The sequence below is a fragment of the Lithobates pipiens genome, unplaced genomic scaffold (assembly GCF_037356315.1).
Source record: "Lithobates pipiens isolate NorthernLeopardFrog02 unplaced genomic scaffold, aLitPip1_a1.2 Scaffold_8, whole genome shotgun sequence".
NCBI classification, from domain to species: Eukaryota; Metazoa; Chordata; class Amphibia; order Anura; family Ranidae; genus Lithobates; species Lithobates pipiens.
Genome location: NW_027507903.1, coordinates 360,035,511 through 360,179,689, shown reverse-complemented (window position 1 = coordinate 360,179,689; position 144,179 = coordinate 360,035,511).

Here is a 144,179-nt window from a genome sequence, read left to right as displayed (position 1 = left end):
GAAAGAAGACTACAACATAATACAACCCATGGAATCGGACATAGTGGACTTTCTATAACCAATGAATCTTCCCAAACTTTCCTCTGAGCAACTGACATCCCTCAATGCTCCGTTCTCCATCCGAGTAATCTCCCAAGCTATTTCCACACTTCCCAACAGTAAAGCCCCTGGCCCAGATGGCTTCTCTGCTGAATATTACAAATTATTCAACAAAACCTTGACTCCTCATATCTGTGATATGTTCAGCACTGCTGTGTCCTCTGGTCAATTCCCAAATGAAATGCTTTCAGCCAATGTTGTAACCTTGCCCAAACCAGGGAAGAAGCCGGATACCTCCCAAATTTCCGCCCTATCTCTCTATTAAACACTGACCTTAAATTGTATGCCAGACAATAGCTCAAAGATTAGCCCCAATTATTCCCCACCTCATACACCCCGACCAGGTAGGGTTCTCACTAGGTAGACAAGCCCCAGATGCCACCCAAAAAATACTAAATCTCCTACATTTTACTGAAAAACATAATATATCAACTCTATTCATTACCTTAGACACAAAAAGGCATTCGACAGGATTCACTGGGGTTATTTGAAACATACTCTCGCCAAATTTGGATTTCAAGGAAACATATTATCGGCCATTCTAGCCTTCTACTCTTACCCCAATGCTCGAGTTCTTTCAGATGGGGTCTTTTCAGACCCTTTCACTATCACCAATGGAACAATGTTGAGAAAATAATTGGTATGGGAGTGCCGGGGTAGCCTCTCACGCTAACCCTTAAGCAGTTCCAAACCACAATAGCAAAAATTGGACTATGTCAGTACTTAGATAACTTAAACAAGCAAAAGAAAAAAAAAAATAATTAAAACTTCATATTTAATAAACACATAAAGAAATGACAGAACATCACTCGTTAAAATGTAATAACAAATGCACCACAGTTAGAGCATTCCCAACGGATTCCCCACGGGAGGGTTCAAACTTGACGGCGCATGGATTTTATCAAAATTCCTCTACTAGTTTTGCGGAGTAAAAACCGCTTCTTCAGGAGGATATCTTTACAGAGTATAAGTAAATAACATTTCAATAATTAACAAACGAGAGCAGCATTGTTATAAAAATAACCATTCATATAATTGAGAGAAAAAGGAGGTCAGCTCACCACAAACTCGAGAAAATGGGTCGCAGATAGGGAGGCCCCTTTATTCCCCCTACGGCGGACATGGGGGATAATTGGCTGGTTCTAAAAAAAGGTTTATATTTATTAATTAATAAGATTAAAGAAGAGTTTTTTTGAAAAAAAAAAATCATATTTTTTTCAAAAAATCCCTTAATAGAAAAATTTATACTGAAACCGCTTACCAAATAATTTATTATCATAGGATCACCAGGTCAAGGTAATTAGAGACCATAGTGTTGTATATAAAAATATCAAGCTTCGGTTCTGGACTGGTAAGCCAAATGGAGCCAAATTGTAATAAGGGATAGACTAGAGCATTTGTGTCTGTAGATCAAAAAGGCAAACATTACTACAAAGCCCCTCCATGAACTAGTTACCATAGTTATTTGAGAATACTGGATCTACAGTGTGGATAGGTTACCTGTTCACAGCGTTCCCCCAAATTGAGCCCTGGGAGGTCCATGCAGCCTGCCCCTTCAGTGATCAGAGAGACCGCTAAATAGGCTCCCCAACACACTCCACGTCAGACGCCCGCCGGGAATATGGCGACGTCTGACGTCATGTGGTTAGTTCCTCCCACACTGTGCAGGTGCAGTACTCAGGCTATCGCGCAAGTACGCAGGGGAGACAAGCTAATGACAATAATGGATTGTCTTTTAAATGTGAATATTCCAGATTTAACCGTTCGATCTCTTTATCCAGTATAATCATATCAGAACCATATTGTTCAACTAAAACTTTCATTAATTCAAGGCTACAGTTTGTCAAAATATTCTCCCAGATTTTTTTTAATTTCAAAGCTTTTATTTTCATAAGAGAAAAGAGAGAGTATTACATATACAGAGCGTATACACGTTGCACATTGAATCAATTAACAAATACAGAAAGGTTTATGAATTCTTATAAAACTGAATAGGTAGAGCTTAGAGTAAAATCGTAAGTTGGTATAAATGCAACCTTCAGCAATTCCCCTAAGGGCTTAGACAGGGCCAGAATTAGATATGCCCAGCCCGGCACCCCATATGGGAGCAAGCTGTGCCGGGCCAACATACCCCACCCTATACCAGAAGCTCCAGCTCCCCCCCCAGGGAAGATCTTACTAGATCAACTGGTGTGAAGCCACCTGAGTGGCATAGTACCAAACGTAAAACAAACCGAAACAGCTTTACTTAAACTTATAACCATAAACCTCTAAGTTAGAGAGGCCTGGAAGGTAAAGGGGAATAGAGAGTGAGAAAAGAAAGAAAAGAAAGGAAAGCTCAAAGAGAGCAGGCAAAGGAGGAGGATTAGAGCAACGCCTAATGCTCTATAGGTAGATTAACCTGGCCTTGAGAGAGGCCCCGAGGTAAGCCCCATCAGATGGGCCCAGGGTCCCCAAATCTTGTCGAACATATCAGATGTGTTTAGAAGTATACTAGTGAGTTTTTCCTGTGTCATTATCCATGAAATTTTCCTTTTGGCCGCAGAGAAGGACACCGTCTGTTGTTTCCAAGATCTGGCTATAGTGAGCTTGGCTCCTAGAAGGATGAAGTGGATTAATCTCTGGAGGGGTTTGATCACCAAGGGAATTTGATCATTCAAAAGGGCCACCATAGAAGTTCTGGGAATCTGACCTTCCACCAGCTTGTCTATTAGATTAAAGATGTGTTTCCAGAAGGAACGGATTCTCGGACATTCCCACCAAATGTGGACCATCATCCCCATGTGCTTACAGCCCCTAAAACAGAGGGGGTCAGCCTTAGGGTAGATTACGGCAAGTCTGGAGGGGGTGTAGTACCACCTTGAGATTACCTTCAAACTGGCTTCAGTTAGAGTAGTATTCAGAATATTTGCCGTGCCCCTGGAAGACGTTACCTATAACGAAACGGCGTAGGGAGGAGCGACGTACTGACGTCACCGCGATCTACGCTGGACCCGGAAGCGACGGGCAGCGTTACTAAGCCGGCCGGCGAATTTGTTTGTTTTACAAAGCAAAGTTTTTTCTACTTGATGTAAGTGCAATCTTTTTTATTATATTAAATTTCGTGACTATATCACACTATGGCGATTCCTTTCGTTATTATATGTGCTGGGCAATGAGCGGTGTGGCCGTAGGATTTTTCTAACCATTGGAATAAGCGGTGTGGCCGTAGGATTCTTCTAACCATTTGAACCAAGCGCTTAAAGAGGATACACCCTCCATGCAGTCCTGACTCAGAGGAAGCGTTTTTGATTTGGCGATATCTGGTCTCTGAGATGGGATCAGTGTAGCTGGTAAGCGGCAGTAGTGTTGGTGGTGGAAGTCCTCTTTTTTCCTGCAAACTCTGATGACACTTTTCCTATATCGGTGTGGTGTGTTTAAAACACGTTGGAGATTACAAGCAAAACGTTTTTTGTTGATGGGATGATGGACTAATATTTGAACATTAGTATATGCATTTCCCTGTCTGCACTTTGTTAATATTTTTTGATTTCATGCTTTATTTATTCACTCATTTGCTTCACATAGCATTTATCGGATCAGTATAGCGCAGCTTATTTGGGAATAATTATTTGAATTGTGGGTATCTCACGGTTAAAGCTGCTGCTGCGTTTATAATTCACAATTTTTTTTTTTTTTGTTTCATTACTTCACATTAAGTTTACATAGGAACAGCGCTGTATTTTTTAGGTTTTTATTAGTATTCAGAATACCCTTGAAAGATTTGAAGGAGGCTGACTGCCATTTATCTAGGTCCCACTGGAATTGAAGGTCAGATTCCCATGCGCACATATACAGTGGTGTGAAAAAGTGTTTGCCCCCTTCCCCATTTCCTGTTCCTTTGCATGTTTGTCACACTTAAGTGTTTCGGAACATCAAACCAATTTAAAAAATAGTCAAGGACAACACAAGTAAACACAAAATGCAATTTGTAAATGAATGTGTTTATTATTAAAGGTGAAAAAAAATCCAAACCATCATGGCCCTGTGTGAAAAAGTGATTGCCCCCCTTGTTAAAACATACTATAACTGTGGTTGTCCACACCTGAGTTCAATTTCTCTAGCCACACCCAGGCCTGATTATTGCCACACCTGTTCACAATCAAGGCATCACTTAAATAGGAGCTGCTTGACACAGTAAGGTCCACCAGAAGATCCTTAAAAGCTACACATGCCGAGACCCAAAGAAATTCAGGAACAATTGAGAAAGAAAGTAATTGAGATCTATCAGTCTGGAAAGGGTTATAAAGCCATTTCCAAAGCTTTGGGAATCCAGCGAACCACAGTGAGAGCCATTATCCACAAATGGCGAAGACATGGAACAGTGGTGAACCTTCCCAGGAGTGGCCTCCCGCCCAAAATTACCCCAAGAGCGCAGCGACGACTCATCCAAGAGGTCACAAAAGACCCCACAACAACGTCCAAGGAACTGCAGGCCTCACTTGCCTCAGTTAAGGTCAGCGTTCATGCCTCCACCATCAGGAAAAGACTGGGCAAAAATGGCCTGCATGGCAGAGTTCCAAGGAGAAAACCACTGCTGAGCAAAAAGAACATCAAAGCTCGTCTCAATTTCTCCACAACACATCTTGATGATCCCCAAGACTTTTGGGACAACATTCTGTGGACCGATGAGACAAAAGTGGAACTCTTTGGAAGGTGTGTGTCCAAGTATATCTGGCGTAGAAGGAACACTGCATTTCATAAAAAGAACATTATACCAACAGTAAAATATGGTGGTGGTAGTGTGATGGTCTGGGGCTGTTTTGCTGCTTCAGGACCTGGAAGACTTGCCGTGATAAAAGGAACTATGAATTCTGCTGTCTACCAAGAGATCCTGAAGGAGAATGTCCGACCATCTGTTCGTGTACTCAAGCTGAAACGAACTTGGGTTCTGCAGCAGGACAATGATCCTAAACACACCAGCAAGTCCACCACCGAATGGCTGAAGAAAAACAAAATGAAGACTTTGGAGTGGCCTAGCCAAAGTCCTGACCTGAATCCTATTGAGATGTTGTGGTATGACCTTAAAAAGGCCGTTCATGCTCGAAAACCCTCTAATGTAACTGAATTAGGACAATTCTGCAAAGATGAGTGGGCCAAAATTCCTCCAGGACGCTGTAAAAGCCTCATTGCACGTTATCGCAAACGCTTGGTTGCAGTTGTTGCTGCTAAGGGTGGCCCAACCAGTTATTAGGTTTAGGGGGCAATCACTTTTTCACACAGGGCCATGATGGTTTGGATTTTTTTTCACCTTTAATAATAAACACCTTCATTTACAAATTGCATTTTGTGTTTACTTGTGTTGTCCTTGACTATTGTTTAAATTGGTTTGATGTTCCGAAACACTTAAGTGTGACAAACATGCAAAGGAACAGGAAATGAGGAAGGGGGCAAACACTTTTTCACACCACTGTATGCCTCTTTGGAGGACGCAGAGGTCAGGGACAAATAGATCACAGAGATACCCCCCCCCCCCCGCTGGACCACGGCTTGCCAACACCATAATTCATATTCAGTGAATTTCGGGAGGAGGGTTGGATCCCTCCAAAGGGATTTAAGGAAGTGGGTAATTTGCCGAAACTGGAATCGCTCCGAATCTGGCATGTCTAATTTTTTGATACAATACTGAAGAGTGAGGGGACCAGCTGCGGCAAAGAAGTGTCCAATTCGGTACAGTCCCTTCTCCAGCCACCATTTGAAAGCTGATATCTCCAACCCAGGGTAAAATGTCGGGTTATTAAAGAGGTGAGATAAGGGTCTACATTCCGAGACCAATTCCGGAGAGGAGCGTAGTTTATCCCATAGTGCGAAAGAGTGGGAAAGGGTAGGTGCTAAAATTGGGGGCCGCTCTTTCTGAGGGGTCCATAACAGGAAATCTAGTACGTGTCCTGGGGTGGTTAATTTTTCTATGTATACCCAGTCGGGTTTTTCATACTTAGAATATATAACTGATAATTGTGCTAACCTGGCTGCCTGGTAGTATTTGTAGAGGTGGGGAAGCCCAAGGCCTCCTCGTCTCCTATGGAGGTATAGCATCTTTTGTGGTATTCTGTAGCCTGCATTCCCCCTCCTTTTTTTTTCTACATTTGGCTCACTTCCTTGAGGGGATGTGGCGCCTTTGGAACCTTTACGCACGTAAATTTCAGCACCTTACTTTGAAAAGATTTCAAATGGTCGTACCGTATTGAAGTGGGTAAAGCCCTGAAGAGATATAAGAGTCTAGGGAGCAAGGTCATTTTTATTGAGTTAACCCTCCCTAACCAAGATAAATTACTCTTAGCCCACGTACACACGGTCAGAGATTTTGCCAACCAAATCCGTCGGATTTTGCCCGTCGGATTTAGTCCGACGGATTGTGTCCCAAACTGTTGCATACACACGGTCGGGCCAAGTTGGTGAAAAATCCGATCTTTCAGAACGTGATGACGTAATTTTCGTTACGATGGGACTACATTCAGGCTAGTAGCCAATAGCTTTGATGTAGAAATTTGATCTGAGCATGCGTGGCACTTGGTCCGATGAAAATGCTCTACACATGATCGGATTAGGTCCGTCCGGCCCAGTTGGTTGGGAAATATTTCCAACATGTTGGAAAGTTGGGTCAGACGGAGATTCGGACGGAATCAGTCCGATGCATACCACACACAGTCGGATTATCTGACGACACGGTCCGATAAGACTCATTCCGACAGATTCTCCGACCGTGTGTACAAGGGCTAAGACCAAGAGGTTAAGTCCGCCTCCAGTTTCCTATACATGGGGGGATAATTGGCTGCGTAGAGAGACTCAATTCTAGGGGTCAGATTGATGCCCAAATATCTAATTGAAGTGTCATTCCAGGTGAATTTGAACGATTGTTTCAGGAGGGAGACCGTGTCTGCTGGAAGCGATATGTTAAGCGCTTGAGATTTGGCGTAGTTTACTTTCAGACCTGATATTTGAGCGAAGTTTTCCAGGGTCTTACATATGTTCGGTAGGGAGGTGATGGGTGAGGTGACAAAGAGGAGGATATCATCAGCGAATAAGCCGCATTTATGTGAGTGGGGAGCACACGAGACCCCTTTTATGTTCGGGTTTTGACGAAAGGAGATGGCCAGGGTCTCAATTGCTATAGCAAAAATGAGCGGGGAAAGAGGGCACCCCTGCCTGGTGCCTTTCTGTATGGGGATAGAATTTGAGTAACACCCCTGCAGTCTTAAAAGCGGCATTGGATTAGAGTATAGGGCTTGCATCATGCCCATAAAGCGAGAGCCCCCATCGTTCTAAGATTGCAAAAAGGTAATGCCATGACATGGAGTCGAAGGCTTTATGGAGGTCCAGAGACAGGAGCATGCCCTGTTGTCTGGATCCCCCAAGTCAATTCGATTGAAGGACGGAGACAATGTCTATCGCCCGCCTAATTTGGTCCGGGCCCTGTTTACCCGGGATAAACCCCTCTTGATCTTTATGTATATAAGCGCCAATGAAGGCTGCCAATCTATTCACTAGCATTTTAGTAAGGATTTTCAGATCACTGTTTATGAGTGAGATGGGGCGATAGTTACCCACTTCTTCCGGGTTTTTGTCTGGCTTGGGGATAACAGCAATGTAAGCTTTGTTAAGTTGGGGATCAAGAGGGTTTCCCTTGGTTTCGAGAGTTTAAAAACTTAGTAAGAGGGAGAGCGAGGGTATCCGCAAATGCCTTATAGTATGGGTTTGAAAGCCCGTCTGGGCCTGGGGCAGATCCTGATTTTAAGTCCTTGATTACTCCCAGAACTTCCTCCTCAGTAAACGGGGCTTCTAGTTCTGCTCTGTGGGCTGGGGAGAGAACCGGGATGGGGAGGTCATCTAATACTTTCTGTAGGGAAGTCTCCTTCCCCGAAGCGTGGGAGCTGTAAAGGTTCGTGTAAAACGACTGAAAGGCATCCATAATCTTAGAAGGGGTAGAAGTAGCACCCTGTCCCGGGATGTTAATTTTGGGCATTACGAAGGAGTGAGCACGGGGGGTGAGTTTAGAGGCCAGCAAGGTTCACAGCCTTTCGCCGTGAGTATAAAACTTGTTTTTGTTTATCCGCTTTGGCTGTTAGGGCTAAATTAAGTTCAAGCCTAGCGTTATCCAGTTGTTCAACCGTGTTGGGGGAGGGATTCAGTTTATGCAGGGCTTTCAGTCGTGCAAACCGTTCCTCCAACTTCTGCAGGTCAATCTGCCATTCTCTCTTTATCTGAGCTGATATACGAATTATTTCACCTCTGATAAAGGGTTTGTGGGCCGCCCAAAGGGTTTCCTGCAGATATCCCTTCCACATTATTAAGAAGAAAGTATTCTTTCAAGGCTTGGTTGAGCTGAGAAACTCTGGACGGATCAGACAAGAGAGTTTTGTTGAGTCTCCAATGTCTTTGGCTTGGCCTGGGCCCCGTAAACCGGATGGACATAAGAACTATGGAGTGGTCTGACAAGACCGTATCCTTAATGTGAGAAGTGACCACTAGATGAATGGATTGGCTAGGCACCAAAAGGTGATCGATACGTGAGTAGGCATTATGGGGGTGCGAAAAGTGAGTGTAATCACGTCTCGTCGGGTTCATTTCCCACCATACGTCGGACATACCCTGAGCATGGATACGTTTCGCTAACTTCAAGCTCTCCCTAGTGGGCCGTGTAAGTTGTACCGACTGGGGTTTGGTTTTGTCCAGACCTTGATCAAAAGCTGTATTGGAGTCCCCTCCGAAGATGACCGTACCTTCTAGCTTGGGGTTCAAGGTCTGGAAGAGCTGTTTAAAGAAGGCAGTTTGCCCTTTATTGGGGGTGTAGTAAGACACTAACGAAAATAGATGGCCATCAATCGTACCCTTTCCTAGAATAAACCTGCCTTCTGGGTCTTTTATTTCAGCTAGACAGGCGAATTTACAGGATCTAGAGAGCAGAATTGCCACCCCTTTGGATTTGTTAGCAGCGTTAGCTAGATAGAAATTGGGGAAATGTGAATGGAGAAACTTGGGACTGTACCGACTCGGAAAGTGGGTCTCCTGCAGGAAAACTATATCAAGTTTGGAAGATTTATGCATGTTAAACAGTTTTCTACGTTTAAGTGGAGAGTTGAGACCCTGCACATTATGCGTGGTGACCTTTAAGGTTTTCAAGACGTGCTCAGCCATGGTTCCAGCGGGGGGGCAGACTGCAAACAAAAACGTCCCTTACCTGTGAAGTCTTTTGAAGACCCTGGACTACAGAGCCGCAGCTATCGCTGATCATGGTGCTACTGAAGGAATGGATGGGCCCACTCAGGAAGGACAGGAAAACAGAGAAAGAAGAACAGAAAAAAGGAAGAGGGGGAAAGGAGGACCTCCTCGCCAGGGGGAAAACAAACCCCAGGGCAGAGATAGGGTCCTCAAGAGCATCTCACGGACAGACGTGAGAGTAAACCTGGGTTGGAAATGCTCCAAGAGAAAAACTCTGGAGGTCCTAGCCCACGAAGACCAGCCGGTGTTCATGAGGTAGGAGGAGGCGCATGGGAACCGCCCGGGACCAGGGCGCTATGTAAATAGTAACTTTAAGACACATTGAGCTACCTGAGTAAAAAGGGACCTAAACCATGTTAATACCCCCCAGTCTCCCTCCCAAACTCCTAGGGGGGAGGGGGTCCAACAATGCAAAGCAATAGAAACAATAAAAAACAAGAACAAGAGACCCAGAGATCCCTGCTATATCAACCATGGTAGAGGACTGGGTTATCCCCCTCGCCTACCAAATGTGCAAAGTGTTCCTTTGATCCTGCAGGTCCAAAAAAAAAGGGGGGGGGGGAAGGGGGGAAAGGGAGAGTCACATTGGAAATGTCCATATGAGTGGGAGATGGCGATACGGGGGCATCGAGCACTACGAGGGTCCTAATGAGCTTCCCTCTGGATCTCACAGAGGGCCTTTGTGCGATGATTTACGAGACTTGGGCTTGTTCCAGAGAGGATCTAGCGGGCTGTTCGGAGGGGGGCGCTTGTGTTGACCCGCAGAAGCAGTGGAAGTGTCCATGTCCGCCTCCTGAGAAATGATTTTCAAATGGAGGAGTAGCTGTTCTCCCGTTGTAAATCTGGAAAAAGCCTGTTTTTTTTCTTGGTAGGAGAATTTTACTGCAAAGGGGAAGGCCCATTTGTATTTGATTTCCTTCTGGGTTAGAACAAGTAGCAACGGTTTTAAGGACCTCCTGCGTTGTATAGTAGAAGGAGATAGATCTGCAAATATCTGCACAGGGTGGCCCTGACAGAGGACTTGTGGCATTGATCGGGCCTGCTTCATGACGGCTTCCTTGATCGTGTAGAAATGGGGCTTTACAATAATGTCCTTAGGAGAAACATCTTTCCTGGGGGGACCTAGTGCCCGGTGGACCCTGTCCAGTTCCAGGCGGGAGGCCGGGATTTTGGGGATCAGAGATTTCACAAGGTCCTGAGTAGCCGGCTCCACATCTAGGATCGATTCAGGCAGGCCTCTGATCCTAAAGTTATACCTGCGGGACCTGTTCTCGAGGTCATCTATGCGGGAGAGGGCCACATCAAGTTGTTCATGGAGGGTGTGGATGAGGCCAGTGTTCTGGTGAGCTACCGCAGTTGTCTGTTCTAAGTGATTTTCAATGGCGTCCATCCGGGAGCCTATACTCATTATCAGCTTTGATTTCTCCAGTAATTTTGGCAGCTGTTGTAGCCAGACCTGTCTCCAGGAGGGTTAAAAGCTTTAGGTACAAGTCTGCAGCATTGAGAGAGTGGTCTTGGCCTAGACCACCCTGAGGAGAGGAGTCACTGTGTTGAATGCTATGAGGGCCTGACTGAGTGAAGGCCTGGTCCTGCATGGTGTGGCAGAGGAGAGATTCAGTGGAGGCCGGGGAGGGGGTATAAGGCTGCTGGACCATCCCCTGTATGCCTGGGGTCAAAGTTAGGTGTGCGGGGGCCAAGACTTGCCTGTGATCCGGTGTAGATTCAGAGGCCTGAGCCTGTGGCTGAGGAGACGCTGCTGCCACTGCGGCCATCTTGGTCCACCCAGCCCGGGTGGAGTTAGCAAATTCAGGCCCCAAATTACGTCTGGCATCCAAATGGTGCATACAGGGAGGATCTCCGGGTCTGTGGGGAGGAGAAGAGCGGTCCGTCGTTGGGTGGAGGCGGCAGAATCAGGCGCAGCGAACGCCGTGAGCACCGAGGCTAAGCGGCCATCTTGGTTCCTCCGCGCATGCGCACCCCACATTTTTTTTAAATCCAACGAGGGGTCTTTTATGGTCAGGGAAATTTGGTTTCGTAGGCCTATAGGGCAAATACGATCAGCAATATACATTCTAAAGTATTCAGTATGCCAATGTAAATGTGACTTGCGTCTCACCAAATCATATATTTAAAAAAAATATGTCTTTAGATCATCATCAGCCTTAAGTTCATGTAAACAGGTAGTTTTTTTTTTGTTCCCCCCCCTTCCCCCCCTTCCCCCCCTTCCCTCTTTCCCTCCTTCCCTCCCCACTCCCCTTCCCCCCCCCTTCTTTCCTTTCGTTGGGGATGATATATTATAGGCCTCCCCCCTGGGGAACTAACCACATGACGTCAGATGCTGCCGGATTCCCGGTGGGCGTCTGACGTGCAGTGTGTTGGGGAGCCTATTTAGCGGTCTCTCTGACCGCTGAATGGGCAGGCTGTATTGACCTCCCAGGGCTCAATTTGGGGGAACGCTGTGAACAGGTAACCTATCCACACTGTAGAACCTTTTTTTAGAACCAGACAATTATCCCCCATGTCCGTCGTAGGGGGAATATAGGGGCCTCCCTATCTACGATCCATTTTCTCGAGTTTGTGGTGAGCTGACCTCCTTTTTCTCTCAATTATATGAATGGTTATTTTTATAATAATGCTGCTCTCGCTTGTTAATTATTGAAATGTTATTTACTTATACTCTGTATAGATATCCTCCTGAAGAAGTGGTTTTTACTCAGCGAAACTAGTAGAGGAATTTTGATCTGTGCGCCATCAAGTTTGAACCCTCCCTGTGGGGAATCCGTTGGGAATGCTCTAACTGTGATGCATTTGTTATTACATTTTAACGAGTGATGTTCTGTCATTGCTTTATGTGTTTATTAAACATGAAATTTTAATTAAATTTTATTTTTTATTTTACTTGTTTAAGTTATCTAAGTACCGACAGAGTCCAATTTTTGCTATTGTGGTTTGGAACTGCTTAAGGGTTAGCGCGAGCAGCTACCCCGGCACTCCCATACCGATTATTTTCTCAACATTATGAATGGTGGATGATGGTACTTATATGTTATACAATCTATGCGATTTAGAGGCGACATTTATGACCAATGGAACAAGACAGGGATGCCCCCTGTCTTCATTGATTTTAACACTAATGATTGAACCCCTGGCTCAAAAAATACACTCCTCAACCTCCATTTCAGGAATCAAAATTAAAGGTCAAGAATTTAAAATCACTGTATTTGTGGATGACATAATCCTCACTTTGACTGATCCGGGCTCTTCCCTGGTAAAGGTATGGGAAATGTTACATACCTTCAATGCATGTTCCTTTTATAAGGTAAATGATTCCAAAGCCAATGTCCTTGGCATTCACATTGCTAAATCTACCAAATTGCATCTACAATCTAAAGTTCCTTTTCAATGGGTATCTTCCTCAATGCCCTAATTAGGCATACCTTTGACATCTCCATCAAAAAACTTATATAGTTGCAACTACCTGCCATTTCTTCACACATGCAGGAAAGATCTTCAAGAACTAAGCAAATATTATTTCTCATGGGCCAGTAGAGCAGGAGCTTTAAAATGAACACCCTCCCGAAACTCTTGTACTTATACAGAGTTCTACCAATACAGGTCTCCAAATAATTTTTCCATGCCACGAAAAGATTACTGAGCGTTTCTGTATGGCAAGGTAAGAAACCTCAATGTTCTTATGCCACAATCATAAAACACACAATTGCAGTAGGAATGAACTTCCCAGACACAAAAGATTACTACATGGCAGTAATACTGGATCAAATCAGACATTGGTTTACGCCATTGTTCACAAACGATGGCAAATTATCGAGCAATCATTTTTACCTGAAGGCAATTTAAGCTCTCTTCTACTAGCTCAGAAAACTCACATAAAACCCAAAAAAACAAATCATCCAACGATACTGGCCGCAGTTGAGGCATGGCACTTCCTATTCCAAAAAACATCCCTAGCAGAACACACCCAATCAGTATATCCCCCTGTTAAGGTATTCAACTTCTTACTCCCTGATCTATCTCTAAAACACTGGTCAAACATAAAAAAGCCTCCCACTGAAAGAACCCTTAAATCTAGACACCTAATACCATTGCAAGGTGCATACACATATAAACATATAGCCTCTTACCTGAAAAGAAAAATCCTGCCCCAACAGTCATAATTCCTACCAAGGCATGGTCCTTCTGGACTTCAAACTCCCCTAAAGCAAAAGGAATGACCCTAACGTACAACCTATTACAAAACAAAGACAAGTTCAATAAGACATCAACTTACAAGAGATGGGGAAGGGGACTACAGGCCTCTTTCTCAGATTCCCAATGGTGCTCAGCCATACATTACAACCACAAAGCATCCAACTGTATTAATTATTGGGAACTGTTCCATCATAGATGGTATCTTACTCCTATACAAATGTATACATTCGCAAATCTCAACGACGACAGCTGTTGTAGAGGATGCTCCTTCAAGGGTTTACTAATTCACATTCTCTGGGAATGCCCACACATTCACACATTCTGGAGAAAAATATTCTCATTAATCTCAGATATCACAGGGATTATCACTAAACCTACTCCATCCCTAGCTGTTCTCCGTATAGGACTAGAATCCTTCCCATATGAATTCCGAACCATAATGATGCATATTCTATTTGCTGCTAGGTTACTCACAATGTGCAAATGGAGAAGCTCTTTAATTCCAAATATTTCTGATGTTAAAGCACAATACTGATACTCTTGCAAAATTTACCAATGCCTGGAAGTACTGGTTGAAATCCCAATGCCCTGTACACATGGTCGGATTTTCCTATGGAAAATGTTCGATGGGAGCTTTTTGTCGGAAATTCCGACTGTGTGTAGGCTCCATCGGAATTTCCGATCGCGTGTACACAATTCCGATACACAAAGCTCCACGCATGCTTGCTTGAACTTCATTTTTCTCGGCTCATCGTACGCATTGTACATCACCGCGCTTTTGACGTTCGCAATTTCCAACCAACTTTGTGTGACCGTGTGTTAACATCCGTCAGAAAAAATCCATGGGTTTCGTTGTCAGAATGTCCAATCAATGTCCGATCGTGTGTACGGGGCATAAGTGTGAATAAGTAATGTACTTCCTTCCTTGTTTTTTTTCTGAATTTTACCCTGCTTGGACTAACAGACTATACCCCACTGTTTACTTCTAGATGTATACATGTACACATGTTATGTGTTCTACAACACTATGTTTCCTTGCTTTTATATGAAAAAATGTAATACAAATGATTTTGGAAAAAAATACCACCACTCTACTGTGGGCAGAGGCAGAAAAATAAGGTGGTAGTGCAGGAAGCAGCATTACAGACTTTGACAGTACTGGTGGTATCTCCTCAACCACACCACTTACTCAGAGCACAGCCCATAGAAAGGGTTCAAGTAGGACAAACCATCCACGTGCAGTAGTTCCACTGCAGACACAATCAGGCTCCTCGTCCTCTCAAGGACATCATCAGCCTAACCTAGATAGCTTTATTGGCTTTAGTTCCAAGGGCATGTCAAAGCAGCAGGCCAAAAAGATCACCCGCCTCATTGGCCAATTCTTTGCTGTTGAAGGAGCCTCTTTTCACATGATTGAAGGGGAGACATTTAAACAGCTCATGCATGCCCTTGCTCCACAATATGTTATTCCTGAATGAACAACTTTCAGCAGAAATATTGTTCCAGCACTATACCATTTGTACGTTGCAGTATTGAAGGAAAAAATGGTCAAAGCCGAGGTTCAGACAATTGATTTGACCACTGATCTGGACAGCTCCCAGTGGTCAACACGCTTTCCTGCCTTTGACTGCACACTGGTGGCAGGCCACTGTGCCTGTTGGTGGTAGCACTAGTGTAAGAGGTCAAACTTCATCAGGAAGCAGGTCTGCAGCATAAGACCAGCAGGGTTATCAAGCTTTCCTGCTCCACACAGAAGTCTGTGATGTCAAACACAGCTCTGCCAACATGTTGCAGTCAGTTATATTGATGTTGGCCAATTGGTTTGGAGAGTGGCAGTCACCAATGTTTCTGTTTGGTTCATAGTGACAGACAGAGGTTCAAACATGGCAAAAGTGCTCCAAGATGGATCTTTTGCCGGTGTGCGCTGCTCTGCACCCATACTGCATTTAGTGGTCAAGGGTGCAATCCCAGTGGAGAAAACCAACAAGATTGCTCAAATCTTTGACCTTTGCAGGAAGATTGCAGGGCATTTCCACCACGGTGTAGGGGCTAGTCAACTGTTACGGGAGGTGCAAGAACAATCAGGGCTCCCCACACATCACCTGAAACAAGATGTCAGCACCTGGTGGAACTATACCCTGGAAAAATGCTTGAACGCATTTTGGAGATGAAGAAGGCCATCCACAATCTATCATCCTGGCACAGCATTGGGATTGATTCCACACTGGGACATGATGATGAATAATTGGGCAGCTCGTTTCTTTCTTAAAACCCTTTTGGGATTAGACGGAAAACTTGAATCAGAGCAATGCCAGCCTAGGACAGATCATACCTTTCACACTAGAATTTTTATATCTAGCACAGGGGATAGCAGCTTCTAATTGTTCATATTTTTTCACTTTCCAATTGTCAAATATATTTTTCTGTCACGAGGTATTAATTTATTTCTATCACTTAGGTCATACCCTTGTTCATCTATCTCGTGGAGAAGATGGGATCATTCCTAGAAAACAGGGAGCCTCTTTATGGCAGCCCACTTCATGTCAATATAGCCTCTTTCATCAGAAAGCTACAAGACAACTAAAAGATCCATTAAATGGTCGTGTCCACAAAAGCCCTGAACTCATGCTGGCTTCCCTGTTTGATCCCAGGATCAAATGTAAACTGGCACTCAGAGACAACAGCATTTCCTACTGGAAAAAAAAACTGATTGAAAGGGTCTGTAATTTGCAGCAACAGAGACATATGCTGGTTGATGCAGGTTTGGAAGTTCCACCTGCCATGTCTGCTATTCCAAGGCCTGGCACCATCACTCAAAAACAACCGAGTGCAGCATGCGCATGTTGGGTAGAGGCACTTGATGATCTAGTGGGTGCAAGTCAAGCAACAGGTAATCAAGAGGAGAGCAGTGCCTCTGAAATGGTCAGGGCCTACCTATATGTAGCACCTTTGCCTCCTACAGTATACCTTTTGACCCATTGGGATGGTAAGAAAAGCGTGTGGCCTGCTATTTGCCTGGTTGCCCAGCAGTTACTATCCTGTCCTCCAACCATCGTGCAAAGTGAGAGAGTTTTCTCCATTACATGGAACATCCTGAATCCACACCATGCACAACTGACACCCCATTTGATGGAACAAATAACTTTCCTCAGATTTAAGATCCTCAAGCTTGGTTACCCTACCCTTAACTTGTGAGACCTGAATCGTTGCCACCATGTGAAGATAAATGGGACTCAGAGGAACCATCTAAATGTTGAGGAAAATCATTTATTTTTATTTTCTTACCACTTAACAATAGCAGTTTCCCTTTCCCTTTATTCATTCCATCACCCTTTTTTGGAAAATACAATGATGAGTGTTGTGTAGACTAGAGTGTGTGTGATTGCATGAATGAATGTTGTGTGAATGGACAGTGGCAAGTGTTGAAGCCCTAAACACAGGCTACTGCTCACGTGTTGCTGTCTTTGTATCTACAAATAGCAGCTCATGCTAATTTAACCATTTTTGTATGGTGGTCTGGGATTAAGAGACAATGATTAAAGATGTTTGGGGAAACTACCCTCAACAACATGATAGTTCCTCTTGATGGAGAGACTGTCAACTCAAGGATCAGAATATGTTACTAACATAGCACAAATAAGCATACAGCTGGAAATATGATTCTAATGATAGATTAGTTGGTCACTGCTGAGCTGCATCCAGATTCCCAGGACCTATCAGATTTGCCTCCTCTGACACTGGGGACACCAGTATCCTCTCTGATCCTCTGCCTGTTTCAGGACCATTTGCAATTGTCCGAAGTCACCAGAGTTGCCATGCCATGTTACCCTGCTACCATGTTACTGATTGCACAAGCCTGTGAACCTCTGTCCGGTTAACCATTGCCCTCATGATTGCAAGCCTGCAACCTATGCCCTGTGAACTGTTGAGGACTGTATCATTAACCGCTGCTGTAACTAACTATCTGGTGTGTATTCTGGTGGGAGAAAGTGTGGGATTACCCTTTCCACATTGAAATAGTGAAAAGAAAAATCTCTTAAATTTTCTCAGTTCAGCCTGATGTTTAAATGTAGAAAATATACAATTGTAAGGCCTCTAGTAAGTTAGTAACAATACACGTAACCTTTGACTGACTGGACTTCCCCGAGACACGAGTCTTCACCCCTGGACTACGTAATCCCCCAATGTACGCAAAAATGTCCCCTCAGGGATTTGACACGAGCATTTTGTGGATTATGGGGACAACTAGTTCGGATCAAGTTGGAGGTATGGGAATAAGAGTACCTCACATCTTACTGCTATTTTCTTTGTCTTCTTAGATGATTGCGGTTATATTATGTACTGTGCTCTTTTAGTACATTAAGTGTCGCATGTTTTTTCTTGTACTGTTTGAAAACCCAATAAATACCTTATGGAAAAAAAAATAAAAAAAGCAATACACGGACTAGTACATTTAGATAAACATCACATAATGAACCTAACAAGGAAAGAAAAACTCAAGAAAACAATTAGTTCTGAACAAAAACATTTTTATTTTTAAAATAAAATTAGGAAAGCTGATTGTTCCCCATCCTGGCAAGCAGTAGCTGTAGGGACCTATTGATCACAGCCACTGGTCATCAATGTAGGACCTACAAGCATCTAATTGCCTCCCAAGAATACGTTATGACCGCTCCAAAACCACATTGTGATGGCGCTGCCGATGATTGTGGAGGGCCACAGAGCGAATTAGCCTCCTAGTTACAGCATGTTGTCACCCTGTGAAGAAAAGAAAATATGTTAAACGATACAATACACATAGCTGCTTCACCCAGACATTACATAAGCAATTATCTCCCAGGCCTTGTAGACAATCATGTAACATCTTGAGATGTTTTCACATCTACATACCAGTTTTCAATTTTTGATATTCTTTGAGATGCACGTAATCAATTTGTGTGTAGGAGATAGTGGTGTCTGTGTCAATTTGCAGCATCATTCCAAGTTTGCAGAGCTGTACAGGAATGTGTAGTACTTTACTGTACTCTGACCGGGGCAGAGCTCAGTGTTCACCCCAGCCAGAGTACAAAGATATTCACCTTTACTCAATCTCCCAACAATGTTATCCACTCGGTCGCACGACTGACTGGAGACCACAGTGCTGACAACTAACTAATCTACCTCTTCCAGACTGACTGACTGACACAAATCTAGAAGATCAGTTGCACTTGCAAGTAGAAACATATCAGTTATACCAGCTATTAACATTACAATCACCAAAGAGAAGCCATTCAAGCTATCTCATTAGGGATGATCTAATAAAAACTTGTTTAATAAAATATAGCAGGCTACTTTTTAAAGTTGATAATTTTGTATGGCCACTGAATAAGCCCCACTCCTGTTCTAGGCTAGGTTAGGTAGGTTACTCACTCCTGGTCTAGGCTAGGAAGTATAACAGAGAATTTACTGATTCTTCAATTTCCTGGCAGCCAGTCGATCATCTGCTCTACTACCATGCAGGTCTTAATAACTTAAGAAGCCTAGACCATTTAAGTGGAGGAGAAAAAGGGTGCATGGAAATGTGTCTGACCACTGGGGGATCCAATGATCAGTATGTCTAAAACTTCTAAAACAAACAACACTTGGCAAAAAGGAGCAGTTAAAGAAGAACTCCAGGATACATGTAAAATATATCAGTAAATAGCCTTATCAATGTGCAAAACAACACACTCTGGAGTCTAAACTATAGCCTAAAGACCTTTTGGTAGATATTTGCCTGCAAAGATCTATGAGGTCACAAGGTCATTTAGAATTTTTTTGCTTTAGATGATGCCCAAAAGGAGGCACCAGACATCATGAGGAAAGTGTTAATGCATGCATCAGGGGCATGGTAGAGACAAAACATGTCCAGGGACTGCCAGCCAATAGCTGGAGATTCTTGTCTGACTCACTCTCCAGCCTGCTGTGTTATTCACGATGATTAACAGTGATTGGCTCAGGCTGGTAATTTGAACTGCAGCAAGAAGGTGGCATGATCGGGGAAGTGACATTGAGGAAATAGCAAGCACAGGTCATGCTAACAGAAAGACTGGATTCTTCCTGTTAGCTGAAGCTGCAAAAGGGGGGTAATAATTACAGATAAACCGAAGCCTTGCAGAATAAATCACAACCATTTCTAGACAAGGTATGCCATCAGCATTTCATATTTATACTGTAATACTATATTTGCCTGTAAAATACAAAAAAGTTTAACTTACTCCCTGGATGTGCCGCATCTGGCTGTTGCTCACCATCTTCCACATATCCAGCAGCCTCTACCGGGCAGGTCTCCTCCACCTCCTGCTCAGCCTCAGCAGCTGTAGATTAATATAGAAAAGAACATTACAATCTGCAGTGTACACCAATCTTACACATTAGTGCAATAACATTGAAACATGTACAATATGATCAGCAGATACAAGCAAGATTATACTAACTTACATGTGGGAGTTACTGCCTCAGCTGCCTCCTCCTGAGTCTCCTCCTCTGACTGGATGACACCTATTTAATATAAAGGAGATATGATGGACATTTCAATGTTCAAGATCCAAATTGCTATAATTAAATACTGTATATATATAACATTAATTATCCATTAGCATGGCAATGCAGGTTAGGTCACTAACATTTATCTACAAGAGCCCCACCTGCCATTTAGGAAGAAAAAAAATCTGTAAAAATAGAAAAGAACGAGGCACTTATCTGACCTGGTTCCAGCAGTGAATGATAGGCGCAGTGCCTCAGTTCAGATAGAATGACTACATTCTGTCAGATTACATACGTTACACAAGAGCTTGTGTTACCTGACAGAACGTCGCCGAGGCTCTAGCTGTCTAGCAAGAATTGACAATGGAAGGCTGGACAAATGGAAAGGTTATTAGTGTCACTATTACAGTACTTACTGCATGATGATGAAGTGAGCCTGAATACAATCATTAAATGAAATCAAACACAACATGGTAAATGACACGCTTGACAAAAAAAATGTAGTGCACATTGTAATGCTGACACCAAACCTTGATGAGCCAGGAGCTGGGTGATCTTGTCCTCCCCTACACCCACTAGGAGCTCTGCCTCATGAGGGAGGAGAGGCACCTGCTTCCCTCTCTGCCCCACCTGCCTGCGTTTACATGCTGGGGCGCTGCAAACCAAAAAGAGAAGAGAAACAGTTTCCATAATTAAACTACAATTGTAATCTGAAAATTACATCAACACTTGAAACTAATTTAGAATGAACCCATGGAATGAAACAATGTAAATTGAAATTTTGGATTAGGCACTTTTTTTTTTGTAGCACAAGATTTGCAAATTTTTTATTAACCAAATTTATTTTAGGAAAAACGTATGCTTTTTAGAGCACAATAAAATATAAAAGACAGGATTGTGCAGAGTAAATAGATGTCCAGTTCACCTTTCTAATTATGTACTTGTGTGAACTGTGTATAGTGTAAATGTCCTTTCTTTTTTCCTTTGCAAAGCATTACCATTACTGCTCATAGTAAACATACGGCCGGTCCACAAGCTGGTTAAGTTCAGCCGTCGTAACACAATTTTTTTCTTTTTTTTAAATATTTAACAATTTTTTTTTTGTCTCAATAACAAAAAATGTAAAACCCAGCGGTGATCTAATACAACCAAAAAAAAGCTCTATATGTGGCAGGAAAAGGGCATAAAATAACATTTTCGTAGTACATCGCAGCAGCGCACAATTGTCATTTAAAACTGCAGTGCGCTAAATAGCAAAATATGGCCTGGTCAGAAAGGGGGTGTAACCTATAGGTGGTCAAGTGGAACTTAAAAGCACTTATTGCTCATCAATTTAGTGATAAGAACAAATAACGGCCATGGAACTATTCAGACTGATCGTGGAGATAATATGTAACATGTGCAAACTATGTGTAGGCTAGGCATACCTATGCACAAATTAGGTTTAATAAAAAAATTAGGTAAAAAAAAAAATTCACTTAACTTTACTAACATCACATGTGATAGCAATAATATATGTTTATGTGTGTGTGGGGTGGATTTGTTTTTGGGCATGATATGGGATTTTTTAAATGTAATAAAATAATTAGACACGTTACTTACCATTTTATGTCGCTGAATTATTTATGGCAGGCAGACAGGTCACGCTGATGGAGCTGTATCACCTCAACTTTTCAGGAGATCTCCTCCTACTTCTCCCTCTTCCACACCAAAGTGGTCTCCCTGGAGCGAGTGCCACATAGCTGCATCCAGCAAGGAAGCTTTTCCCTTACAAGGACCTGGGACTCAATGTGAGTCCACGTAAGGTTACGCTTCCTGCTGGTTGCAGCTTGTGTCCCCTTCCTGCACTTTTTTGATGGTGGGGGTGGTGCTGCTTCCTCCATAGAATGGCCAGGAACTTCCATGGGGTCGAATTGCTTGGAGCCACCATCAGATGTTACCATCACACTTGCACCAGAACCGTTAGGATCACAGAGCAGACAGGAACGAAGTTATATGCTTGAATTTCGATACAAATTCCATTGGCTGACTGTTGGGGTAGACCATTTTGATATGAACAGAAACAAACAAGTATTCTATCATTTGAAACCATTAAAAATATGTTCGACATGAAGATTGAAGATTCGGCAAGGCAGCTAAAAATAAAAATATATGATCGCCACAAGCAGACATTTATATATATAAATATATATATATATATATATATATATATATATATATATATATATATATATTGTACAGTAGGGATGGCCGAACGGTTCGCCCGGCGGTCGTTTCGCGGCGAATTTCGGCTATTCGCCACCGTTCGCCCGGCGGACTTCCGTGTTTACTGTGTAAAAGAACTTTGACCTATGATGACACATCCATCATGGGGTACAGGACAGCCAATTGAGACATTACAGCACATGGACACTTGAACATTTCCCTTAACTTATAAATAGACCCGATCCGGCGGCCATTTTACATTCTTTCTTCTGTCACTATAGGGAGAGGTTGCTGTGTGGAGCAGGGAGAGACTTCTGTGACCCAAATCGCTATTTATTAGGTCCACAAAAGTTATTTTAAGGACTGGTATCATGGTATAGGTGTTAGGTGTAGTTCAGGATATAGGTTTGAGGCAGTGATGTGCTAGTGATTGTTGTAGCAGCCTGAGTGTCTTTTGTCAGTGTAGAGAAAGGGACAGAACGCTGTGTGCTGCAGGGACAGTCAGTGTAATCATTAGCTGTTACTATTAGGTCCACAAAAGTGCAATTCAAGTTATTGTTCCAGCAGCCTCTGTTTTGTCAGTTTATATAGGGACAGGCAGGAAGCTGTGTGTGAGGCAGTGAGAGACAGTCAGTTTAATCAGTAGCTGTTACTATTAGGTCCACAAAGGTTATTTTCAGGAATGGCATGGTAATAGGCTGGTACACGTATAATATTCTTTCTTCCAAATATAGAAAGAATAATATACTTGACTGCTGCCCTTCTGCTGCAGTCTGCTAATCATTCACAACCTACTTGTTCCACAAAGGTCCTTATAAGGACTGGTAAGGTCTAGGGTGCTACAGTACATAGGGTTGAGTGAGGTACAGTCTGCTATTCCATAAGGACTGGTATAGGTCCACAATACATAGGGTTGAGGTGCACTACTGCTGACCGCTGCCCTATACTGCAGCAGTCCTTCATCAGTATAGGGACTGACGTACAGTCTGCTAATCATTCACAACCTACTTGTTCCACAAAGGTCCTTATAAGGACTGGTAAGGTCTAGGGTGCTACAGTACATAGGGTTGAGTGAGGTACAGTCTGCTATTCCTTAAGGACTGGTATAGGTCCACAATACATAGGGTTGAGGTGCACTACTGCTGACCGCTGCCCTATACTGCAGCAGTCCTTCATCAGTATAGGGACTGACGTACAGTCTGCTAATCATTCACAACCTACTTGTTCCACAAAGGTCCTTATAAGGACTGGTAAGGTCTAGAGTGCTACAGTACATAGGGTTGAGTGAGGTACAGTCTGCTATTCCATAAGGACTGGTATAGGTCCACAATACATAGGGTTGAGGTGCACTACTTCTGACCGCTGCCCTATACTGCAGCAGTCCTTCATCAGTATAGGGACTGACGTACAGTCTGCTAATCATTCACAACCTACTTGTTCCACAAAGGTCCTTATAAGGACTGGTAAGGTCTAGGGTGCTACAGTACATAGGGTTGAGTGAGGTACAGTCTGCTATTCCATAAGGACTGGTATAGGTCCACAATACATAGGGTTGAGGTGCACTACTGCTTAACGCTGCCCTATACTGCAGCAGTCCTTCATCAGTATAGGGACTGACGTACAGTCTGCTAATCATTCACAACCTACTTGTTCCACAAAGGTCTTTATAAGGACTGGTAAGGTCTAGGGTGCTACAGTACATAGGGTTGAGTGAGGTACAGTCTGCTATTCCATAAGGACTGGTATAGGTCCACAATACATAGGGTTGAGGTGCACTACTGCTTAACGCTGCCCTATACTGCAGCAGTCCTTCATCAGTATAGGGACTGACGTACAGTCTGCTAATCATTTACAACCTACTTGTTCCACAAAGGTCTTTATAAGGACTGGTAAGGTCTAGGGTGCTACAGTACATAGGGTTGAGTGAGGTACAGTCTGCTATTCCATAAGGACTGGTATAGGTCCACAATACATAGGGTTGAGGTGCACTACTGCTAACTGCTGCCCTATACTGCAGCAGTCCTTCATCAGTATAGGGACTGACGTACAGTCTGCTAATCATTCACAACCTACTTGTTCCACAAAGGTCCTTATAAGGACTGGTAAGGTCTAGGGTGCTACAGTACATAGGGTTGAGTGAGGTACAGTCTGCTATTCCTTAAGGACTGGTATAGGTCCACAATACATAGGGTTGAGGTGCACTACTGCTGACCGCTGCCCTATACTGCAGCAGTCCTTCATCAGTATAGGGACTGACGTACAGTCTGCTAATCATTCACAACCTACTTGTTCCACAAAGGTCCTTATAAGGACTGGTAAGGTCTAGGGTGCTACAGTACATAGGGTTGAGTGAGGTACAGTCTGCTATTCCATAAGGACTGGTATAGGTCCACAATACATAGGGTTTAGGGGCACTACTGCTGACCGTTGCCCTATACTGCAGCAGTCCTTCATCAGTATAGGGACTGACGTACAGTCTGCTAATCATTCACAACCTACTTGTTCCACAAAGGTCCTTATAAGGACTGGTAAGGTCTAGGGTGCTACAGTACATAGGGCTGAGTGAGGTACAGTCTGCTATTCCATAAGGACTGGTATAGGTCCACAATACATAGGGTTGAGGTGCACTACTGCTGACTGCTGCCCTATACTGCAGCAGTCCTTCATCAGTATAGGGACTGACGTACAGTCTGCTAATCATTCACAACCTACTTGTTCCACAAAGGTCCTTATAAGGACTGGTAAGGTCTAGGGTGCTACAGTACATCGGGTTGAGTGAGGTACAGTCTGCTATTCCATAAGGACTGGTATAGGTCCACAATACATAGGGTTGGGGTGCACTACTGCTGACCGCTGCCCTATACTGCAGCAGTCATTCATCAGTATAGGGACTGACGTACAGTCTTCTAATCATTCACAACCTACTTGTTCCACAAAGGTCCTTATAAGGACTGGTAAGGCCTAGGGTGCTACAGTACATAGGGTTGAGTGAGGTACAGTCTGCTATTCCATAAGGACTGGTATAGGTCCACAATACATAGGGTTGAGGTGCACTACTGCTGACCGTTGCCCTATACTGCAGCAGTCCTTCATCAGTATAGGGACTGACGTACAGTCTGCTAATCATTCACAACCTACTTGTTCCACAAAGGTCCTTATAAGGACTGGTAAGGCCTAGGGTGCTACAGTACATAGGGTTGAGTGAGGTACAGTCTGCTATTCCATAAGGACTGGTATAGGTCCACAATACATAGGGTTGAGGTGCACTACTGCTGACCGTTGCCCTATACTGCAGCAGTCCTTCATCAGTATAGGGACTGACGTACAGTCTGCTAATCATTCACAACCTACTTGTTCCACAAAGGTCCTTATAAGGACTGGTAAGGTCTAGGGTGCTACAGTACATAGGGTTGAGTGAGGTACAGTCTGCTATTCCATAAGGACTGGTATAGGTCCACAATACATAGGGTTGAGGTGCACTACTGCTGACCGCTGCCCTATACTGCAGCAGTCCTTCATCAGTATAGGGACTGACGTACAGTCTGCTAATCATTCACAACCTACTTGTTCCACAAAGGTCCTTATAAGGACTGGTAAGGTCTAGGGTGCTACAGTACATAGGGTTGAGTGAGGTACAGTCTGCTATTCCATAAGGACTGGTATAGGTCCACAATACATAGGGTTGAGGTGCACTACTGCTTAACGCTGCCCTATACTGCAGCATTCCTTCATCAGTATAGGGACTGACGTACAGTCTGCTAATCATTCACAACCTACTTGTTCCACAAAGGTCTTTATAAGGACTGGTAAGGTCTAGGGTGCTACAGTACATAGGGTTGAGTGAGGTACAGTCTGCTATTCCATAAGGACTGGTATAGGTCCACAATACATAGGGTTGAGGTGCACTACTGCTAACTGCTGCCCTATACTGCAGCAGTCCTTCATCAGTATAGGGACTGACGTACAGTCTGCTAATCATTCACAACCTACTTGTTCCACAAAGGTCCTTATAAGGACTGGTAAGGTCTAGGGTGCTACAGTACATAGGGTTGAGTGAGGTACAGTCTGCTATTCCTTAAGGACTGGTATAGGTCAACAATACATAGGGTTGAGGTGCACTACTGCTGACCGCTGCCCTATACTGCAGCAGTCCTTCATCAGTATAGGGACTGACGTACAGTCTGCTAATCATTCACAACCTACTTGTTCCACAAAGGTCCTTATAAGGACTGGTAAGGTCTAGGGTGCTACAGTACATAGGGTTGAGTGAGGTACAGTCTGCTATTCCATAAGGACTGGTATAGGTCCACAATACATAGGGTTGAGGTGCACTACTGCTGACCGTTGCCCTATACTGCAGCAGTCCTTCATCAGTATAGGGACTGACGTACAGTCTGCTAATCATTCACAACCTACTTGTTCCACAAAGGTCCTTATAAGGACTGGTAAGGTCTAGGGTGCTACAGTACATCGGGTTGAGTGAGGTACAGTCTGCTATTCCATAAGGACTGGTATAGGTCCACAATACATAGGGTTGGGGTGCACTACTGCTGACCGCTGCCCTATACTGCAGCAGTCATTCATCAGTATAGGGACTGACGTACAGTCTTCTAATCATTCACAACCTACTTGTTCCACAAAGGTCCTTATAAGGACTGGTAAGGCCTAGGGTGCTACAGTACATAGGGTTGAGTGAGGTACAGTCTGCTATTCCATAAGGACTGGTATAGGTCCACAATACATAGGGTTGAGGTGCACTACTGCTGACCGTTGCCCTATACTGCAGCAGTCCTTCATCAGTATAGGGACTGACGTACAGTCTGCTAATCATTCACAACCTACTTGTTCCACAAAGGTCCTTATAAGGACTGGTAAGGCCTAGGGTGCTACAGTACATAGGGTTGAGTGAGGTACAGTCTGCTATTCCATAAGGACTGGTATAGGTCCACAATACATAGGGTTGAGGTGCACTACTGCTGACCGTTGCCCTATACTGCAGCAGTCCTTCATCAGTATAGGGACTGACGTACAGTCTGCTAATCATTCACAACCTACTTGTTCCACAAAGGTCCTTATAAGGACTGGTAAGGTCTAGGGTGCTACAGTACATCGGGTTGAGTGAGGTACAGTCTGCTATTCCATAAGGACTGGTATAGGTCCACAATACATAGGGTTGGGGTGCACTACTGCTGACCGCTGCCCTATACTGCAGCAGTCATTCATCAGTATAGGGACTGACGTACAGACTTCTAATCATTCACAACCTACTTGTTCCACAAAGGTCCTTATAAGGACTGGTAAGGTCTAGGGTGCTACAGTACATAGGGTTGAGTGAGGTACAGTCTGCTATTCCATAAGGACTAGTATAGGTCCACAATACATAGGGTTGAGGTGCACTACTGCTGACCGCTGCCCTATACTGCAGCAGTCCTTCATCAGTATAGGGACTGACGTACAGTCTGCTAATCATTCACAACCTACTTGTTCCACAAAGGTCCTTATAAGGACTGGTAAGGTCTAGGGTGCTACAGTACATCGGGCTGAGTGAGGTACAGTCTGCTATTCCATAAGGACTGGTATAGGTCCACAATACATAGGGTTGGGGTGCACTACTGTTGACCGCTGCCCTATACTGCAGCAGTCATTCATCAGTATAGGGACTGACGTACAGTCTGCTAATCATTCACAACCTACTTGTTCCACAAAGGTCCTTATAAGGACTGGTAAGGTCTAGGGTGCTACAGTACATAGGGTTGAGTGAGGTACAGTCTGCTATTCCATAAGGACTGGTATAGGTCCACAATACATAGGGTTGAGGTGCACTACTGCTGACCGCTGCCCTATACTGCAGCAGTCCTTCATCAGTATAGGGACTGACGTACAGTCTGCTAATCATTCACAACCTACTTGTTCCACAAAGGTCCTTATAAGGACTGGTAAGGTCTAGGGTGCTACAGTACATAGGGTTGAGTGAGGTACAGTCTGCTATTTCTTAAGGACTGGTATAGGTCCACAATACATATGGTTGAGGTGCACTACTGCTGACCGCTGCCCTATACTGCAGCAGTCCTTCATCAGTATAGGGACTGACGTACAGTCTGCTAATCATTCACACCCTACTTGTTCCACAAAGGTCCTTATAAGGACTGGTAAGGTCTAGGGTGCTACAGTACATAGGGTTGAGTGAGGTACAGTCTGCTATTCCATAAGACTGGTATAGGTCCACAATACATAGGGTTGAGGTGCACTACTGCTGACCGCTGCCCTATACTGCAGCAGTCCTTCATCAGTATAGGGACTGATGTACAGTCTGCTAATCATTCACAACCTACTTGTTCCACAAAGGTCCTTATAAGGACTGGTAAGGTCTAGGGTGCTACAGTACATAGGGTTGAGTGAGGTACAGTCTGCTATTCCTTAAGGACTGGTATAGGTCTATTTTGACATTCTGCTATTACATAGCAAGAAAATTAATGTGTTTAAAAAATAAAAATAGCTTTTGAAAGTATTGAGGCAGGCCCTTACACTACATGCTTTGGCGAATTTGTCCATAAATGTGATCATGATAAAGGTATTTACAGTGTGTATTGGGTTGGGTCAAGTCATCAGATAGAAGATTGCAATCAGCTGAGCTAGTAGTTGGGGAGAGGAGGGTTCCTAATGAGTTTGGCACAACTCCAAAAAAACAAAAAAAGGTCACTTTGCATGAATTGAAGCACACACATCACAATTGTAGAGATTTTAGGGGGTGTTTAGGGTAAAGCAATACTATGGAGCTGCCAAAAGACATTGTTAAGTGACTAGACTATAGTTTTAGGGGCCAAGAAGAGCATGGTGGGGAAGTTAGTGAGGCAAATCTGCATGAGGACAAAGGGGCAGAGCATATGAATTAGAGCATATTGCAATGATGGTAATTAAGGAATGAGGAAAGAAATGCAAGACATTAGCAATCATGAAATACATAGAATGTGATGTTCAAGGCTAAAAATTAGCATAATGTAGTCCTTCTGCAGGAGCTGAATGATGGCAGAACAGGTCTCTGCAATAATGATCCCCAGAGCCTGGGGGGAGATGCTTGTAGAGAACTTGAGGTCCTGAAGGCTTCTCCCTGTCGCCAAGTAGCGCAACGTGGCGATGAGCCTCTGCTCTGGAGTGATGGCTTTCCGCATGCAGGTATCCTGCCTGGTGATATAAGGGGTGAGCAAAGCCAGCAGACAGTGAAAAACGGGGTCCGTCATCCTGAGAATAATCCAGAAATGATCAGGATTATTCTCGCGGATCTTACGGAGCAAAGGCATGTGGGAGAACTGCTGACGCTGGCGCAACCAATTCTTAGTCCACAAACGCCTCCCCTCCCTGTTCATGGACTGGGCTTGTGTCAAAGTCAAAGTAAGAACCCCTGCACAGCACAAACTGTACGATGAGTACGTAGACGAAACATGTTTGGAAAACGGTCGGCTGGTCAGAACGGACACCAGAAAGCACTGATAAACAGCAAGGCCTGAAAGGACGACCTGAATAGCAGAAGCAAGCAGACAATAAAAAATGCCTTTCAAAGCGTACTATACCAAGATATAGTCCACAATGAGAAGCAAATACTTAATGACTGCATGCACTGATCATCAGATACGCAAAGACAAGCACAAACTGAGGAGCGGTAGCGATCTGAATCACTAATCTGAAAAGCGCGAATCGTCTCTCACCAAACTTCTACTAAAACACGAGATCAGCAGAAGGAGCCCAAAGGGTGCCGGATGTGGTGCTGAACTTCCTTTTTCTAGTCCTGCCGTACACGGCTTACGTCACTGCGTTCTTGGCAACCGCTAAATCAGACAACTTGGCCCGACCGTGTGTATGCAACAGTTTCAGACACAATCCATCGAACTAAATCCGATGGACAAAATCCGACGGATTTGGTTGCCAAAATCTCCGACCGTGTGTACGTGGGCTTAGACCATTCATTCAACATGAACGACGGAGATTCAACAAAGCAACGAAAAATACACACATTTATAATAGTATTCGGCGGAGCATCGAAACTGTACGACGCTGCAATCGTACATTTCCGGAGTCAAATGCTTCGCCTATAGGCTATATAGGTTTTAGCAGCTTCGTCGAATCTTCTTTATACATTTGACAGACACCATAAGCCTTCAAAGACAGATTCGACCGTAATTCATGTGGATTTTCGGATGAATGCAATTTTTGAACAAAAAACAAAATAAATAAAAACGAATTTTGGGAGTAACTAAATAAATCTATTTTTCGTACGAAAACAAAATTCCAAATCGGAATATTTCACTCTGCACATGTCTAATAAATAATCAAATCATCAGAGAGATAAATTCACACAACAGTGCATAAAAGTAATACAATTAAAGTAAAGTGCACATGTTAAAAAGTGAATAATAGTCTATATCAGATGATTAATAAGGTGACCAGTTGTCTTCCTTCAGTGTAGGCAGCTTCAGTGTGACAACATAAAGGCAAATGGTATACTTCCACCTGATAGTGACACCTCAGTGCTCCCAGTCTTCTCACCCTTAGACCTGTAGACCTTCAGTTGATTTGGATATCCTATGGTGGTCATCCCTTTAACACTTCCTCACATGCGCTTATCCATATGTTAGGGTAGAAACAAAGAAACCTCCCATAGTGTAATATTGCTAAGAAAATTTGTTTTTATTAAAAAAAATAATGCTTACCTCAAAAAAAAATGTAAAAAAACTCCTTTGGTATCATATACTCAGCATGAAAATGCTCTCCAAACATCACTTCCGGTCTGGGATACCCTACACATTACATCACGCCCACGTGACTACATCAGGTCCTCTTTATTTAGAGATCTGAGGTCAAAAAGACACAGATCTCTCATTTACCTTTAAAAGCAAAAATAAATCCTATCGTTCTGCCCGAGGACCTGACGTGACATCAGAGGTTGCTCTGCCCTCCAAGGCTATCTTGCCCTCACTTGGCTTCCTGCCTAGCCATGGGCCACATCAGATTGATTCCGAGCTTACCAATGGTTCTGGTAAGCTCAGAATTGACTGGGAAATGGTGGGAGGGGGCCACCTCTCCTGCAGCCTATAAAAGTGAATCCTACCACGGTTACCACTTTTATCTGAAAGCCGGACACCGAAGAAAAAAAAAAAAACAATACTGCTCCAATAAGAATGGTATTTAAAATCAAAGTAATGATGTACATTCCCAGTTTGGTGACCAGCAAGTGGTTAGGAGAATGCAGCATTAGATGAAAATGATTGATCTTATTTTACTACTCTAAAAAGATCATTCCACCTTAACCACTTTTAGATCGGACCATTTTGCTGGCTTAAGACTTTTGTACCCCCTTACCATTTCACATGGGGGGAGGCCGGGATCTGGGGGCCCCCTTGTTAAAGGGGGCTTCCAGATTCTGATAAGCCCCCTGCCCGCAGACCCCCACAACCACTGGCCAGGGTTGTGGGGATGAGGCCCTTGTCCTCATCAACATGGGACAAGATGCTTTGAGGGGCTACCTCAAAGCACCCCCCCAATGTTGAGGGCATGTGGCCTGGTACGGTTCAGGAGGGGGGAGCACTCTCTCGCCCCCCTCTTTTCCTGCAGCCTGCCAGGTTGTATGCTCGGATAAGGGTCTTGTATGGATTTTGAGGGGGACCCCCACTCCATTTATTTGGGCACGGGGTTCCCCTTAAAATCCATGCCATACTCGAAGGGCCCAGTATGGATTTTGACGGGGACCCCATGCCATTTTTTTTTGGTACGGGGTTCCTCTTAATATCCATACCAGACCCAAAGGGCCTGGTATGCTCTTGAAGGGGAACCCATGCTGTTTTTTTTTTACATTAAAGTCCTGTTGTAAGTCACGCTGTGATTCACACTCAAGTCGTGTCCAAGTTGCCTCCCAAAGTCGTGTTGGAAGTCATGTTGCCCCTGTGTGAATGAATGGACTGTTATGATACAAGTTCAATAGACACAGATTGTTATTATTACAGTCATGTCGAATCTCCTATCTGTATCAACCTGTGTCAAAAAGAAAACAAAAATATAGCATTTATTTATGTCGGATCTTTCGTTTTTCGGATTCTGATACCTGAAATTCGGATGAAAATGCATTCGGACGAAAATCAATGCACAAGTCTAATAATATCCAACCCTTGATTTATTTGCAACAGGAAATTAAACAATAGATGAATCCCCCTTAGATTTCATGGGCAGTGTTCATCTTCTAAGAATTATTTTCTTATCTAAACTGTTATATATTCTAGCTAATGCTTCCTGCAAAATAACTGTTTACAATAAAACAAAATTGATGTTATTTGCTCTACCTTTTTGTGGCAGAAGTGAAACCCCAGAATTACTCTGGAAACTACCCAAGCGTATGGTAGGCTTAGCTTTCCCGGACGTCCACATTTACAAATAGAGGCAAAACTAGTACATATCCATGACTGACTCACTCCAACATCAGCTAATATTTACAATATTTTCATTGCAACCAAAGCTGCAAAGACGACCTCTTATCAATCTCTATATAACATAGCATAGAGGCAGTGTACTGAGATCCAACTGGAGATTCTGGAGATAAATACTGAAAATTATTAAGACCCTTGGCAGTGTTTGTTCCATGCTACAGGGGAGCCAAGGAAGATATATAGAGCAGCAGTAGTACAGTATCTATTAAACACAGCAAAAGCCCTAATACCGTGACAATGGAAATTAAAGAAAGGTTCGCTAATAAAGAATTGGTTCAGAGAGGTGGATAAAATGAGATTAATGGAAGAACTGATATCTTCACAAAATGATCTTAAACAGATTGTTATGGTACTTGGGGAGGATGGTTGGAGTTTAAACAAACTGAAGTATACTGGAACCATGATAGAGATTGAGGTATCATCATCTGGGGTGGATATAGGGGGGTCCCCCCCTTTTTTTTCCCCCAACACTTTGGGGTTAAGGGGATTGATGTATCAGGGGAAGAGGGAAATACAGTTGCTGGAAATTTTATTAAATATATATACATTTTTGACTAGTCACATATTAAACAACACTTTTTGGGTTATTTTATTAAAGGATTAGGTTAAATTAAAGTATTTGGACAAGAGGGATAAATGGAAATAGGGTGGATTTGGAGGGTAGGTGTATCGTGCAATCCCCCAGAGACCCACCCCTTAATATTTGATTCATTTTAAAACTCATTTTAGAAGCACTGGGATAATAAGCCCCTTCCCCCTCTCCCCTTTCCTACTTCACCACCTTCCTTTCCCTCCCCATCCCTTTTTCTTCCTCCCTACCTCCCACTCCCTCCCTTCCCCCTTCCCCTTCCTCCCCCTCCCTCCCCCTCCCCTCCTCCCCCCTTCCCCTTGTCCCTTCCTTCACTCCCCCCTCACCCCCTCTCCTCCCCTCCCCATGCCCCTCTTTTCCCTTCCCAATTTTCCCTCCCTTCACCCCCTTCACCTCCCCCTCCTTCCCCCTTCCCTTTTTCCCCTCCTCATCTCCCCCTTCCCCCCATTTTTTTTCTTTCTTGCTCTTTCTCTCTCTCTGCCCCCTCTGTATAAATTGTATAAATTGTAAAATATGGTTATCGGGAGTGGGAATTTTCAGAGCAAGAAGTATAAACCTAATTTGGTATGAATTTATTTTATATACTTCAGGAATGTTAAATGTTAAATGTAATGTGTTATGTAAACATGTAATGTATATGCCTGTATTTTTATATGTTGAGTCTTTTTGAACTTTTTAAATGTTATGTCTTTTTTAAAAAAATAATAAAAAAGTGTTAAAGATAACATAGTATATAGATGTAAAGTACCTTACTTTTCAGGAAAATCCATGCAACACACTTTCCTCTGTATTTTCCTCTACATATTAAAATGTTTCTTCAAGAAACAATAGTCAAATCACATCATAACCCTCTGTGGTTAATCCTCTCCCTACCAGAACACTTTTCTCTCCCATACAAGCAAAGATGGTCCTCATATGTTAGAACTTTAGCAATTTCCTCACTTACAGTAGGGATTTGGCTTGCTCTTCTAATTACTGTTCCACTATTATATACTTCACCATGCAGTCTGAATACAATTTGGTACAAACAAACAATCCTACACATATCACCCCATTTGAACTACCACTGAGAAGACCACACTTCACCAAACTACTCGCCATTTATTATTTAACTCTCAGTACTAGGGATGAGCTTCGTGTTCGAGTCGAACGTACGTTCGACTCGAACATTGGCTGTTCGGCCGTTCGGCGAATTCCGAACGTTTGGGCCGTTCGCGTCAAAATTCGAGTGGCGCGCGCGGACCACAATGCACTGCGGTGGCGCAGTGCATTGCTGGCTCTTGATTGGCCAAGCATGCACTGTGACCCCGCATGCTTGGCCAATCGCAGCGCCAGCAGCGAGGAGAGCCATGATTGGCCACAGGCATCCTGCCTGTGGCCAATCATAGCTCAGGCTGTGTAGTGCACGCCCCACACTATATAAGGCCGCCTTTGAGGCGGCCTCGTGTAGTGTGTTAGCATCTGAAGCAGTGGGTGTTCTGTGTACCTTCAACACAGTACACACCGATCGTTTTTGGCTGATTTCCTATCTTGCTGCTGTGTAGTGGTTGTTGTCTGTGCCCTGACCGCAGCATACACCACTATATTCACCTCACCTATATAGCTAGTGATCTAGCTTTAACCACTTAACAACTGCCCATTGCCGATTAACGGCTTCAGGGCGGTTGTTTAACTCTGAGAGGCCGTTAATTAACGGCCTCCCAGAATTCTGCTCTCTCTGGGGCGTGCACTCGAGAGCATCCGTGACCGCCGGGTCCACAGGACCCGGCGCATCACGGATCACGGCTCGTCGCGGCCGTTTACCACGTGATCGCTCTGTCAAATGACGGAGTGATCACTTGTAAACAAACCGGCGTCATGTTATGACGCCGGTTCCTCCCTCCCCTCTCTGTACCGATCGGTACAGCGGAGGGGAAAGAGATCGGTGTCAGCAGCGATGTGGGCTGCATCTGCAGTGCCCACATCGCTGCTCACCGAATTTAACCCCTCAATTCCCTGCCAATACTCTGCAATACCAGTGCATACTCTGCAGTACCCTGCCATTACTCTGCAGTACCCCGCCATTACTCTGCAGTACCCCGCCATTACTCTGCAGTGCAGTACCCTGCCATTACTCTGCAGTACCCTGCCATTACTCTGCAGTACCCCCCATTACTCTGCAGTACCCCCATTACTCTGCAGTACCCCCAATACTCTGCAGTACCCCCCAATACTCTGCAGTACCCGCCATTACTCTGCAGTACCCCGCCATTACTCTGCAGTGCAGTACCCTGCCATTACTCTGCAGTACCCTGCCATTACTCTGGAGTACCCCCCAATACTCTGCAGTACCCTGCTATTACTCTGTAGTACCCCGCCAATACCCCGCCAATACTCTGCAATACCCTGCCATAAATTGCCATACCCAGCCATACTCGGTGATACCCTGAAATACCCAGCCATAGACGCCCCCCACCCCTCACCGCCCTCCGGTGCTTCTACCAACTCGCCAGTACGATCAAAGGCAGAATCTTTTTTTTATTTTTTATTTCAGGCTTCCCAGCCTAGAGGTGAGATGTGGGGTCATATTGACCCCCAGATTTCACTGTAAAGAGGACCTGTCACCCCATATTCCTATTACAAGGGATGTTTACATTCCTTGTAATAGGAATAAAAGTGATCAAAAATATATTTTTGGGGAAAAAAATTTCAAACTAAAATAAATAAAGTAAAATGAACAATGAAAAAAAAATTTTTTTAAAGCGCCCATGTCCCCATGTGCTCGCATGCAGAAGCGAACGCATGCGTAAGCCCCGCCCACATATGAAAACGGTGTTCAAACCACACATGTGAGGTATCGCCGAGAACGTTAGAGCGAGAGCAATAATTCTAGTTCTGTAACCAGTAAAAAAAAAATTAAAGCGTCGCCTATGGGGATTTTTTAAGTAGTGACGTTTGGCGCCATTCCACGGGCATGTGCAATTTTGAAGAGTGACATGTTTGATATCTATTTACTCAGCATAACTTCATCTTTCACTTTATGCAAACATTGGGCTAACTTTACTGTTTTTTTTGTTTGTTTTTTAAGCACAAAACTGTTTTTTCCCCCCAAAAAACGCGTTTAAAAAATTGCTGTGCAAATACCGTTTGAGATAAAAATTTGCAACGACCACCATTGTATTCTCCAGGGTCTTTGCTAAAAAAAAATATATATATAATGTTTTGGGGTTCTCTGTAATTTTCTAGCAAATAAATGATGATTTTTACATGTAGGAGAGAAATGTCAGAATTGGCCTGGGTGCTCCAGAACGCCTGATGGCGCTCCCTGCATGTTGGGCCTCTGTATGTGGCCACGCTGTGTAAAAGTCTCACACATGTGGTATCGCCGTACTCCGGAGTAATAGCAGAATGTGTTTTGGGGTGTAATTTGTGGTATGCATATGCTGTGTGTGTGAAATAACCTGATAATATGACAATTTTGTGGAAAAAAAAAAAAGGAAATAGGCCGTCAGTACTTCAGGTGTGATCAATTTTCAGATATTGGCACCATAGCTTGTGGACTCTATAACTTTCACAAAGACCAAATAATATCCACCAATTTGTACTTATTTTTACCAAAGATATGTAGTAGTATGAATTTTGGCCAAAATTTATGAAGAAAAAATTACTAATCTGCTAAATTTTATAACAGAAACGAAGAAAAATTCATTTTTTCGCAGAATTTTCGCTCTTTTTTCTTTTATAGCACAAAAAATAAAAAACCGAGAGGTGATTAAATACCACCAAAAGAAAGCTCTATTTGTGTGAAAAAAAGGACAAACATTTCCTATAGGTCCAGTGTTGCATGACTGAGTAATTGTCATTCAAAATGTGAGGGCACCGAAAGCTGAAAATTGGTCTGGTTATTAAGGGTGTTTAAGTGCCCAGTGGTCAAGTGGTTAATAATAGAGCTTGCATTATCAGTAGTGTTAGGAGATAGTGCGTGCTGTCTGCGTGCTCTGTACCCAGTACATACCGCTATAATATAGGGCAGGCCCCTACTTTCTAACATCCAACTTACAAACATCTCCTACTTGCAAACGCAAGGAGACAGTAGCAAGTGAGATGAAAAAAGATGGACGACAAAACAAATTATACAGGGGTGATAACCCTTCCCTATGTTTTCCAAAAAGCTTAAAAATAGTTTTTTTGACTGGAGCTACACTTTAAAAATGTACCGGTTGAAAATTACAAACAGATTCAACTTAACACAACAAACCTACACAGTCCCTGTCTTGTTTGCACCGCCTGTATACTGCTGTTCTGAGTATATAGGGCCTGGGGGCCACACGCATTTCCTTTTTTTAATATGGGTACGGGGTTCCCCTTAATATGCGTACAAGACCCAAATAGGCTGGTAATGGGCAGGGAGGGCTACCCATGCCATTTTTCTCAATGATTTTCAACCATATTGCAGGAACCAGATATAACATTAAAACCGCAAGCAGTTTTAAATGGTGTTATTTCCGTTTAATGTCATTTTGTGCAGGGACTGTTCTAAACACGGGAAACACGTGGCACTTCACAGGCATACTACAGACACCCCCCAGGCACCATATTTAAAGGAATATTTCACCTTTTTTTTTCACTTTAATCATCATTAAAATCAGTGCTCCCGCCAAAACGGCAGTTTTTAAAACTTTTTTTTGCAGTGACCCATGTCCCCTGAGGCAGGAGGCAGGTCCCCAAACCCTTTTTAGGACACTATCTTGCATATTAGCCGTTAAAATTAGCACTTTCCATTTCGAACGTTCGAGTCCCATAGACTTCAATGGGGTTCTAACGTTCGTAACGAACGCGGGGGTTGTTCACAAGTTCTGGTGCGAACCGAACCGGGGGGTGTTCGGCTCATCCCTACTCAGTACCACTTCTAAGGCCAAATATCAATAGGCCCAAACTAAGTGGTCCATTCCATTCCTTCAAACCACAGTCCAAGACTGGACAGAATTTTAAGACACATACAAAGGTTCAGTGATTTCCTCTAAGGACAAAATGATACAAAATTTAATTATTTCATTATGCTGACTATACCTTGCTAGGCTTTATAAAATGTGTCTATGTTCCTCCTCAGCTTGTTATCTTGGATGTGAAAAAAATACATTTTCACTGTTTCTGAACCTGTCAAAATGTTCCAGTCTTCTTGTTAAAGGTCAGTGACCTTATGTTCTCACTCTGGGATTCCCCAATATCCATCATGCTAAAAAAAATGCATATTAGGTATTATTGGGGACCAACACGTCTCTAAACATGCTACAGTGTTACTGTTATGCTGTTATACTGTTATACTTTAATACTAGGAAACAATCAACCCACCTCCATCGATGCTTGAAAAAAAACATAAATTATATTTTACTAATATAAAATTTACTTAAACAAGTTACAGATTTGTGGGTTATGGAATCATGGGTTACATCTATCCATACACTTACTATTCTGGAACAAGGTATTTCAATGAAATCTACATACTCTGGGTTTTAAATATTGTTCATGACATTATTGTAGTTGTTTTGATATATTAACCACTAGCCGACCAGCCGCCAACATTCTACTGCGGCAGGTTGGCTCTCCTATGCAAATCACCATAGCTGTATGTCAGCCCTTTAAACAGCTATAGCGGGTGCGTGCAATGTAAAATGACATATTTTGGTAAAATAAGTGTATATTGATTGGTTTGTGCACAAGTTATAGCATCTACAAAATAAGGAATAGATTTATGGCATTTTTATTATTTTTTACTAGTAATGGCGGCGATCAGCGATTTTTATCAGGACTGCAACAATGTGGTGGGGAAGGGCAGGGAAGGGGTTAACACTGGGGGGAGATCAAGGGGTTAAGTGTTCCCTAGGGAGGTGTTTATAACTGTGGGAGCAGTTTACTGACCAGAGGAGGAGAAAGATCGCTGTTCCTGATTACTATGAACAGCAGATCTCTCTCTACTCCCCTCTCAGAATGGGAATCTGTCTGTTTACATTGACAGATCCTCATTCAGGCTCTCTGAGGAGCGATTGCATTGGCTCTGGTATCACTCTGCAGTGTGCGCGCGCCCCCATAGCTTCTTAACCACTTGCTTACTGGGCACTTAAACCCCCTTCCTGCCCAGACAAATTTTCAACTTTCAGCGCTGATGCACTTTGAATAAAAATTGCGCGGCCATACAACACTGTATCTAAATCTCATTGGCTGACAGCTGATCACGTGGTAAGGGGTCGGGATTGACCCCTTGCTCAGATCCGTGATCAGGCGAGTCTCATAGACTCGCCGATCACAGGGCGCGCAGGCCGCTCGTGCACGGGACGACGTCAATAGACGTAGTCCCAGCAAAGGAGGTCCGCGCTGTAGCCGTCATTTGGCTATAGCGCGGATCTCAAGAGGTTAAAGTGACTGACGTACAATGATGCTGATTTGCGCAGCTGTGCCAACCTGCCGCAGTAAAACTGCGGTGGCTGGTCGGCAAGTAGTTACAAAAAGAGAATTTAAAAACTGCTAAAAAGACAAAAACAGTGGTTATGTTTTAGTCTCAAAGTCCATTTGTCAGGTCTGGAGTGTATGTACTTCAATAAACCACTGGCCAAGCTACAGAGATTTCTGAAGCAGAATTTGGAGATATGTAAATGAGACTGAGTCATCTGCCCAACTATGGATAGTTCTGTATTTCAATTTAAGGGTTACAGTAGCTATTTAGATTTAAATCCATTCTGCAAAAGTCGGTGTGCATATTAGAAGGCAAAGCTGAGACTAGAGAAATTAATGCAGACTAAGAAGGTTACGTTTTTACAGTTTACACTGGAGTAGATATCTGTATATAGTATGTAGGCTAGGTACACAGATATGATCAATCAAATTGAAACTAGTAAGGTGCTACTGAAACTACTAGATTTTCTTTTTTAAATGAGATTCATTAAACTAACTTAACTAAAATTACTATTAATATATTTTGCACTAGAATAAAACATTCATGTACGTAAACTCCCTTGTACAAGTGCTGCAATTTAATGAAAACAGATGATGTAAAGTTAAAGTATATATTTCCCTACACAGATAGAATAGCTGTCTCTATCAAATGAGCTTAACTTGTTTTTAGTGACAGGTTTACTTTGCTAAAGAACTGTAGACGTGATGAGGCATGACTTATTCATGACAGAAAAAGCTTCTAAAATGTAAAACTAATAAGAAGTATCATTTCACCTTGTGTCAAAAGTGCATGAAAGAGGAATCAAGCAATCAGTGTCAGCAAATGTACCTTTGTGCTCTCATACAGTCTACATAGCTCTGACATCTTTTTAATAAAGTCAGAAAGTGATCATCAACTAATAGTCTAACTAGAGCATATACATAGAATATGGTAGACTATATTAATGACTAAAGATAGTTCTACGTGGTTAAAATATATTTTTATTAGGTTGACACAATGAAATAAGATAATCAAGAATAGGTTGACTTTAGATGTATCCAACTGCCATAGAGAAACCTCTGAGTTCTTTTGGCAGCAATATCTGTCAGTACATCAGTCACATGACAATTGAAACTGAATACTGAAAGAACACATATTTATGTAAATTGATCTAACCAAAAAATAAACGAAAACCTTCTAGTGATATAATGAAAGTGGGAGGGCAAAAGAGGAGAAAAACAACTTTATGATGAAGACAAATACCTATAACAACAGTCAACTAATACATTAATTAGTAGATTTTAGAACATACATACACAATGCATACATTTAGAACATAAATTGCATAGGTGACTATCAATATGCAAACCAATAGTCATATAGATGACACAGCCTAGTTGTCCTTTCATCAAAATATGCTCTATTGTGAGAAAACATGTTATCACTGAAATCTGTAATGTTCTAGTACCCTATGGTGCCAGAGCACAATATTCCCCTCTACTTAAACAGACTGAGTGTTCCCTGTTCCATTCTTTATATGTGTAGTTTATGGCTGTGCTTGCCTAAAGTGCTTGTTCTGAAGATCCAAGCATCTGAGACCAAAGCTGTACACTAAGGTTGAAAGAGATACCCATAAGATATGTACAGATGGTACAATCTAAAAAAAAACAGGAAACATCTTGTCTTCCTGAAGTGGGGCTCTTTGCTAACTTATTGGACAAGGACACTCTCTCTCTATTTCCAATTTTTCCTGGACTCTAATGCCATGTACACACGATTGGACTTTCCAGCGGACTTGGTCCAGTGGACCAGAGTCTGTCAGACAATTTGATTGTGTGTGGGCTCCAGTGGACTTTTTCTTCCCAAAAGTCTGACGGACCTAGAAATACGACTGGCTTCAAATTTGTCCGCCGGACTCGGCTTTTAGCGGACAATCTGTTCGTCTGTGTGCTAGTCCGACGGACTAAAACTCATGCTAGGGCAGCTATTGGCTACTGGCTATGAACTTCCTTATTTTACGTCATCACGTTTGAATACGTCAGACTTTTGGAGTGATTTTGTGTGGCCAAGTCCGTTCCTTTGAAAATCCAGCGGCAATGTCCGTCGGATTGTCTGCCGGACCAAGTCCATTGAAAAGTCCGGTAGTGTGTATGCGGCATAAGCCGGACTGCAGGAGCCAACCACTCCTAAATGGAGTGATTTAGATACCAACTCTTGAAATGCAATCCCAGCTCTTTTCTATCAATTTAAGCTTGCTCTTTCAGAAAACTCAGACAAGATTTCTCACTTGTAGGAATTCTTCTTTAGAGTAGAATTAACATATTGCATTGGAAAAGAGGCAAGGTTTATGGTAGGCTCACATGTTGCAACTGCAGACAGATACAACTTCTTTTTTTTTTTGTTTACCAACAGTTTATTGAAGTATATCATCATATACAAGGAAAAGAGAAATACAGGGAGATCTGCAAATATAATTATGAGACAGGACAGAAGTAAACAAGAGTATATTTCTCTATATGGCATTAAAGGGAAAAACTAACAAAACACAAAGAAAAAATAAGAGAACATTTTAAACAGCTGTAAAGCATCAAAAGAATTAAAGTCTTCACATTTTGCACATCATTTCCTGATCAAGTGTAACTATGGGTAAGAGTCATTAAAACCAAAGTTATCCTATCAAAACCTTTTGACCTCATTTGCAGTAAAATATACACACGGAGTCCATAAGAGTGTGATGTGCCCTCTCCATCAGTTTGATAGACTCCTTACAAAGAAGCACCTTTAACCATGGTACAGATGGGGATCACCAATTGAGAGCTATAGCCCATTGGATGGTACTAAATAGTGTATGTGCCAGTTTTTGGCGAGGGGGTGGGACATCAGGGAGTTCTGCATACAAAATACACATCTGGTAAGGCAATGTTATAGGTAAGCCTGTAATTTGAAAAACATTTGTAGTGGCCTGTTGCCACAGAGACTGATGAGCTCTACAACTCTAGAATGTGTGAAGGATTGTACATCTGCCTTGACAGCCTCTAAAGGATGTGTCAGGTACTAAAGGGAACATTCTGTGTAGCCTATCAGGGGTATAATACCAATGGGTATGTAACTTAACTACAGTCTCCTTAATAGCAATAGAGCGAGGGCACTTATGTATGTTAGAGACCATATCGAGCCAGTCCTCTACAAAGAGCTCCTGGCCAGTTTCCACCTCCAAAGCTAGCATGGCAGTTGATTTAGTTAGGGTATCATGATCATTTAGGTATTTATATTGGGTTGAGAAAGTCCCCTTATCTCTAGAACCCCGTCTCCGTCTTTTATGGGAGTGGAAGAAAAAAGTGGTGGATCTGCAAACACTTCTAAAATTTGGAGTGGGGAAGGGCATTGTTTTGTTGCAGATACTCAAAGGAGCAAAAGGAGGAACCTTGCAAAAGTGCTTCCAGAGTCGCCAGGCCATTCGCAACTCAGTTGGCAAAATCCGGTCCTGTATTGAAGGCTTGGGAGAACATGGGCTCACCTAAAAAGGAAGCTAGGCAAGGGGATCTAGATAGCAGTTTAAACATGGCCCATAATACCATTAAGTCTTTCGAATCTCTCTTGGGCTAATAGAATGCAACCAGAGGAGGCCAGGGAGGTAGTAGCTAGTATGGAGCCACTGAAAGTCATTCATATTGAAGCCATGGTATATTGGTTGGGGCTGTGGGCCATTGTGCTAATGGTATCAAACGTGCAACCAGAAAGTATTTCCAGGGGTCTGGACAGCTTAGCCCTACTCTAAATTGGGCCCTATACATTAACGAGCATCCCATATGGGGCTTCTTATTCTGCTATATAATCTTTAGCAGTTCAGTTTGGATCACTGTTATTGTTGAATGGGATACATAAAGAGGTAGATATCTAAAATAAAATAAGAACTTTGGAGTGACTGACATTTCCATGTATGTAATGTATGTATTCTGCCCAGAAATTATATTTGGTAGGAGGACCATATGTTGAGTAATTTCTTTATGTTGGAGAAGGCTTGTGAGTAGTTCTGAGTATACATTAGCTTAAGGGAAGGAGCCAAGCAAATCCCCAAATACTGTAGAGTACCATTACCAGGAGAAGCTAAATTTATCATTGATTTTGTTCAATAAGGGTTGTGGGATGTTAGGGGGCATGGCTACGCATTTAGATGGATTTACACCCAGGCCTGTAAGGTTATAAAGGGTATCAAGGGTGGAAAAGGGGTTGGGCAAGGATATTATAGGGTCAGTCACAAACATAAGGACGTTGTCAGCATATAAACGTAAATAAAATTTAACATATCCTCTAATATTAGGGTTGGAAGTAAGGGAGCGAGCCAATAACTCTATTGCCAGAGCGCATAAAAGAAGGGAGAGGGAACACCCCTGTCTTGTCCCAGGACCCATCTTTGAATGGTAACCTTATGTATCTGGATATTGACAACAAGGCTGCATCGACCAAATAGATGACTCCTAGTGCTGGACACCTTCTTCTCTAAAGTGCCTAATCTGACATTCTGCTGTGTAGGTAGAAGTGTTCTGGTTAGGATTTGAACTGAGGAACTTAGTACTGCAAAGCAGAAGTTCTAACCACTAAGCCACCATGCTGCTCTAGTTTTCTGCTCACTTTTGCTACATTCTTCTAGAACACATTTCTAGTTTATAATCCAATAAATGTTTATTGAATTTAGAAAGAAAAACAAAAACAGTGTAAAGTTCCATACATCCAAAAAAATTACACATTGAAGTATTAAAGAAAGCTTGAATACACAGACCAAAAATTTACAACAAGGGGGCGTATTTTGAGAGATAGCTGCCTAATTCCTCAGCTCTGTCAGACCTCGGCCTTTCATCAGCAACCAAAGGGGACTGGTACTGCATTTGAGCATGAAAACATGGGGACTTCATCCCGTGGAACATCAGGATCAAGATCGAGGTCCCCAAGAGAAACTCGGCGGTCGTGGTACTCACAGTATTCCGGAGATGTTCCAGACCCATAGACTAAATATGGCGGAAAACACCTCAGCCATGGCAGGAGAGCCTGACGGGATGACTTTGTCCCCTGTGCTTCCCTCTCCCGCTCCTTCCACTATGGCAACCAGCTCAGAGGCCCTTCAAAAACCAAGCCTTAATGATCTGCGTACAGTAGCGGCAGACATTAAGGATACGTTATTCACAGCCATCACTGACTTTCGGCATGAGATCCAAGCTATAGCAAGCAGAGTGCATGAAGTGGAGAAGACGGCACAGTGTCAACAAACAGTTCTCCGGAAAGTGGATCACACAGTGAATATTCATACCTGCCAGCTCCGCGATCTTCAAAGTCATGTGGAAGACCTTGACAATCGTGGAAGAGGACATAACCTGAGGGTCAGAGTTCTTCCTGAGACTGTCGAGAAAGATCAAATACTCCCCACAGTGACAGCCATCTTTAACCAGCTCCTTGACAAGCCCTGTCAGATGCCAAATGAGATGGAGTGCATTCACAGAGTGCTCAGACCACGTAACAAGGAAACTGACCCTCCGAAGGACATAGACTGCTGCCTCTCTGACTACAAATGAAAGGAGGGAATTCTCCGGAAGGCTCGACACCAGCGGGAACTAGAACACGACGGTCACACCATTCACATCTACTAGGATTTATCGGAGATCACCCTCAAAAATCACGATGACTTGCGCCCACTGCTTGATGTCCTCAAGAACAAGGGAATCCCGTATCGCTGGAAATTCCCTTTTGGGCTCTCAGCAACACACCACTCCTGCACTGCTCTCTTAAGAGTCCCAGAAGAATTGGACAACTACTGCCGCATACTTGACATCCCCCGTGTCGATTTACCAAACTGGTATGCAGACTTCACCTGCAGAGGATCGCCTTCATGGATGGACAGGGAGGAAGCGATGGATGCCCAAACTACACTGCTCCTTCAACTGCAAGGGGAAACCCAGCACCGATGCCCCACTTTCAAACCCCCAGCCCAACTATGGCCCCTTTGTCTAGGAGAGCATGGCAAGACTGCTAAACTGCGCTTCGGCCTCACGTACCACAGAACCAATTAAGTTCATAGTTGTTCTATATGTTATGTTCAATGTGTGGCTCTCCCTTCCCGCTCCCTCCACTCGACACTCTTGACAGACAGAGAATGTCTTATGCTGGATTCATAAAACATACCATAACTGTGGCCTATATTGTATGGATATACTGCCAGCATCCTACTCCCCAATGTTGTAATATGTTGGCCGATTCATGTAGGATATTGTATTAAAGTACAATAATGACCAGAAATTCAGTTGAGTTGTCCAAGCCAACTGAATTTTAACATATCAAAGGGACAGCTGAAGACCCTTTCATGTGTTGATCTTATGCAGGTCTACCGAGGTATGGGAGGTATGGCCTGTTAACCTAATTGAACATTTCAAATACATTGTTTTAACTTAAGGATGATGTAGGACCATAGAAGAAGTATTTATTGATGGTAATTAGACTTGAGGGGGGTATTCATGGGAAACATTTGGTTGACCTAGCAGAAACACCCCCCCCCCCCCCCCATTGTCAGACGAGTACTTGAGAGGACATTCAAGCTAACATTCAGTCAGTCTTGTCTGGGTGTGTGATTATGAAGACACAGGTCTAGGAGACATGTCATAGTACTCTGTTGGATTTTGTCATCTGTTGCAAGGATTTGTTCTGTGTTGGAAGTCAATAAAGTGTATCTCTCTGGAAGAATTGGGTTGCTGCAGAAGAGTACTTATAATAACTACTAATCATCTACCCACTATAAAATATATCACTACACCCAATAGACCCTTCTTAGATCTCTGGCGATCTGTTGTTACCAGCAATCTTAATATTAAGCGATAGTGGCACTCTTGTAGATACCCTATTACTTATAGCTTTGCTACTTTTCTTGGCATAAGCAACCCAGTTGGTTGGATTTCTCGTATTCAGACACTGGATTGCACCGTGCCCTGACCGATACCAGGTATTCCCACCTACTAAGACGACAAACCGAATACCGGAATGGACTTCGGTCTTGTGTGGTAATTTTGCCCTGATCATCTAGGTGGTGCTCTACTTCCATCTAATAGGAGCCCGGCGAATACTCAGACTACTGAGTTCGTTATCCCCTCCCGGTCCCACTGACATGAGACTGAAGTATATGGACACCTGATCACTGTAAGCTGAGCCCGACTTGGGCGAGACTTTCTCCCATGTTATATGTGATCTTGCTGCCTCTAGACAAGTTACAGGTATCCTGTGCTTATACATGTTGGTAACAGTCATTGAGTGCAGTGTGCGGAGGGGGGCTGAGGAGCAGATAAGGTGCTAGATATACACATTACGACCCATTCCTATATTCCCCACCGACTTGTTTCCTCTACTTGGTTGAAATATTTAATTGCTGTTCCATTGACCCCACACCTAGCAGAGCTTTATACTAAATTGCCTGACTAGGTAGAACAGATCTAAGATGAGAACCACGCAGATTAGTAGCACTGCGTTTGCTCCGAAGCCCCCTCTGCTTATAGAATACTTCACATGCTCCACAGTTATTTTGTCTGCTCATGCAAAGGGCACCTTTGTATAGCATATGCCATCTGCCATCTTACTCAGGACCCTGCGCGGACACTGTCTCCCATATGTTTTATTTTATCTCTCCTTGAGATACATATAGTTATTCTGGTTCCACATTGGCATCGGCCGTCTGGTTGACGACCCCTGATTTGATGTCTTAATTGATAGTTGCAGGTTGTCACAAATACTCACTCTCACCGCGAGTGTAAAGCTGAACCATTATTTGTTATGTGAGCACAGGAGGAGATGGGAGGGAAGGAGGAGAAATGAGATACATAAGTTGATGACAATCTGTTTTCAGTATGGGTAGCAAAGGTATGATTCCATGTATTACTATGTTTACTTAATTGTTTTTAACCACTTCAGCCCCGGACCAATTTTCAGCCTAAGGACCAGAGGTCTTTTTACAATTTCGCACTGCACTGCTTTAACTGGTAATTGCGCGGTCATGTAATGTTGTACCAAAACAAAATTTGCGTCCTTTTCTTACCACAAATAGAGATTTCTTTTGATGGTATTTGATTGCCTCTGCGATTTTTATTTTTTGCGATATAAATGGAAAAAGACTGAAAAATTTTAGAAAAAAATATATTTTCTACTTTTGTTATAAGAAAAATCGAATAAACTCAATTTTAGTCATACATTTAGGGCAAAATTCATTCAGCCACATGTCTTTAGTAAAAAAAATGTCAATAAGCATATATTTATTGGTTTGCGCAAAAGTTATAGCGTCTACAAACTAGAGTACATTTTCTGGAATTTACACAGCTTTTAATTTACGACTGCCTATCTCATTTCTTGAGGTGCTAAAATGGCAGGCCAGTACAAACCTCCCCCCCCAAATGACCCCATTTTGGAAAGTAGACACCCCAAGGAAATTGCTGAGGGGCATGTTGAGCCCATTGAATATTTTTTTTTTTTTTGTCCCAAGTGATTGAATAATGACACAAAAAAAAAAAGTTTACAAAAAGTTGGCACTAAATGATATATTACTCACACATGCCATAGTCATATGTGGAATTGCACCCCAAAATATATTCTACTGCTTCTCCTGAGTACGAGGATACCACATATGTGGGACTTTTTGGGAGTCTAGCTGCGTACGGCACCCCGAAAACCAATCACTGCCTTCAGGGTTTCTAAGGGTGCAAATTTTTGATTTCACTCCTCACTACCTATCACAGTTTCGAAGACCATAAAATGCCAAAATAGCACAAACCCCCCCCACTCTAAATGACCCCATTTTGGAAAGTAGACACCCCAAGCTATTTACTGAGAGGCATGTTAAGTCCATGAAATATTTTATATTTTGCCACAAGTTGCAGGAATATTACAATTTTTTTTTTGTTGTCACTAAATGATATATTGCTCACACATGCTATGGGCATAAGTCAAATTACACCCCAAAATAAATTCTGCTGCTTCTCCCGAGTACGGGGATACCACATGTGGGGGACTTTTTGGGAGCCTAGCCATGTACGGGACCCCGAAAACCAAGCACTGCCTTCCGGATTTAAATATAAAACGCTACCAAAAAAAACTGTTATGCCCCGTACACACGAGCGGACTTTTCAACATCCAAAGTCCGAAGGACCGAGTCCGTCAGACTATCCGATCGTGTGTGGGCTGCAACGGACTTTTGATTCGCCAAAGTCTGACGGACTTTAGAAATGAAGCATGCTTCAAATTTTCCCGAAGGAACTCCGCCGGACCCGGTCCCCTTCGAAAACTCCGCTCGTGTGTATGCTACTCCGACGGACTAAAACCGACGCTAGGGCAGCTATTGGCTACTGGCTATGAACTTCCTTATTCGAGTCGGGTCGTACGTCATCATGTTCGAATCCGTCGGAGTTTAGTGTGATCGTGTGTGGCCAAGTCCGTTCGGCCGAAAAGTCTGTCAGAACTCCGTCGGAACTCCGTCGGAACTCCGGTGGAACTCCTTTGGAAGTCTGTCGGACATAAGTCCTCTCGTGTGTACGGGGCATTAGCGATCGCAGGGATCAGGCCTGACTCTGCGATCGCTGCAGTTATGTGTTTAGTGTTTTGTAAGTGACAGTGATCGATCAATACTGCACTTGGGTGGGCTGGGCGGAGGGGCAAAACGCAGGTGCTAGCAGGTATCTGGGCTGATCCTGCTAACAATGCGTTTTTTTGGAACCCTAAACTGCTGGGGACGCTAGTATAGATCTGATCAGATCAGATATTGATCTGTTCAGATACCATACCACTACGGGAGGTTTATGCTTTGTGCGTGGGTGTTAGCGGTACTGGCACTAACCTAGCGCTGCCTGGGGCGACGCAGACCCTGACTCTAAAACCTAATTGATATCACCCGCCGGGTGATCAGGGGGTGATCAGGGGGTTAAACCTTTATTGGATAATAAATGGCGGGCGCCCTGATGCAATAAAAAGCAAACTAACCAGAGTCACCCGTAACACTTATACGGTGAGCACTGGTGAAAGGGTTAACTAGGGGTAATCAGGGGGTTCAAATTTTTATTAGGTAGTATGTGGGGGTCCCTGGCGCTATATAAAAACCTGACGGGAACCTAAATAACTAACTGGCTAACCAGCGTCACCAGTGACACTTATACTGTGATCGCTGGTGAAAGGGTTAACTAGGGGCAATCAGGGGGTTAAAACCATTATTGGGTAGTATATGGGGGTACCTAGCGCTATAAAAACCTGGCGGTGAACCTAAAAAAATAACTAGCTACTTAGCGGCACTAGTGACACTAATGCAGCGATCAGAAAAACTATCGCTTAGTGACACTGGCAAAAGGGGGTGAAAGGGTTAACTAGGGGCAATCAGGGGGTTAAAACCATCATTGGGTAGTATATCAGGGTACCTAGCGCTATAAAAACCTGGCGGTGAACCTAAAAAAATAACTAGCTACCTAGCGACACTAGCGACACTAATGCAGCGATCAGAAAAATGATCGCTTAGTGACACTGGCAAAAGGGGGTGAAAGGGTTAACTCTAGGGGCAATCAGGGGGTTAAACCTTTATTGGGGGGTGGTAGGGGGCTACCCTGGACCTAACACTAACTGCCCTGACAGTTTTTACTGTCACAACTGACACTGAATGCAGTGATCAGTAAATAAATGATCACTGCAATCAGTGACACTGTGACTGGGGGAGGGGGGGATCGGGGGGCGATCGGGGGGGCGATCGGGGGGGTTTGTGTGCCTGTGTGTGCCTACATGTTAGTGTAGTGTTGGTGCACACTTACTTTCACTTCTCCTCGTAGTCCGGTCAAAAAGACCGCCCCGAGGAGAATGACATCACTTCCTCCCTGCCTGTGTTTACTATACACAGTGGGAGGAAGCCTCTCATTCGCCAGGAGCGATCAATAGGGGGTGGCCAGAAACCAACGGCCATCCCCTCATCCCGGATTGCTCCTGCAGCGAAACGGACCGCCGCATCCAGCTGGAGGGGGTCCGATCGGACCCCCCACCCGCTGGAAGGCGAGCACGTACATGTATGTGCTTGTGCCTGTCGGTGCCATTGCACCAACGTACATTGCCATGCGGCGGTCCTTAAGTGGTTAATTGTGTTTTTGAGTCAAGTTTATATTATATAAGTCAGGCCATGTGAGCTGACTTTGGTCTTGCTCTGGCCTTTCAGTCCCCACAAACAAGGTCAGGTTGTAATCACTTCCCCATAATTTATATTAAGCAAGTATACCCGAATACTTGCTCTCCCAGACAAGATTATCTCAGCTTTCTAAAACTCCCCACCAGCTTACCCTTATACTAGCATCTGGCTCTTGGCTTGAGGGCACAAACATGACACCACCTTTTACTCTACTAACCACCTCCCACACAGTGGTACACCTTGTTTATAATTCTATCTACTAAACCATATCATCTAAATACCACTGACCGACTTCTTTTATTCCCCCACAGGTCAGATGAGCAGGCTCTCGACTGCGGTCGGACTCGTTATCACCCACGCCCTTGAATACCTTCCTCATAGTACTATCCCCACAACACTTTCCTACCTCTGATCAGTGCGCTGGATGCACATCCCCTACCTTAACGTACCCAGCTGATCTATTAGGGTGTGGGTTTTCTCTCTGCGTATCTGCAAAGGCTCTCACAGCCCTACACATTTCCTGACCTCTTAGACCATTTTACCTACTTGGAGGATGGCTACTTCACTCCCGAACAGCGCCCTACCATGGCTCAAACTCATATCGCTAAACGGGAAGGGGCTCAAGTACTTCTATCTATGCAAAGAAAAAAAGCGGACATTTTATTTCTACAAGAAAGGTATTTTCATAAGAACGCCATCTCAAAATTACGTAATCACTATTTCACTATGGTACATCATGCCGCAAACACATTATCTAAATCTAAGGGAATTTACATCATTATAGCTAAACATTGCCCACTCCAACTTTTTGATACAATAATTGATGACGAAGGTAGGTTTATCTTTGTCAAAGGGACTTACATGGGCAGAAAAATTACACTGGCAAATATATACACCCCAAACTCGCGGCAGGTAATCTTTTTCTGAGACATCGTTAAAGCGCTAATAACTTTCACAGAAGGCACATTGATTCTGGGGGGAGATTTCAGCGTACCTCTGAACCCGATCCTCGACACATCCAATGGCAAATCCTCCCTCCCTTTTGCTGCACTCCTATCCATCAAGACACACCTTCATACTCTCCTTCTCCACGACATGTGGCGCACTCTTCACCCTAACGACAAAGACTACACTTTCTTTTCGACCCCACACAATAAATATTCAAGAATAGACTAGGCCATTTTTGACAAAGTACAATTACGCATCAAGCAATATTTTGAAGAAAATAAGCATTCAGATACCTCCCCTCTCGTAAATCGGGAGGCACACAAATGTCTAATAAGAGGCACCCTTATTGCAGCACTAGCTCAACGAACGAAGGATAAACAAAAATATTATTCAGATCTTGCCGAAAAGATTCATAGACTTGAAAAGGCCCTTAAACATACGCAAGCTTTAGGCACCGTTAACGCCTTGATTCAATTTAGACAAAAGATGCTTGAGATACCTGGCAAACAAATTAGCCGCAAGTATAACCTTGCACAACATTTTTTTATGAACACGGTAATAAAGCCAGTAAAGGGCTTGCCAGAGCTCTACAAAGCAAAAAAGTGGCTATGACAGTGCATTCATTGAATGATTCTTCGAGATGTAAATTGAATTCCACTCCTGACATTGCCCGACAGTTTGTTCAACATTACGCCCACTTGTACAACCTCCCGTCTTCAGGCCTGACGCTCAATGATAGTGAGAGAAAATGGTTGATCAAGGACTTCTTAGCGCCACATAGCCCTGCCCCCATTTCAGACTCTGCATATCTATCGCTAGACAAATCCTTCACTAAAAAAGAAGCATATGTAGCTCTTGCTCGAATGAAACCGGGTAAAAGCCAAAACGGCCTAACTACGGTCTATTATAGAGCATTTGCAGATATTTTAACCCCCATATTCATATCGGCCTTTGATACTTGTGCTTAACTCACCACTCCCCCATGAGACCCGCTAACAGCCCACATTATGGTTATTCCACAATTGGGAAAAAAGGCATCACAGGTTACAAATTATAGACCTATCTCACTACTAAATGTCGACCTTAAATGGTTTGCAAAAATATTAGCGAATCTAATTCTCCCACTGCTCCCAAACCTAATACAATTGGATCAAGTCAGGTTTGTCCCTGGCAGAGAAGCGAGGGACAACACCCTTCAGCCCTCAACATTCATCACTGGCTTACATCTACTGACCGCCTGGGTTTCTTTCTACCTCTGGATGCAGAGAAGGCATTTGATAGAGTGGCCTGGGGCTATATGTCAGAATCCCACAGCAAGAGTCTGAGTCAATGGCCACCTATCGGATGCCTTCTCCATTTCGAATGGAACCCGGCAGGGATGTCCCCTATCCCCTTTGATCTTTGTGCTTACTTTAGAACCCTTATTGAACTGCATTGGAACAAACCCGGACATCAAGGGAATTGATATACAACAACGTACATACAAAATTGCAGCTTTCGCTGATGATACTCTACTTTTTCTAACAGATCCATTGATAACAATCCCTAACCTCTTAAAAGACCCCAATCATTTTAAGCTGCTCTCAAATCTCCAAATTAATTTCTCAAAGTCCAATGCTCTCAATGTTACCATGTCGCCTGACATATGTACACTATGCAAACAAAATTATCAATTTACATGGAACAATCATAAAATTGCGTATTTTGGAATTCAATTGCCCACCTCCCTTTTGGATCTATATTCTACAAATTATCTACCGCTCTTACAAACAATCATGCAAGACTTACAGAAATGGTCTGTGGGGCTTTTCACATGGTTCGGCAGGGCCGCCATTATCAAGATGAACGTCCTACTGCGGATATTGTACATATTGCAGACTGTCCCCATTAAATTGCCAAACACTTTCTTTCAACTTACCATAAAGCTTGCTCTGACTTTATCTGGGGAAAGTCAAGGCTAAGACTTAGTTACTCGAAACTCACTGTCCCCAAACTCAAAGGAGGCCTAGGTATATCTGATCTGAAAAAATATCAATACGCCAGTCATTTAAGCAGGATCATTGACTGGAACGTCCATGCCAAAACTAAGGATTGGGTCCATTTGGAAAACTCCATAGCGTCTATTCCAATAGCCCAGACCCCATGGCTGACCCCTTCACACATTCCCATGACATACCGTTCCCACCCACTAATATCCGCGACTTTACAATCCTTTCGCAAAACCTGTAACAAATACAAGGTTTCCTCACCAATAGGCCCAATGACCCCACTCAAACTTAACCCAGCTTTTGACCCAGGAATGCATACCACTTTCCTAGCTGACGCCTGGCCACACCCTCATGTCAGAGTGGGACACTACTTTGTAGATAACTGCCTCCTTTCATATACAGAACTATCTACCACATTAAAGGCCAATACGCTCCCCTTTTGGACATATGTACAAATGAGACACTTCCTCAACGCCCCCAAAACTAGAGCGGAGTGGTCGAGACCTCTTACCCCCTTTGAATCAATGTGCCTGAAGACGGAACCTAAATGTCACCTTATTTCTTATACATATGCATTGCTCTTTGCAGATCATGACCCCCAAAAATATTGGACAAAACTTAAATGGGGACGGGACATTTCCACAGAACTTACACAATCAGAAGGGGACACCGTCTTCACTTTTGTACACAAGGGTTCCTTAAATACTTTTGCGCAGGAAAACGCTTACAAAATAACATCAAGGTGGTATAGGACCCCGCTCAAATTACATCACATGTTTCCGAATTTATCCTCGAACTGCTGTAGATGCAAAACAGAAGTTGGATCCTTCCTACATGTATGGTGGACGTATCCCAAAATCCAACCGTTCTGGATGGAAGTCCATATACTCATCAAGCACATAACCACGTACAACTTACAATATACGCCGGCACAATTTCTATTGAACCTCCCTTCATTAGAGAAGAAGACATATTTTCGCTCCTTAGCCATGCATATGGTGAATGTGGCGAAAATGTGCATCCCGATCAAATGGCCCTCCTCTGAGCCTCCTACAATAGCAGACTGGCTGTGCCGTATCAGCAAAACTGCTGAAATGGAAGACCTAATACATGGAAGACCTAATACACCAGGCAAAAGGCACACCTGATAACTTCACCAAAACACAAAAGACTTCAACGGCGGAATACCTGCAGATCATAGTGTGACATGTGCTCGAGAGCTTGTGGCAGGTGGCAGGAGACATTATTGTGCCTAACCTTTCCTACCTCCCGTGTTCTTCTCTTTGTTGTGTCCCATCCCCGTCCCTTATTTCGGAAAATCTGGTTGCAGTATAACACTAACTACATAGACCTATCATCCCCTATATGACATTCGGCCATAGCAACCTCATTCATTTATTTAAATTCTGAGCGCACTGCCCCATTCTAGATACCATTTGCTTACCTAGTACAACTTTCACCATTTAGAAATTAGAACTCAGGACCGACTTATTATCCCTTAGTGGGACCTTTGTAACCTTGTCCACCTACCTATTAATGATGACTATTAGCTCTTATAGTTAACATACGACTGGGTACCCTTTTTTTTGTGAATCTGATGTGATACTTCAGAGTTAACTTACATCTCTGCACTTATGTGGTTTACATTTGTAATTCCGTGCTCACTGTAGCGGCTGCGTCCGCACATATACTATGTCTAATGTTTTTGTAAACAGGCTCTTTATATCAATAAAAATCGTTGTAAAAAAAATTACAGCAAACAGTTTTTCAACCAACAGTATTTGATCTCCAGTACTAACATATCACAAATATCAGGACAAACAAGTATAGAACTGAGTATAGAACTTTTCGCAACAGAACCAGGAACAAAATTACAAAAAGTGGAATTAAAGAAAATAAAGGAAAGTGTACAGAATGAGTTGGCTGCTCAACATGTTCATTGAAATAAAAAAGGAATAAAGGTATATCAAATGTATTTTTGGTCTCAAGTTGGCCATTTGTCTTAGGAGGTGATTGCTTGGGAATTGTGTGCTATAACCCTTTTATAATGATAATGCATATTCACTATATGAATCGTTCGGAGATATCATGTGCAAGAGTGGTTTTCCATTTTTTATTGATAACTAGGGATGAGCTTCGAGTTCGAGTCGAACTCATGTTCGACTCGAACATTGCCTGTTCGGCTGTTCAGCGAACAGTGAACAATTTGGGCTGTTCGCAGCAAATTCGAAAAGCCGGAACACCCTATACAAGTCTATGGGAGAAATCTAAAGTGCAAATTTTAAAGGGTAATATGCAGGTTACTGTCCTAAAAGGTGTTTGGGGACCCGGGTCCTGCCCCAGGGGACATGGATCAATGCAAAAAAAAGTTTTAAAAACGGCCGTTTTTTCAGGAGCAGTGATTTTAATAATGATTAAAGTGAAACAATAAATGTGTAATATTCCTTTAAATTTTCTAGCTGGGGGGTATCTATAGTATGCCTGTGAAGGGGCGCATGTTTCTGGTGCTTAGAACTGTCCCTGCACAAAGTGTCATTTGTGCAGGAAAAAAAGTCTTTTAAAATCACTTGCGGCTAAATTGTCGGCTCCCCGTAATATAGAGAACACTCAATGAGTGTTCTCTGTATTAGCCGACAATTCATTCATTCATTGATAAAAAAAAAAAAAAAAAAAGCGTGGGGGTTCCCCTAAATTCAATTACCAGGCCCTTCAGGTCTGACATGGATATTAAGGGGAACCCCGTGTCAAATTTTAAAAAAAATTGACGTGGGGGTCCCCCTAAATATCCATACCAGACCCTTCAGGTCTGATATGGATATTAAGGGGAACCCCGCATCAAATAAAAAAAAAATTGACGTGGGGTCCCCCTAAAAATCCATACCAGACTCTTTATCCGAGCACGCAACCTGGCAGACCGCAGGAAAAGAGGGGGGGACGAGAGAGCGCCCCCCCCTCCCTCCTGAACCGTACCAGGCCACATACCCTCAACATTGGGAGGATGCTTTGGGGGTCTGTGACCCCTTAAAGCACCTTGTCCCCGTGTTGATGAGGACAAGGGCCTCATCCTCACAACCCTGGCCGGTGGTTGTGAGGGTCTGCGGGCGGGGGGCTTATCAGAATCTGGAAGCCCCCTTTATCAAGGGGACCCCCAGATCCCGCCCCCCCCTGTTTGAAATGGTAAGGGGGTACAAAAGTACCCCTACCATTTCACAAAGAAAGCGTCAAAATGGTTTAATAAGACAAACACACTTTTGAAAAATTCCTTTATTATTCTCCCTGAATGTCTTTTCTCTCCTGCTCCACCTACTCTCCGTATTTTTGATAACCTGCTTATGCTTCAGGAAATTAACAATACACCAGAACATACTCAACCAACCACTTGTGTAATAGTTTCCCTATCTTTAGAATTCACTCACGTGACTATGATACCTGCACACCTGCACACCTCCACACTTCACCACCCCCCCATGAGAATCACCTCATGGAATGTAAAGGGTCTTAGGTCCCCTATTAAGAGACTCAAGATATTAAGGCACCTTAAGAGACTGAAAACTGACATTCCTCTTCTATAGGAAACCCATCTGACACAATCTGATTTTTATTGAATGAAAAAACTATGGGTGGGAACTGTGCTAGGATCTGACACGTTCGGCTGCAAAGTTGGGGTGATCATCCTGGGAAACATCCTCCTGTTTGGTTCGCAGCAGAACATGCGAACAGGCAAAAAATTTGGCAGACCCCACAAACGCCATTAAATTCTATGGGACACGAACATGAATAATCAAAAGTGCTAATTTTAAAGGTTTATATGCAAGTCATTGTCATAAAAAGTATTTGGGGACCTGGGTCCTTCCCCAGGGGACATGTATCAATGCAAACTTTTTTTTAAAAATGGCAATTTTTTTCGGGAGCAGTGATTTTTTTAATGCTTAAAATGAAACAATAAAAATGAAATATTCCTTTAAATATCATGGAGGGAGGTGTCTATAGTATGCCTGCAAAGTGGCGCATTTTTACCATGTTTAGAACAATACCACTGCAAAATGACATTTCTAAAGGAAAAATTGTTATTTAAAACTGATCGCAGCTGTAATGAACTGTCGAGTCTTGGCAATATAGATACAGATCATTGAAAAATCAGCCCACATGCCCTCAACATGGGGAGGGTGCTTTGGGGTAGCCAACAAGGGCCTCATCCCCACAACCCTTGTCGCCCGGTGGTTGTAGGGGTCTGCAGGTGGAGGGCTTATCGGAATCTAGAACCCCTTGTGTGAATTGGTAATGGGGTACAAATGTATCCCTACTGTAAGGAAACCAGTGGAAGTTGCCTGGCATACACTGGCGTGCATGTGTGACGACTGACCCCTATTATTATTATGATTTTTATTTAATATTAATTTGTTATGTTCCATTCGTTTAGATATGGCATTGGTTGTTTATGAATAAATTTGTATTTGTTACATTCACTAACAGCCAAATTTGAAAGGAAATTATTAATAATTTAATAGTTAAGTTATTATTAGTTATTTCTGATTTTTCAGGTTTTGGGTTTTTGAATTTTCGGATTTTCATTCTTATTTTTATATTTCTGAATTTTCGGATTTCGAAATTTCTGAAATTTGCATATTGTCGAAAATCTGAATATTCAGAAAAGTTCAGAAATTCAAAAATGTGTATATTTCCAAATGAACAAATTTGTCTAAATTCCTTAAAAATGAATTTGAAACTAAATGAATTGCACATGTCTAGTTCTCAGTGCAGATACTGTGGGGGACAGCTGCAGCATCGGCCTAATGCTGCATCCACATAAGTAAGTAAGTATGAATAAAAAAAATTACTTCTTTTAATCACTTGTCGACTGGTTCACATCGGAAAAGTGGTTTGTTCCTGCGAATCGTCATATGGGTATGTCTGTATCTTTTTAAGGGTGATAGCAGGGATGAAGATGGCAGAGAACCCAATGCGCGGCCACCTACGATCACGTGCATGAGAGCAGTTCCTTGTTCTGTCAGGGGAGAGGAAACATATTGTTTGTTCCTTCTAAGTAGGAACAACAATATGTCTCCTCCCCCAGTTAGTCCTATCCCCATAAAGTTAGAAACACTATCTAGGGAACACAGTTAACCCCTTGATCACCCCCTAGTGTTAACCCATTCCCTGCCAGTGACATTTATACAGTAATCAGTGCATTTTTATAGCACCGATCACTGTATAAATGTCAATGGTCCCAAAAATGTGTCAAAAGTGTCCTATCTGTCAACCCCAATGTTGCAGTACTGTTAAAAATAGATAACCACCATTACCAGTAAAAAAAAAGATTGCCATTAATATTTCCCATAGTTTGTAGATGCTTGGAGGGTAAGCGAGAAAGTTCTGAGCTGGATATAGGCACATTTAGGGTCTCTAATTGGTAACGTATAACTGATGGTACAGTAGGTTGAGTCTGTCAAGGAAGTTTTGGGAAATGCTGTGGTTTATGGGGCCTGAGGAGCCCCACAGGGCAGTGATATGACTGGGCTTGTTTGGCCTTTGCATAATCTCACCAGGAGCTTACCCAATTTGTTACCATATTTGTATAAATTGGCATCAATATTAGCTTGTTTGGTCAAGATCTCTGCCCATGTATCGAACTTGCATTTGGCATTTCGCCATTCATCAGTAAACCTTCTTCTGGCCTTTTTTTTTTACTGACTTCTAAGCTACATCAGTCTGCTTTAAGCTGCTTTTCCATTCACATGGTCCATTCATATTGTCAAGAAATTGTTCTGAAGTGAATAAAAGCCAATTGGCAAATGGCCCAAAACCCTTTCAGTTTAAAACAGCTAAATGCCTTCCGAATGCATCAAAATAGTAGGTGTGTAAAATCTTACAGTTGGTTTTCTGTTCAAAACAGCCACAGAGTAGAAAAGCGTGTCTTCTGCCAGCATGCTTTGGGTCCTTGCTCCCTGTGTGGAAGCAGCGGTCTCTCAGCAGGTGGTTTGGTATACCTTCTGTTGATTCAGAGCTAAAACTTTCTAATCAGCAGGGAGCATGAGCTTTGTGTATTGTAAATGTATAGGTCTGGCAAATGGGCATGCAGGACCTCCACAGAGAAAACACTACTTCAAAACCAAGAGCAAGGATCCTTCTCCGTAGCATGCTGGCAGAGGACAGATTTCTACCGTGGCTGCTTGTTCAGAAAGCAAATTCACTTTTGTACATGAAATGTATTTAAATGATTTGAACAGAAAGTTCAGATGCAGTCTAGGCTAGATTCACATTTCAGCATTGCAGTATGCGTATTGGTGAAATGAGGTGACTACCATTCAGCCATCCTGCATTATGTATTGCTTGCACTAATACTGACAACAGTTAAATTGCAGGTAAAGAATGCTGGCAGCCAATCTGTCATTTTACATTCTGTATTTTTTCCTGCAAATAGCTCCCACATAGTAATGCTGCAGCCAGTACAGTTACTAAATTGCCAACAAAGAAGATTCTAATATTGAATTATTTAGTCAGTTTAAATCATATATTATGGTAAGTAATCCATATTTTTGGGGTTCTCACCAAATCTCTCTCAGTATGTACCTTTTTGAATTATTATATTTTATTATCATAAACCTTTGTAAACAAGTTTCCTTCTAGGCATTGTCATCATTGATATTAGTTGAAACTATCTACTTTAAAGCAAACCTTTCACAATAATCTGTAACTGAACATGTATGACATACTGGTTTTAAGGCAGTGATATAATTTTCAGTGAAGCTCATTAACCTTGGGTTCAATGCCCTTCATTTAACAGGCCAGTGAACCCAACAAGTTCAATGAGTGAGCAAAAGTAACTTAATTTGGGTAGTCTTATACAGGACATTTGCTTTGTTAAAGAGTTTCCCTTGAATGCCTAAGAGGAAAAATACATTTTGCATTGAATATTAGGCCTGGGGTAACCCATGGCCACCTTTTAGAAATCCACTTTCATAAATGTTTTTTTTTTTTGTTTCTTATGGCTATAGAGCACAACTCCCTGTTACAGGATTATTTATAGTCCTATATGTACCACCACACATTCTATATTATCATGCAACAAAATAAATGTGTTGTCTTTACCACATAAGATGACTGAAATGCACACTGCTTTTTGTTCTCTAGAAATAAAGTGCAATGGTATAATAATGAGAAAATGAATTAGACAGCTCCATTGTGTGGAATTTTATACAGGGTGGATTAACCTGAATAATAATTAAATATTATCTTTTGCCAAGTACATCCTGAGCACAAATTATTTTTCCAATAAATTGGATCCTCTATTGCTTCTTAAATCCTACACACAGCTTTATTTTGAACAGTTCCTTCCATCTGCAGAGAATGTCTTCATGTTTGCAAAAAAAAGCTGTTTTGAATTACAATTTAGTTTACTTTCAGAATTATTTAGCAGAAAGATCCATCAAGAGCCAAAGATAAAATATAAAACATGAAATGCATGCAAATCTGTTTCTGATGATTTTATTTCACTTCAAAAATATACTTGCCCTTTTAAGTTGCTTAGTATCTTCTTAAAATTGTTGCCTTCTAAATTGTATTGCAAATAGAACATTAACTACCCCGGCGGTATGACTATGTCAGATTTTTGTGTCTCAAAGTGGTACAATTGTTTTGCATAGAAATTTGGCGTTTTATATTGCAGGCTTGTGATTCTTAGCAATAACAAACTTATGGCCGCGTACACACGGGCGGATTGTCTGTCCAACTTAGTCCGCTGAAACATGGTTCAGCGGACTAAGTTGGACAGACAATCCGCTCGTGTGTGGGCTTCAGCGGACTTTTTCAGCGGACAATCTGACGAACAAAGTCTTACGGAATTTCCGTAAGACAGTCCGTTCAAACTTGGTTTTGTCCGTCCAAACTTGGTTTCAGCGGACAGTCCGCTCGTGTGTAGGCAAGTTGGACGGACTAAGTATGGCGCATGCTCAGAAAGGATTTACACGGCCGAAGGTTGCATTGCAGTGTATAGGACGTCGTCTTTCTAGTCCCGTCGTACGTGCTGTACACGTCATCGCGCACGCTTTCAGCGGACTGTCTGCTCATCGTGTGTGGTCAAGTCCGTTCATGCAAATTTTGAACGGACTGTCTGTCGGATTGTCTGACGAACTTAGTTGGGCAGACAATCTGCCCGTGTGTACGCGGCCTAAGTCTGTCCAAACAAGAGTCTAGTAGATATCCCAGGTATGATAAAGTTTGAAACATAAAATCATAAATTATAATAATAATAAATAACTATAAATAATTATAAAAAATATTAATATGTATTTCCCCTACAATTCACAATTGCTCAATTCTTCATAGTTTCATATTTAGTTAGGTTCAACCTGAGTGAGTGTCTACAATTGTCCCTATCCCTGTACATTGCACACTCATGCTGGTCCCTACCCTCAAGGAGCCCACAATCCAAGGTCCTCATTCATATACTAGGGCCAATTTTGGATGGAAGTCAATTAACCTACCTGCATGTCTTTGGATTGTGGGAGGAAACCAGAGTACCTGGAGGAAACCCACACAGGCACAGGGAGAACATGCAAACTCCAGGCAGGTAATGTCGTGGTTGAACCAGCGATGTTCTCACTGCTAGGTTAGAGTGCTAACCACTACACCACTGTGCTGCCCCACTGCAAGTGTTCTAATTTACTATCACTGTCTTCTAGCTGGTCTAAAACCACTTTTGACGTAAAGGGACACTTTTTAGTTGCTATGGATAGTCTCAAGTTCATGTCCAGGCAGAAAGAACAGTATATATAATATAAAACTGCATGCAGGGCATTGAACAAAGCACTAGGGACAAAAGGGATGTGACATGATTTCATATAGTAATGTAATATGTAAGATTACAGTGTACTGTATGTGTTATTAATTTTTTTTAGTTGAATTTGCCTCCAGGCTCCACCCCCGTGAGTTGCGATGCTCGCAGGAAATGGAGCCCAGCACACAGAGGCATTGGACGTAGGACGCAGCCAGCAGAAACAGTGGGGGGACATCGCAGGATCCTGGGGACAAGGTAAGTACACTGCACCAGGATCAGGGTTACCTCTAATAGTACTGACATTTAACCCCCAGCCACACTGGGGAAAAACTGCCAGGGAGGTTAAGGGTTGTTCTGGATCAAACAAAAAATTCCCTCTTATACCCATTATTACCAGAACATGTGTCCCTTTTGATCGAGTAACCTTTTTTCTTTTCTTTTCACGATTTTGCATCAATTTTTTGTCAGTTGTCACTAACACAAACAAAGATAAAGTGAATATATCAGTTGGGACACACCACTTCTATACAATAATGCTAAAAAATGTAAAGCTTTAATGTTATGTTATGTTTGTCATTTCACTAATGTGAAACTAACTCAGAATTTTATTTTTTATTGTCAGTTTAAATAGGCACTTGTCTGACAAATGTTGAACATTTTCAACAGTTTTTCATCACCTTTAACACTCCATGTAACAAGTAGAGGATTATTTTGATTTATTACCAGAGATAAGTCATTTTAGTCATACCTGTATACCAAGTGCCAATAGATATATAACACCTAGAAGTACCTTCATCCTGGGTTCATTACATGAAAAAAATTTGAGTTTGGAGGCTTTATGGACTTTAATGGCATTGGCACAGGGCCTGTTGGCCCAGGGTTATTCACGTACCCTCATGAAAAGAGCTTTCAACAAAACTGTGGCCCGATCGGGGACCTCTTTGCTCTATAACGCTGCCCCCAAGAGAGGAGACAACACTTTAGGGCTGGTCACTAGATATTCAGTGCAGGAACACCAACTGCATGCTCTGATGTCCAAACGCTGGCACTTTTTAACAGAAGATTACACAATCTCAAAATAGTCCCAGAATTAGTCATTAGATGTGCTACGTCTCTCTAAGAGGCCAACTTACATTTAGTCATTATGTGCAAAAGGGAACACAACTTCATCACCATGTGGTACATACCGATGTAGCAGATGTTCTTGTTCCATTGTCCTTGTGTCCATGAAGGCCAAGGCATTTATGTACCCAGTGACCAATGGCACAAATTGCGTATCTTTGTTGATTGTACAATGCAAGGCATATTTGCCAATGCAAATAATTTTATGTGGGGAAAACCAATTCAGACAAATAATTGGAGACCACATTTTATTACTCAGGAAACAATAAAATTGTGACACCTGTTACCAGACATACACCATAAATATAATAAGGAGGTGTCCTTCTTTGTCCTGGAAGTGGTCCAGCCTGACCCTAGAGGAGGGGACTGGGACCACCATAAATGACAGCGTGAAACCCTATGGATGCTATGGCCCTCATGAGAAGTAACAAAATTAACACATATAAATCTTTCTTATAAGAGATACTGGAATAAAATGGGTTCCCTTTTAACCACTTCGGCCTCGGAAGGATTTACCCCCTTCCTGACCAAACCCTTTTTTGCGATAACTGAGAATTGCGTGGTCTTGCAACATTGTACCCAAACCAAATTGACATCCTTTTTTTCCACAAATAGAACTTTCTTTTGGTGGTATTTCATAAACTCTGCGGTTTTTATTTTTTGCTCTAGAAACAAAAAAAGAACACACATTTTGAAAAAAAAAAACAATATTTACTTTTTGCTATAATAAATATCCCCCAAAAAATAAAAAATAAAAAATGTCTTCCCCAGTTTAGGCCGATATGCATTCTTCTACATATTTTTGGTAAAATAATTGCAATAAGTGTATATTGATTGGTTTCCGCAAAAGTTAATGTGCCTACAAAATAAGCATAGAATTATGGATTTTTTTTTTTTTTTATTAGCAATGGCGGCAATCTTTTATCATGACAGCGACATTGCAGTGGACAAATCAGACACTTTTGACACTATTTGGGGACTACTGGCTTTTATACAGCGACCAGTGCTATAAAAACGCACTGATTATTGTGTTAATGTCACTGGCAGGGAAGGGGATAAACACTAGGGGGCAATCAAGGGGTTAAGTGTGTTCCCTGGGCGTGTTATAACTTTAGGGGGATGGGCTTACTAGAACATCACAGAGATCAATGCTCCCGATCACTGGGAGCAGTAGATCCCTGTCATGTTGCTAGACAGAACAAGGAAATTAATAATAAATAAATTGAACTGGCGCCAATAATAAAACAAAAAAGAAAAAAGGGTTGCTGCACCTGAAATTAGGGAATATGAAGGATGAATGCTGTGGTAAAGGGCGCTCCCAATGCAATCATTTGAATGCAAAAAGTGATTTATACAAATGGTATGTATACATTCAAAACAGTGTATGAACGTGTATTAGTGAATGGCTTCACTTTATACATGTGCAAAAATGTCTCAGAAAAAATAATATAATATAAAATAATTAATATATTTATGATATATTTTTTCAATCAATTGTTCACATGTATGGTGAACTTGACACACACTCTACGTCATTTCCGCTGGGGGGTTGCCTAATGCATAGCATACACTGCTGGTCAGATAGAGCTGTCTGAATGGACTTCCACCGGACTAGGTGCTTCCGATATATTGATGCACTTCCCTGCTGGAAATATTGTAAGTGACATTTTTTTAACAATGAACTAACAATACTACACTATATCTGTCTTCCCTGGCTCTTTTTGGTAGAGTTTGATTTTCAGATGTGGGAGATTGGAGCGGAGGATAAATAACAAAGATTTGATCTGGCTGTTCCTGGGTTCATTTGACCAAGTTCACCATACATGTGAACAATCAATTGCAAAAAGATTGTTGAATGATTTCCAGGATTCGAGGAGGTACTTTATGTCTCATGGTCACTTGCTGGCCAGGGCCATCTGGTGAACATAATTTGTTGTCACTTTGGGTGAAAAGTCATGAATATTATTTGAAACATGTATTTTATTTCTCACAGTGTTGGAGTGGAATATTCTAGAAAGAATTTTTAAAGCTGTTTTGAACTTTTCATGATATATTTGTTTGAGCAATCATAAATATATTAATTATTTTTTCGGAGACATTTGTGTACGTGTATAAAGTTAAGCCATTCACTAATACATGTTTATACACGGTTTTCAATATATACATACCATTTGCATAAATTACTTTTTTCATTCTAATGATTGCATAGCATTCACCACAGCATTCAAAACAGGGAAATGCTTTGTTTACATCTCCCCATTCTACCTCTCCGTGACACGGTCACAGGCCACTGGAGGACATCGAGTCTGTGGGACCCACAGGCATGACCCCATTAGCCGCCAATGACACAGCGACGTACGGGTACTTTGTTTTGCGTACCCGTCCCACTTTGCTGACATATATCAGGGTGAGTGGGTCGGCAAGTGGTTAATGACTTAAAGATTAATAAGCTATAATAAGGACCTTTTTCAATGCTTTGGGGGGTGCTTTTTTAAGTTTCACTTTGCCAGTGCTTTAGTCTTAGCCCAAGATAATTAAAATATGTTCATACACAGTTTTGAATGCATACATACCATTTGTATAAATCACTTTTTGCATTCTAATGATTGCATAGCATTCACCACAGCATTCAGAACAGGGAAATGCCTTGTACATCTCCCCATTCTGCCGCTCAGTGTCCCAGTCGCAGGCCATCGGAGGATATCGATGTTTATATGCATGATGGAGCCATTACTAAGTGCAGTGAAGGACAAGGCATTCATGGGTGTGTTTGTGCCTGGTAGTGATGGAAGGAGTGTGAAAGTGTTGGGGTACATGGATGATGTTGTGTTGGTGTCTGATGTGTACGTGGAAGATTGCAGGTGAGTCTGTTCTGCAACATGTTTGGGATTAGTGTGAATTGAAGTGTCAGGTGTGTAGTGTGGGCCATGAGGTGGAGGTGAATGAGGGATGGAGTCAGAAGGTGGAGAGGATGGAGGTGCTGGGTGTGTGTTTTGACAGGGAGTTGAGGGGGAGTCACAGTTTTAAGAAAGTGTTTTGGAACTGTGTCTTCGCTAAAGAAGTGCTGGGAAAGTTGAAGGGCTTCCTGAAGGAGGTGGTTTTTGGAAGGGAAAAATGGTGGTTCTGGGTTTGTGGATATTGGAGAAAAATGCAGCCAGGGAGGCGTGGTGCTTTTCTGTTGTCTACAAGTAATGAGGCATGTTAGGAATATATAGGTAAGAAGGAAGAGGTTCATTTCTGTAAAAGATCAAGTGAGGATATTTTTGGCTAGGATGTATATTATTTATCTTTTTGATGTGAAAGGGATGGGGGAGGAAGAAGTTGGAAGATATTGGAAGATGGATAAGTGGAATGTCTTTTGATATATTTGCATGATTATTAAGATGTGCTCTGTAGTATGAATTTGTTTGATCATATTATGTGTAGGAGGCAGTCACTAAGTACTGATGGTATATGTGTGCTGTTGTCTGTTTACTGAATTGACAAAATAAAAAAATTGTGGGGGAGAAGGAATGATATTGTGCCTATTGACAAATGCCCAACTAGGGCTGTTTCCTGAAATTCTTGTTCATTTTTCAATCAAAAGTGGGTTTATGTGGCCATGCTGTCTATGTTGTGTGTGTATTGTTCCTGTCTGACCATGCAAGCATGGTTTGGTGGCATGTGCTGACCTTTTACTCTTTGATCTCATTGCTTAATCATGTACACAGAAATGCAGCTTCCAGCAGAACATGGTCATCAGTGTATGTATGTGTGTGGATTTGTGGGCTGGTTGTGAGTGTTTTGAACATGTGTCTTTTAATGTTATGTTGGAATGCTTTGTAAGAATAATGACTGTTAAGTATGTTTCTACAATCTTGCAGATAAAAATGTGATGTGTTGCCAGTTATACACCGAAAGTAAAGCTGTGTCCATTCTAAGGTTTAGACAAATTTTAGATTGTAAGCTCCTATGAGCAGGGCCCTTAAAACCCAATTGCTAACTGTTTTGCTAAATGTAGCACCATATATCCTGTAGAATTTTTTTTGAAGCTAGTAAATTAATGTACATAATTTTGTTTCTGCTGGCAAATAAAACTACATTATTGTGCTTGTTTGTTGTTCTTTTTTCTTTCTTCTTTTTAATTTAGTTTTGGGGGTGGTGGTTTTGGGGAAGTGCAATATCTTTTATATTTTATAATTTCTATATGTATTTGTGCACCAAAAAAAAACAAAAAAAACCCCTAATCTCTTCAGCACACATTCAGCTGGTGGATAAGCAGTTTTGTGGCAATTTCACTGTTCTAATTGGTGCGGTGCTGCAATTTCCAAAAGTCGTTTCTGTACTATTTGGCATCTTTGGGGTGTGATTTTTATTAACATCAGTGCAGAAACCTGCACAAATGTCTCTGAAATCTCCCCCCCCCCCCCCCCCCCCCAGTCAGGACTGGCATGGGGGAATTAAATTGTGTAAGTTCAGCTGAACTCACACGATTTCCTCCCGTTGTCAGTGTGAACCAGGGCCTTTGTCTTTGTAATTCACCTGCTGCTATCCCAGGGACACCATTTCTTATCTAACTCCCTTAAGTTTACCTTCAAATATCATATGTAAAAATACAAATTTGCATATCTGCAAATAAACAAAATAAAAAAATTCTAATCGTGGTTGCGATCAAATATTTGCAGATGTGAGCAAATGAGCTTAGTTTCACCTTCTGACCTGGAAATGAGTCATTGTAATCACCGGAAGTTACTGTGCTGGTCAGGATCTAGGTGGACATGGTATAATCCCTCTTTCCTGGTGCCTTCATGGCAGCATACACATGGTTGGTTACTCCACCCTTGATTAACCCACAGGGCCAATTTAACTCTATAAATAAAGAGTCAGGCCCCTCCATGCGCCATTCTTTCTTTCCTCAAACCTACAGGATCGTGGATCACGGATACAGCCCTTACCATACCACTTTGTTGGTACACCATTGCAGGTTCATGCTCCCCTGTATATGGATATACGTTTGGGAACACATTTTTCTGTGGATCTTTTTGGGGGTTTAGGAAGCCAGGCATTCCCTCTGGGATTCTGCACATTATCTGCTCCTGGTTTGAGACAGCCTCTTCTTGTCTGGGCTTTCCCCAGTTCCATGCTTCGTGAACTGGTTCTGCCTAGCGGTCACTATGGCTAAATAAATAACATGACGATAGCTGTTATGGCTAGAAGCCGAAGTAGCTGTAAAACTGAGTCCACATGCTTGCCCTCACTCTGTGTATGTCTCTCACACCTCTCCTGTGTTTGTTTTACTTTCTAGAGAGGCAGAGCCGCATCACAGGGGGTGACATCACCAGCAAATGCTCAGTAGCCTTGTGAAGCAATCTTGGTACTTCCTGGCCATAAGCTGGCTATATAAGGGAGCTATATGCCTTCATTATGGCAGAGGCTTTCAGTGGGAAGACATCTCTTGGCAGTCTCGTGTTATGACAGGATGGAGTCAGCCCAAGGTATTTAATTAAACTATGAAATGTTTAATTACGATTAATTTGTTTAATCAAAAGTTATATATATATATATATATATATATATATATATATATATATATATATATATATATATATATATATATATATATATATATATATATATATATATATATATATATATATATATATAATATTTAAAAAAAACTTTTTTAAATAAAAAAATAATACTAATTTAATTATATAAAAAGTATATATTTAAAAAATCCTATTTTATTTTCTTACATCAGGGGACACAGAGCCATAGTACTTACTACGTGGGAGGTCCCATAGCAATGGCAACTGAAGGGGGGAGACACAACAAAAAGGAAGTCAGAGGACTTATACTGCAGCCTGCTGTACGCTGCGCCCAAAAGCAGAATCCTCCTGACCCTTAACATTGACTTGATACAATCTGGTAAATGTATGACTTGAAGACCATGTTGCGGCTTTACAGATCTGAGCCGCAGAGGCCTGATGATGCACCGCCCAGGAGGTACTAATTGCCCTGGTAGAGTGTGCCTTAAAATGAAAAGGAGGAATCTTCCTCTTGAAACCATAACCCTGCACAATGACTTGACAAATCCACTTAGCAATAGTGGATCTAGATGCTGTCTGTCCTCTCCTTGGACCATCCAGCAGAATAAACAAAATATCTGTCTTACGAATTTGAGCGGTCACTTTTAAATACACTCTGACCACCCTTACTATATCAAGGGAATGTAGCAACCTCTCTTCCCTAGACTGAGGCTCTGGGAAGAAGAAGGAAGAACAATATCCTGGTTTAAGTGAAACCCTGTCACTACCTTTGGCATAAAATGAGGGCATAAAACCACCTTATCCTTATGCATAATCAGATATGGCTCTAACAAGATAGAGCCGCTAGTTCAGAAACTCTTCTAGCAGAAGAAATGGCAACCAGAAAGACTATCTTTCGGTCAACAGAACCAAGGGAATTTTCCATAAGGGTTCAAAAGGCTGCTTTTGTAAAGCTGCCAGGACCAAATTCAAATCCCAAGGATTTAGGGATGTCCTGATTGGAGGACTGATCCGTGTTACCCCCTCCACAAAGCTACGCACTAAAGAGTGAGAAGCTAAAGGCTGCTGAAAGAATACTGACAAGGCTGAGATCTGACACTTGATGGTATTCAAGGCCAGATTCATCTCTAATCCCATCTGTAGGAAATCAAGGATTATACCTATAACATATTTCCTGGGGTGCCAACCCTTGGATCCGCACCAGGCCACATATTCTCTCCAGACTCTATAGTAACTGATCCTGGAAGTTGGCTTCCTGGCATTAATCAAGGTAGATATGACTGAAGGAGATAACCCACCATCCCTTAGGATGTGGGTCTCAATAGCCAGACCATCAAATTTAGCGTCTGTGAGGAAGGATGGAATACCAGACCCTGCGAAAGAAGGCCGGCCATAATGGCAGAGTCCAGGAAACTCCTACTGCCATCCTTATGATCTTGACGAACCAAGGCCTTCTGGGCCACGCTGGGGCCACGAGAATAACCTCCTTTTGTTCCTGCCTGATCCTGCGATGAAGATGTGGAAGTAGCAGAACTGGAGGAAATGCATAGATCAGAGAAAACTGATCCCATGGGACAGACTAATGCGACTGTTCCGCAAGCTAGTGGATCCCTTGTCCTTGACACAAAGTTATCGACTTTGTTGTTGAATCTGGACGTGAACAGGTCCGCGTCCGGAATACCCCATCTCTGACATATTGCAAGAAAGATGTTGGGGTGAAGAGACCACTCTTCTGGAAATAATTGTTGGCGGCTCAAGTAGTCCGCCTGCCAATTCTTTATCCCTGGCATTCTGAACCTCCAGAGGAGGATCTTGAGCATTTGATGGGGATCTACTGCATTTAACCCTGCTCTGAAGGGATAAAATCGCATCAAGCTTTTTCTCTAAGCCAGCAATGGTAGAGTAGAACACTTCACATGTAACATACTCAGGGGCTTTTTTTTTTCCCCTCCTTCTCTCACCTTCCTATTCTCTCGACTAGTGATGGACGAACTTCCGACGGGACGTTTCGTGAACGCGGCCGATAGTTTGCGAACCGTAACGTTCACGGCGGGCCCCATTGACTTCAATGGGAGGCGAACTTTGCAAACCTACAGGTCAAATTTGCAGCCACAAAATAATTAATAGCTGTGCAAACATAGTCCCACCACATGGTCAATGACATAACACATGTATGAGGTGAATCTGGGATCGACAACTACAAGCATTCTTTTTTTATATGTGAAATTGTTGTTACAATTCAGGACTGTGGAGCGCATGAAGGCAATGGATGAGAGGGAAGGTCAAGGTAGGCAAAGGAGAGGGTGCAGGAGATGATCACCAGCAGCGTGACATACAGCAATGACACCTGCACCGTGATAGAGTCATCTGACACCAGCACTGTGATAGAGAGCACTGACATCAGCAGCGTGACATACAGCAATGACACCTGCACCGTGATAGAGTGATCTGACACCAGCACCGTGATAGAGAGCACTGACATAAGCAGCGTGACATAAAGCACTAACACCAGCACCGTGATATACAGCATTGACACCAGCACCGTGATAGAGAGCACTGACATCAGCAGCGTGACATGCAGCAATGACACCTGCAGCGTGATAGAGTGATCTGACAACAGCACCGTGATAGAAAGCACTGACATCAGCAGCGTGACATAAAGCACTAACACCAGAACCGTGATTTACAGCACTGACAGCAGCACCGTGATAGAGAGCACTAACATCAGCAGCGTGACATACAGCAATGACACCTGCACCGTGATAGAGTGATCTGACAACAGCACCGTGATAGAGAGCACTGACATCAGCAGCGTGACATAAAGCACTAACACCAGCACCGTGATATACAACACTGACATCAGCACTGTGATAGAGAGCACTGACATCAGCAGCGTGACATACAGCAATGACACCTGCACCGTGATAGAGTGAACTGACAACAGCACCATGATAGAGAGCACTGACATCAGCAGCGTGACATAAAGCACTCACACCAGCACCGTGATATACAGCACTGACACCAGCACCGTGATATACAGCACTGACACCTGCACCGTAAGCAGCCCCAGGAGGAAGTCAGCATAGCACAGGGATGGTGGGAGCCCTTCATAATAAGCAGCCCCAGGAGGAAGTCAGCACAGCACAGGGATGGTGGGAGCCCCTCATAATGAGCATAGCACAGGGATGGTGGGAGCCCCTCATAAAATGCACAGCAGAGGTACAGCCCCAGGAGGAAGTCAGCACAGCACAGGGATGGTGGGAGCCCCTCATAATATGCACAGCAGAGGTACAGCCCCAGGAGGAAGTCAGCACAGCACAGGGATGGTGGGAACCCCTCATAATAAGAAGCCCCAGTAGAAATATGACACCGCTCAACCTCTTCAAACAGGAGGGTACGGGCATATAGTACAGTGTGCTTTTTTTGGACAAGGAAGTGAGCCAAATGAAGAAAGAAGGTCTGTGTGCTCGATTAAAAAAATTGTTTATAGACATATACATGGTCTACTGGCCACATGTGTTGAATTCCTCCGAGATCCATACCTCATTCATTTTTAGAAATGTGAGGTAGTTAACACTGTCGTGAGCTAGGCGAGTACGCTTATCGGTCACGATCCCCCCTTCTACGCTGAACGTCCTTTCAGACAGGACACTGGATGAGGGGCAAGCCAACAGTTCGATTGCAAATTGGGCAAGCTCTGGCCAGAGGTCAAGCCTGCCCACCCAGTAGTCCAGGGGTTCATCACTCCTCAGAGCGTCCACATCGGCCGTTAACCCGATGTAGTCGGACATCTGACGGTCTAGGCGTTCCCTGATGCTGGATCCGGATGACACCTGTCGATGGGTCGGCTGAAAGAATGACCTCATATCTGAAGTCACCAACACATCTTCAAACCGGCCTCTTCTTGCAGGCGCTGTTGGATTGGTACCCGCTACTCCTTCTCTGGGAGTGGGAATTGCTCCTCTGCCAGCGCACGCAAAAGCAGAATGCAGCATTTCTCGAAGCAAGGCCTGGAAGGCTCCATTCTGACAGCCCTCTGTGACTGCGGTAACATTTCCGCCATTTTGTGTTTGTACCGGGGGTCTAAGTATTTTGCCACCCAGTACTGCTCCTTGACCCTTATGCTTTTTATACGGGGGTCCCTATTAAAACACTGGAGCATGAAGGCCCCCATTTGCACTAAACTGGAAACGGTGTGGTGGCCTGGCTCCTGCTCATCATCCAGGATAATGTCGTCCTCTTCATTCTCCTCTCCCCATCCACGCACAACAACAGGGATCCCAGAAAGGTTTAAAGCATGCTCTTCTTGCTCCTCCTCATCCGCCCCGGCACCATCCTCCTCTGACTCCTCTTCAGACTCCTGTTGTTGACTTGTCTCAGATAGAGTAGCCCCCCCTGGGAATTCATCCAGCATTGCGACTTCCTCATCTTCCCGCTCCTGCTCCTCCACAGCTTGATCAATGACACAACGCAATGCACGCTCCATAAAGAAGGCATAAGGTACCATGTCACTGATGGCGCCATGGCTGCGACTGACCAGTTTGGTAATCTCCTCAAATGGCCGCAGAAGTCTGCATGCGTCGCGCTTGAGCAGCCACTGGCTCGGTGAAAAAAACCCCAGCTCCCCAGTGCCTGTTCTGCTGCAGAGTTCATACAGGTAGACATTAACTGCACGTTTCTGCTGGAGCAGCCTATCAAGCATATAGAAGGTTGAGTTCCATCGCGTCGGGCAATCACAAATAAGACGTCTGACCGGCAGATTGTGTCACCGCTGAATGTCAGCAAGGCGAGCCATGGCCGTGTAAGATCTTCTGAAATGGGCCGAGATTTTCCTTGCCTGCCGCAAGATGTCCTGGACCCCAGGGTATTTGACAACGAATCGCTGCACGACCAAGTTTAAGACGTGTGCCATGCATGGCACATGCGTAATTTTGCCCTGTTTCAATGCGCTAAGCAGATTGGCACCGTTGTCACACACCACTTTACCAACTGTCAAATTGAGCGGTGTTAGCCACTGATCTGCCTGTGACCGCAAAGCTGAAAGGAGTGCCGGGCCAGTGTGGCTCTTGGCTTCCAGGCACAACAGATGCAGCACGGCATGGCAACGTCTCACCTGGCATGTCGAATAGGTTCTGGGGAGCTTGGGTGGCGCAGCGGAAGAGACGCTAGCAGCGGAAAAGGAGGAGTCAGGGAGGAGGATCGAGTAGGAGGAGGAGGAGAAGAAGAGGCCTGCATGCAATCCGTGGCGGTAAAACCAAATCTACACGGGTGCCACGGGTTACATATTTGACGGCCGTCAGAAGGTTCACCCAGTGGGCAGTAAAAGTGATATACCTTCCCTGCCCGTATTTGATAGACCACGTGTCTGTGGTCAGATGTATCTTGGCACCGACACTGTGTGCCAGAGATACATTCGCTTGCCACTGAACATGGCCATTAGGGATGAGCTTCGTGTTCGAGTCGAACGTACGTTCGACTCGAACATTGGCTGTTCGTCCGTTCGGCGAAATCCGAACATTTTAGTCCATTCGCGTCAAATTCGTGTGCGATGGCGCAGTGCATTGCTGGCTCATGATTGGCCAAGCATGCACTGTGACCCCGCATGCTTGGCCAATCGCATCGCCAGCAGCGAGGAGAGCCATGATTGGCCACAGGCAGGATGCCTGTGGCCAATCATAGCTCAGGCTGTGTAGTGCACGCCCCACACTATATAAGGCCGCCAGCGTGGCGGCCTCGTGTAGTGTGTTGGCGTCTGAAGCAGTGGGTGTTCTGTGTACCTTCAACACAGTACACACCGATCGTTTTCGGACGATTTTCGATCTTGCTGTTGTGTAGTGGTTATTGTCTGTGTGCCCTGACCGCAGTATACACCGCTATATTCACCTCACCTATATAGCTAGTGATCTATCTTTTATAATAGAGCTTGCAGTCAGTAGTGTTAAGAGAGTGCGTGCTGAGTTAGAGCAGGATTTTGCAATATCAATCAATTGGATCGCTCTGCAAATGCTGTCTCATGTACCCCTTAAATGGACAAAGCCTACTTGATCTTTATGCGCAGCCACTGCGCCCATCAAGCGCAGCCACTGTGCCTATCAAGCGCAGCCACTGTGCCCATCAAACGCAAGTACTGTGCTCATTAAATGCAGCTACTGGTGCCACTAGCGGCTGGTGCTCAAAATTTTTGGGGAGGCGCAAACAAACTGAAAAAAGAAAATCAATTGCGGCCATTGTGCCATCAAACTAAGCCACTGTGCCCATCAAGCCCAACCACTGTGTCTATCAAACGCAGCCACTGTGCCCATCAAGCGTAGCCCCTGTGCCCAGCAAGTTCAGCCACTGTGCCCATCAAATGCAACCACTGTGCCCATCAACCACAGCCACTGTGCCCATCAATTGCCACCACCGTGCCCATCAAATGCAACCACTGTGTCTATCAAACGCAGCCACTGTGCTCATCAAGCGCAGCCACTGTGCCCATCAAATGCAACCACTGTGCCCATCAAACGCCGCCACTGTGCCCATCAAATGCAGCCACTGTGCCATCAAACGCAAGCCACTGTGCCCATCAAATGCTGCCATTATGTCCATGAAACACAGCCACTGTGCCCATCAAAGGCAGCTACTGTGCCCATCAAGAGCAGCCATTGTGCCAACTACCATACCTATCAATTGCTGCCAGTATGCCCATCAATTTCTGCCAGTGTACCCATCAATTGCCGCTCCTGTGCCCCATCAAATGCTGCCAGTGTGCCCATCATTTGCCGCTGCAACTGTGCCCCATCAAATGCTGGCAGTGTGTATCACCCCGGCACTTGCCTGTCTCGCAGCGGGTCAGTGGCGGTGTCCTGCGTGCTCCTTGATGTCTTCTTCCGTCCTCTCTATCAGGCGTCCAATCACAGCGTCTGATGTTTCAGCCAATCAGGTGACAGATAACAGACCCGAGCACCTGATTGGCTGAGAGGTGGTTCAGTGTTAGCAAAGTGAATTCCTTCACTTTGTTAACAAACAATTGAGTGTGCAGCAAACGCACAGCATTGCACCCGCTGTTCACCTTTTGGGTGCCTATTAGAGTCTACGGCTCTAATTGGGTGCTTCCAAAAAAAAAACCATTACTATAATTCAGGTGCCCAGCGCCAGAAAAGGGGCCAGACACCTGAATAGGGGGTGTCAGCGGGGACTATAAATAGATTCATGCAAGGCATGACTCTATCTATGGTGATAGAGCGGTGACAGAAGAGAGGGGGCAGCGCTCCTGCGCCCTTTACGGACGCACTGCCACTGTATGTTATACTTTTCATTTAAAGCCCCTCTCAGAGATAAAATCCACACCCCTGCCTGTTGTAGCCACTTCCTATTGGATGGGCTATGGTAAAAAAAAGGTGGACGTCAGCAGAGAGGATTGGAGGAGACTGGTGGTCCCCTGGGTCGGTGGTACTCCTAACAGTGGGGATGTGGGATCTAGTTTGGGGATTTACGTGGGTATATCTGGCTTCACACAGTAAGGGGGAAAAGGCCTAATAGAAAAAGATAGTGGGTATTTAAGTCAAATAATGAAGAGGTAGAGAAAACATTTTGGGAGCCCAATGGATCCAGCAAATTATGCATTCTAATTATTTTCCTATTGCATTCTTCTTTCTTTTCTCCAGTACCACTACATTAAACTCCCACTTAAATTAATATTTTATTGCTTCATAGGCAGAACAAATGTCATTTGTAATTATATGGCAGAGGTTGCAGTGTGGTGGCACCAGCACCAGTGCCTAAGGCCCAATTTTTCTGCCCCTGTTTAACAGGGGCGTTTAAGTACAATTTTTGATGCAATGCTTTGCAGCAGGGCTAATTCCTGCAATAAAACTAGAGTATATGGAAGAGGTTGCAGTGTGGTGGCACCAGCAGCAGTGCCTAAGGCCAAATTTTTCTGCCCCTGTTTAACAGGGACATGTAATTACAATTCTTGATATAATATTTCACAGGATGGCCCCTTCCTGTGCCCACCCAGAGTAACGGTGAGGACCACAACCACCAAAGGTCAATTTTTCTACCACTGTTCAACAATGGCATGTAATTACAATTCTTGATATAATCGTTCACAGCAGGACGCTCCAGCGCCCACCAAGAGTCACTTTGAGGGCTTACAATGTTGTGGCAAAACCAACACCTTGTTCCGCCATTTCTGCAGAGCATATAGGGCAGGCCCCTACTTTCAAACATTAAATTTACAAACATCTCCTACTTGCAAACGGAAGGAGACAACAGCAAGTGAGATGAAAAAAGATGGACGACAAAACAAATTATACAGGGGTGATAACCCTTCCCTATGCTTTCCAAAAAGCTTAAAAATCGTTTTTTTGACTGGAGCTACACTTTAAAAATGTACCAGTTGAAAATTACAAACAGATTCAACTTAACACAACAAACCTACACAGTCCCTGTCTTGTTTGCACCGGCTGTATACTGCTGTTCTGAGTATATAGGGCCTGGGGGCCACACACATTTCCTTTTTTTAATATGGGTACAGGGTTCCCCTTAATATGCGTACAAGACCCAAATAGGCTGGTAATGGGCAGGGAGGGTTACCCATGCCATTTTTCTCAATGATTTTCAACCATATTGCAGGAACCAGATATAACATTAAAACCGCAAGCAGTTTTAAATGGTGTTATTTCTGTTTAATGTCATTTTGTGCAGGGACTGTTCTAAACACGGGAAAGACGTGGCACTTCACAGGCATACTACAGACACCCCCCAGGCACGATATTTAAAATAATATTTCACTTTTTTTTTTTCACTTTAATCGTCATTAAAATCAGTGCTCCCGCCAAAACGGCCGTTTTTAAAACTTTTTTTTGCATTGACCCATGTCCCCTGGGGCAGGAGTCAGGTCCCCAAACCGTTTTTAGGACAGTATCTTGCATATTAGCCGTTAAAATTAGCACTTTTCATTTCGAACGTTCGAGTCCCATAGACTTCAATGGGGTTCTAACGTTCGTTCGAATTTGGGGTCCGTTCGAAAGTTCTGGTGCGAACCGAACCAGGGGGTGTTCGGCTCATCCCTAATGGCCATATAGCTCTGGGATGCCCTTCTGTGAGAAATACTTCCTTCCTGGGACCTTCCATTGTGGTGTTCCAATGGCCACAAATTTGCAAAAAGGCCTCCGAGTCCACCAGTTTATATGGCAGTAGTTGGCGGGCTATGAGTTCTGACAAGCCAGCCGTCAACCGTTGGGCAAGAGGGTTATCCGGCGTCATCATTTTTTTACGCTCGAAAATTAGGCTCACGGAAGCCTGCCTTTTTGCAGAAAAACGTGAGCTTGGCGTGATGGAAGGTGGAGTGGAGGACAATTGTGAGGAGAGAGGAGAAGGAGAAGTAGAAGACGAGGCTGGACGGAGGGTGAGAGCCTGGAGTGTGGCTTTGTGTGTTCTGTTGCTCCCACTGGGCTCGGTGATGGCTGCTCATGTGCCTTCTTAAGGCGGTCACCCCTAGGTGAGTGTTGGGCTTACCGCGACTAATGCATTGACTGCAAAGATTGCAGATAGCAACGCTATTGTCAGCAGCGGGCACGTTAAAAAAAGCCCACACTGCGGAGCCATGTGCCGGTGTCCTCGGAGCGCCAGATGTGACGTACATGGTCGATGACTCGCTCCTGATACATTTGCAGTCTGCTTTTTCCCTCCTGTGCAATGTAAGTTATTCCTGCTTCTCCTCCCTATCTGCTGGTCCATATCTCCCTCTGAACTCCCCTCCTCTTCCTCTCTTGTGGGCACCCACGTGACATCACTAGACACGTCATCATCGACGTCACCTTCCCCACCGCTATAAGTAGAGATCTCGGAGTAGGCAGCAACACCAGGGACCAACCTCCTCCTTGGGATGATCTGGGTACTGTCGTCAGACTGCTGAGTAGCGGTTGTTGTTACCTCCTCTTCCTGATCCAATACCAAGAGTGGCTGCGCATCAGAAATGTCTTGATATGGATCGGAAAATAATTCCTGTGACTCAAGCGGAAGGTATGTGGTGGTGGTGGTGTTGTTGGTGGTAGTGTCTTTGGGGGTGCACATAGCAGAGAGTGAAGAAGAGGGTGCAGATCGAGAGGATGAGGAGGGTGCAGAAGAGTAAGGCTGAGTGAGCCACTCAACCAAGTCTGGTGCGTCCTGTAAATGAATTGAATGCACCTTCTGCAACTTCCCACTTTGGCCCTGCGGAAGGGCCTGCCTCTTCCTCTGCCTGTCATTTTTTAAATGACCCTGTGACAAAACTCTCAATCCCTATACTGATAAAGGACTGCTGCAGTATAGGGCAGCAGTCAGCAGTAGTGCACCTCAACCCTATGTATTGTGGACCTATACCAGTCCTTAAGGAATAGCAGACTGTACCTCACTCAACTCTATGTACTGTAGCACCCTAGACCTTACCAGTCCTTATAAGGACCTTTGTGGAACAAGTAGGTTGTGAATGATTAGCAGACTGTACCTCAGTCCCTATACTGATGAAGGACTGCTGCAGTATAGGGCAGCGGTCAGCAGTAGTGCACCCCAACCCTATGTATTGTGGACCATTACCAGTCCTTAAGGAATAGCAGACTGTACCTCACTCAACCCTATGTACTGTAGCACCCTAGACCTTGCCAGTCCTTATAAGGACCTTTGTGGAACAAGTAGGTTGTGAATGATTAGCAGACTGTATCTCAGTCCCTATACTCATAAAGGACTACTGCAGCAGTAGGGCAGCAATCAGCAGTAGTGCACCTCAACCCTATGTATTGTGGACCTATACCAGTCCTTAAGGAATAGCAGACTGTACCTCACTCAACCCTATGTACTGTAGCACCCTAGACCTTGCCAGTCCTTATAAGGACCTTTGTGGAACAAGTAGGTTGTGAATGATTAGCAGACTGCAGCAGAAGGGAAGCAGTCAAGTATAATATTCTTTCTATATTTGGAAGAAATAATATTATACGTGTACAAGCCTATTACCATACCAGTCCTGAAAAGAACCTTTGTGGACCTAATAGTAACAGCTACTGATTAAACTGACTGTCCCTCACTGCCTCACACACAGCTTCCTGCCTGTCCCTATTTAAACTGACAAAACACAGGCTGCTGGAACAATAACTTGAATTGCACTTTTGTGGACCTAATAGTAACAGCTAATGATTAAACTGACTGTCCCTGCAGCACACAGCGTTCTGTCCCTTTCTCTACATTGACAAAAGACACTCAGGCTGCTGCAACAATCACTAGCACAGCACTACCTCAAACCTATATCCTGAACTACACCTAATACCTATACCATGATACCAGTCCTTAAAAGAACTTTTGTGGACCTAATAGATAGTGATTTGGGTCACTGAAGTCTCTTCCTGCTCCCCACAGCAACCTCTCCCTATAGTGACAGAAGAAAGAATGTAAAATGGCCGCCGGATCGGGTCTATTTATAAGTTAGGGGGAATGCCCAAGTGTCCATGTGCTGTAATGTCTCAATTGGCTGTCCTGTACCCCATGATGGATGTGTCATCATAGGTCAAAGTTCTTTTACACAGTAAACACGGAAGTCCGCCGGGCGAACGGCGCCAATAGTCCACCAATCGGGCGGGCGGCGAACAGCCGAAATTCGCGGCGAAACGACCGCCGGGTGAACCGTTCGGCCATCCCTACTCTCGACCCCGGATATATTCAGAGGAAGCCAACAAAAGAACAGAAAAAAAACCCATAGTGTCTTATAATGTAAGGGGACTGGGTTCTCCATGTAAAAGGGGTTGGCTCTGGTGCGAACTGTGTACCCTGGGAGCAGAGATTGTGTTCCTTCAGGAGACGCACTTCGCGACAGGGGCGACCCCACGGTTGCCATGTTCATCGTATAACCAATGGCATCATGTGACCTCTCCTATTAGGGGAGCGAGAGGAGTCTCAATAGTGTTCCATAGACAATGTCCTTTTTCCTGTATGGAAGTGGAAGCAGATCCAGAGGGATGTTATTTGTTTGTGAAGGGGAAAATTTATGGGCAGTGCTGTACATTTGCGACAATTTATGCTCCTAATAATCGCACGGTGGACTTTACATCAAAACATTGAAAAAAATTGAGAATTTAAGGGAAGGGGTATTAATACTAGGGGGAGATTTTAATCTCATGCTAGATCCTGGGATGGACACCTCATCCGGTAAAACACCATTATCATTTAGAGCACAGAGACATTTAAAAAAAAGTTTGAGAATGCTACACTTGGTAGATAGCTGGCGGACACTACACGCACTAGAGAAAGACTTTAGTTATTATTCTAAGACACATAACACATATTCACTGATTGATCTATTTATGATAGATCAGTTTGATTTACATTGGGTGCAATCTTCTAAAATTAGATTAATCACAATTTCAGATCATGCCCCAATAGAAATGAGCATGAGGTTGAGAATGACAGGTAGTAAAGGGAAAGTATGGCATTTAAATGAAACTATATTGGATGATAAAAGAGTTTTTGAAAAATTATATAATAAATTAGTTGTTTATTTTGAAGATAATGTGCCGGGGGAGGTGTCCAACCAGGCGGTGTGGGAGGCCCACAAGGCAGTAATGAGGGGGGAATTGATTGAGCAGGGTTCACATATTAGAAAATAACGGCAAAAGGAAATGGAGGAGCTTTTAGAAGAAATACATAAACTAGAAATCAAACATAAAAGTAGCCTACAACTTGGAGAGGCGTATAGATTGGAGGAAATAAGACTGAAAGTAGCTCAATGTTTAGATCAAAAAGTGAAAAATAAGCAAAGGTATTATGCACATCGCTTCTATGAGCAAGGTAGTAAAGGAGGAAAGCTACTGGCCAGACAGTTAAAGAGACAACAAGAACTAAAGCATGTCCATAATTTGTTAGTGAATAAGAAACAAATAACAGATACCCAAAAAATCGCAGCAGAGTTTCAAAAGTCTTATAAATTATTGTATAATATAGAGTCGAACCCAGTGAGGAATGGGGAGGGGGGATTAGAGGAAAAGAAAAGGAAAATTAGAGAATATTTAAGGGCTGCGGAACTGACCACTATCCCGAAACAAGCACTCAAGGAAATGGAACAAATAATTATGGAGGAAGAACTGAATAGAGTGATAACGACTTTAGCATTAGGTAAGAGTCTAGGCCCGGATGGCTTTACAAATGTATACTATAAAAGATTTCTGCCAGTTCTAAGCCACCTCTTATGTAATTATTTTAATTTGATTAAAATATCGAACCCCCTACCACCCGAGGCATTATTAGCATACATAACAGTGCTGCCAAAGGGAGGGAAGGACCCCCAATTTTGCGCGAATTATAGGCCCATCTCCCTGTTGAACTCGGACATGAAGATCCTATCTAAGATTCTGGCCCTTAGGATGCAAGATCATATAGCAAAAATAGTTAATCTGGATCAGACAGGATTTATAAAAGGCCGTGAAACAAGAGACAATGCTATAAGAGCCTTACATATTCTACACTGGGTGCAAAACGGACCGGTTAAAATTCCGAGGGTGGTATTGTCGATGGAAGCGGAGAAGGCGTTTGATCGAGTTAATTGGATCTTTATGTCTGAGGTCCTGAGGGAGGTGGGACTAGAAGAACATATGATGGGATGGGTGATGGAGTTATATAATAACCCTAAAGGATCAAGGTGAATGGGGGACTGTCAGAGTATGTTAATATAAGTAATGGGACCAGACAAGGGTGTCCCCTTTCACCGATGCTGTTTGCTCTGGTTCTGGAACCCTTCTTATGTATGATTAGGAGGAATGGGGGTGTCACAGGGATCCTGGTTGTGGCAGTGGAGCACAAGGTCTGCGCATATGCGGATGACCTTCTGTTCTATCTCTCCAATCCAAAGGACTCACTGAAAGAATTGATGCAGGAGGTGGACAGATTTGGGGATCTGTCCAACTTCAAAATAAATTTGGGAAATCACTCGTAATGCCAATCCACGTCCCCAGTAAGATGAGATCCTATATACAACAAAACTTTCCTTTCATTTGGAGTCCGGAATCATTGGTATATTTGGGGATACATATGATGCCCAATTTAAAGAAGCTATGTGATTTAAATTATGATCCTTTGTTAAAAAAAGTATCAAAAGATTTACAAAGTTGGAAGGGTCTCATTCTGACATGGTTTGGAAGAGTGAATGTTATTAAAATGAATGTGCTGCCAAGAATTATTTACGTATTATCAACTGTCCCTGTGACACTCCCACAAATCTTTTTTAGGCAGGTGAAAAGGGCCCTTTCAAATTTTGTGTGGGGAGTTAAACACCCTAGGGTATCATATGACATCTTAAGGAGACCAAAATTAGAGGGGGGGGCTTGGATTACCAGACATAAATATCTACTATAAAACGGTAGCTCTGGTAAGAATAATGAATTGGTGTCATGACTCCTCAAACAGATTATGGGTAAATTTAAAGAAAACAATAGCAGGCAGGAAGTTAGAGGGAGCCCCATGAGTTCCAACTCTTTTTTTTTTTTTTGGATGTACATGGGTAAATACAGGGGATAAAAAACTGAATGCATGTATATTGTGTTTATATTTTAATGAATGTGGGTGAAGAAAATAAATAAAATGTTATTAAAAAGAGGGAAGAAAAAAAATAATGCATGTAATGATAGTTAAAAAAAAAAAACATATTCAGGGGCTGAAGCGCTTTGAGTGACTGCAATAACAGCTTCCCCTGATGGCTCAATCTGACCGGCCGCAACACTCTCAGAGGAAGATGACATTCTTTTGGACAGGGTTTTAGTTTGTTGTGACCCCTCAGAACCCTTAGAGGAGTTCCTGGCCCCCTTGCTTACAGTACAAAGCAGCGGTACTACCAGCAAAGAATGTTACACTTGTTAGGCTATAGTACAGTACAAAGCTGCTATTAGTTCCAGCTATACAGTACAATGTTGTCAACAAAAGGAGGATGCTTGTGTCACCAAATCTGACCAGCAACCACTCTGCTCTGTCCCTCCACCGCCAGGCTACAGCTTTTCCTGTATAGCTTAAATTACTTCCTCCACGTATGGCCGGCGTCTGACTGCTTTTAGCCACGCCCCCGTGTGAAAAATGCCCCCCTTTCCTCTTTCAACAGGAAAGTGTGTGAGTGCCGGCATCATGGCAGGGGGTAAATCCTCCACCTGACGAGCTGCCGCAACCGCCTGACGAGCGGCCGCAACCTGCCCAAAAAAACTTTTTTTTTCTTTTTTTATAAGAAAAAAGAGGCAGCTGGCTGGCATTCAAGGGATCAAAAACCGCCAATCTGGGGGCCCAGGAAGGGATCAGAACTCCCTTCATACCTGAGAGTCTGAGCTGGCTTGAACGGAGAGGTGAGTGCTCAATACAGCCTCCAGTGTGGTGACACATAGACATTAGACATGTGCAGACTAGAATATTTCGTTTCGTTTTTTCGTTTTCGTCCGTAAATTTTATTTATTTAGTTACTCCCGAAATTCGTTTTTATTTATTTCGTTTTTCGTGCAAAAATTGCATTCGTCCGAAAATCCACATGAATTACGGTCGAATCTGTCTTGGAAGGCTTATGGTATCTGTCGAATGGATAAAGAAGATTCGATGGAGCTGCTAAACTATATAGCCTATAGGCGGAGCATTCGATTGCCGAAATGTACGATTGCAGTGTCGTATAGTTGCGACGATCCCGTCGAATATTATTATAAACGTGCAACGATCCCGTCGAATATTATTATAAACGTGCAACGATCCCGTCGAATATTATTATAAACGTGCAACGATCCCGTCGAATATTATCATTATTTTTTTTTTATTTACTTCCCCCACCCAATTCCAGTATCGTGTCTCTCTGTCGATTCTGTTCTCTCTATGTCGAATATTTACTCTCTGTCGAAGCTTTTCTATATAATAGGACTAATAGAGGTAAACGAAACTTAGGCACATTCGACCACAGGTTCAATAGACATATGGAGTCACGTCGAATCTCCTATTCTATATCGAACGGTCACTTCGAATCTCCTATTCTATATCGAACTGTTGTAACAACGAAAACGGAAAAAAGCATTTATTTATGTCGGATCTTTCGTTTTTCGGAATCTGCACTTTCGTTATCGTTTGTCAAAACGAAAACGAAAATACCTGAAATTCGGACGAAAATGCATTCGGACGAAAACGAATGCACATGTCTAATAGACATGACATGACATGGAAGGAGAGATTCCTGAGAAAATCTTCCCAACCTTTCCTCGTAGCAGGGTTTATCAGAGATAAAACCCAATCTTCGCCCTTCTTGAAAGGAAACCTTCAGGAACAGGGGTACACTCAGGTAATCCCACAATCCTGGACCTGCGAGAAGACCCTCCCAGTAAACTTTTATTGGCCTTACTACCAAAAAGTACTGGATCCCAGGGCCCAGCTTTAAAAGCATTCACAAGCAAAACCTTGTGTCTTCGGATGACAAGGCCTGGGTACCATTCATTTAGTCCATTACGGAGACATCAGAACGGATCTGGTCAGGATGGCTGTCTCGTATCAAAGGATTACTGCCCGTGGAACTCAGTACACACATACTTACACGTGCCCAACACCTTAGACACTGATAAAAAAACTGAGGACTCCCAGTAGTGGGAGGGGTTATATGGGGGAAGTTCACACCTTAAGGGTCGTGCCATTGTCTAGCACCTGATACGCCAATATAACCCACATAGTAAGTACTATGTCTCTGTGTCCCCCTTTTTTGGTTTCTCTTTGACAGCTACCTCCCGCAAGCCAGTATCACAAAATGATCCTCAACATACCACTAGGTAAGGGGCTGCAACCCCTTACCTAGTGCATCAAAAGAGCATTCGGCATTCGGTTATCTTTTTCAGAAAAAAAAATGGTTTCCTGTCTTTTTTCTTCTTACAGCCCGCAACGTCAGTCATCCCACAGAAATTCGCCAGATAGGAGGTCCAAGGGTCACAGTACCTCTAGAAGGGAGCACTCTTCTTCAACCCATGGATCTCATAACCGCAGAGGAACTGCCTCTCCTCACCACTCCACCCGCTCCAGAGACAAGACCTGCTGGGTCTGCGGAAGAGAAGCACTTCCAGAGAATTTGGTCTGTAAGGCATGTTTTCTTGAAGGAGCAGGAGACAAAGAAAAGGAAAAACAAGAGTCCATAGACATCATGAAAAAATGAATAAAGGACTCAATCCAAGAATTGGCTCTGTCTCAAGATTTGGCAACTCCATCAATGATTGAGTTTTCTGCAGAAGCCCTGTTTCAGCAAGCATGCGCTGATGTTAGTTCGGATGAAGAAGAAGACGCAACAGAGGAGCATTGTTCCTCTTTTGACTTTGGTTTAATTGAGCTGTTTGTAGTCACAGTAAAGGATACAATGGGAGGAAGCCTCCGAACCTCCTGCCAAATCTAGGAAGTACTTTCCTCATTTAAAGAAAAAGGCACCAACCTCCCCACTTATGGAAGAGATAAGGGAAGTAGTTACAGAGGAATGGCAGGAGATTGAAAAAAGGGCAGACACCTATAACCGCTTTCAAAAGTTATACCCCTTATCGGACTCAGATGATCAGTTATTTGATTCTTTACCTTCAGTAGACGCCTCTATTATAAGATTGGCTAGAAATACCATGATGCCCTTCGAGGATTCAGTTTCCTCTAAGGACGTGCTAGATTGCAAGATTGATGCAGACCTCAAGAAAGCTTATCAAACGGCTGGTGGGACCTGTAAGCCAGCAGTGGCCCTAACTTCGGTTTTCAGAGCGACAAAAGCTTGGACAGATAACATCGAGTTGGCCTTGAGACAGGGTATTGGATCAGATGAGATTATCAAAGCCCTTGACAAACTAAAGTTGGCTTCCGTCTTTATGGCAGAAGCGGCCATTGATATATTAAGAGGTTCTGCACGGCTCATGTTATATTCAGTAACTGCTAGAAGAGCACTTTGGTTAAAACCAAGGTTACATCTTGTTCTTCCTTTCAACAGAGGAACAAGGATACCAGGTCATATAGGCCAGAGAGAGAATATAGAAGAAGCTGGGGAGGTTGCCAGGCAACTTTCTTGAAGATGGGCAAACAAAAATCTATCTATCCATCTACTAGGCCAAAATCTTTTTGACTTTCTGCCCACCCAAACCTGTCCAGTGGGAGCTCGTCTCAGAGACTTTGCTAAAGTTTGAGTGGAATCTTGCACAGATCAGTGGGTCATGTCCATGGTCCTCCATGGCCACTTCTGGAAGTTCAGGAGGCACCCACCTCATTCTTCATTTCTGATCACCAAGATCCCATGTTTTGTAGAAAAAAGTGAGATTTTCATTCAATACGTTCAAACACTAATACATAGGAGGCGGTAATATTGGTTCCAGAGTCATAAAAATCATTGGGGTTCTATTTACCAATCTTTTTGGTTCCCAAGAAAACAGGAGGCTGGAGACCGGTTTTGGATCTAAAGCATCTAAACAAATTCATCAGTCTGGAGCACTTCAAAATGGAATCGCTCAATACAGTAATTCTAGCAGTACAGCTGGAGGATTGGATGGTCTCTATCGACCTCAGAGACTCATACCTTCATATTCCAATTCATCACAATTTCCAGCCCACCCTACAGTTCAAAGTCGGGGAACTAGATCTTCAGTTTCAATGTCTGCCTTTCGGCATATCGACTGCCCCCAGAACCTTTACAAAGGTATTGGTAGCGATTCTAGCTCCTCTTCAAGAGAAGGTGATACGTATCTTATATTATATTAACGCAAGGAGACACACCTACCATCAGTAGTAGACAGGTTAAAAAGGTACGGTTGACTAATAAACTATCCAAAGAGTCAATTTGTTCCTGCTCAGGAAATTATATATCTGGGAACTTTTTTCAATACCCTGAAGGGAGCAGTGCCACTCCTTCTGGAGAAGATCCCACTAATCATAGCCAAGGTGGGGAGTGAGTGACTTGTATAGTGCTACCTATGCAAACTGAATCACCTCAGGGTGCTTTCTTGCCACCAGAGTCCATCTGTGGCTTAGTGTGGTCCTTTAATCTGTAAGGTCCTGACATGCTTACAAACACATACAACATTGACATACACATATTAAGGCCAATTTATTTTATTTTTTTGATAAGGTCTAATTAACCTACCAGCACATCTTTGGAGTGTGGGAGGAAACCGGAGTACCTGGAGGAAACTCATGCAGGCACAGGGAGAACATGCAAACTCCAGGCAGATGGTGTCATGGTCAGGATTTGAACCAGCAACCCTATTGCTGCTAGGTGAAAGTGCTAACCACTACACCACTGTGCTGCCCCTGTGTATGGGAGAGTGATGTCAAGCAAGACATTGTCAGTAGCAAATTTTCCTCTTGCATTCCCATAGTGAAATCCTAATACCTTGTTCAAATCCAGTCTATGGTGGTGGACAAGACCCCACAGCCTGCTAAACCACTCTCACCCTGACCCCATCTCCTGGACCACTCTTACATCAGACACAAGTAGGCTGGGTTGGGGAACCCATTCAAAGGTCAGTTGGTCCAGGGAAAATGGCAGTTTGACTCGGAAGGCATGGTGTCCAACATTTTGGAGCTCAGAGCAGCCTGGATCACATCTGGCATTCTCTCTGAGGGGCAAATCCATTTTGCTACAGATGGACAACAAGTCAGCAGTGACTTATGTCCAGAATCAAGGGGGACACACAGCAGGTCGTTGTCCAACGAAGTGGCCCCGATAATGCTCTGGGCTGAAAAGAACCTCACCAACCTCAGAGCGTCTTACATCCCAGCTTTTGAGAATCACCTGGCAGATCGCCTGTCAAAGGAGTTCATCGACAACAACGAGTGGTCCTTGAGTCAGGAAGTTTTCCAATGGATCTGTCACCAATGGGGCAGTCCTCAAGTAAACCTTTTTGCTCCCCTCTCAATACCAAGACACCCTGCTTTTTCACGAGGTTTCCAGTCCGAGGTTCAGCGGGAGTGGATGCCCTCATCCAACCATGGAACTTTCAACTGGCATATGCATTCCCTCTGATCCCTCTGATTCTGAGGTTCCTTCATTGCCTAACAGAAGAATAGGTGACCATCCTAGCAGTCATCCCCTACTGGCCAAGAAGACCCTGGTTTACACTACTGTCCAGGCTCTCCCTCTGCAACCCCTAACATTTTCAGTCACACACAGCCTTCTGTCCCAGGAGAACCCCTTCCATCTACATCCAGAGGTTCTGAATTTGAGGGTCTGGAGGTTGAGTGGGAAAAGCTGGAGACATTAGGTTGCTCAAACAGAGTAATTAAGACATTACTTCAAGCTAGAAAAACTTCCACCAATAGCACTTACTATAAGGTTTGGGGGATGTTTTCAGAATTTGCAGAAGCTAACAGTTTTGACCCATTAAAACCAGGAACCCATGAAGTTCTTTTATTTCTTCAAAAGGATCTAGGACTGGGACTTAGCTCACTGAAGGTTCAGGTTTATCAGCCCTAACAGGCACCAGATGGGCCCTTGACCCACTTATAAAATGTTTTTTAAGGGCAGTACTTAGATTAAAACCTCCAAGAAAGCCTCCATATCCAAAGTGGGATCTTCCTTTTGTACTCTCCATAATTCCAGCTCCTCCATTCGCTCCTACAGAAGAATGCTCTCTGAAAGACATTACTCTCAAGGTAGCATTTTTAGTTGCTATTACCTCCATCCAAAGAGTCTCAGAGATCCAAGAATTGGGAGCTGAGGAACCCTATATCACATTCTTTCCAGATAGAGTGGTCCTAGAGTAGCCAATTCACCAATGTGTCCCTAAAGTTCCCACTGTTTATCATCTGAACCAAGAATGGGTACTCCCAGCCTTTGGGTAAGATCCAGCAAACTCAAAGCTGCACAAATTGGATGTAGCAAGGACTCTCAGTCATTACATTAGACTAACATCCCCCTTCATAAAGATCAGTGTCTTTGTGATCCCTAAGGGCACAAAAAGGGGAATGGCAGCATCAAAGATGACTTTGGCAAGTTAGATCGTACGTCTCATTCAGAGAACATATAGGGCTAGTGGTCATCCGGTTCTTAAAACAAATCAATGTGGGGTATGGCAGCTTCTTGGGCAGCGTTAGCATGAGTCCCGCAGGAAACTATCTGTTGTGCGGCCAGTTGGTCATCCTTCACCACGTCCATGACCCACTATAGTCTAGATCCAGCCATGCTTACTTCTCGTGACTTTGGGAAAAAGCGTTGCAGTTGTCTGCTCTATAATCTAAATTAAAATGTTTTTTGCATCAATCCTCCCTGTGAGTGAGTTATTAACCATGTGTATGCTGCCATGAAGGCACCAGAAAAATTGAATACTTATCTTTCCATAATTTTTCTTTCCTGGTGCCTTTCAATGGCAGCATACGCCCTCCCTTTTTTTTATATGATCCTTAATTGTTTGAGTCTAGTTACAAGAACGGCGGCGCATGAGGGGGGGGGCTGCCTTGTTATTTATAGAGTTAAATTGGTCCTGTGGGTTTGTTGGGGGCAGGGTAACCAACCATGTGTATGCTGCCATGGATAGGCACCAGGAAATGAAAATTACAGAAAGGTAAGTATTACATTTTCCAGTTTAGAAAAGAGGAGGTGCTGATAATTTGCAGGGTAAGTGTAGGATATGTACTTGTGTTACTCAATGTGGGGGTGGATGTGGTAGTTAGATTTGGTGTGGCTGGGGTTCATTGATTTGTGTGGTGGTGCCAAACAAATTTGGTTCTGGCTCATGTGCACACATCACTTTCTGCATTTGTTCTGCTGATGTAAATCAGTAAGGACTATGCAAATATAAATGAGAGCTCCTTTCCATTAAAATATATATGACTTGTTTCACAGTTGGGTGACTTTTCCAGTGAATTTGGACCTCTGAGTTTCATGACAAGCTGTACCCCATGATTCTCAATGACAACCATTCACATCTGTCCTATTAAAACAAAAGTAGTGCAGGAACAAATTTGACCCACTTGAAGGATGCACAAGTGAGAATAGTGCCTAATTCAAAGCAATTATCTATGAATCTCATTCACACTTCTGCGACCTGAAAGTCACACTATTTTGCTGCCACATTGCTGCTGCAACTTGGCCCCAACTTCTGGGAATGCCTGTGTAATATTGCGCCCTATGTACCTCAAGTCACACCACAACTTGAAGTAGCACAGATATGAATGGTTGACATTGGGAATCATGGAGTACAACTTGTCATGCAAATCAGAGGTCCAAATTTGTTGGAAAAGTCGCCCAACTTTGAAACAAGTCATACATATTTTAATAGAAAGGAGCACTCATTTATATTTGCATAGTCCTTATTAGGGATGAGCCGAACACCCCCCCGGTTCGGTTGGCACCAGAACTTTCGAACGGACCCCAAATTCGAACGAACTTTAGAACCCCATTGAAGTCTAGGGGACTCGAACGTTCGAAATTAAAAGTGCTAATTTTAACGGCTAATATGCAAGATACTGTCCTAAAAAGGGTTTGGGGACCTGGCTCCTGCCCCAGGGGACATGGGTCAATGCCTAAAATGTTTTTAAAAATGGCCGTTTTGGTGGGAGCACTGATTTTAATGATGATTAAAGTGAAAAAAAAAGTGAAATATTCCTTTAAATATGGTGCCTGGGGGGTGTCTGTAGTATGCCTGTGAAGTGCCACGTGTTTCCCGTGTTTAGAACAGTCCCTGCACAAAATGCCATTAAACAGAAATAACATCATTGAAAACTGCTTGCGGTTTTAATGTTATATCTGGTTCCTGCAATATGGTTGAAAATCATTGAGAAAAATGGCATGGGTAGCCCTCCCTGCCCATTACCAGCCCCTTTGGGTCTTGTACGCATATTAAGGGGAACCCCGTACCCATATTAAAAAAAGGAAATGCGTGTGGCCCCCAGGCCCTATATACTCAGAACAGCAGTATACAGGCGGTGCAAACAAGACAGGGACTGTGTAGGTTTGTTGTGTTAAGTTGAATCTGTTTGTAATTTTCAACTGGTACATTTTTAAAGTGTAGCTCCAGTCAAAAAAATTATTTTTAAGCTTTTTGGAAAACATAGGGAAGCGTTATCACCCCTGTATAATTTGTTTTGTCGTCCATCTTTTTTCATCTCACTTTTGTTGTCTCCTTCTGTTTGCAAGTAGGAGATGTTTGTAAGTTGAATGTTTGAAAGTAGGGGCCTGCCCTATATGTTCTGCAGAAATGGCGGAACAAGGTATTGGTTTTGCCACAACATTGTAAGCCCTCAAAGTGACTCTTGCTGGGCGCTGGAGCACCCTGCTGTGAACGATTATATCAAGAATTGTAATTACATGCCATTGTTGAACAGTGGTAGAAAAATTGACCTTTGGTGGTTGTGGTGCTGGTGCCACAACACTATAAGTCCTCACAGTTACTCTGGGTGGGCACAGGAACGGGCCCTCCTGTGAAATATTATATCAAGAATTGTAATTACATGTCCCTGTTAAACAGGGGCAGAAAAATTGGGCCTTAGGCACTGGTGCTGGTGCCACGACACTGCAACCTCTGCCATATACTCTAGTTTTATTGCAGGAATTAGCCCTGCTGCAAAGCATTGCATCAAAAATTGTACTTAACCACTTTCAGACCGGACCATTTTGCTGGTGAATGACCAGAGGTCTTTTTACACTTTGGCACTGCGCTGCTTTAACTGGTAATTGCGCGGTCATGCAATGTTGTACCCAAACGAAATTTGCGTCCTTTTCTTCCCACAAATAGAGCTTTCTTTTAAAGGTATTTGACTGACTCTGCGATTTTTATTTTTTGCGATATAAACGTAAAAAGACCGCAAATTTTGAAAAAAAATGATATTTTCTACTTTTTGTTATTAGAAAAATCCAATAAACTCAATTTTAGTCATACATTTAGGCCAAAATGTATTCAGCCACATGTCTTTGGTAAAAAAAAAGTCAATAACTGTATATTTATTGGTTTGCGCAAAAGTTGTCACATCTACAAACTAAGGTACGTTTTCTGGAATTTACGCAGCTTTTAGTTTACGACTGCCTATCTCATTTCTTGAGGTGCTAAAATGGCAGGGCAGTACAAAACCCCCCCAAATGACCCCATTTTGGAAAGTAGACCCCCTAAGGAAATTGATAAGTGGCATGTTGAGCCCATTGAATATTTTATTTTTTTGCCTCAAGCGATTGAATAATGACAAAAAAAAAAATTTTTTTTTTTTTTACACAAAGTTGTCACTAAATGATATATTGCTCACACATGCTATGGGCATATGTGAAATCCCCCCCCAAATAAATTCTGCTGCTTCTCCTGAGTACGGGGATACCACATATGTGGGACTTTTTGGGAGCCTAGCCGCGTACGGGGCCCCGAAAACCAAGCACCGCCTTCAGGCTTTCTAAGGGCGTAAATTTTTGATTTCACTTCTCACTACCTATTACAGTTTTGAAGGCCATAAAATGCCAAGATGGCACAAAATCCCCACAAATGACCCCATTTTAGAAAGTAGACACCCCAAGCTATTTGCTGAGAGGCATGTTGAGTCCATGGAATATTTTATATTTTGCCACAAGTTGCGGGAAAATTACAAACTTCAATTTTTTTTTTAATTTTTTTTCACAAAGTTGTCACTAAAGGATATATTGCTCACGCATGCCATGGGCATATGTGAAATGACACCCCAAAATAAATTCTGCTGCTTCTCCTGAGTACGGGGATACCACATGTGTGGGATTTTTTGGGAGCCTAGCCGCGTACGGGGCCCCGAAAGCCAAGAACCGCCTTCAGGTTTTCTAAGGGCGTAAATATTTGACTTCACTCCTCACTACCTATTACAGTTTTGAAGGCCATAAAATGCCAAGATGGCACAAAACACCCACAAGTGACCCCATTTTAGAAAGTAGACACCCCAAGCTATTTGCTGAGAGGCATGTTGAGTCCATGGAATATTTTATATTTTGCCACAAGTTGCTGGAAAATTACAAACTTTTTTTTTTTTTTTCACAAAGTTGTCACTAAATGATATATTGCTCACGCATGCCATGGGCATATGTGAAATGACACCCCAAAATAAATTCTGCTGCTTCTCCAGAGTATGGGGATACCACATATGTGGGACTTTTTGGGAGCCTAGCCGCGTACAGGGCCCCGAAAACCAAGCACCGCCTTCAGGCTTTCTAAGGGCGTTACCGTTTTGAAGGCCATAAAATGCCAAGATGGCACAAACCCCCCCCCCCAAATGACCCCATTTTGGAAAGTAGACACCCCTAAATTTAGGGGTACACTAGTGAGACTAGGTAATAAATGGCTGGTGCCCTGAAACTATAAAAAAATAACTAACCAACCAGCGTCACCTGTAACAGTTATATGGTGATCACTGGTGAAAGGGTTAACTAGGGGGCAATCAGGGGGCTTTATGCGGTAGTATATGGGGGTCCCTGGCGCTATAAAAAGCTGCGGCGAACCTAAATACCTACCTGCCTAACTAGCGTCACCTGTGACACTAATACAGCGATCAGAAAAACGATTGCTTATTAGGCTGGGTTCACACTGGAGCGATGCGGGAACGCCACGAATCCGCGGCGGGTTCCCGCATCGCATGCCTCCCGGCGGCAGTTCACACTGCCCTATGCAAACTGCTGGGAGTGTCAGTGAAATGTTAATGACACCCCCAGATCAGTTCGCATATCGCAGTGCGATCTGCAAACTCGGATCGCATGGTGTGAGCACCCATGCGATCCGATTCTCCTGCGGACCAAAAAAAGGGTCCCGTGCGAGTTTGCGGCTGGTGCGGCGGGTGCAACGTGAATTCAGCCATACTATCTGTATGGCTGAACTCGAATCGCACAGAGATCGGATGTGATTTGCACTGCAGTGCGGTGCGAATCACATCCGTTCTCATAAACCACTGCAATGTGAACCCAGCCTTAGTGACACTGGCGACGGGGGGTGATCACGGGGTTAAACCTTTATTGGGGGGGTTAGGGGGGTACCTTAGAACTAAAGGGGGCTAACCATAACTGCCCTAACAGTTATTACAGTCACAAATGACACCCGCCGGGTGATCAGGGGGTTAAACCTTTATTAGGTAATAAATGGCGGGTGCCCTGAAACTATAAAAAAATAACTAACCAACCAGCGTCACCTGTAACAGTTATATGGTGATCACTGGTGAAAGGGTTAACTAGGGGGCAATCAGGGGGCTTTATGCGGTAGTATATGGGGGTCCCTGGCGCTATAAAAAGCTGCGGCGAACCTAAATACCTACCTGCCTAACTAGCGTCACCTGTGACACTAATACAGCGATCAGAAAAACGATTGCTTATTAGGCTGGGTTCACACTGGAGCGATGCGGGAACGCCACGAATCCGCGGCGGGTTCCCGCATCGCATGCCTCCCGGCGGCAGTTCTCACTGCCCTATGCGAACTGCTGGGAGTGTCAGTGAAATGTTAATGACACCCCCAGATCAGTTCGCATATCGCAGTGCGATCTGCAAACTCGGATCGCATGGTGTGAACACCCATGCGATCCGATTCTGCTGCGGACCAAAAAAAGGGTCCCGTGCGAATTTGCGGCGGGTGTGGCGAATGGCTGAACTCGAATCGCAGAGATCGGATGTGATTTGCACTGCGAATCCGTTCTCATAAACCGCTGCAATGTGAACCCAGCCTTAGTGACACTGGCGACGGGGGGTGATCACGGGGTTAAACCTTTATTGGGGGGGGTTAGGGGGGTACATTAGAACTAAAGGGGGCTAACCCTAACTGCCCTAACAGTTATTACAGTCACAAATGACACCAATGCAAAAAAAAAAAAAAAATGCATTGGTGTCACTGTGACTGGGGGGGCAGGGGTAATTGGGGGGGTGATCGGGGGGTAAAGGGGGGGTGTGAGTGTGCCTGGCATGTTCTACTGGGAAGTGTCGTGTTGGTGCAACTCACCGATCCTCTCTCCTCGGTGTCGGAACGAAAAATACCGACACGGATGAGAGATTACATCACTTCCTCTCCTGTGTTTACATTACAGGAGAGGAAGTGATGTCACAAAGGATTTCCATTCGTCGGGAGCGATCGTGAGGGGGTGGCCATGAATGAATGGCCGCCCCCTCATCCCGGATTGCTCCCGAACGAATACCGACCGCCGCAGGCACCGGGGGGGCCCAATCGGGCCCCCCACCCGCGGGAAGGCAGGGACGTACAGGTACGCCCATATGCCTGGCCGTGCCATTCTGTCGACGTACATCGTCGTGCGGCGGTCGGCAAGTGGTTAAACGCCCCTATTAAACAGGGGCAGAAAAATTGGGCCTTAGGCACTGGTGCTGGTGCCACGACACTGCAACCTCTCCCATATACTCTAGTTTTATTGCAGGAATTAGCCCTGCTGCAAAGCATTGCATCAAAAATTGTAATTAAACGCCCCTGTTAAGCTGGGGCAGAAAAATTGGGCTGATGGCATCACCCAGAACCAGAAATGTTCTTCCAACATATCAGCGGAGGAGGAAGAGGATAGACAATCAACATAACAGGACAGTCACTCAGCATCAGCATAGGCAGTCTTGAAGGGATGTGATATTTCAAAAAAAATTATTCGGTTACATCAGCTTCAGGTGCTTGGTAGCTGTGGGTGATCCAAGACTGATTCATCTTGATGAAGGTCAGTCGATCAACTGATTCGGTGGACAGGCGTACCCTGTGATCGGTAACAAAGCCACCAGCAGCACTGAAGGTGCGTTCCGAAAGAACGCTGGATGCAGGACAGGCCAGTAGCTCAATTGCATACTGTGCAAGCTCTGGCCAGTGATCCATCCTCAAGACCCAGTAAGCCAGAGGATTTTTGGTGGGAAAGGTGTCCAAGTCTAACCTTGCCCCTAGGTATTCCTGCACCATGTAAATCAGACGCTGGCGATGGTTGCTGGAGCCGATCATACCTTGGGGCTGCGGACTAAAAAATTGTCTGAAAGCATCAGTCAAACGGCCACCTTCTCCACCGCTCCTTCTGACCGGTGCCTCAGCAACTCGTTGTCCAGAACCAGGAGTTTGTAACCTCCCAGTCTCTGGGAACGCGTTGCACAGACCTTTCTGCAAGGCCTCCCGGAGATGTCTCATCCTCTGCTCCCTCTGCGATGGCAAGATAATTTCGGCAACCTTACCCTTGTACCGTGGATCAAGGAGAGTGGCCAGCCAGTAATGGTCCCTCTCCTTGATCTGAAGAATACGAGGATCCTTCCGCAGGCTTTGCAGGATCAGGGAGGCCATGCAGCGTAGGTTAGCTGTGGCATTCGGTCCGGAGTCCTCTGGGTCACTAAGGGCAACATGATCCGCAGCTACCTCCTCCCAGCCACGTACAAGTCCATGTGTTTCTTGGGACTGTAAATCATCCCTACAAGACTGCTGCTGCTGATGCTGAGTGCCAGCCTCCACCTCCATGCTGACACAATCATCCTCCTCCTCCTCTCCCTCCTCCTCATCCTCTTCCTGTGTGATGGGTGGCACAGCAGGAACACTGTCTGGATAAAGGGGCCTTGAGAGGCAAGGAAGTCCTCCTCTTCCTGCCTCTGTTCTGTCTCAAGTGCCCTGTCCATTATTCCACACAGCGTATGCTCCAAGAGGTGGACAAGAGGTACAGTGTCACTGATGCATGCACTGTCACTGCTCACCATCCTTGTGGCCTCCTCAAACGGTGACAGGACAGTGCATGCATCCCTGATCATGCCCCACTGGCGTGGTGAGAAAAAACCGAGCTCCCCTGACCCTGTCCTGGTGCCGTAGTCGCACAGGTACTCATTGATGACCCTCTGCTGCGTGTGCAGCCACTGCAGCAAGGCCAACGTTGAGTTCCACCTGGTTGGCATTTCACATATAAGGCGGTTCTTGGGCAGGTTCAACTCCTTTTGGAGCTCAGCCAGCCGAGCACAGGCATTAAATGATCGGCGGAAATGCACACAGACTTTCCTGGCCTGCTTCAGGACATCCTGTATGCCGGGATACCTGCCCAAGAACCGCTGCACCACCAGGTTAAGGACATGAGCTACACAGGGCACATGGGTCAGTTGTCCCTGTCGGAGGGCGGAGAGGAGGTTGGTGCCATTGTCACAAACCACCATTCCTGGCTTAAGCTGGCGTGGCGTCAACCACCTCTCGGCCTGCCCCTACAGAACTGACAAAACATCCGCCCCAGTGTGGCTCCTGTCCCCCAAACAAACCAGCGCAAGCACGGCATGGCATCATTTTGCCTGCGTACTTGCGTAGCCCCTGGAACGCCTAAGGAGCACCGCTGGTTCTGAGGACAGAGCACTGGAAGAGGCCATGGAGGAAGAAGAAGAGGAGAGGGTGGAGGAGAGAGGTGTGTCACAACCAATAGTAGCATTTTGGAGGCGTGGTGGCGGAACAACCTCTAACACTACTGCACCTTGTCCTGCATCCTTCCCAGCTGCCAGAAGAGTGACCCAATGGGCCGTGAAAGACAGGTAACGTCCCTGTCCATGCCTGCTGGACCATGGGTCAGCGGTTATATGCACCTTACCGCTGACTGCCCTGTCCAGCGAGGCAAGGACATTGCCTTCCACATGCCGGTAGAGAGCCGGAATCGCCTTCCGTGAGAAAAAGTGGCGTTTGGGGACCTGCCACTGAGGAACCGCAGATTGTACAAACTCACGGAAGGGGGCCGAGTCTGCCAACTGAAAAGGCAGCAGTTGAAGTGCTAGCAATTTAGCCAAGCTAGCATTCAACCGCTGGGCATGTGGATGGCTGGGAGTGAACTTCTTTCGCCGTTCCAGCAGCTGGGGCAGGGACATTTGCCTGCTATAATCGGACGTGGGTGTACTGCTAGCAGAGTGCCCGGAAGCACTTGGCTGTGACACACCTAATTCTACACCTTCATTCCTCTCAGAGCAGGTTTCAGAGAGGACTGAAGGTTTAGTGGGGTTGGAGATGCCAGCTGATGAGGAGCAAGGAGAGGTCCACTTTGTTCTTTGGTGTGGGTCTTTGAGGTACGCTTGCCAACGAGCTGCATGGCAGGTCAACATATGTCTGGTCAAGCATGTGGTGCCCAAGCAGCTGATGTTTTGGCCACACGAGATACGCTTGAGACATATGTTGCAAATAGCAGCGGTGCGATCTGATGCACTCGTCTCAAAAAAGGCCCACACCAAAGAACTTTTAGAATAACGCGCAGAGGCAGCGCCCTGCACAGGCGGAGCTCTGCGGTGTGATTCAGTTGGTGTGCTGCCCCTAAGCTGGCCCCCGGAGGGCATCCTGCCTCGTTGGACATGTGCCTCCTCCTCCTCCTTCTCCTCCTCCTCCTCCTCTCTCCTACCAGGCACCCACGTGGAGTCAGTGCCCTCATCATCCCCTCCCTCTTCATCGCTGTAGCAAACCTGGCAATATGCTGCAGCTCGTGGAACATGACTGCCAGATTGCTGTCCTTCTTGAGCATCCCCTCTCTCTGCGCTCACGCTACTGCCTTCCTCTAGCTGAGTGTCAACAGGCTACAAAAAGGCTGAGGCTACAAAACACTGGGCATCCTCCTGGAGCATGTACCCAACACTGTGCTCAAAGAGTTCAGGAGACTCCTCAGGAGGACGTGGTGGGTCTAGGGAAGGAGTCACTGATGATGACATTGAGACGAGGGAAGACGATGCGTTGGCAGCTGCTTTGCTAGTACCCTGAGACTGGGTGAGAGAGGATGAGGAGGATGAAGAGGGCTTGGTCATCCACTCTACCAAGTCATTGGCATGTTGTGGTTCAACATGTCCAGCTGCCGAAAAGAAGGACAAGCGTGTCCCATGGCCACGTGCTGATGACAATGCACCGCGTCCACGACCAGCACTGTTGTCTCTAGACACTGAGCCTGCTTTCCCTCTTTTATTGGCTCGCGCCTGTCTGCCTCTCCTTGCTGGCCTTCCAGACATGGTAATGGCCTGAAGGGAGTTGCGTAAAACAGCAGTTGGGTAGTGTATATTGTGCTGGAGGCACACAACACCCACTAACTCCTGCAGATGCCTTTATTATAGAACACCAGAGATAAAGGGGTATACTGTAACGGAGTCACACAACACCCACTAAGCCCTGCAGATGGCTCTATTAGAGAACAGCAATAAAGGGTAGATACAGGTGTATATTGTGCTGGAGGCACAAAACACCCACTAACTCCTGCAGATGCCTTTATTATAGAACACCAGAGATAAACGGGTATATACAGATGTATACTGTGCTGTGCGGGAGGCACACACAACTTCCAATAACTCCTGCAGATGGCAAGTGGGCTCAAATAGAGAAGAGCTAAGTAGGTGGATATAGCGGTGTGTACTGGGTACAGAGCACGCAGACAGCACGCACAAGCTCCTAACACTACTGACTGCAAGCTCTATTATAAAAGATATATCACTAGCTATATAGGTGAGGTGAATATAGCGGTGTATACTGCGGTCAGGGCACGCAGACAACAACCACTACAGAAGAGCAAAATCGAAAATCGGCCGATAACGATCGGTGTGTACTGTGTTGAAGGTACACAAAACACCCACTAACTGCTTTAGATGCCAACACACTACACAAGGCCGCCGCGCTGGCGGCCTCATATAGTGTGGGGCGTGTACTACACAGCCTGAGCTATGATTGGCCACAGGCATCCTGCCTGTGGCCAATCATGGCTCTCCTCGCTGCTGGCGCTCTGATTGGCCAAGCATGCGGGGTCACAGTGCATGCTTGGCCAATCATGAGCCAGCAATGCACTGCGATGACGCAGTGCATTGTGGGCCATGAGCGCCACACGAATTTGGCGCGAACGGCCCATAACGTTCGGAATTCGCCGAACGGGCGAACAGCCGATGTTCGAGACGAACGTATGTTCGACTCTAACACGAAGTTCATCCCTACCGGTAAGTGCAAATACCCCCAAATTACCCCTTTTTGAAAGTAGACACTCCAAGGTATTTAGTAAGATGTATGGTGAAGTTTTTGATGTTGTCATTTTTTCCCATAATTCTTTGCAAAATTAAGATTTTTTTTCCACAAAATTGTCATTGTAATAGGTTATTTCTCTCACATGGCATGTGTATACCACAAATGACACCCCTCAATACATTCTGCTACTCCTCCTGAGTATTACAATACCACATGTGTGGGACTTTTTCACAGCCTAGCTACATGCAGAGGCCCAACATACAGGAAGCACCAGCAGGTGTTCTAGGAGCATAAACTACACATCTAACTTGTTGACTACCTATTACACGTTTGAAGGCCCTGGAGCACCAGGACAATGACACGTGACACTGATGTGGCACTGATGACAGATGGCACTGATACATGGCACTGATGGCACTATGGCTGTATTCACACCTATGCAGTTTTAGTGCTTTTTGCATTTTGCAGATTTGCACTACAGAACATGTGCCATAGGAAACTATGTTAAGTGGACTGAAGTGCAAATCTGCAAAATGCAAAAAGCACAAAAAATGCATAGGTGTGAGTCCAACCTTATACGTGGCACTGATGACAGATGGCACCAATATGTGGCACTGATGACAGGTGGCACTAATACGTGGCACTGATGCCTCGTGTCACTGATGACATGTGACACTGATGACAGATGTCACTGATTACAGGTGACACTGACAGGTAGCACTGATGACACTTATACGTGGCACTAATGACACATGACACTGATGACAGATGGCACTAATATGTGGCACTGATGACACATGACACTAATACGTGGCACTGATGACAGATGGCACGGGAAATAAACAGGAGGACGTCCAGGGACGCCCTCCTGGCAATTGGAGTCCATGCTGTAGCTGTCTTTTAGCTATAGCACGGACGCCTAGTGGTTAAAAAAAGCACATGTTCAAAATATAATCACCACCAGCCCACAAATCCACACATACATTGGTGACCATGTTCTTCTGGAAGCTGCATTTCTGCATACATGAGCATTTGTCAATAGGCACAATATTATTCCTTATCTCCCGCAAATCAAAGCAAAATACCTGCCCTTCTCAGGACAAACAAACCCCCCCCTCCTGCAGCCCTTTATATAAGGTAGGTTGTATTGTTAGCGCACTAAGACATGCACAATAGAAGTACACACCCATCAGTATCTTTCGTTTTGTCTCTTCATTTATGTCTAACGTGATTGCACCTGATGGGCAGGAATATATAATACTATTTGCAACTGTGTTAGCCCTTGGCGATGTGCATCAAATCTCCAACTACAGGCCAAAGATTGAAGTCCATTTGAATGCACATAAACAAAGCAACAGTTTACTAAGCATATCTACCTGTGCAGTGTAAACCCTTCAATTTTAAATGTCCAAGTCCCTGGGCATGATTAGTGCTAACAAATATTAACTTCAGTACCTGGCTGCAATGAGCTTCCAATCTAAAGTCCAAATCTAACTTTCTTACATTAGAGACTATTTTGACAGGAGGCAAATAATATGCCAGCATGTCTTTGGATTGTAGTGAGAAACCCACACAGGGAGGACATATAAACTTCAACACAAGCATGTTGGGGAATTGAACCAACAACCCCAGTGCTGTTAGACAGAATTGATACCCACTTAGCCAGCAGGCAGCCTCACACATGTTCTCTGCATCTCTGTCATGTGAACCAGCCCAAAGTCCATAGCCATGCTCAGTGTCACAAGTAGGGATGAACCGAACACCCTCCTGTTTGGTTTGCAGCAGAACATGTGAACAGGCAAAACATTTGCCAGAACACACAAACACCATTTAAGTCTATGGGACACAAACATGAATAAGCAAAAGTGCTCATTTTAAAGGCTTATATCCAAGTTATTGTCATAAAAAGTGTTTGGGGACCTGGGTCCTGCCCCAGTGACATGTATCAATGCAAATTCGTTTTTTTAAATGGCTTTTTCAGGAGCAGTGATTTTTTTAATGTTTAAAGTGAAACAATAAAAATGAAATATTCCTTTAAATATTGTGCCTGGGGGAGGCCTGTAAAGTAGCACATGTTTCCTGTGTTTAGAATAGTACCACAGCAAAATTACATTTCTAAAGGAAAAATTGTCATTCAAAACTGATTGCGGCTGTAATGAATTGTTGGGTCTCTGCAATATAGATAAAAATCCCCCTCCCCCCAGTCCATTACCAGGCCTTTCAGGTCTGGTATGAATATTAAGGTGAACCCCCAAACCAAAATGTAAAAAAAATTGCATGGGGGCTGCCCTAAAATCCATACCAGGCCCCTTGGATCTGATATGGAAATTAAGGGGAACTCTGCACCAAATTTTTTGAAAAAAATGTGATAGGGGTCCCCCCAAAATCCATACCAGACCTTATCCAAGCATGCAATCTGGCAGGCTGCAGGAAAAAAGGGGGGGAAGAGAGAGCGCCCCCCCTCCTGAACCGTACCAGGCCACATGCCCTCAACATGGGTAGCCCCCAAAGCACCTTGTCCCCATGTTGATGGGGACAAGGGCCTCATCCCCACAACCCTTGCCGGGTGGTTGTGGGGGTCTGCAGGTGGGGGGCTTATCGGAATCTGAAAGCCCCCTTTATCAAGGGGACCCCAGATCCTGGCCAGCATCTGCCTCCATGAGAGGCTCCCGCCGCGTAATGCTTCATCGCTTTTGACAGTTCTTATATAACTGAGGGCGGAGCCACCCAGTGACGTACCTAGGTGAGGATTTTCCCATGGCTTCTCCCATGGCGTCAGAGGGGGATGGGGCCACCCTCCTACGTAAACACTATGGGACATTTGTACCCCATTACCATTTCACACGGGGGGGCCGGTATCTGGGGGTCCCCTTGTTAAGGGGGGCTTCCAGATTCCGATAAGCCCCCCACCTGCAGAACCCCACAACCACCGGACAAGGGTTGTGGGTATGAGGCCCTTGTCTCCATCAACATGGAGACAAGGTGCTTTGGGGGATACCCCAAAGCACCCTCCCTGTGTCCATGTCCAGGGCATGTGGCCTGGTATGGTTCAGGAGAGGGGCGTTCTCTCATCCCCCCTTTTCCTGTGGCCTGCCAGGTTGTATGTTCGGATAAGGGTCTTTTTTTGGGGGACCCCTGCACCGTTTTTTTAAAAGTTTAAAAGATTTTTTTGAAAATTTCAGACATAACAGTAAGTGTCAAACAATACAGCATTGAGTATAACATAGAACCATATGGTTCTAAAACAGGTGAATTAAAGCAGTGAAATCATCAACAAGTGAAAGTGCTTAAAGCATGGCTTTAGCAAGTAGGCAACCCTGGTTCCTGTGGTTGTAACAAAGAAAATCCTGTCTACCCAAAGGGGCCGGCATTCGGGGCTGGCCATGCTGCAACCTGGAGGTCAACAGAATTTAAAGGCCAATATTTACTCAAACATCCCTTGATTACAGATAACAGGGGAGACTTTGTTCAGGATGTCAGCCTCATCAAAATTCCTCTGTCTAAAGCAAGAAGCCTTGTTTTAGGTAACAGTAGAGAAGGGACAGAGTGTCCCAGACAGAGAATATGAGAAAACGTGTGAAGGAGAAAGGAAAGAAAAGAAAGTGTTAAAAAGTGTTTCCCTACTTTATCGTGAGGTTTCGCTACTATATTTTCTTGTGCAATTATCCGAGAAACTTTCTGCTTGAACCCCTCGTATACCGTGGGATTTTTCCAGGCTTTGGCTAGCGTAATTTTAGCACCTAATAAAACCCACATATGGGGTGGTCTATTAATGCTATGTTGGGGTCTGGAGTGATATTTGTTAAGACCCTAATTATTATTATTATTATTATACAGAATTTATATGACACCAACAGTTTGCCCAGCGCTTTACAACATGAAGGCAAACTGTACACTTACAATACAAATCACTACAGGAGGGATCAGAGGGCCCTGTTCATTAAAGCTTACAATCTAAAAGGAAGGGATGTGTGGAATACCTTCCTCCAGAAGGATCTGATGTGGGGACATGTCTACCATATGTGGAACATTGAGCCCTCCATCTCACAACCCCTAAAGCACAAGGGAGAGGTCCCTGGGTATATCCTTGCCAATCTGGAGGGGACATAATACCACCTTGTCAATACTTTGAGACTGGCTTCTATGAAAGAAATGTTGAGGATAACTTTAAATGAGCGCTGAAATGCGCAAAACCAGTCCCAGGTAGTCCAGGAGCAGCTGGTGTCCTCCTCCCAGGCCCGAGCATTTGACATAGTGTCTTTGTTTTTCACCAGGGCTGAATAGATCAGCGAGATCCCTCCTCTCTGATCCACAGCATTTGAGCACCAGTATTCATATGGGGTGATTGTGGGGGGGGGGGTCTGTTTTATTGGGCCAAATGGAGTGTAGGAAATTAGATATTTGGGAGAATCTAAATAGTTCCGAAATAGTTCCAAATTGGGCATTTCTAATTTCTTCCCGCAGTGAGTTAAGGTAAGAAAGCCAGCCTGGGAGCAAAAATGTTCTATTCGGTAAAGGCCTTTGTCCGTCCACCATTGGAAGGATTTAATATTTAGGCCTGGTGGGAATCTTGTGTTAGAGTGCGAAATGGTTGAGGGTAAGTGACATGATTGCAGATCTAGATTTCGGTGTTTCTATGGTATTTAAGGGAATGGCTCTTCTTTCCATGGATACCCAGTCAGGCTTCGAACCCCCAGAAAAAACTTGATATTTTGGACAGTTGTGCGGTTTGGTAATACCACCATAGGTTCGGCAAGCTCACCCCACCCTGAGATTTTTGTCTAATTAAAATACTTGTGGGGAGTCTGTAGCCTTTGTTACCCCAGACAAAGTACACTAAAGAGGACTGGAATTTAGTAAGGATTTTTTTCTTAATCGAGATCGGGAGAGAGCGAAATAAGTACAGTAAGCGGGGGGAGCAGAGTCATCTTAACCGCATGAATTCTGCCCAGCCAGGATAGACCACACTTTGACCATCTCTCCAGGTCCCCCATACATTTATGTATCATTGTGGGATAATTCGCTTGGAAGAGATTGTTGACATCAGGGGTGAGTTTGATGCCAATATACGGTCCAGCAGTGGGAGCCCAGGAGAAGTCAAAGTTATGTGTAAGCTGTTTAAGCAGGACCGGGGAACTGATATATTTAGAGCTATCAATTTAGACATGTCAACCCACAACCCGGAGATTTTGCTAAAATTTTGCAGTATTTTATAGACCGTAGGCATAGATATCAGTGGGTAGGTGAGAACAAGGAGTAGGACATCTGCATAAAGTACACACTTATGTTCCTGGTTTCTGTAGAGTACCCCCTTGATGTAGGGACTTGATTTGATTGCTATGGCCAAAGTTTCTATGGTTATCGCAAATAGGAGGGGTGAGAGTGGGCATCCCTGTCTGGTACCCCTTCTAATAGGGAAGGGTTCAGGGTATCTGCCCATTAGGCAAACTTGGGTGAGCAGGGTTGAATAAAGTGAGTGTATTATGTTCAGGAATAGGGATGAGCTTCGAGTTCAAGTCAAACTCATGTTCGACTCGAACATTGCCTGTTCGCCTGTTCAGCGAACAGTGAACAATTTGGGCTGTTCATGGCAAATTCGAAAAGCCGGAACACCCTATACAAGTCTATGGGAGAAATCTAAAGTGCTAATTTTAAAGGCTAATATGCAAGTTACAGTCCTAAAAAGTGTTTGGGGACCTGGGTCCTGCCCCAGGGGACATGGATCAATGCAAAAAAAAAGTTTTAAAAACGGCCGTTTTTTCAGGAGCAGTGATTTTAATAATGATTAAAGTGAAACAATAAAAGTGTAATATTCCTTTAAATTTCGTACCTGGGGGTGTCTATAGTATGCCTGTGAAGGGGTGCATGTTTCCCGTGCTTAGAACTGTCCCTGCACAAAGTGTCATTTTGCAAGGAAAAAAAGACTTTTAAAATCACTTTCCATTGTCGGCTCTCGTAATACAGAGAACACTCAATGAGTGTCTCTGTATTAGCCGACAATTCATTCATTGATAAAAAAATAAAAAAAATAAAAAAAAAAAAGCATGGGGGTTCCCCTAAATTCAATTACCAGGCCCTTCAGGTCTGGTATGGATATTAAGGGGAACCCCGTGTCAAATTTTAAAAACAAATTGACGTGGGGGTCCCCCTAAATATCCATACCAGACCCTTTATCCAAGCACGCAACCTGACAGGCCGCAAGGAAAAGAGGTTTCCGCTACATCAGAGGGGGCGGGTCACCCATACGTCATTAGGGAATCCCTGGCTCCCCTCCCCAGCATCAGAGGGGCGGGGTCAGGTGACGGGTGGCCCCGCCCTCCTAATATAAGAAACGTCAGCGCTGAGAATCCCCGCAGTGTCTCCGCAGTGGAGACAGAAGACCAATGTATGGACAGCGCTGGACTGAGAGATCCCCCGTCGCTGGATCAGATCAGCCATCGCTGGACCCCGGAGATCCGTCGCTGGAATCTTTTTTTTTTTTTTATAAAAATAATTTTTCAAAAGTGTGTTTGTCTTATTTAACCATTTTTACACTTTCTTTGTGAAATGGTAGGGGTACTTTTGTACCCTCTTACCATTTCAAATAGGGTCTCAAGGTTGTGGGGATGCGGCCCTTCTCCACATCAACATGGGGACATGGTGCTTTGAGGGCTCACAGACCCCCAAAGCATCCTCCCAATGTTGAGGGCATGTGGCCTGGTACGGTTCAGGAGGAGGGGGCGCTCTCGGAATTTCCGACAACACAGTCCGGTCGCACATTTTCCATTGGAAAGTCCGACCTTGTGTACAGATCATTACAGGTGAGAAATTCCATTCCTAGGGGTAGATTTCCTCTCACTTCCTGTTGTCTCCCTCTGCTTGTAAGTAGGAGTCTTTTGTAATTTTGATCTTTGAAAATAGAGGACCGCCTGTATTTACTATACAGCCTGCCCTATACACTCTGTGGAAAATTAGGCCTTAGATGTTGGTGGTACCAGAACACTGTAAGCCCTCACAGTTACTCTTGATGAAATATTATATCAAGATTTGTAATTACATGCCCATGTTAAACAGGGCCAGAAATGTTGGGCCTTAGGTGGTGGTGGTGGTGGCACAACACTGTAAAACCTCATAGATACTCTTGTTGAGCGCAGGAATGGGCCCTGCTGTGAATATTAGATCACAAGTTTTAATTATGCTCCCATGTTAAACAGGGGCATAAAAATTGGACCTTAGGTGGTGGTAGTGGTGGTGGTGATGGTGGCACAACACTGTAACCTCTCACAGATACTCTTGTTTGGCACAGGAATGGGCCCTGCTGTGAAATATTAGATCAAAAATTGTAATTACACACCCCTGTTAAACAGGGGCAGAAAAAATGGGTCTTATGCCCTGTACACATGGCCGGCCTTTCCAGCAGACTAGGTCCAACGGACTTCCCGCCAGAATTCTGACAGAGTTCCAACTGACTTTCCGAACGAACGGACTTGCCCACACATAACCAGACTTTCTGGCAGACTAGGTCCGCCAGTCTTGCCGACGGAGTTTCAGCAGACTTCCAAATGAACGTACTTGCCCACACACGGATTAAAGTCTGTTCATTTTGAACGTGATGAGTTATGATGGGACTAGAAAAGGAAGTCAATTTTGCCACTTTTATCAGCGATATTGACACCTTGTGAGCCCTGTCGCATGGTATGGATTTTAAGGGGAACCTCCTACGCCGAAAAAACAGCATGATGGTTCCCCCAAGGTCCATACCAGACCATTATTCGAGCACGCAGCCTGGCCTGTCAGGAAAGGGAGTGGGGACGAGCGAGCGTCCTCCCTCCTGAACTGTACCAGGCCGCATGCTCTCAACATGGGGGGTGGGTGCTTTGGGGAAGGGGGCGCTCTGCGGGCCCTCACCCCAAAGCATCTTGTCCCTATGTTGATGAGGACAAGGGCCTCTTCCCGACAACCCTGGCCATTGGTTGTCGGGGGTCTGCGGGTGGGGGGCTTATTGGAAGCCAGGAGCCCCCTTTAATAAGAGGGCCCCCAGATACTGACCCCCCCACCCTATGTGAATAAGTATGGGGTACATCGTACCCCTACCCATTCACCTGGGGGAAAGAAAGTCAATAAAAAAACACACTAGATGGGTTTTTAAAGTAGTCTATTAGGCAGCTCCGGGGTCTCTTCTGACTCTCTCCAGCCTCTTCTCCCGCTCTCCGGTCTCTTGTCCCGCTCTCCGGTTCTTCTCCCGGGCTCCTCCGATATCTTCTGCACTTTTGCTGCTCTTTTGCTAGCGGTGGCCTGGCTTTCTCCTTCGTCATTGTCTTCTTCTTCAACACTGTAAACCCTCACAGATACTCTTCTTGGGCACAGGAATGGCTCTGCTGTGAAATATTAGATCAAAAATTGGAATTACACGCCCCTGTTAAACAGGGGCAGAAAAAATGGGTCTTAGGCAGTGGTGGTGGTGCCACAACATTGTAAAGCCTCACAGATACTCTTGTTGAGTGCAGGAACTGGCCCTGCTGTGAAATATTACAGCAAATATTGTAATTACATGACCCTGTTAAACAGGGGCAGAAAAATTGGGCTGTAGGCACTGGTAGTGGTGCCACAACACTGCAAACCCTCACAGATTCTCTAGTTGAGAGCAAGAATGAGCCATGCTGTGAAATATTACAGCACAAATTATAATTATACTCCCCTGTTAAACAGTGGCAGAAAAATTGGGCTTTAGGCACTGGTGATGGTGCCCTGAAACAAAAATGTTCTTAGAAGCTATCAACATTAACATTGAGAAGGAATAGGATAGTCACTCAGCATAACAGGATAGTCATTCAGCATAGGCAGTCTTCAAGGGATCTCACATTCATAGAAAAACTATCTGTTACATCAGCATTAAGTGCTTGGTAGCTGGTAATCCAAGACTGATTAATTTTGAAGGTTAGCCGATCAACTGAATCTGTGTTGAGCGCAGGAACAAGCCCTTCTGTGAAATATTACAGCAAAAATTGGAATTACATGCCCCTGTTAAAAAAGGGGCAGAAAAATTTGGCCTTAGGCACTGGTGGTGGTGCCACAACACTACAAGCCCTCACAGATACTCAAAACAAAACAAAAATTATAATTATACGCCCGTTATTCATTTTTATGAAGGTGAGCCGATGAACTGAGTCTGTGGACAGGCGCACTTTGTGATCAGCTACAAAGCCTCCAGCAGCACTGAATGTGCATTCAGAAAGAATGCTGGATACAGGACAGGCTAGTAGATTGCATATTGTGCAAGCTCTGGCCAATAATCCATCCTCAAGACCCAGTAACCCAGTGAATTTCCAGTTGCCCCTAGGTATTCCTGCACCATGTAAATCAGATGCTGGCGATGGTTGCTTGAACCAATCAGACCTGGTGCTGTGGATGAAAGAATTGTCTGAACGCATCGGTCAGATGGCCACCTTCTCCACGCTCCTTCTGTGTTTGACTGAAGCATCAGCAACACGTTGTCCAGGTGGACTTGTAATTGTAACTTGTAACATCCCAGGCTCTGGAAACACATTGCACAAACCTTTCTGCAAGGCCTCCCGAAGATGTTTCATCCTCTGCTCCCGCTGCTGGGGCTGGATGAGTTACCCTTGTTACGTGGATCAAGAAGGGTTGACAGCCAGTAATGATCCCTCTCATTGATACCACAAATCTAAGGGTCCTTTCGCAGGCTTTGAATGATCAGGGAGGCCATGCAGCGATCCAGTCGAGTCCTCTGGGTCACTAAGGATGACATGATCCACAGCCACCTCCTCCCAGCCATGTACAAGTCCATGGGTTTCTGGGGACTGAAAACGAGCCTTTGAAGACTGCTGATGCTGTGTACTAGGCTCCAACTCCATGCTGACACAATCATCATCCTCCTCCTCCTCTTCCTGTGTGATTGGCAGGCCTGCAGGAATACTGTCAGGATAAAGGGGGCCTTGACAGGTAAGGAAGTCTTCTTCCTGCCTCTGTTCTGCCTCAAGTGCCCTGTCCATTATTCCACAAAGCGTGCTCCAACAGCAAGACAAGAGGGACAGTATCACTGATGCATGCACTGTCAATGCTCACCATCCTTGTGGCCTCCACAAATGGTGACTGGACAGTGCATGCATCCTTGATCAGTAGCCACTGGCATGGCAAAACAAAAAAAAAAGCAAGCTCCCCTGACTTTGGTGCCATACTTACACAGGTACTAATTTATGGCCCTCCGCTGCATGTGCAGCTGCTGCAGCATTGCCCACATTGAGTTCCACCTAAAGGGCATGTCACAAAGGATGCGGTTCTTGGGCAGGTTGCATTCCTTTTGAAGGTCAGCCAGCCGAGCACTGGCATTATATGACCAGCGGAAATGCCTACAGACTTTCCCGCCCTGCCTCAGGAGATCCTGTAAGCCCGGGTACCTGCACAAGAACCATTGCACCACCAAATTAAGGATGTGAGCCAAACAGGGAACATGGGTCAAGTGTCCCTGTCGGAGGGCAGAGAGGAGGTTAGTGCCATTGTTGCAAACCACCATTCCTGCCTGAAGCTGGTGTGGCATCAACCACCTCTGAGTCTGCCCCTGCAGAGCTGACAGAATCTCTGCCCCAGTGTGGCTCCTGTCCTCTACGCAAACCAACTCAAGCACCGCATGGCATCTTTTTGCCTGAGTGCTTGCGTAGCCCCTTGAAAGCCTATGGAGCACCATTGGTTCAGAGGAGAAATCTGCAGAGGAAGAGACCATAGAGGAAGAAGAAGTGAAGAGGGTGGAGGAGAGAGGTGTGGCAGAATCCCCACTACTAGCATTTTGGAGGTGTGGTGGAGGAACAAGCTCCAACAATACTGCACACTGTCCTGCATCCTTCCCAGCTGCCAGAAGACTTACCCAGTGCACCGTGAAAGAAAGATAACATCCCTGTCCATGCCTGCCAGACCATGAGTCAGTGGTAATATGAACCTTACCGCTGACCGCCCTGTCCAACGAGGCCAAGGCATTGCCTTCCATATGCCAGTAGAGAGCCAGAATGGCCTTCCATGAAAAGAAATGGGGCAGAGTCTACCAGCTGAAAAGGCCGCAGATGGAGTGCTGAGCTCGAATTTATTTTCCAACGGTTTAGCAACTGGGGTTATATATATATATATATACATACATATATATATATATGAAATACACTGCAGCTAACTGAATCACCTGCCTGCCAGAAGTATAGTAAAAACAGTACACTACCATTTTTTGCAAGAATGGCCCATAATGTTCGATTTTCGATGAACTGGCAAACATCCAATGTTCAAGTCGAACTCTTGTTCCATCTTGTTACAGAAAGCTCATCCCTAGTCTGCAGTCAAAAGGAGCCCACTCAGGGGCTCAAGGGGTAAACTCCTTTTCCCTTAGTAAAGCCCAGTACTGGAGTTCCCTGTCACCCTATTACAGGGATATGCAATTAGCTGTTGCAGAACTACAACTGCCATGAGGCATAGCAAGACTCTGACAGCCACGAGCATGACTCCCAGAGGCAGAGGCATGGTGGGACTTGTAGTTTTGCAACAGCTGGAGGTCCACTAATTGCATATACCTGCCCTATTAGAGCAAGATCTGTAGGGGAGAAGGGAGGGAATTCCTGCTGGGTCAATGGGTAGGAGAAGTCAATCCCGGGGGGGAACCACCTAAGTGAAGTACCGGGGTCATACCCCAATCATGTGAGGAGATAAAGTCACAAACCAGAGCCCTAGTCTAATTGGGGTAGCTTGCTCATCATGTTGGTAAGTTTTCTTTGGATCTCTTTGAGTGTTTTTTCAGCCAAGTGGGTTGCAGCGGGCTTACTGGGGGTGACCTCTTAGTGGAAGAGGGGGGTCCCTTGTTGGTGTGGAGAGGGGGGGATTTCTTGAGCGATCAGGTCAAGGTGTAGCAGTATGCGCTCTCCCTCTGCAAAAGAGGAGAAACTGTAGCCTTTGTTCCTATAGGAGAAGTTCTGGCAGAGCAAGAATGACCATCTGTAAATGATTTCCTTGCTGATAAGGATCTGGATGAGGGGTTTAAGCGAACATCTTTTCTGCACTGTGTAAGGAGATAGATCTTCAAATATCTGGATTTTGTGTCCGTGTAAATTGAGGGAGTCGGAGATTCTGAACTTCCTAATCACTTCCTCTTTTATTAAGTAAAAATGGGACTTTACAATGATGTCTCTGGGGAGGCCGTCAGTGTGGGGGGGTTGTAGGGCCCTGTGCACCTTGTCCAATTCCATGCGGTGCTCTGCAATATCTGGGATGAGACCTTTGAGTGATTTGATGAATGATTGCACTTCCTTTTCAGATTTGAGGAGCCCCTTGATCCTAAAGTTATAGCATCTCAATCTGTTCTCGAGGTCATCGATCTTTGCAAATGCAGTTTCTAGTTGATCTTGCACATGCTGGAGTCTGACAGAGTTTTGGTTAATACTTACTACAGACTGATCGACTTTTTTATCGATCACATCAATCCTCATTCCTATTTGCTGCAAATCGGTGTGAATAGATGAGGTGATTTGGGCTGCATTTAAAACTAGGCTCTTTGAAAGCATGTGTGAAAAAGCCTCCATCATAGAGGGGAAATCAGTGGGGGAAGGGGCAGCTTCATCATTTTCACAAGTAGCCAGGAGCAGGTCTGTGTGTGGGTCCAGCATGCGGGTGAAGGGGAGCCCTGAGTTCAGTCTGCCCAGCAGGGATTCAGTGGATGAGAGAGAGGTATCTGGGCATAGGGGAGGCTTACTGGTACCTGGAGATGGTGGAGGGATTAAATCCTGGTCTGCAATGGAGTCCTCCACATCCTCCTCTGTGTGTCCCTCTTTTTGGCATAGCTGGACAGGCCAGCCATGGCCGTCATCTGGTGATTGAGGCTTCTCCTGGCTTGCGCTGATGACATCTGTGGATTCTCTGGGGTTTCCCCCACTCGGATGTCCCGGTATATTGTGTGGGCGGGCACTCTGAGAGCTCCGGTGGCTATTGCAGGGCCGTGATTGAGCAGAGCTCTAGATGGTCACGGCCATCTTAGGAGCTGCGGCGCCTCCCCAAAACTTTTTTAAAATTTTGGCTCAGGGTTCCCCTTAAAATCCATATCAGACCTGGAGGGTCTGGTATAAATTTTTTAGGGACCCCAACGCAATAAAAAAAAAATTGGTGTAGGGTTCCCCTTATTTCGATATCAGACCCGAAGGGCCTGGTATGGATTTTAGGCGGACCCCCACTCAATTTATTTTTATTTTTATTTCATTTTTTGGGTCTTATTTTCATACCAGACCCAAAAGGCATGGTAATGGACTGGGGGGATCCCATGCTCTCTTTTTCAATGAGTTTTATCTATATTGCCGAGACCCGACATTACAGCTGCGTTCAGTTTAAAAGACAATTTTTCATACCAGACCCAAAAGGCATGGTAATGGACTGGGGGGATCCCATGCTCTCTTTTTCAATGAGTTTTATCTATATTGCCGAGACCCGACATTACAGCTGCGTTCAGTTTAAAAGACAATTTTTCCTTTAGAAATGTAATTTTGCTGTGGTATTGCTCTAAAATGGGAAAAATTTGAAACTTTACAGGCATACTATAGACACTCCCCAGGCACAATAGTTAAAGGAATATTTCATTTTTATTGTTTCATTTAAAAATCACTTCACAAAATAATCGCTGCTCCAGAAAAAACGTCCATTTAAAAAAAAAAAATTAATTGATATATGTCCCCCGGGGCAGGACCCAGGTCCCCAAACATTTTTTATGACAATAACTTGCATATAAGCCTTTAAAATGAGCACTTTTGATTTTTCATGTTAGTGACCGATAAACTTTAACAGTCTCCGGCGGCTTTCGAATTTGCCCCGAAGACTGCCCCGAAGACTGTGTATTGTTCAGTGTTCGCAGAACATTCGAACAACCAACGTTTGGCCAGAACTTATGCTTGGGCTGAACCGTCCACCCATTCCTAGTCACAAGCAATATATAATATATTGACCTAAGTATTGGGATGTCTGCCTTTAAACGCACATGAACTGTAATGGCATCCCGGTCTTAGTCCGTGGGGTTCAAAGTTAATTTGGCCCACCCTTTGCAGCTGTGACAGCTTCAACTCTTCTGGGAAGGCTGTCCACAAAGTTTAGGAGTGTCTATGGGAATGTTTGACCATTCTTTCAAGTGCATGTGTGAGGTCAGGCACTGATATTGGATGATTAAAGAAAGGAAGGGATTCCGGTGCTCCAGTTTTTGTAATGTCTTATTAGAATGGTGCAATACAAGCTTAAATGTCTCATTAAAATCAGTCAATATTTATTTGCAGGTGAGAAGGCAGCCATCCTCAGAGGGTGCACATAACCTCAGTATACAAGCAAGACAGGAAGGGGGGTTTTTGGAGGCGGCAACTCCAATAGTTCTATCACATAAATATATATTGTTTTTTTTTTATGTCAACAGTGCTCAGCAAGCATCCAGACACAGAGTATAGAATGTACAGGCTACACACTTGAGGGGTCACAGCTCCTTCTACTGGCCTGTTGCTCTCAGGAGGAGAGAAACTTAAATACAAGTGCAGGAACTCCAGCTGGGAATGTGGGCGGGAAGTCTGCAGCTGCAGAACCATAACAGCCAGCAGACCCGCATTTTTGAAAAAAGTGAAAGAAAAAGGGGAATGAGGATTAAAAATCTTTTATTTAATACAAAGAAAATAAAATGAATGTGAATTCATACCAGAATAAAAAAAAAAAAATTTTTTTTTGAAAACCAGATAAAATGTTTGGGCTTAATAAAAAAAAAAAAAAAAACATGGAACATGCACTGCATATTATTTATTATATATATTTTTTTCTTAGCAGTGCCTGTTTCATGTTCCATATGCCAAATCAATTTTTAATTCTACGGACTAAGACTGGGCTTCCATTAAAGTTCATGTGTGTGTAAAGGTAGGTGTCCCAATACCTTTGGCTAGATAGTGTATCTGGCAAGTTTTACAATTGTCATAGAACCTTCCTACATACAAATCCTACATTTGGACATAGTTTTAGGACCTGAGATGAGACAACTTCTCTACATGAAACCGAATGTTTGGGATTTGAACCTTCATGCTCAGGGACGCTAAGCTGAAGTGCTAACCTCTAAGCCACAGCGCACATGTGAAAACCTCCTACACATAAATATACATAAATACTGCATTTCTTTGGCCATACAGGTGATGGAATTACATTACTCAAGTGTTATTCTTCTTGATTTATTGTGTGATAATTGCTGGTTCTTTGTGGGTAAGTGTAGAATAGAGATATTACCCTCAAATTTTTGGAAATTACATTCTGATGTTGGTATAATTTGGGCTCAAATTATGATTATTTGGAAATAATAAAAAGTGTACAAAATTGTGATACATTTTAAATTTGCATCAGCAATGGTATTTTTTGTGCTTTGTAAAGACCTGTGTGAGTTTGGGTAAAGATTGTTGTGAGATTAAGAGTAACAAGTGAAAGTGAAAGAGAAAATATATTTTACCAAAACATCAAAACATTCCATATTCTAACATTCTTAAAAACAAAATATTTGAAGTAGAAGCAACAATGTTGTCAAGGAAATTTTTTTTCAGAGAAAGATACATTTCATCTGAACATTAAAAGGATTTATTTGGGAAAGTTACAGTTGTACCATTAGAATCAAAGGCTAAAACCTGCATTGGAATATAATAGAGCCGATTTTCACTGCCAAAAATGCTCTTTAAAACAGCGCTCATTTTAATATTTGCTAAAATAGCTATTTGCAGGTCTGAGCATGCTCAGTTGTGTTGGCACCTAGTTGTACAACCATGGGGAATTTATCTCTTCTCAGATTTTTAAATATATTTCAGTGTAGAAATCACTTTTTCACACAGTTTAAAAGCAGATTATCTTTAAATAATATACTGCATATTTCAGTACCATTTAGGTAATTATATCAAGCGCTAAACAATATTTCCATGTGCAACTCTCCAGGTTTTTTTCAGCATAAGGGTTTGGGTGATATTTGGTTTCAGGGAACTATAGTTAATTTTCATGTTAGGAGTATTTTTTTACCAGCGCTATTGTGAATACCGTTTTTAGCGCTAATTATCGTGATTAGCGCTAATATGTGGTAATTAGTGCTAATTAGCAACGCAGCACTATAGTAAATGACCCCAAGAGCTGCATGAAAACATACATTATAGTATGTGTTTTTCCTAGATAAATAGGTATTCATAAGATATACAAGAATTATACATTTATCCATATAGATAATAATTTTATGTGAGATTGATGAATCAACATTATACTGAGTATATATATATATATATATATATATATATATATAATTATGTGAATAATATTCATCAGCACCAATATACAAACAGATACACATTATGAAAATAGAACATATTATTTGCAAGATAGTTCAGAACACATTTTTCTGCCCGCAGGCATGCATAGTTGTTGAAGGTGATATTACCAGAATTCTCAAAAGTTAATAATTCATTTATTTTATTTTTTTTAACCAATGGAAAAGAAGTCATGCCTTTTTGGCTGATCTTAATATAATTTTATGATCCTATTGTCTAACATGTTATTTAGGAGCAGGATAGATGCCATGAAAGGACTCTAGACACTCAATCATACACTTACTCAGATGGTAAGGTCACAGGTCGAAAGAAGTAATTCCTCTTTAAGATTAGCCATCTTGAAAGCTACAGCAGCCATTCTAAAAACTCTAGTAACCAGCAATTCAGACCAGTAGCTATTTTGGAATGGGTAATTATGTCGTGTTGATTTTTACCTTATATACATTTATGTTATCTTAAATATTTACTTATTGATTATTATATAGTTGGATAACCATTTCCCTCAAATCAGTAACCGGCTTGTAGATTTTTCTCTAAAGATTCAATTTGCAATATTTTTCATTTTCATAGTTTCCATTTTAATGACATAACAAATGTCTCATTTTATTTCACGTTGTTAACAACTTACTTACCTGCAGTATAATAATGGAAATTGTGAAAAACAGACATTCTGCCTTATTGTTATTTTTGCAAGGTTATTGATTCTACAGGGAAGTTTATCATTGCTGTGTCATTTCCAAGGTACCAAACTCCCATTTAGCAGTTGTTTCAATTGATATTCAAGCTTTTATGTAGCACAATTATTATTTTAATTTTATGTAACATTTGTTTTGTCAACCAATCTATATATAACTATTTTGTATGATTATATGTCTGGGAAGTTTATCAATGCTGTGTCATTTCAAAGATATAACACAATCCCACAATAGTGGGTGTTTTTTAATTGAGATTCTTAATTTAATGTAGCACAATTGGTATTTTTAATTTTATCCTTCGCTAATTGTAATAATACATAAAAAAAGATAGTGTTCCGCTGTCCATCAAATTATATAAATAAAGTGACGCTTGTGCCATAAAGTGTCATGTTTTCCAAAAAGAAGGTAAATCCACGAACAGGTGTAAATATAATGATGGATACATGGCTTACAAATGGGTAAAGTGACTAAGCAATACAACTGATATAAGTGCTGCAGAAAAATGAACAATTTTTATGAAGCACACAGATGAATCCTTTTGCTCCATTAAAGTGCATATATAAATCAATAATCATGTGTCTCAAGGCTGGACACAGAGACAAATGTAAATCATATAAACAATGAAAAGTGCATTTATTCTATTAAAGTCTTTAGTATCCTAGATAACAATCCATGATCTATCCCTTCACCATAGAGAACGCGGACTTGGCACGGGAAGAAAGGGATTAAGTCACCAAATGACAAGGATTTCTCACAATGGTGAAGGGATAGATCACGGATGGTTATCCAGGATGATAAAGACTTTTTTGATGGCACAAATGCACCTTTCATTGTTAATATGATTTACATTTTTCTCTGTGTCCAGCCAGACGATTATTGATTTATATATGTACTGTTGTATGCACTGTTAGCACTTTAAAGCGGTAGTAAACCCGCAATTTTTTTATTTATTTTTTTAAACCTGCAAAGCAAAATGCATAATGAGCTAGTATGCACCGCATACTAGCTCATTATGAAATACTTACCTTAGAACCAGGCCCCGACATCTGGCCCGATCCACGCCAAGGGAGCTGACATGCTCCCTCGGCATTTCTTCCGGGTATCGCGGCTCCGGCGCTGTGAGTGGCCGGAGCCGCGATATCGTCACTCCCGCGCATGCGCGCGGGAGATTTCATTCTCGGCCGGCCGGCCACTGCTGGATTTTAAGGCCGAGAATCCCCTTGTGCGCATGCGCCGCTGCAGTCAGCGGCGCATACCGAGGGGAATATCTCCTAAACCGTACAGGTTTAGGAGATATTTTTTTTACCTACAGGTAAGCCTTATTATAGGCTTTCCTGTAGGTAAAAGTTAAAAATTTGGGTATACAACCACTTTAAGATTCATCTGTGTGTTTCATAAAAATTGTTCATTTGTCCCCAGCACTTATATCATTTCTACTGCTCAGTAGCGATGAGCTGGGTGTTCGAGTCAAACACCGGGTGTTCGCCCGTTCAGCGAAACCAGAACTTTATGGGCCGTTTGCGCCATATTTGAGTTGCGCTCATAGCCCACAATGCACTGTGGCATCACATGCATTGCTGGCCGATGATTGGCCAAGCATGCACTATGACCCACATGCTTGGCCAATCACAGCGCCGGCAGCGAGGAGAGCCATAATTGGCCACAGGCAGGATGTGGCCAATTATAGCTCAGGGGGTTTAGTACATGCCCCATACTATATAAGGCCACCTGCGCGGCGGCCTTTGCGTAGTGTGTTGCAACGGCTCATAGAGACAGAGACAGTGTCTTCATTTCTTTTGAACCTAGTGCAATTACAGTCAGAGTATTGTGCCCTCTGCACAGTGTACACCTGAAGCTACCTCAATTGCTGGTATTGTTCTGATCCTATACCACAGGCAGCTGCAGCAGATACAGTCGATGTATTGTGCCACCTGCACAGTATACACCTGAAGCTACCCCAATTGCTTGTGTTGTTCTGGTCCTATACTACAGGTAGCTGTAGCAGTTACAGTCAGTGTATTGTGCCACCTGCACAGTGTACACCTGAAGCTACCCCCAATTGCTGGTGTTGTTCTAGTCCTATACCACAGGCAGCTGCAGCAGTTACAGTCGGTGTATTGTACCACCTGCACAGTGTACACCTGAATATACCTCAATTGCTGGTGCCCCCTGCACAGTGTTTACCTGAAGCTACCCCAATTGCTGGTGTTGTTCTGGTCCTATACCACAGGCAGCTGCAGCAGTCAGTGTATTGTGCCCCCTGCACAGTGTACACCTGAAGCTACCCCCAAATGCTGGTGTTGTTCTAGTCCTATACCACAGGCAGCTGCAGCAGTTACAGTCGGTGTATTGTGCCACCTGCACAGTGTACACCTGAAGCTACACCAATTGCTTGTGTTGTTCTAGTCCTATACCACAAGCAGCTGCAGCAGTTGCAGTCAGTGTATTGTGCCACCTACACAGGTACACCTGAATCTACCCCCAATTTCTGGTGTTGTTCTAGTACTATACCACAGGCAGCTGCAGCAGTTACAGTTGGTGTATTGTGCCCCCTGCACAGTGTACACCTGAAGCTTCACCAATTGCTGGTGTTGTTCTAGTCCTATATCACAGACAGCTGCAGCAGATACAGTTGGTGTATTGTGCCCCCTGAACAGTGTTTACCTGAAGCTACCCCAATTTCTGGTGTTGTTCTGGTCCTATACCACAGGCAGCTGCAGCAGTTACAGTCAGTGTATTGTGCCCCCTGCACAGTGTTTACCTGAAGCTACCCCAATTTCTGGTGTTGTTCTGGTCCTATACCACAGGCAGCTGCAGCAGTTACAGTCGGTGTATTGTTACAGTCGGTGTATTGTGCCACCTACACAGTGTACACCTGAAGCTATCCCCAATTGCTGGTGTTGTTCTAGTCCTATACCACAGGCAGTTGCAGCAGTTACAGTCAGTGTATTGTGCCCCCTGAACAGTGTACGCCTGAAGCTACGCCAATTGCTTGTGTTTTTCAGATCCTGTACCACGGGCAGACAGCTGCAGTAATTACAGTTGGTGTACTGTGTCATCTGCTCAGTGTGCACTTAAAGCTACCCCAATTGCTGGTTTTCTCATTTCCCTGCAGGCCATTAGTATGCCTGGAAGGACAACAAGGAGAGGCAGACAGTCAGGAGCCAATAAAAGAGGGCAAACAGCCCCTGTGTCTAGAGGCAACAGTGCTGGTCGTGGACGCGGTGCATCATCATCAGCACGTGGTGATGGGACATGCTTGTCCTTATTTTTGGCAGCTGGACTTGTTGAGCCGCACACATGCTGAAGACTTGGTAGAGTGGATGACCAAGTCCTCCTCATCCTCCTCATCCTCTCTCACGCAGGCTTAGGGTACTGGCAAAGCAGCTGTCTCTTCCCTCATCTCAATAGCATCAATCACTCCTTTCCTAGACCCACCATGTCCTCCCGAGGAGGGCCCTGAACTGTTTGAGCACAGTGTTGGGTACATGCTCTAGGAGGATGCACAGCGTTTTGAAGGTTCTGATGATGATACCCAGATAGAGGAAGGCAGTAGCATGAGCCCAGAGAGAGGGGATGCCCAAAAATGACAGCAATCTGGCAGTCATGTTCCACCAGCTGCAGCATACTGCCAGGTTTGCTCCAGTGATGAGGGGGGGGGGGGGGATGATGAGGTCACTGACTCCACATGGGTGCCTGATAGGAGAGAGGAGGAGGAGGCACATCTCCAACAAGCCAGGATGCCCTCCAGGGGCCAGATTAAGGGTAGCACACTGACTGAATCACACAGCAGAGCCACGCCTGAGCAAGGCAATGCCGCTACACGTTAGTCCAAAAGTTCTTTGGTGTGGGCCTTTTTTGTGACGAGTGCATCAGATTGCACCGCTGCTATTTGCAACATATGTCTCAAGCATATCTCGCGTGGCCAAAACATCAGCCGCTTGGGCACCATATGCTTGACCAGACATATGTTGACCTGCCATGCAGTTCATTGGCAAGCGTACCTTAAAGACCCACACCAAAGAACAAAGCGGACCTCTCCTTGCTCCTCATCAGCTGGGATCTCCAACCCCACTGTACCTTCAGTCCTCTCTGAAACCTGCACTGAGAGGAATGAAGGTATAGAATTAGATGTGTCATAGCCAAGTACTTGTGGGCACTCTGTTAGCAGTACACCAATGTTCGATTGTAGCAGGCAAATTTCCCTGCCCCAGCTGCTGGATATCAAAAGAAGTTCACTTCCAGCCATTCACATGCCCAGCAGTTGAATGCTAGCTTGGCTAAATTGCTAGCACTTCAACTGCTGCCTTTTCAGTTGGTAGACTCGTCTCCTTTCCATGAGTTTGTGCAATGTGCAGTTCCTCAGTGGCAGGTTCCCAAAGGCCACTTTTTCTCACGAAAGGCGATTCTGGCTCTCTACCAGCATGTGGAAGGCAAAGTCCATGCCTCGCTGGACAGGGCGGTCAGCGGTAAGGTGCATATTACCGCTGACTCATGGTCCAGTAGGCATGGACAGGGACATTACCTATCTTTCACAGTGCGTTGGGTGACTCTTCTGGCAGCTGGGAAGGATGCAGGACAAGGTTCAGTAGTGTTGGGGGTTGTTCCACCACCACGCCTCCAAAATGCTACTACTGGTTGCGACACACCTCTCTCCCCATCCCCTCCTCTTCTTCTTCCTCCGTGGCCTCTGCCTGTGCTTTGTCCTCGGAACCAGCGGTGCTCCGTAAGCGTTCAAGGTGCTACACAAGTACGCAGACAAAAAGATGCCATGCCGTGCTTGCTCTGGTATGCTTGGGCCACAGGAGCCACACTGGAGCAGATATTCTGTCAGCTCTGCAGGGGCAGGATGAGAGGTGGTTGATGCCACACCAGCTTAAGCCAGGAATGGTGGTTTGCGACAATGACACCAACCTCCTCTCCGCCCTCCGACAGGGACAACTGACCCATGTGCCCTGTGTGGCTCACGTCCTTAACTTGGTGGTGCAGTGGTTCTTGGGCAGGTACCCGGGCTTACAAGATGTCCTGAAGCAGGCCAGGAAAGTCTGTGTGCATTTCTGCTGGTCATATAATGGCAGTGCTCGGCTGGCTGAGTTCCAAAAGGAATTGAACCTGCCCAAGAACCGCCTAATCTGTGACATGCCCACCAGGTGGAACTCAACGTTGGCCATGCTGCAGCGGCTGCATATGCAGCAGAGGGCCATCAATTATTACCTGTTTGACTATGGCACCAGGACAGGGTCAGGGGAGCTCGTTTTTTTTTCTCCACGCCAGTGGGCCATGATTAGGGATGCATGTACTGTCCTGTCACCATTTGAGGAGGCCACGAGGATGGTGAGCAGTGACAGTGCATGCATCAGTGACACTGTACCTCTTGCCCACCTGTTGGAGCACACGCTGCATGGAATAATGGACAGGGCACTTGAGACACAATACAGGCAGGAAGAGGAGGACTTCCTTGCCTCTCAAGGCCCCCTTTATCCAGACAGTGAGGATTGTGTCAGCATGGAGGGGGAGCCTGGCACTCAGCATCAGCAGCAGTCTTTTAGGGATTATTTACAGTCCCAAGGAACCCTTGGACTTGTATGTGGCTGGGAGGAGGTGGCTGCAGATCATGTCGTCCTTAGTGACCCAGAGGACTCTGGACCGAATGCCTCTAACCGCTAACCTACGCTGCATGGCCTCCCTGATCCTGCAAAGCCTGTGGAAGGATCCTCGTATTCTTTGGATCAAGGAGAGGGATCATTACTGGCTGGTAACTCCTTAAATTACAGTACCATGGTAAGGCTGCAGACCTTATCTTGCTGTCGCAGAGGGAGCAGAGGATGAGACATCTCCAGGAGGCCTTGCAGAAAGGTCTGTGCAATGCATTCCCAGAGACTGGGAGGTTACAAATTCCTGGTCCTGGACAAGGTGTTGAAGCTTCGGTCAGTTACAGAAGGAGCAGTGGAGAAGGTGGCCATATGACTGATGCGTTCAGACAATTTTTTAGTCCGCAGCCCCAAGGTATGATTGGTTCCAGCAACCATCGCAAGCATCTGATTTACATGGTACAAGAATACCTAGGGGCAAGGTCAGACTTGGACACCTTTCCCACCGAAAATCCTCTGGGTTACTGGGTCTTCAGAATGGATCACTGGCCAGAGCTTGCACAGTATGCAATTGAGCTACTGGCCTGTCTTGCTTCCAGCGTTCTTTCAAAACGCACATTCAGTGCTGCTAGAGGCTTTGTAACCGATCAGAGGGTGTGTCTGTCCACCAACTCGGTTGATCAACTGAACTTCATAAAGATGAATCAGTCTTGGATCACCACCAGCTACCTATTTGTTTTCTTCCGAATGCATTTTCTTCCAAATTTCAGGTATCTTCGTTTTCATTTTGACAAACGATAACGAAAGTGCAGAATCCGAAAAATGAAAGATGCGACATAAATAAATGCTTTATTTTCGTTTTTCGTTGTTACAACAGTTTGATATAGAATAGGAGATTCGACGTGACTCTGACAATAACAATCTTTGTCTATTGAACCTGTGGTTGAATGTGCCTAACCTTACCTCTATTAGTCCAAGATTATATAGAGAAAAGATTTGGCAGAGAGAAAATATTCGACATAGAGAGAACAGATTTGACAGAGAGAAAAGATTCTGGAATTGGGAGGGGGAAGTAAAATAAAAATAATGATGATGATGAATGTTATTGGCTGATTGTAACTAAAGAGGAGGAGCAGTAAAATAGCTAGAACTAAGTACACACGTACAGCCAACTTACTTTCACTTACGTTTGCTAGCAGAGAGACACACAGACACTGAATCATTTCAGAAGACAGTCAAATTTAGCTGGTCCGTTTGAATTGTCACTTGTCAGAGAATCCAAATTATTATTAAGCATAGGCACAGCAGCAGAACAAAAGTGAAGCAAGCTACAGTTCAACTTATCTTTTTCATAATAATCTGCTGCTATTTTGTTAGTGTGAGAACCTTATAGTGATTCTAGTGTTGCTGCTAGTGTTGTTGTGATAGCCTCAGAGGCTGCCTATGTTGTGGGGGGGATTTATTATTATAGAATCTTGTTACCTGTCTGATCAGTGATCGCTATCACCAGTCCACCAGTTTTTGTTTGAACGAGTATATAATATATATACAGAAACACTTGTAGATGGCCCAGAAATGTCCTCCAATGCCTCCATGTCGCTCTCACAATGGGTTGCCACCATATTCGTTATTATCAGTCACTCACTATCTGACACCTGACACTGTGAGACTTAGACCATTCATTCAACATGAACGATGGAGATTCGACAAAGCAACGAAAAACACACACGTTTATAATAATATTCGATGGAGCATCAAAACTGTACAACGCTGCAATCGTACATTTCCGGAGTCAAATTCTCCGCCTATAGGCTATATAGAGTTTAGCAGCTCCGTCTAATCTTCTTTATACATTCGTCAGACACCATAAGCCTTCAAAGACAGATTCGACCGTAATTCATGTGGATTTTCGGATGAATGCAATTTTTGAACGAAAACTAATTTCCGAAAAAAAATATTTCACTCTGCACATGTCTACCAAGCAGCTGAAGCTGATGTAACCAAATCCTTTTTTTTGAAATGTCACATCTCTTCAAGACTGCCTATGCTCATGCTGAGTGACTATCCTGTTATGCTGAGTGACTATCCTCTTCCTTCTCAATGATCCCAAGTGGATGTGATGATGTCAGCAATGCTAGCTCCACCCGACATGTTTCATCAAGACAGACATCATCAAAGAGCTCAGAAGTAGCGGCTGACAAAAGCATTAACATTATAAAGGCTACAAAGGATGTCACATTGGAGCACCACTCCTACCAACTAAAGCATTACTCTTCTACACATAAAAAAGCCAATTATTCTTTCATAAATTTAGTTAAAATGAAAGAGCTTAATATAAAAAATGGACATTCAGAAACTTGTCAGAAAACAAAACCTCAAGAGGCCCTTCTTGAATAACCCTATAGTGATGAACAGCGGGAGTGCAGTCACTGCTGAAGTGGTTCACACTAACTTTTCCAATGACTCTCTTTTTAATCCTTCAGGGACTATGCTCCCTTGTCTAATGCCCTGTATACACGGTCGGACGTTCCGATGGAAAATGTGCGATCAGAATGTGTTGTCAGAAATTCCGATCATGTGTGGGCTCCATCTGACTTTTTCCATCGGAATTTCCGACACACAAAGTTTGAGATCTTGTTCTAAAATTTTTTGAAAACAAAATCCGATCGTTTAAATTCTGATCGTTTGTAGGCAATTCCAAAGTGCCACACATGCTCAGAATAATTTACGAGATGAAAGCTATTGGCTACTGGCCTCTTTATAGTCCCGTCATATGTGTTGTACGTCACCTCGTTCTGAACGATCGGATTTTCCGACAACTTTGTGCGACCGTGTGTATGCAAGTTTGGGCCAAAATCCGTTGGAATGTCCGACCGTGTGTACAAGGCATTATAGTTGAGAGGCTTGGTCCTTAAAGATCTAAATTAAAAGAAAATTAAAAATTGGTGAGATACCTATATACAACAAGGTATCAATTCTCTTTGTGAATGCAAATAATTGGTTTTACGCCCTGTCAATAAGAACAGGATTACATTGTTACTAAATCAGATTATTTTTAATAAATAAACTGCATTGTGGCTAAGGTATATATACATATACTTTATACATATACAGATTATATATATATATATATATATATATATATATATATATATATATATATAAAAATAAATATATAGCACCCATCATCTTCTGCCTAAAATCCAAAAATTATTAGAGGATCCATTAGGTTGACCGATAGTCAGTGGAAATGACTCTGACCTCGAGGGCAGGTAGATATATAAATTTCTTCCTCCAACCTTTTTCGTAAAAACACTCCAGCTTACCTTAAAAATACAAAAACAGTTTCCTCCATGGGACTTTTTTCTTCAGCTTGGATGATATATGACAGCAGATTTCTTCCCTGCTAATATTTTTATTGTAGAGCTTTCATAATTATGTATAATGATGAATGCTTACTGTTTTTTGTATCTATCAATTGTAGATAACTAATCATTGAACCACTAGCCCCTGAAGAAGAGGATTACCATTATTAATCTTGTAACGCGTCGGACATTCTCTGTCATATTCTGATATTCAACAGAGTTAAGTGGTTGTCTGTATATGTTTTTTGACATTACACCTGAGTTATATATTCATCCAATTTTGATTTGTATCAATGTTATGCTTCCATATTTAAATTTTTTTAAATAAAATATAAATATATTTTTAACATTATCTGATTATTAAGGAGTTTCTGCCTTTTAAAAGTTCCATAGAGGAAACTGTTTTGTATTTGTACCAATAAAGAGATCTTGGCAGCAACTCCTATTCTATAGACCCATGACACAATTGCAAAAACTCCAGCTTACCTTAAGGATACATGAGACACCATTAATTTGATAAAATCTATAGATGTGGAAGATGATTGTTAGTAACAGCTGACATATCATCATTATATAGCATAGTCCCTCATGGAAATGAGTTGAGAGTAGTTGAACATTTCTTAAATTTGGATAATGGTTTGCCAGAAACACAAACTATTTATTCTAGATCTCCTCCATTTTTGTATGAAGAATAACTATTTTTGGTATGGTGAAGATTATTATTTACAGACCGGAGTAGCCAAGGGTACAACGTTTTCTACCAGTGTGGCCATCCTATTCATGGCCTACTGGTTGGAAGGCATCATTTTTAATAGGCCTGAGATACTGTTATGGGGAAAGTATATTGATGGTGCCCCTCTCATCTGGAAGGGTGACATGGATTAACTGCATGATGTTTTTGGACAACGTTAATGACATTACTTGGGGCATTAAGTGATCTTTCCAGGCAAACCCCAATGAGTTGAATTTTATGGATCGTACCATATTTAAGAAAAGTGGCTATTTACTTACCAAGACCTTACCAATAGGAATGGGTCTATCCCAGTTCAGAGTTGTCATAAGGGATGAGCCGAACACCCCCATGGTTCGGTTCACAGCAGAACATGCGAACAGGCAAACAATTTGTGCGAACACTGTTAAAGTCTATGGGACGCGAACGTGAAAAATCAAAAGTGCTAATTTTAAAGGCCGTAAAAAGTGTTTGGGGACCCGGGTCCTGCCCCGGGAAATATGTATCAATGCAAAAACTGCAGTTTTTTCAGGAGCAGTGATTTTGAAAATGCTTAAAGTGAAACAATAAAAATAAAATTTTCCTTTAAATATCGTGCATGAGGGGTCTGCTTGGTCTGCCTGTAAATTGGCACATCTTTCCCATGTTTATAACAGTACCACAGCAAAATTATATATCTAAAGTCCATTCAGGTCTGCTATGAATATTAAGGGGAACCGCCCACCAAAAATGCAAAAAAAAATGAATGTCCACCAAAAAAATCCATACCAGGCCCTTCAGGTCTGGTATGGATATTAAGGGAAGCATTTCACCAAAATCTAAAAAAAAATGTTGTGGGTACCCCCTAGGCACTATATACTGTATATATATACTATATGGCCTGCCCTATATACTCTGCAGAAAAATTGGGTCTTAGTTGTTAGTGGTGCCAGAACACTGTGACCCCTCACAGTTACTCTTGGGCACAGGAAAAGGCCCTGCTGGGAAATATGATATCACATTTTTTAATTACATGGCCCTGTTAAACAGGGGCAGAAAAATTGGGCCCTGGGTGGTGGTGCCCTTAATCAAAAATATTGTTAGAATTAGCATCATCAAGATTGAGGAGGGATAGGATACTCAGTCTTCAAGGGATTCCAGATCCATAGCAAATTGAATCAGTTACATCAGCATCAGGTACTTGATAGCTGCTGCTGATCCAAGACTGATTCATTTTCATGAATGTGAGCCTATCATTGGAGTCTGTGGACAGGTGCACTCTTTGATCCATTATAAACCCTCCAGCAGAATGTGGGTTCAGAAGGCATGCTGGATGCAGGACGGGCCAGTAGCTGAATTGCACATTGAGAAAGTTCTGGCCAGTGGTCCATCCTCAAGACCCAGTAACCCAGTGGATGCTCTGTTGGAAAGGTCTCCAAGTCTGCTCTTGCCACTAGATATTCCTGCACCATATAATGCAGGTGCTAGTGATGGTTGCTTGAACTGATCAGATCTTGGTGTCAGCCGGCCACCTTCTCCACCGCTTTTCCTCTGACTAAAGGAAGCCTCAGCAACACATTCTCAAGCACCAGGAAATGGTAACCTCAAAGGGTCTGGAAATGCATTACACAAACCTTTCTTCAAGACCTTCTGAAGATGTTTCATCCTGTGCTTCCTCTGCAATGGCAGGATGGGTTCTGCAACCTTACCTTTGTAACGTGGATCAGGAAAGGTTACCAGCCAGTAATGATCCCTCTCCTTGATGCTACCAATTCTAGGGTCCTTTTGCAGGCTTTGCAGAATCAGGGAGACCATGCAGCATAAGTTTGCAGAGGCATTCAATTCTGAGTCCTCTGAATCACTAAGGATCACATTATTCATAACTACCTCCTCCCAGCCACGTAACACTCCTTGGGTTTCTGGGGACTGAAAACCATCCTTTGAAGACATGCTAACACAATCCTCCTTTTCCTCCTCCTCTTCTTCCTGTGTGTCTGGCGGGTCTGCAGTAATGTTATCTGGATAAAGGGGGCCTTGAGAGGAAAGGAAGTCCTCCTCTTCCTCCCTCTGTTCTGTTTCAAATGCCCTGTCCATGATTCCACAAAACATGTGCTCCAGCAGGAAGACTAGAGGAGCAGTGTCACTGAGACATGCATTGTCGCTGCTCACCATCCTTGTGGCCTCCTCAAATGGTGACAGGACAGTGCATGCATCCTTGATCAGAAGCCACTGGTGTGGCAAAAAGTATCCAAGCTCCCCTGACCCTGTCCTGGTGCCATACTCGCACAGGTACACATTGATGTCCCTCTGCTGTATGTGCAGCTACTACAGCATTGCCAATGTTGAGTTCCACCTGGTGGATATGTCACAAATGAGGCACTTGGTGGGCAGGCTGCATTGCCTCTAAATGTCAGCCAGTCAATCACTGGCATTGTATGACCAGCAGAAATAACTGCAGACTCTTCTGCCCTGCCTTAGAAGATCATGTGATCCTGGGTACCTGGTCAAGAACCACTATACCACCAAATTCAGGACATGTGCCAAACATGGAACATGGGTCAAGTGTCCCGGTTGGAGAGGTTGGTGCCATTGTCACATACAACCATGCTTGGCTGGAGCTGGCATGGCATCAACCACCTCTGAGCCTGCACCTGCAGAGCTGACAGAATCTCTGCCCAAGTTTAGCTCATATCCCCTAAGCATACCAACTCAAGCACTGCATGGCATCTTTTAGCCTGACTGCTTGAATGCTTATGGAGAACCGCTTGTTCAGAGGACAAATCTGCAAAAAGAGGCTATAAAAGAAATAAGAAGAGCTGTGGCAAAATCACCACATTTTGGAGCCGTGGTAGCGGAACAAGCTCCAACAACACTGAACCCTGTCCTGCATCCTTCCCAACTGTCAGTGACTCAGTACACCATGAAGGAAAGGTAACATCCCTGCCCATGCCTGCTGGATCATGTGCCAGTGGTAATATGAACCTTACTACTGACCGCCCTGTCCAATGAGGCCAAAACATTGCCTTTCACATTCGGGTAGAGTGGCCTTCCATGAACAGAAATTGCATTTTGGACTCTGCCACTGAGGCACAGCACATTCCACAAATTCACATAGAGGACATCCTGCCTCATTGGAGTTGTGCCTCCTCCTCCTCTCTTTTCTCAGGCACCCAAGTACAGTCAGTGACTTCATCTTCCCCTCCCTCCCCGTCACTGGAGAAAACTTGGCAGTATGCTGCAGCTGGGGGAACATGACTGCCAGTTTCTTGTCCTTCTGTGGCATCCCCTGTCTAGGCTCACGTTACTCCCTACCTCAAACTGTGAACCAACATTGGAGCCTTCAAATCGCTGCGCATCCTCCAGCAGTATACAACTGACACCGTGGTTGAATAATTCTGGGGACTTCTTTGTGATGATGGTGGGCCTACGGAAGGAGTGACTGTGGACAAAGCCAGTGGAATAGGCTGCTTTGGCAGCTGCATTGGAAGGCAAACTACTCTGAGCCTGGGTGACAGAGGATGAGGAGGATGAGGTTGGCTTTGTTATCCTCTCCACTAACTCTTCTGCATGTTGTGGCTCAATAACATGGCCAGCAGCAGAAAAAAAAAGGACAAGCTTTACTGTTGACTGTAAACACAGAGGCTAATTACCCTCTTTTAGTGGCCTGTGAGCGTCTGCCTTGGTGGACTTCGGGGCATGATGTATTTTTTGCTTTAGAACACCACACTACACTATAATACACTGTATTATACACTGTGTACACTGCCTGAAGTGTATTAGAAACTATACACCACCGAATTCACTGCATATATAGGCTACACTGAATGCAGATTATGTATGTACGTATACAGGTCAGGTGCATGCTTTGGCCAATCATTATATAGAACAAAAAAAAAATCCCCCTATATAAATGGGATTATAAGTGACCACCAACACCACAGACAAATCAAAAACATGAATATTTTATTAACAAATACAGAACAAGAGATACACATAAATATATTAAAACCAGAGGGACCACTAAGCAAACAGTGTCCTAATGGTGTAGCAAAATATTATAAACACATAATTACATTAAAAAAACAACCAATAAATATTAATCATACTCTAAGCTGTTGACCCCCACACCCGACGCGTTTATAGTTGCTGAAAACTTTCCTCAGGGGTGAAGAGCAAAAAGTTGGGTGGTAAGTTGATAATTCTGAGATATTAAATCAAAGATAGATGTATTGGGACCATTCCATACAAATGCCTTAGAGACTGCTACATCCCTTTGCCACATACATGGAAACACTCTGTGACTTGTCAATTAATCTATGGGCCGCATTGCCGAGCCCCTGGCTTCAGTCTCTCCTGCAGGCACATTCTCTTTGCAAATCTTGAGCCTGTTGAGGCTTTTTGCTTATTTTGAGTAAAACCTTTTGTATATGAGAATTGAGGCACCTACAGATTTGTGCAAAACCCGTTTTTTCTTTACACAGAAGATTGGGAAGGGTGGACCAAAAGGGAAGTAGTCATGGCCAAATACCAGTCTGGGACAAAGCCACACAAACCAATGACAGGCCTTTGTATGGAATGGTCCCAATACATCTATCATTGATTTAATATCTCAGAATTATCAACTTACCACCCAACTTTTTGCTCTTCACCCCTGAGGAAAGTTTTCAGCAACTAGAAACACGTCGGGTGTGGGGTCATCAGCTTAGAGTATGATTAATATTTATTGGTTGTTTTTTTTTTAATGCAATTATGTGTTTATAACATTTTGCTACACCATTGGGACACTGTTTGCTTAGTGGTCCCTCTGGTTTTAATGTATTTATGTGTATCTCTTGTTCTGTATTTGTTAATAAAATATTCATGTTTTTGATTTGTGTGTGGTGTTGGTGGTCACTTATAATCCCATTTATATAGGGGGATTTTTTTTTTTTTCGTTTAAAATGTATCAGGGATGAGACCACCCCACTAGAATCTTTTGATCTACTGAGAGCCCCCTTCCCTCTTTATCATTATATAGAATGTACTGCAATCTCACTGTACATTATGGGGCATTCCATGGTCAAATTTCCAGTGAAAGCCCCATATGTTCAGTTTGTTTTAGAACAAACGAACATCCGATGTTCGAGTCGAACTTCCATTTGACTTGAACTGCAGGCTCATCCTTAGTTGTCATTATCCCTCATGGTTACCGGCAATACCAAAGGACTTTTGGATTTCTTCTGGGTGAGATGTAATGTTCAGAAATAGAGGATTTTAAACTGCAAGCAGATGTTTTAAAATAGAGATTTTTAAATCAAGGATATGATGTTCAACACCTCCCAAACCTGGAGGACATTTTTTCAACTCAAAATTGTCAGAGGGACAATAGATTTAAATGTTTAGTAACTACCACATGGATGGTATCCAAATCTCTGAATGAAATAGTGACACATTTTATTGAAATTCATTAAAATTTGTTTAGTTTATTATTTTCTGAAAGATTCAAATTTGGCTCAGTAAAAAAATTATTGACCAATTTGAATTTTGGTTAGAATAGCTGGTTTTTAAGTGTGAAGCAATGGCCCGGAAGCAGATGACTCATCAGCTGTCAGCGTGCTTCCCCAATGACAGCTAAAATGTAAACAAAACAATGCCGGCAAGTGCATGCTTTCAAGTCCGGTATGGATTCTAAGGGGAACCCCATGCCAAAGTTTTTGAAAAATGGCATGGCCCCCCCAAAATCTATACCAGACCCTTATCTGAGCATGCAGCCTGGCAGGCCAGGAAAGGGGGGAGTGAGCACCCCCTTCATGGACCCTACCAGGCCACCTGCCCTCAACATGGGGGGGTGCCTTGGGACAGGGGGGCTCTATTCAATCACCAAAATGTTTTAAAAAACGATAAATAAAGTAAGCACACTAGTCTTTGACAGTTCTTTTATTAAAAATAATTAAAAAATGTCCCTGATGTAGATCCATCATCAATCACGCCACCCGCCGCCACCACTGGACCCAACTAAAACTTCACAACAATGTTCTCCATGGACTGCCTGCTCCTCCATCTGACATTTCCTAAATATCTAAGGGGCAGAGTCATCTGATGATGTCAGTGGGTGACCCCCCCCCCCCCCCCCATGATGTAATCAACCCAGCACTCGGAAACACCATAAAGGTTTAGGAGATATTCATTTTACCTACAGGTAAGCTTTATCACAAAGATAATAAGGAAACCACTTGAAGTATATGAGAATATGGAATATAAGGAAAAGCACTTCCTTCAGTTGAGTAGTAAGACAATTGAGTGGTAACCTGGCTCCAGCTCAAAATGTAATTTATCATCTTTCCATTGTGAATATGAAGACAAATGAGCAAACCAGGCAACAATGTAATACATCTGGTTTAGATCAATCATGCTGCTAGTGTTAGTTCTAGCCAACGTTTTGGGAATGATGCCTTTCTCATTTGTCGGTATCTCTGCTACTGAAATGATCGCTGCTGATGTCCCACTTTATCCTTGCCTCAACAGTTTCATTACTTTTTTTGTGTTGAGAATGCTATTCACTGTGTACGCATGTTTTGCCATCCAAGAGTCTGGCTTTATGGAGCTAAACAAATATTTAAAAAAAGTTAAAATATCAATGACAAAAATAGAAACAAAGCAATCAGTAGAAAAACATATAGGAAGGAGAAGGGGATGAAGACACTAATTAGGGATGATAATGAATTACTAAGAGCTGACAAAGGGTTTAACAGAAGTACAGTCTTCTTTCAATTTTAACTATCGTTTGCCGATCTGAATGAGGCAGAGTGTTTAGAATGTATCACAGCACGGTTCTGCAAGATCTGCTTCTGTGGTCGTCAAATTACTTACTTGTAAACATAGCAATCCAACCACAGGGGTGGAGGAGAGGCAGGGTGTACCACACATGAGTATTTAGCTGAAGTTTTTTAGGGTGTATGTGGCCTACTCAAAGTCCAAAACTGGTAAAACAAAGAAAAAAGTCCAATGCATTCGAATTAAAAAAAATTAGCCTGCAATTCTAAGCCCTTGTACACACGGTCGGAGATTCCGACGGAATGTTTCCTATCAGACTGTTTTGTCGGATATTCCGACTGTGTGTGGTCTGCATCGGACTGTTTCCGTCAGAATATCCGACGGACCAAGTTTTCCAACTTGCCGGTAAAATTTTCCGACAAAATGCTCCTATCGGACATACTCCGATCATGTGTAGCCTACTCCAACGGACAAAGTGCCACGCATGCTCAGATCAAATTCCTAGACCAAAGCTATTGGCTACTAGCCTGAACGTAGTCCCGTCGTAACGAAATAACGTCATCAAGTTATGTACAATCAGATTTTCTGACAACTTAGTCTGACCATGTGTATGCAACATCACTTCCGGACCTCTTCCGGAATTAATCCGTCAGAATTACTCCGACGGATTTGGTTGTCGGAATCTCCGACCGTATGTACAAGGGCTTACACTTCCTTTATCTGCCTCACTGCAAATGCTTTCACAACACATGTACACGCTCTTCACAGTGCATGAAAAAAAAGAAGGCCTCCACATAGTGCTGATGAATCAAACATTTAAAAATGTATTGAAGTAAAAAAAGTAAAAAAAAAAAAACTACAAACATTGCTTCTGATGTGTACAAATGGTGATCACAAAACAAATAAAAATAAGCGCGGTGTGCAGAGTTGAGCAGGCTATGGACCCACTAGGTACATGGTGTGATCACCATACACATCAGAAGCGATGTTTGTACTTTTTTAAACTTTTTTACTGCAATACATTTTTAAATGTTTGATTCATCTGCATGAGATCTTCATGTGGAGGCCTTTTTTTTCCTTATGATCCATGCTGCTTCCCTGATGTAAGGAGTACCACATATACCAGGTGCATCGCTATCGAAGTCCGGGTTTTCATATCACCTTTGGCTTGATGGACGCAGGTGCATGCGCATGCCTGACTAGGGTTGCCACCTTTTCTTCAAGTCAAACCCGAACACTTTAGCGGCACACACCAATTCTTTTTTATTGCATAAACTATAAATATATTTTGCAATGAAATAATCATATGAAGTTAATCACAAGAGTCCCCCTTTACAAGGGATGCTCTGGGAACTCTGATTTAAGGGGAAACACTGAGTGCTCAGTGATGTACAGAGAGGACTCTGATGTAAGGAGGAACACTGTGGCCTCTGGGAACCCTGATTTACTTTAGTCTACTCACTCAAAGGCAGAGAGAAGGGGGAGAAAGTCACAGACAGGGATGGATGGGGAGCTCACTCAACCCTTTGCAGTCAGAACCTCTCATTAAGATGTATCTGATGCATCTAGGCTTCAAATTTCTGGCCCCCACTTTCCTTTTCTGGGGCACAGTGCCGGGGATTGGAGTGTTGGCAGACACAGAGGGCTAGGGGCGGGAGGATGTAGAGTAGATTGAGCCCCCTCTTCTCTCTTGTCTGTGTGTGTGCGTAGGGGGGAGTGTTAGTGCTGGCTTTGGTCAGTCTGAGAGAGAGTGTAACACTCACTCTGGACTTACACAACTGTAGCCAGAAACCCTGCTGGGAAGCCATAATCTGGTCTGAATAATGTGTCCGGGTTTCAGGTGGTCTGAAACCCAGATGCATGATTCCAAACCCGAACTGTCCGGGTGAATCCCAGACAGGTGGCAACCCTATTCTTGATTGCTGTTCATGCCCGTTTGACCCACTGTCACTGACATGTGTGTTCATAGCTTAGGGTATAGGTGCCCATCCTTGTCCCCTGGTGTTGGAAGCACATTACCGGGTGTCATGTGCGAATATCATCCTGCTTGATTCAGCTTTATTGTTACTTCTCACAAATTTTTAATACCCTGCAATCATGTTTAGGGGATTGAACATGGCATTTTGAATTTTGTTATATTCAAGTGACTTTTGTGTTGCTATTTTATTTTTTTTTTCAGAATACGTTTTTTGCGCATACGTCACCATATGTGAACATTTTCTGGCTGTTACAGGTCAGCATATTTTGTTTGGGTATCACACCATTTGGAATGGTTTATTTCATTATCAGGGTCACTCCATGAATGTATATGCATTTAGCACAACACTAAGCACAGCCTCATAATAGTTTGCATGTTTCACATTATTGTTTTACTTTCAGTTCATCCTTTGATTGTATATATATTTAGCACTTTACACAGCACCTCATAGTCTGGCTATTATCACTGGACATCCTTTTGGGGTTCACCCATATATTTTTAGTGCCACATCCCTTTGTTTTCTATATTTTATCGCAATTAATTAGTCTTATTGCTGATGCTGGCAGCTGTTCGTTATTAGAAACGCAAATTTCTTTCTTTGAAAAAAAATATGTTTTTACATATATAATATTTTCTCCAGTCAGTGTAATCATTGCCTCCCACTCATAATGTCCCTATTGCACTAGTTGCAGTATCCCTGATCACCTCCATACCAGTCATATTGTGCTTCAGTCACAAAGCAGTATCTACCATTTTAAGAAAAGCAGTAAAATACAGCATTTTTAAATTTTTTGGCATTCACAAAAAATGCTACCAAAATATGGCATGCACTATCTTATGAAGTGATGCGGTATTAGTAAAAGCTTGATGTAATATAATGCTGATGGAAGCTGAAGTCCTTAACAACCATTAGTAAATAGCTGGGAGGCCGCCACATTCTGAACAACTGATGAGTCATCAGATGTCAGCAGGATACCTGGGTCCCTCTGCACCTCCAACGGCAGTGCTCTACACCACTACTGGCACCCTCTAAGGACCACCGGCCTCCATCCTTGTTCCATAATCATCCGGACAGCCCTTGTCAAACACCGCTAGGATGCCCCACTGAGATCAGCCGCTGGTTTCAAAATGGACATCACTTATGTGTCTACATGCCTTACTCTCATTGAGAATTTGTGAGTAGCCATTTGGCCACCTCCTTTTCATTTATATTCCCATTAAAGTTTTTGATGCTGCACTTAGATTGGCGCACCTTGTTTCCTTTTTCATTGTCTTCCAGAGTACTGCTTCTACTCCCAAGGAGCTGCCACTGGTGCCTATCATTTTTATTATCAGTATTACTATCATCATTATCCAGTTCTTATTAACTCATTGCCAGGACTCGTTTTAAAGTATATGTGTATATATATTTTTCTATACACTCTCTCTCTATATATGACATTTATATGTGTTAATAATACTACTTTTTAATTTTTATTGTTGTTCCAAGAAATTCACTATGTGATTTTGTATAATAGATTGCTGTTTTAAATGTCTGGTCATACCTCATGCCATTATTCCTCTTTTTTTTCTTTTTTTCTATCAGCTGTGAGCAAGGTTCTAAATGTAAACAAAAAATTAGCTGGCATTGAAAACTTATAAAAAAAAACAGCATGCAAACCCCCTAATCCATACCAGGCCCTTCGGTACAGATTTTGAGGGGAACCCTACACCACAATAAAATAAAAAATGGGGTGGTTCCTCCCAAAATCCATAATAGACCCTTATCTGAGCATGGCCGTGTCAGCAGTTGCAACAGTCATCGTCATTGATGATGGATCTACACCAGTGGACCAGATTTTTTTTAAAATAAGGGCTTGTCAAAAACTAGGCAGCCAGAGCAGATGGTGCTGTGAGAGGAGAGCTCTGACACATCAGGTGCTATACAGCTATCCACAGCGGTGGAACACAGCCAAATTGTGGCCAGGAGGATAGTAAAGCCCATGAATAACAAGAATACAGCTATGGCTAAAAGAAAGGAGAGAGAGGGGCCATGGAAACTGACTGAATTATTCACCATCAGTCCCCTCCAGGCCAATCCAAGATGGCACCAGCTGTGAGAGGCATACTTTCCTGTCACAAGCCAGCAGCGTCCCCTGCAATTGATAGAGTGAGTCGCCTGACACAGGCACACTGCACACATCCCTACCCTCAGCCTCCAACAGCCCTGTGAAGCAGAAAAGGAGAGTAAACTTACCAGATGCCAATACTGCCAGAAGCTGGATGCATTCCCCACCTCAGACTTACCTATAACTGGTACTATGAAAAATATGATCCTTACTCTTAGAGGGGCTGTACAGCAGGATATAGCTACATTTATGCACTCCACAAATAAGGAAATTACTTAACTAGGAGATAGAATTGATTCTGTGGAGGACAAGATGGGAGATTTTACCTTAGTACACAATTAACTTGTGGGTGTCCATTTTAAGGAGGAGGATGAGCTTAAAGCTCTCAGGATAAAGGTCGCAGACCTTGAGGATAGGTTATGCAGGAATAATGTTAAATTTAGGGGGATCCCTGAAACAGTAAAAGACTGGAGGCAGACCTGTGGCCCCTCCTCCAGCAATTCATGGTGAAAGCTCTCCCATCCCTATTGTGCAAATGGGTTCTACTACCCATCAATTACAACCCTGCCTTTCTGGGCCCAATCGTCTTCAAGGAGAGAGCCTAAAAAAATAACAAGTAATAATAATAACAATCTTGGCACCCGCCACCTCTCATTATAATGCAGGAAATTCTCCCTAAACCTATGTGTGAGGAGTTACCTACCAATGCCTTATATGTTTACATGTGTCAAAGCAGAGAGCACCTGATGTTCGGCTGAACTGAAACAATTTTCCTCCAAATTTATTTGTGGGATTGTCCCAAATTCACACAGTTCGTGAAACCTACTTTTTGATGTTTGTTATGAATATTTTTTTTCCTCTTCTCCATCTTCCATGCTACAAGAACTTCATCACAGTTTGCTCAAAATGCAATCTTTTTAATCCTACTATGCTGGAAACTGAGCTCTTCTATGCACACCTACTTGATGATACCATTAGATGGCTCTGCAACACTACTATTCAGGTGAATGTCTCTTAAAATAATGTCTCTTAATGCTAGAGGCCTAAACAGCCCTTACAAGCTGTAGGATCAAAAATGCGATGTCTTCTGTATACAATACCATACCAATGAGAGGGACTATACCCATTTCTCATCGGTACACAAAAACTATTCCAGGATTGATTTTTCCTTACTGATAGCTACACTCTGCAGAAAGTGTCCCAAGCAGCTATCCACAATATAACATAGTCGGACCACGCTCCCATCACGGTTGATATTGAAGATATGCCCAAAATACACCACTCACCACTATGGCGTAATAATATTTATCTCCTCTCTCATCCCCAAATCAGAGAGGCAATTCAGAATAAACTGGGGGAGTACTTTAAGTTTAATGATACCACCGATTGTAATCCTACTATGTTTTGGTGTGTGAATAAGGCTTTCTCTGGAGGAGTCCTAATTCAAATAGCCGCTAGAGAAAAAAAGAAAGAACACAATGCATATCACAACTATTCAATTGAATTGCTGAATTGGAGACCAAATATAAATTGGCTAAAACTAATGATAATAAGCTACTAAACTGCATTAATGCCTGCCGTGAGGAACTACGACAAGCATTAACCCCCCTAGCGGTAATCTCGAATCTGGCTCGGGTTGGGATTTCACTTACAGGAGCGGTAACCCCGAGCCAGACTCGGGATCGCATCGCTGGATACAGGGAGAGTTACTTGCCTTGTCCCCTGGATCCAGCGATGTCCTCCACGCTGTGTGATCGAGCTGTCCTCCACTCGATTCACAGTGCCGAATGCCGCTGAGCTCCGTTCCCTGCTGCGTTACGGCGCACGGGAGCGGATATCGGTGGCAAATTCAAAAAAGTAAAAAGACACAAAACACACAGAGTACTGTAATCTTACAGATTACAGTGCTGTATTAAAAAATTACACACCCCCTTTGTCCCTAGTGGTCTGTGCAATGCCCTGCATGCACTTTTATATGATAAATACTGTTTTTTCTGCCTGTAACTTGGAGATTGTCCATAGCAACCAAAACGTGTCCCTTTTTCAGTGTTTTAGGATTTGATTACATTATTGAATACTGTTTATTATTATTTATTATATTATAAACTTTATCATACCCGGGATGTCTACTAGACTCTGGTTTGAACAGATTTAAGAGAGTTATTCCTAAGAATTATAGGACTACAAAATAAAACGCCAGATTTCCATGCAAAATAATTGTATCGCTTTCAGCACCTAAAACCAGACTGAATCATACTGACAGGGAGGTTAAGAGAGGACGATGATCTCTACTTTAAATGCCTTAAATTTTCTACTACTCCCAAAGTAATGAAGCAAGTAAATTATTAGCATCCCAACTTAAACAACGCCAAACCTCAAAAAAATCTTACGATGATCAAACACCATCTCTCTAATTGTACATTTAAAAACTTCAAAGATATTGCCAATGCTTTTAAAGATTTTTACGGACCCTTATATAACCTCAACCAAGATCCGAACAAGTACCAACCTACTGACAAGTAGATTAACACATTTTTACCAAAGATTAACCTCCCCTCACTAGATATGAAATCACTTCAGCAATTAACCACTTTCAGACCGGACCATTTTGCTGGTCAATGACCAGAGGTCTTTTTACAATTTGGCACTGCGCTGCTTTAACTGGTAATTGCGCGGTCATGCAATGTTGCACCCAAACAAAATTTGCGTCCTTTTTTACCCACAAATAGAGCTTTCTTTTAAAGGTATTTGACTGACTCTGCGATTTTTATTTTTTGCGATATAAACGGACCGCAAATTTTGAAAGAAAATCATATTTTCTACTTTTTGTTATTAGAAAAATCCAATAAACTCAATTTTAGTCATACATTTAGCCCAAAATGTATTCAGCCACATGTCTTTGGTAAAAAAAAAGTCAATAACTGTATATTTATTGGTTTGCGCAAAAGTTGTCACATCTACAAACTAAGGTACGTTTTCTGGAATTTACGCAGCTTTTAGTTTATGACTGCCTATCTCATTTCTTGAGGTGCTAAAATGGCAGGGCAGTACAAAACACCCCCAAATGACCCCATTTTGGAAAGTAGATACCCTAAGGAAATTGATAAGAGGCATTTTTTTTTTTTTTTACACAAAGTTGTCACTAAATGATATATTGCTCACACATGCCATGGTTATATGTGGAATTGTACCCCAAAATACATTCTGCTGCTTCTCCTGAGTATGGGGATACCACATGTGGTCGACTTTTTGGAAGCCTAGCCGCGTACGGGGCCCCGAAAGCCAAGCACCGCCTTCAGGATTTCTAAGGGCATACATTTGTAATTTCACTCCTCACTACCTATCACAGTTTTGAAGGCCATAAAATGCCAAGATGGCACAAAACCCCCACAAATTACCCCATTTTAGAAAGTAGACACCCCAAGCTATTTGCTGAGAGGCATGTTGAGTCCATGGAATATTTTAGATTTGGCACAAGTTGCGGGAAAATTACAAACTTTTATTTATTTTTATTTATTTTTCACAAAGTTGTCACTAAATGATATATTGCTCACACATGCTATGGGCATATGTGAAATGACACCCCAAAATAAGTTCTGCTGCTTCTCCTGAGTACGGGGATACCACATATGTGGGACTTTTTGGGAGCCTAGCCGCGTACGGGGCCCCGGAAACCAAGCACCGCCTTCAGGCTTTCTAAGGGCGTAAATTTTTGACTTCACTCCTCACTACCTATTACAGTTTTGAAGGCCATAAAATGCCAAGATGGCACAAAACCCCCACAAATGACCCCATTTTAGAAAGTAGACACCCCAAGCTATTTGCTGAGAGGCATGTTGAGTCCATGGAATATTTTATATTTTGCCACAAGTTGCGGGAAAATTACAAACTTTTTTTTTTATTTATTTTTTTCACAAAGTTGTCACTAAATGATATATTGCTCACGCATGCAATGGGCATATGTGAAATGACACCCCAAAATAAATTCTGCTGCTTCTCCTGAGTACGGGGATACCACATGTGTGGGATTTTTTGGGAGTCTAGCCGCATACGGGGCCCCGAAATCCAAGAACCGCCTTCAGGTTTTCTAAGCGCGTAAATTTTTGACTTCACTCCTCACTACCTATTACAGTTTTGAAGGCCATAAAATGCCAAGATGGCACAAAACCCCCACAAATTACCCCATTTTAGAAAGTAGACACCCCAAGCTATTTGCTGAGAGGCATGTTGAGTCCATGGAATATTTTATATTTGGCACAAGTTGCGGGAAAATTACAAACTTTTATTTATTTATTTTTATTTTTCACAAAGTTGTCACTAAATGATATATTGCTCACACATGCTATGGGCATATGTGAAATGACACCCCAAAATAAGTTCTGCTGCTTCTCCTGAGTACGGGGATACCACATATGTGGGACTTTTTGGGAGCCTAGCCGCGTACGGGGCCCCGAAAACCAAGCACCGCCTTCAGGCTTTCTAAGGGCGTACATTTTTGACTTCACTCCTCACTACCTATTACAGTTTTGAAGGCCATAAAATGCCAAGATGGCACAAACCCCCCCCCAAATGACCCCATTTTGGAAAGTAGACACCCCTAAATTTAGGGGTACACTAGTGAGACTCACAGGTAAAAAAGCACCTAGGCTGTCAGCGACTGTATCAAAACGCTACAAGAAAAACTGTTAGCGATCGCAGGGATCAGGCCTGACTCTGCAAACGCTGCAGTTATGTGTGTTGTGTTTTGTAAGTGACAGTGATCGATCGATACTGCACTTGGGTGGGCTGGTCTGGGCTTGGCGGAGGGGCTAAACGCAGGTGCTAGCAGGTATCTGGGCTGATCCCGCTAACAATGCGTTTTGGGAAACCTAAACTGCTGGCGACGCTAATATAGATCTGATCAGATACTATATTACTAAGGGAGGTGTATGCTTTGTGCGTGGGTGTTAGCATTGCGCTAACCTGACGCTGCCTGGGGCGACGCAGACCTTATCTGACCCTCAAACTTATATCACCCGCCGGGTGATCAGGGGGTTAAACCTTTTTTAGGTAATAAATGGCGGGTGCCCTGAAACTATAAAAAAATAACTAACCAACCAGCGTCACCTGTAACAGTTATATGGTGATCACTGGTGAAAGGGTTAACTAGGGGGCAATCAGGGGGCTTTATGCGGTAGTATATGGGGGTCCCTGGCGCCATAAAAAGCTGCGGCGAACCTAAATACCTACCTGCCTAACTAGCGTCACCTGTGACACTAATACAGCGATCAGAAAAACGATCGCTTATTAGGCTGGGTTCACACTGGAGCGATGTGGGAACGCCACGAATCCACGGCGGGTTCCCGCATCGCATGCCTCCCGGCGGCAGTTCACACTGCCCTATGCGAACTGCTGGGAGTGTCAGTGAAATGTTAATGACACCCCCAGATCAGTTCGCATATCGCAGTGCGATCTGCAAACTCGGATCGCATGGTGTGAACACCCATGCGATCCGATTCTGCTGCGGACCAAAAAAAGGGTCCCGTGCGAGT